The 144179-nt window shown below is 31.4% G+C and overlaps 11 protein-coding genes and 1 non-coding gene across 34 annotated transcripts in view; 6 read left to right on the forward strand and 6 right to left on the reverse strand.

Annotated features, from left to right (window-relative positions):
• Nucleotides 1-5275: 5275 nt before the first annotated feature.
• On the forward strand, nt 5276-8861 carry LOC109787800 (uncharacterized). Its single transcript, XM_020346368.3, has 5 exons — nt 5276-5396; nt 5832-6650; nt 6747-6969; nt 7301-7383; nt 8099-8861. Exons 2-5 carry the CDS (start codon nt 5850-5852, stop codon nt 8177-8179), a joined length of 1188 nt encoding a protein of 395 aa, XP_020201957.2. The 5' UTR covers nt 5276-5396; nt 5832-5849; the 3' UTR covers nt 8180-8861.
• Nucleotides 8862-8890: 29 nt separating this feature from the next.
• On the reverse strand, nt 8891-8962 carry TRNAH-GUG (transfer RNA histidin (anticodon GUG)). Its single transcript has one exon. It is a non-coding gene; the product is annotated as a tRNA-His (tRNA).
• A 1070-nt stretch (nt 8963-10032) lies between these two features.
• On the reverse strand, nt 10033-15679 carry LOC109787801 (putative magnesium transporter NIPA7). Its single transcript, XM_020346369.3, has 9 exons — nt 15347-15679; nt 15219-15275; nt 14755-14845; nt 14491-14651; nt 14221-14348; nt 13974-14111; nt 13389-13481; nt 13165-13282; nt 10033-10630 (listed from the first exon to the last, which is right to left on the reverse strand). The coding sequence occupies exons 1-9, from the start codon at nt 15465-15467 to the stop codon at nt 10500-10502; spliced, it is 1038 nt and encodes a 345-aa protein (XP_020201958.1). The 5' UTR covers nt 15468-15679; the 3' UTR covers nt 10033-10499.
• Nucleotides 15680-24711: 9032 nt separating this feature from the next.
• LOC109787807 (D-lactate dehydrogenase (DUF668)) lies at nt 24712-33554 on the forward strand. Of its 4 annotated transcripts, XM_083076534.1 has the most exons (13): nt 24975-25115; nt 25227-25318; nt 26031-26347; nt 26482-26574; nt 26684-26774; nt 27427-27505; nt 28168-28265; nt 28506-28575; nt 28943-29046; nt 31693-31809; nt 32266-32342; nt 32482-32526; nt 32643-33554. In XM_083076534.1, the coding sequence occupies exons 2-13, from the start codon at nt 25316-25318 to the stop codon at nt 33133-33135; spliced, it is 1587 nt and encodes a 528-aa protein (XP_082932660.1). In that variant the 5' UTR covers nt 24975-25115; nt 25227-25315; the 3' UTR covers nt 33136-33554. The 4 variants fall into 4 exon arrangements, with proteins under 4 accessions (XP_020201965.1, XP_082932660.1, XP_020201967.1 ...); XM_020346376.3 differs by lacking the exon at nt 25227-25318 and having other exon boundaries at nt 24712-25115; XM_020346378.3 differs by lacking the exon at nt 25227-25318 and having other exon boundaries at nt 24979-25115; nt 26038-26347.
• A 2474-nt stretch (nt 33555-36028) lies between these two features.
• Nucleotides 36029-49165, forward strand: LOC109787796 (protein PSK SIMULATOR 1). 4 transcript variants are annotated; one of them, XR_002238636.3, is made up of 13 exons: nt 36030-36442; nt 36646-36825; nt 37368-37693; nt 37828-37920; nt 38004-38094; nt 38983-39058; nt 39414-39511; nt 45751-45820; nt 46148-46251; nt 47764-47874; nt 48299-48385; nt 48521-48565; nt 48680-48776. XR_002238636.3 is itself a non-coding variant. In XM_020346363.3 (13 exons), exons 1-13 carry the CDS (start codon nt 36377-36379, stop codon nt 48825-48827), a joined length of 1485 nt encoding a protein of 494 aa, XP_020201952.1. In that variant the 5' UTR covers nt 36035-36376; the 3' UTR covers nt 48828-49165. The 4 variants fall into 4 exon arrangements, 2 of the variants coding, with proteins under 2 accessions (XP_020201952.1, XP_020201953.1); XM_020346363.3 differs by having other exon boundaries at nt 36035-36442; nt 48309-48385; nt 48680-49165; XM_020346364.3 differs by having other exon boundaries at nt 36036-36442; nt 36640-36825; nt 48309-48385; nt 48680-49165.
• Nucleotides 39526-41994, forward strand: LOC109787793 (uncharacterized). 2 transcript variants are annotated; one of them, XM_020346359.3, is made up of 2 exons: nt 39526-41365; nt 41695-41994. In XM_020346359.3, exons 1-2 carry the CDS (start codon nt 40720-40722, stop codon nt 41727-41729), a joined length of 681 nt encoding a protein of 226 aa, XP_020201948.1. In that variant the 5' UTR covers nt 39526-40719; the 3' UTR covers nt 41730-41994. The 2 variants fall into 2 exon arrangements, with proteins under 2 accessions (XP_020201948.1, XP_082932662.1); XM_083076536.1 differs by having other exon boundaries at nt 39526-41304.
• Nucleotides 49166-57785: 8620 nt separating the features above from the next.
• Nucleotides 57786-69319, reverse strand: LOC109787803 (Small GTP-binding protein). Of its 6 annotated transcripts, none has more exons than XM_083076537.1 (22): nt 69014-69318; nt 68759-68935; nt 68565-68651; nt 68173-68229; nt 67985-68050; nt 67601-67663; nt 66930-66974; nt 66747-66847; nt 66203-66299; nt 65914-65985; nt 65438-65592; nt 65270-65327; nt 64006-64086; nt 63774-63860; nt 63560-63631; nt 63292-63426; nt 63111-63184; nt 61729-61816; nt 59800-59877; nt 59537-59612; nt 59160-59200; nt 57786-58034 (listed from the first exon to the last, which is right to left on the reverse strand). In XM_083076537.1, exons 1-22 carry the CDS (start codon nt 69275-69277, stop codon nt 57939-57941), a joined length of 2070 nt encoding a protein of 689 aa, XP_082932663.1. In that variant the 5' UTR covers nt 69278-69318; the 3' UTR covers nt 57786-57938. The 6 variants fall into 6 exon arrangements, 4 of the variants coding, with proteins under 4 accessions (XP_082932663.1, XP_082932664.1, XP_082932665.1 ...); XR_014434468.1 differs by having other exon boundaries at nt 57851-58034; nt 59439-59612; XM_083076538.1 differs by lacking the exon at nt 66930-66974.
• Nucleotides 69320-73692: 4373 nt separating this feature from the next.
• Nucleotides 73693-78988, reverse strand: LOC109787804 (phosphatidylinositol 4-phosphate 5-kinase 2). 3 transcript variants are annotated; one of them, XM_020346373.3, is made up of 8 exons: nt 77829-78981; nt 77526-77690; nt 77067-77232; nt 76794-76904; nt 76496-76689; nt 76270-76400; nt 76102-76162; nt 73693-75037 (listed from the first exon to the last, which is right to left on the reverse strand). In XM_020346373.3, the coding sequence occupies exons 1-8, from the start codon at nt 78749-78751 to the stop codon at nt 74728-74730; spliced, it is 2061 nt and encodes a 686-aa protein (XP_020201962.1). In that variant the 5' UTR covers nt 78752-78981; the 3' UTR covers nt 73693-74727. The 3 variants fall into 3 exon arrangements, with proteins under 3 accessions (XP_020201962.1, XP_020201963.1, XP_082932667.1); XM_020346374.3 differs by having other exon boundaries at nt 74894-75037; nt 76106-76162; nt 77829-78987; XM_083076541.1 differs by lacking the exon at nt 76102-76162 and having other exon boundaries at nt 74894-75037; nt 77829-78988.
• A 5810-nt stretch (nt 78989-84798) lies between these two features.
• LOC109787805 (oxysterol-binding protein-related protein 1B) lies at nt 84799-94611 on the reverse strand. Its single transcript, XM_020346375.3, has 10 exons — nt 93933-94611; nt 91739-92098; nt 91551-91653; nt 90884-91296; nt 90625-90780; nt 88028-88195; nt 87804-87944; nt 86444-86674; nt 85582-85695; nt 84799-85386 (listed from the first exon to the last, which is right to left on the reverse strand). The coding sequence occupies exons 1-10, from the start codon at nt 94404-94406 to the stop codon at nt 85210-85212; spliced, it is 2337 nt and encodes a 778-aa protein (XP_020201964.1). The 5' UTR covers nt 94407-94611; the 3' UTR covers nt 84799-85209.
• Nucleotides 94612-114506: 19895 nt separating this feature from the next.
• Nucleotides 114507-120713, forward strand: LOC109787808 (uncharacterized). 4 transcript variants are annotated; one of them, XM_020346379.3, is made up of 11 exons: nt 114508-114640; nt 114757-114824; nt 115528-115660; nt 115844-116016; nt 117462-117880; nt 118031-118372; nt 118506-118948; nt 119058-119214; nt 119294-119455; nt 119534-119622; nt 120008-120713. In XM_020346379.3, the coding sequence occupies exons 3-11, from the start codon at nt 115548-115550 to the stop codon at nt 120183-120185; spliced, it is 2076 nt and encodes a 691-aa protein (XP_020201968.1). In that variant the 5' UTR covers nt 114508-114640; nt 114757-114824; nt 115528-115547; the 3' UTR covers nt 120186-120713. The 4 variants fall into 4 exon arrangements, with proteins under 4 accessions (XP_082932669.1, XP_020201968.1, XP_020201969.1 ...); XM_020346380.3 differs by lacking the exon at nt 114757-114824 and having other exon boundaries at nt 114531-114640; XM_083076542.1 differs by lacking the exons at nt 114508-114640; nt 114757-114824 and adding an exon at nt 114858-115430.
• A 12625-nt stretch (nt 120714-133338) lies between these two features.
• Nucleotides 133339-139649, forward strand: LOC109787795 (TOM1-like protein 5). Of its 6 annotated transcripts, none has more exons than XM_029269112.2 (11): nt 133339-133457; nt 134322-134388; nt 135075-135189; nt 135665-135743; nt 135973-136071; nt 136159-136272; nt 137193-137353; nt 137571-137646; nt 137725-137810; nt 138752-138913; nt 139015-139649. In XM_029269112.2, exons 3-11 carry the CDS (start codon nt 135089-135091, stop codon nt 139379-139381), a joined length of 1245 nt encoding a protein of 414 aa, XP_029124945.2. In that variant the 5' UTR covers nt 133339-133457; nt 134322-134388; nt 135075-135088; the 3' UTR covers nt 139382-139649. The 6 variants fall into 6 exon arrangements, with proteins under 6 accessions (XP_029124945.2, XP_029124943.2, XP_029124944.2 ...); XM_029269110.2 differs by having other exon boundaries at nt 133340-133457; nt 135071-135189; XM_029269111.2 differs by having other exon boundaries at nt 133375-133464; nt 135071-135189.
• Nucleotides 139650-140534: 885 nt separating this feature from the next.
• The window catches only part of LOC109787794 (ferrochelatase-2, chloroplastic), a 5988-nt gene continuing 2343 nt past the window's right edge, over nt 140535-144179 (reverse strand). The window contains exons 5-10 of the mRNA XM_020346360.3: nt 143349-143452; nt 143129-143255; nt 142281-142433; nt 141843-141943; nt 141536-141740; nt 140535-140992 (exon numbers count right to left, since the gene is read on the reverse strand). Coding sequence (XP_020201949.1) covers nt 140768-140992; nt 141536-141740; nt 141843-141943; nt 142281-142433; nt 143129-143255; nt 143349-143452 — 915 coding nt within the window. The 3' untranslated portion in view covers nt 140535-140767. The remainder of the gene's footprint in view (nt 140993-141535; nt 141741-141842; nt 141944-142280; nt 142434-143128; nt 143256-143348; nt 143453-144179) is intronic.

The raw sequence follows: 144179 nt of genomic DNA on the forward strand, positions 1-144179 counted from the left end.
ATAGACATAGACAAAATTATTTTCTGTCCAACCACTTCCATTTCTTGAGTATGCACTTCGAATAGCCTCATGACGATCAGAAATTAGGCACAACCCGTCTTGCAGTGTTACATACCGCCTTAAGTTCTTAAAAAAAAAAACCATGCATGGCTAGTTTCACCTTCAGCAACAACAAATGCAATAGGATTTATGTTGTTGCGACTATCTTGCGCAACTGCGACCAATAACGTACCTTTGTATTTGCCGTATAAAAAGGTTCCATCAACTTTAACAATTGATTTGCAGAAGGAAAAACCATCAATGCATGATTTAAAGGTCCAAAATAACCTTTTAAATATAACATTTCCCTCTTCCAATAAGCCATCTTGGTAAGCCGGTTGCGTATTAAATTTCCAAATAAAGCCTGGAACATACATTTGCATTGCTTGTAACATACCTGGTAACTTGTTGTACAACTCCTCCCAGTTTCCAAAGATGTTTTCAATGGCATGTTGCTTGGCCAGCCATCGCTTTTTGTAACTAATTGTATAACTCATGGTCAACTTGATGTGGGCTATGATGGTTGAAATGGGTGTAGATGGATTAGCCTCAATAATTTCATGAATGGTTTGAGAAATCATTTGTGATCCCAATTTATTATGATCTTGGGAGATGAGTGAAGAAACACATGTGTGAGGGCCTTTAAGGATCATGATTTCCCAATGTTGTTCTCTAGTGCGCAATATAGCACGACATCTCCATGCACAATCGTGGTGAACGCATTCCACGAGAAGCCTAGTAGTGTTTGAGTGCTTAACCTTGTAAGTACAATGGTTGACAATGTGAAATTTGTTAATGGCATCTTGCACTTGTTCTTTTGTTTGGAAGCGTTGGCCAACAAAGAGTGTTCCAGGTGGATACACAACCATTTCACGTTCCAACAGATGGCTATACTCAGTGTCTTGTTGTTGAATTTCATTGGGAAAGTCTAAAAAGTGTGGAGGTAGGTTGTATATGGCTACTAGTTCTAGTGGTGGATTATTTGGAACTGGAAGGATTTCTTCTTCATCATCATCTTGATGTTCAAAAAGGATTTCGTCTTCATCCTCGCTAAAAGGATCAAAGACATTTTCTGTTGGGAGACCAACAAGAAGATGATCTTCAATGTTGGTTTGAATATTGGGTTGAGAGGCAAAAGTTGTAGCTTGGTCAAATGGCTGAGAAGGTATTTGATCAAGGTCCATGACTGGACCAGTTAGAAGCTGTGTGTATGACTCAACGTCGTGGTTGGAGGGATTATATAAGAAGGGTGGGTTAGTGTTTTGATAACTTTGATAAATTTGGTATGGTGAAAGTGAAGGTGAAATTTGTGGTGAAAGTGAAGGTATTTATAATGGAAGGTTCTGACACCTAGAATGGGTCGTTCCAAAACCAGAACGGCTCGTTCCAAACTTCTAAAAAAGCCTAAAACCCTAGTTTAGAATGCCCCGTTCTGGGTGTCAGAACGACCCGTTCTGAATTTAGAACGGATCATTTCAGATGCAAAATTAACGCATGTTCAAGCAGAATGGGTCGTTCCAAGACGCAAAAAAAATATAAAAAAAATAAGTGAATAGTAAATGGTGCTAGTTAGGGAAATAAATTTGCAAAGTTTCTATTTGGGTAAAAAAATTTTAAAAATGTATTATTTGAGTAAAAAATTCTATAACATGCATATATAATTGTAAAGCAATTATATAAATATATATGATATAGATTGAGTAATCCAGAAAAGTAAATTATACAATCTAAGTTGTTGGTCAAATAACTCCTATAGAATAACTATCAAAAGTGACATCAAAAAGAGATATCAACTCCATGATCCGCCAAATGGCCTCCTCTGTCCATCACCTTAAACCTATCACTACTATACTTTTATACCACATATAATTATTACAGTCCAACCACATAGAAACATGCAAGGATAAACTAGAGTTTAAAAAAATCAACATATACAATAATAGAATTATGAGCAATAAAGTACATCATCACATCTCATAATTAACAACATCAACACCACAACTCATTTAACACTAATATCATAAACAACTCAATCCATAACAACAAAAATGTCAACATGAGCATCACTACATTAACAACTCATATTTTCAACACAACAACACACGGTGATCTTTTTGGGCTTGTTAGATTAACAATAAATTTTGATATCAATCCATAACATAGCTTGGTTTCTCGGAAGTCATTACTTAAATTAAAAAGTTTAGTATTACTACTAGGGTATAACAACTTGGATATGAACCTATCAGAACATTAACTAGTTTAACTAAACCTCCTATGGGATTAGCCTACCGGCTAACCTCCAAATACTATGCCCCTCTATTTGTCAATTAAGGACTAAGTCCTCGACTTTGTACTGTATTCAAGTTGATTAGATAATCAATATAGCTCAACTTTGTTCCTATACTATGGTTGCTTTACACATGTATGTCTTGACCTTGTCCACACATGGTAGCAATTGAGGTTCTAGAGGAGTCTCAACTATTTTCTTCAAGGCTCAACTTTTCAAGAAGGATTTCCCAACAAATTGGACTCTTGAAACATCACAACACAATATCCTCGTAGTGGGATATGCAACTTTTAAAACAACTTTTTTTTTAGTCTTAAGTTGATCAATACAACTTTCAACACCATGCCTTAAGCATTATCAACTTCACCATCTCAAAAACATACAACATAATGCAAGCATATTCGACATAAATACTCAACTAAACAACATACAACTCAACTCAACTTTCAACTAGTCATCATCTATAAACATCATCCTAGATCAATATATATAACATGAACAACATTTATCAACTTACAACATTCAATAGATTCATCTATTATACTCATGTTCACCATTTGTGAAGTTAAATAATAAGTTTTTTTTATCAAACAACCAATGCCCAATGCCACTCACCTAGCGTCTAGTGCCATTGAGACTAGGAACTCTTTGCCTTACCAATGTCCAACATTACACAACTCACACCCGACGTGGATGAGGTAGAGACCTTGCACTTGGCTTGACAAAGTCCTACATTTGACCTTATTTCATAGAGTCTCTATCTAACTCACACTCGACATCACCATATTGGTGCCCAATGTTGTTTAAGCATAGAGTTCTAGCTTGGCAACACAAGGCACCACTCCACCAGGGGTCCAACATTACCAAGTCGAAGACTTTCTAGTGCTTTTATGTCTAACATCATTCAAACCATGGTCGATGTCATTTAAACTTGAGACAAGCCTTTTCTTCTCATGTCCAATGTCATTAATCTTGCATTTAGTGTGAATCAAGACATAGGCCTTTGATTGGAACTACACTCGACACCATGAAGGCGCGTCCGGCACAACGTGAGTTCTACATTTATGCAAATCACAATTTTAGCTCAATCCTCATTAAACTCAACCAAAACCAAACATGCAACAAAAGATATTGTTCTTACTTATCACAAGCATTTCATTTTCAACAAGAAATTCAAGATGTAACCATAAAATCATCACAACTCATCAAATTCACCTTCATAAACCCAAAACCCTAAGGAGTGTTTGGATGAGGAATATTAGAAATTCAAGGAATTTGAAATTTTTGACATTTAAATTACTTTGATTTTAATTTTCATCATTTTTGAAATATTTTGTTTCAATAAGTTAATTTAAATTTCTTAAATTTTAAATTCTTAGTTTGGATATGATAATTTGATTTCATCATAGTAAAATTAATTTTAAAAATATATTCATATGTTGAGATTTTTAAATTAAATTTTATAAAAATAAGTATTATCCATATTTAAATATTTAATAATTTTAAAAATTAATATTAGATAATATTTAATAATTTAAAAATACTTTTGAATATTCAATAATTAAAGTACAAAGAGATAAGATAAAATATATAAGTGGAATAACAAAAAAAAATGAGGAATTTCAAATTTTTACTTTTTTTTAAGAATTTGAAATTCTACTATTTTAAGAAATTTCACAAATGCTTAGATTTTAAATTATTTATAAATTATTCATCAAAATAAAATATTTTACTTCAAAGAATTTGAAATTCTTCAAACAAATGAATTACTCCATTTAAATTCTCCATCCAAACAAACTCTAAGTTTAACTACTCCCATCAAAACGACGCAGCTTCATGTGAGTGCAACTATTTAACATCTCAAACATAAAAATCAATCCACTAACAACCTAATAATTTAACAAATTCGAGAATCTAGTTTTCCTTACCTCGAAATTGAAGCAATTCAGGGGAGGAAAAGAAGAAAACTTCGAACAATTCAACACACAACTCCGAATGGATCAACAACTTGATTCAAAGTTCCTATTGACTTGAATTATAAATAAATAAAAACTTAGGTAAAATTTTGAGAAGAAATTCACCTCACTAGGGAAGGTTTAGAGAAGAAAGAGACTCACGAATTAGAACACTTCTTTCTAGAATTCTGAAGAACAAAACTTATGAAACTTAATTATAAACAAAAATCTCATATACCTTTTTCTCCAAGGTCAAATTAGACCTTTACCAAAGAAACTCCCAAAACTGCCTAAACTCATAAGAAATCATTGGATCCTAAAGTCCTTCAACACAAAACAACATTCTACACAACATAAAATTAATTAAAATTAACTACAACTTTTCAAAACTCATAGTGTTACATTCATTAACAGTTAAATTTTAAAGTTGTTGTGTCACCTGTCACAACTTAGGTGATGTAACATTTAGTGACATAATATTTAAAAATGAAAAAAATACAAAGTATTTTCATTTATAATTATTTTAATGACTGATTAGTATTTATTTTATTATTATTAAACCTTATTTATATTTATATTTTTCATTTTTAAATATTATATCACCACATGTTATGACACTTAAGTAGTAACAACTCATGAGTTAACACTAAAATTTAAGGATTAACATGTTAAAATCAATTTTTTTATTGTTAAATTTAAGGCAATAAATAACTCTAATTTAAAATAATGAGATTGCAATTGCAAATAAATAAAAATAGCGGAGAAAAGTACAATTTAAATTAGTTTTTTTTTTTTGATTGCTCATCAGACTCATATTTATGCAATTTTTATCTCTTTTTATTTTAATTTCAAACATCAAATTGGTTCAATTATTTTATGTAGATGAATATAATGAAATGAATTTCATGTCTTAAATGCCTTAAAAAGATATTTAAATTTCATCAAAAAAAAAAAAAATAGTTAGCCTACATGCGTACATTGCCGGTTGTCGGGTTCTGTGACTCTAATCCTGTAGAGCGTAGAGTGTCGATTAAGGCAGAAAACTTGCGTCATTTTCTCATTTGTCATTCTCCATCGACAGACAACAGGAGCTGAGGTCTGCGTCTCTCCCACAGGTTAGCCTCACATGCATGCTTCCTCTTCAACACTTCTTTTTATGTGTCATGTTGAAATGAAAACCATTTTCTTCCCCATTCATCTTCTCTTTTCTTTTACATGCATCAAATCAAACACAAACACACCCTTCTCAAATGTTTACAATCCACCACCAAAAAATATTTTCTTTTGCACAAGATACTTGCTGCTAATAACTCTTCCATCATTATCATTCTGCTTCTCTTTCAAAAGGAATAAATAAAAATTTATCATCATAAATTAACCCCAAATAAATAAATAAAAAATGAACTTTTTGTTTTTGGTAATAAGAAGAAATATAGTATAATTCTGAACATAAGTTAAACTAAACATGCAAACCAAAATCTGGTAGATAATGATATTAAGAGAGATTGAGTTATCGCCATTAATTGAGGCAACGTTGTTCTTCACTTCAGAACCAACTGTGCCACGGAATGGTACCCACTCCATCGAAGCACAAGGCATTGGCATTGAAGAAGCTATCAAGAAGCAGAACATGGGACTGTGAATCTGAAATATACAGTCACTTGCAAAAGAAGAAAAGGGTCCTCAAAAGTGGAACTGAAAAGTTCAACTACTTCAATACCCTATTGCAGGACTTCGTTGTAAATGATCCAAAAGGTGACCCCGAATTGGTGCAATTCATGGATGGTTTATATAACATTGTTCACTCTGAGACGCTTCATCTTCAGGACCCTAGCATAGACAACAATGCTGAAGAAAACACAGATGGTGATGATGATGAAGTTGTGATGATTGATCCAGATTGTAAGTATTTCTGGGATCATTTTAGTCCTCATGGAAACTCTTACGTACTTGATATTCCTGAGGATGGTGTCTTTGTAAAGTATGAGCCTGAATTATCAACTCCTAAGAGTACTACTGCTATATGCACAATGGATAATACAAATCATGTTTCAAATGAAGACGTCAATGTGTGCTTAGACACAGAATTGCATGTGAATCCTGGTGCAAACTATAAGAGGCATAATGTTCTTAGCAGTGGTGTGAAGCGTAGGGGTAGGAAGCCAAAAGGTGCAAAACTCTCTGCTGCTATGAATGTTAATGTTAAGAGTAGTGATGTGACTTCAAAGGTAGAGAAACATGCATGTAACTTGAAGGGTAGGCGCAGGAATCTGAGACTGAAAATGCGTTCTATGAAAACTGATGCCCCATCTAGCTTGCCTAAAGATAGTGATGATGAAACACAAGATATAATCGTGCAAAGCCAGATCGTATGTTTCTAAAATTAAAAGTTCTTTTTGCTTATATTCAATACTGTTCATTTAGTTTTTGTTAGCTATATATTATGTGTTGCTTCCCTGTTGAAGGTGGAACATTTTTGGCATGAACACAATGAGGACATTGCAAGGACACTTTTTAAAGAAAAACTCATGGAAGAACTTAAGGTGCCTTACTGTGAGGAAGAGCACCAGAGGCTTTTAAATGAAATTACTGTTCGAAAGCGAGTCCAACACCATAGAGACCTGCGTGGGCGAATCAAAATCTATGAGAAAGATCATCTTGGAATGTCTTTTCTTGATTATAGTCCTGGTGAGTAAGATGTGGCCTTCTCTTTCATTTTGCACTTGCTGTGTTTGCATGTTGGAGTTCATGTGCTTGTCTGTGCTTACCCAGTTGGGATAGAAAGTTGCTTTTGTATAGACTATTAAATGTTACGGGTTTAACTTTTATACACTGACAATCAATTAGGAATCATCTTAAATATGACATTTAATGTAATTATTACAAAAGTCAGCAATCTTAGTATCTTACCATACATTACACTGTTAGTGCATTCTAATTTATTCTAAATGCTATTTTTGAAGAATACTAGTAACTACTATGAGAAGTATAAGATTTTATACATGTGCTTGTTTTGCAGATCTTGCAGAGAAGATAGAAAAGGCTAATGGTGATCATCCCAGAGTTCTGAATCTCCTGCGTGGATTCTTCTATTGGTTGAAAGTAAGTATCTTATGATATTTCAGCATCTCAATACATGTTATTTTATACAGCCTTTCATGCACTGCTCAATATGTTATCCTGAAAATATTTAACCTTAAAGACATTTCCAGATGTTTGTGTTGAGAAATATGGCAAGAGCTATAAAGAATTGAGTAAAAGTAGATAGGGTAACTAATCCCTCGTGTATCTAACTAATCTCCAACTAACCACACGTGTTAATAGTTGGGTATGTGATTTGAAGGATTTTGATTTTCTTCTGGTTGCTAGGCCTCAGTTGCCTCATTTTGTAGTTCTCAATTAATTTTCTAGATAAGTCAGCATATAATGGGATAGTCAAATAACTCGAACAGTTACCTCATTGTGTAGTTAGTTCTCTTTGTGACTATATGCATCCTTTTACTATGTAAAATAGTCATCATATTGAGAATATATGCTTTTATATCTTGGTCCACATTAGCCCCATTTTGCAACGCTACGAGGGAAGGTCCGTATCCTTCTGTGTTACAACTCACCTAGATCTTGATTTTCATTTATCTTTTATTAGTCCATAAAACTGGCACCGCTATCTAAAACTATCAATTTTGTGTGTGTGAATTGTATCATAGAATCGAAGTAAGCTTTACAATATTTACATTGCGGTATTACTTTGAATGAAGACTTGAGATATTAGAGGCTTGTAGTGTCTCTTTCTGATTTATACGTTGTGTGCTGGCAGAATTTATCACATGAAGGGGCATTCATGCCGTGGAAAGATGAATCTTGTTTGGATATGCTGCCACTACAATTGGAAGGATAGTTATTGACAAGTTTGGCACAGAAAAATGAATCATTCCATTGATGATAGAGTATGTTACATAACAATAGTAGGTACTATATCCTAACACCCCTCAAGCTGGAGTGTGTGGAAAGCACTCCCAGCTTGGCCATGAAAGTGGGGAAATGATAAAGGATCCAAAGGTTTAGTGAAAAAATCTGCAAACTTAATGGAAGATGAGAGTGCTAGTAGTAATAGGTGAAATAGCTGAGCTTGTAGTTTCTCTACCTAGCAATGTGGCAATATCAATAATATGTACATGCTTCGTTATTTTGTGGAAAGCTTGGGTTTCATGCAATGTCTGGCTTGGTTTGGTTTGGTATTAGGAACATGGAGACCATGCACAAATGTGTCAATTACAAATATGTCAATTCACAAGTGGTTGATAATACTGCAAAGTATTATACCTCTAAGGAGGATCAAGAGACAACTATTTGTTTCTTAAAAACGTCATGAAATTAGTGATGAAACCAAGAAAGATACATCGCGATTTAATTTTTGAAAATTATTTAAAATGTTAAACATTCAGAATTTCTGATTTTAATATTTTGTATCCAAATACAATAAAAGTAATAAAAACATATGAAAAAATAAAGATAAAAATCTTTATAATAGGCAAATATTGAAAAAGCAATTTCAGTGGATTTTGACAGATATTTATGGTCGGTCTAGAGCCAAAAAATTAAAACACCATGTGGCTGCTGGGATTCGAGCCCAGGTCTCCACGGCCACAACGTGGAATTCTTACCACTAAACTACAGCCACTAGGATGGCACCTGACATTAAAGTTTACTATTTATACTATATTTCGAACTAAACTCTTCAATTTGTCAGACATTTAAGTTAATAAAACCACATCAAGACATGCGAGTTGAACGCTGAACCCCTTATATATTTTAACTATATATATATATATACTATGTTTAAATATATAAATTATATATAAAATTTGTGTAATAGATATTTTTAAATATGTAAATTATATTTTAGATTTATAATAAAGATATTGTAATACAAAATTATTTTTATTAATAATTTATTTTAAAATGATAATATTTAGTTTATAAATAATTATAATAAATAAAAGTTGAAATAGATAAACAAAAATTAAAAGAATTCTTACAAATCGTTTGATCGAAAAATTTTTTAAAAAACATTTTAGTATAAGATAACAATTGATGTTTAATATATAGAGTTGATATAAGAAATTATTCTAGAAAGTGTTTTTTTTAGTAATAAAAACTGTTTTTACTTTGCATAATTTTGTTTGTTAAATTTAGGTATATCTTTTGACAAGAGATTGTAACAAATATATAAATACTTAAATCTTTTTATTAATGAAAATATTAAAAAAAAATTCACTTAGAAAAACAATTTCATTTAATATTTTTTTATCCTCCTTAATCTAAGCACTATATTTTTTTTAATGTATAAAAATTTAGAATAGATCAAAGTACGATTCTTAAAATTAGAGTCAATCATCAACCTTATTAAATTTTTTTTAATGAAATTACAAATTACATATTTCATCCCGTTCAAATTCGCATAAAAGAATATATATATATAAAGTCGAATTCAATATCGCGTCATTCTTGCAGGCAACCTATGCACCATATACCATTCGGATAGAAAAATCATTTAATGAATAAAATAAAACCATTTTTCTGCAATACACCTCAAATAGACAGTCGTAAAATTGCAGTCAGAATATCCAACTAAACTTTTGTCATGAATCACGTCAAACAATTTAAGTCCGAGTAGCTTTGTTTAGGTTCAGAACCTTAATGGTGTCCGAGCAAAGATGACACCAATAGTAGAATATTATAGATATCATATCCATATCCAATCAGTAAGTTCCTTTAATGAAATAATTAAAATTACATTGATCAATATACATAGATTTTTCATTGTTCAGGTGAATCAAAAGGGGGAAGGGGGGATGGAACCCAAAAAATAAATTGGGGACAGGAATACAAGGGGACTCAAAGATACAACAACCCCGGCATTTTACACGATAGCAGTCAATCTTTAATTTCATATGATACCCATGAACAAAACCCCAGAGAAAAGAAAGCGCTGTCTCGTCTCTGCCTGCACAATGCGATGATTTTCTTTTGAATTTGCTGAATCAAATAGATGGGGTCAGAGCCAAACCCTATACACTGCTACATTTCTGTTGCTTAATGTAAATAAGCCTGCTAAATTTCCATTTCTTAGAGTAAATCTGAAGAGATCTGACAATGAGAAAAATATAGCAATTGACAGATCTAACTTCTTGTTCCAACTGTCCAAGATTTATGTATCACTTGAAATGGTCTTGCCGGATAACTGTAATTAAATTGAAGGGTGGACCATCTTCCTCCTTCTGTTTCCAAGGTTCGCCATTGCCTTGAAAATACCAGGATACTTTTGGAGACAAGGGACTATATAAATCTGCACGTGTAGAATAATTAGGCACTATCCCCTAGTTTGTTCAGAAGGGAGGGGAAAAAATATATGCATTTATGAAAAGAGCATTAGTCTCTCATCTTAAACACAACCAGAATATAGCAAACAAATTCCAATCTCAGCCAAAACATATCAAAGTTACGTTAACAAATCTTAGTCTGTCAATGTTATCTATGTGCCCTCAACCCAAACATTTTCGGGTTTAACTTTCCTCTTTGAATGTGCCCTTATTTTCTAACAGAACTTGTTTTGCCATTGCATGGGTATATATCATTTATGCAAACTACAATTTTAATCTCCAGGTTCTTTATACAGGGATAAAAAAAACTATCTGTATCTAAGTTAAGAAAGTGCATTATAGGATGAAAAGAAGTCTTCAATTGGAAAATAATGGATTTAGGTGTATATAAAAGAATTAACTCTAATAAACATCAGAACCACAGTATACTTCTATCCCAGAAACTGTAAGGCTTTTAGCTCATTTTATGAACTCATCATTAATCTGACAGTGCCTATATTATAATAGTAATTTCCATCAAAGAATAAAACACCAGAGATCCATCAAGTAAATTCAAACTCAAGTGTTTAGCTTTGAGCAGGATGCGTGAATTATTGTAAACCTTCTTAGTTTTTAGTACCATATTCTATTTTCATGAATAAAAAAAGAAAACTAAATCATGTTAAGCAGGAAAAAGCAAATATTGCTACTATTATTAGGACTTGACTTAAAATACACTTATCAGACAAAATTCACGATGTTCAATTTTTGAAAATTAAATACCATATTAAGAACAATCCATATAAAAGTATTCAACAAAGAAATATCCATTAGGCAGTACTATTTTTAATATGATCTCAAAGCCTATTTAGTCTTGACATTGGACCACCTGGCACCTGCAAATATCCAGTCTTGGGCACAAGGTAATGTGTGTTCCACATCATCCTGAGTTGCACTTGAGTTAGACTCGGTTCATTTCTAATATTTCCTTTTTCTTGCTTTATTATTAGATTGTCTTTTTGGCCTCTCTTTGGTGCTCCCCTCAAGGTAGTTTCTTTCAAGGGAATTTTCCATAACATGCAAAATTTTCTATTGTCAAATATGTCAGGCCTTTACCACAATTTTTCATCAATTACCAGCATCTAGGTAAATAAATGACTATCTAGAAATCTGTCTACATTTATATAATTCCTTCCCCATTAAATTCAAACCCTGTTACCATTGTTGTACATGGGACCAGAGCAAAATCACCAAGATGACTTGTTCAATTGTATGATTGGTCGGCTTCTTTGTGTTTTAGACCCACCAACTCAAAAGTCAGACTGTGCAACTCGGATAGGGGGAAAAATTATGGGTTTTTTTCAACTAATCTCTCTTCTCTCTCATCTGTACTCACCTGACATTCTTCGACATCCTTTATTCAAACTCATCTGAACACTAGCAGCTTGTTTTTTGAGTTCTTTGTTCTTTTACATTAACTCATTGACTCCCATAGGAGCATTCTTTGTTTAGACATTAGTGCGCCTGATTGGAGGGACTGCTTAAACTGATGTAAGCCTAAGTCATTCCTAAACCATATAATAATTTTGTAATATATAATTTTATCCCAAATGCAATCATTGTACTGAAAATTCCTATCATATTAACCATATCATATCTACATTTCAAATTAATTCAAAACTATGTGATACCTCATTGGTATGCATCAAATTTAATGCGAGACATACTTTTAAAAGAACCATTTTGATTATTTTATTGTTATTGTTCAATTTTTAATTTTTTATACGATTTGACACACATAATTAAGGTAATATTTAGTTACAATTTACCATTAGACCGATAAAAATCACATTTATTATAAAATTATTTATGATATGTGAACGCATTATAATTATGACAGTATAAATCAATCCCTTCTCCCCCACACTCTTTCTGTCTCTACACACAAGGAGTAACTAAGGCAAAAACACTTATTGTGAGAAATAAGAATAATATATATTGACCATTAGATCTTATTAGAATGGTTAAGATTAAAAGATAAATGCACACCATGACATTTTTAAGTGGTCATGTAACTATTAATTAACTTTTAATCTTAATTATCCATGTTCTCAAATGAGAACTGTTTTTGTTACACACAATTTTGTATGTTAGGTAAGATCCCTGCTATGGTCCCATAATTTACGTGTTCCCCTCCCTTCCCAATTCTAAATAAGACCTCGTTTGCGACAACCTTGCTTGTTAGTCTTAAAAATTATATGAAAAAGCAATATCGCTTATTCCATGGTTATGGCTACTCGTATAATTTAGAATTGAGCAAGTTAACAAGAAAATATGAGCAATTTTCTCGCATTATCTAAAATGCAAAAGGTATAGTCTTTGGTGTAAACTGTAAACAGGCTATATTACAGGTCAAGCTATCCAATACTGATAAAGTTTTTTATTGCAGCTCAACAAAGGCACATATAATGAGGACCTTATATCAACAGAGGGCTCCTCAACAAAGAGGCTGATTCATTACCTGTATTGACTGGAGGATCTGGCTCTCTTGTACTATGTAATACAGTTGTTCCAGATAAAACAGTAATGAAACCACATAGCTCAGATGCAATACTGCTTACACTTTGACCAGAATAGTCCTAAACAATAAAAGCAGAAGAGCCAGGATTACAACAGAGTTGACCACTTAATCATAAAGATGTCTTTTCGGATGCATTTTTTAATTTGTTTCAGTAAAATACCAACCTTAAACATGATTGCACTAGCTAATATTGTAAAAGATGTGAACAAGGCATAGTAGATCGGAGAAACAACTGCTGTGTTAAAAGTATCTAATGCCTGCAGTCATGCCATGAGTTGGTCAGAACAGAAGCCTAGTTTGAAGACCAACTAGCAAGAAAATGATGAAACTAAAAGGAATGGAAAGAACAATCTTGTAAATAGGAATCGGACTTTAAGATTATTAGTTCTGGTGGCTCAGGTCAAGCATTACATGGATGTTATTTGGACTAGATGCTAGCATCTTTTGAACTTCTAGATCAGCTCAAGGCCTACAAATCATTTCTTTAATTGATATGATGATACGCAATTACTTTAGATGAAAACTTCAAAACAGACATGTTGATAATAGGCAGCAATGAAAGAAGAAAAAAAGTTGCCACAAAATCTACAAAATGCTCCCTCGTATGAAATACAAACAGAATGACATCAGAATAGCCAACACAGAATACCTATATCATTTCCTCAAAGGAGAATATAAACTCAGGCTCCAACTTTTTACCAAATACCAAACATTATTAAGTTCAGATAAAAGTTAACAGTGATACAGACCATATTAAGATAATTTAACTGAGTCACGATGCATGAAATAGCGACCATTGTAAAAATCCATGTCTGAAACTGAACAAACTGGTCTGCACCCTCAAGTGTAAGTCTTATAGCAATGCCAATCGCCTTTATGCTCATGACCTGAGAAACAGGATATTCTATCAGAAGCACAAAACCAAAGGCGACCTTGGGTATTGAGTTGTCAACTATAAGTACTTCAAAGATGAACTAGGTAGGAAGAGTCGCTTACAGTCAAGGATCCAATTATGGAGCATATTCCAATATAAACTAAAATATTAGTCTGGCCATAGCGAGGAGCACAATACACAATCAAAAAGACCGCTACAGCGATAGCTGAGGCCGTGTACAACAGGAATGCTGGATGCCAGAACACAAAGCAATAACATCATGCATATATAAAAAAAAAATCCAGCAAATATGTATAAAACACACAATCCGCATTTTCAGCCACATTTCATGTACAAACAATAAAACCTCAGCAAGCAACACAATAGCATACCCGGTTGAACAGCCATCTGCCATATTTCCTGTACAGAACTAAGACTCTTTTCTTGAGGTGCATGGAGCACAATCACAGTGGATCCCACAATGCACAAAAGACACCCGAGCATGCCCATTTTCTGCAGCTTCTCGTTCAACATGAAATGCGCCAAGACAGCACTAGCCATTCCCAGAGTCACAAAACAGCAAAATTAATCAAAATATTAAAATAATATAAAAAATTGAAGAAAAAAAAATCCGCAAGCGTTTAATTTTATTTTACCTAACAATAATACTCAAAGCACCAAGCGGCGTGACAAGCACCGCGGGGGCGTAAACGTACGCCACAAAATTCGCTATCTCTCCAACAATCACTGTAATTAAAAAAAAAAAAAACGAGGCCCAATATCAAAAGATAAAAGAAAGTGAAATAAATAAAAAAGGTTAGTTATATTTTTAGTCACGATTTTGGTTCTATAGTATATTATAATTGGTCCTCATGTTTTCTCTCATTTACGATCCAAGTCTTTTCATCCCTATTCCACCCAATATTAAGCACTATTGTGTGATGTCATGTGATGACCATGCATATTAGTTAATTATGCTAGATATTGGAAGAAAGGATGGTAAAAAATTGGAGAGAGTAAATCGGTACAATTGAAACGTGAAAGAGCAAACTTGCACAATTATGATAATTGAGTAACTAAAAATGCAATTAAAGGTGAATAGAAAAAGTTAGGTACTGACTGGTAACCATTCCGAGCCACCAGAGAGGTTGTAGCAGGTAACCGTAGCCTCCACCACCTGCGACGAGGAATTAGGCATAGCAATGGGAATAAGGAGTGAGGGAGAAGAGAGAGAGAGAGAGAGGTAACTGGCAGAAGAGCCGTTGAGAGTGGCGCGTTGGAGGCCTTTCTTCTTGATGATGAAGCTGGAGCCGATGAAGGCGCTGGAGGTGAGGGCCAAGATGAAGCCGATCAAATTGCTTGAGTACATGGTTAATGGTTTTTCAACGCAGATAGTGAAGTGGTTTTGGAACCCTAGGGGACATGAATGAATGAACAAGAACGAAGGAGGCTGAAGCTGAAAGTGATTCTATTCTGCGTTTTGGCGGGGCTCCCTCTGTTATTGTACTGTCTGCTTTAGTCAATGAGGTGGAATTGACGGGTGGTTTTAGTTTTGGTCGCATTTGGAGGGAGACCCAGAGAGAGAGAGAGGTGGAGAAAAAGTGTGAATATGAAATCATAATATTATATGAATTAATCATGGATATAACGTTATTACAAAGTTTTTTACACTAACAATTAATTATTTTTTAAAATTATTTATTTTATTAAATAAGCAACTGATATGGTATTATTAAAAAATATGATTGATTGTCAGTGTAAAGTTTTTTAAATTGACAATTAATTATATTTTTTAATTGTGTCATGTCACTGTTAAAAGTAAGGGGGGTGTATTGGATTAGGATTTTAAAGAACTTTTTTAGTTAAAAAAAATCCTGCGGATTTTAAAAGACTTTGCAGGATTTTCATGACTTTTAAGATTTTGCAAGATTCTACAAGACTTAAAATCAGGATTTTAATTGATTCTGCAATACTTTTAAATTAGGATTTTAATGGATTCTGTGGGATTTTGTGGAGTTTTGACATTTGATAAGATTTAAAAAAAATTATACATTCAAATTTAAAAAGAGTCAAAGATAAAAATAATAAATAAAAAAAATAATGTCTAGATAAATAATAATAATAATTCTCTATAATATTCTATCCTCTTTTTATAACATCCACTATCAATTGTAACAATTCATCGGAATCATCCTTAATCCAAGCTTCATAGTTTTCTTTCTCTTTTCATTTTTCTTTATTATTTCCTTGTGAATCTCCCATTTGAATTACTAAAACAATATATGTTAAAAAATAGTTATATAAATAATTACGGATAATAGACAAAATCAATAAAATTATAGTATTATTTTTAGAAGCACACCAACATACAAGATCGAATATATTTTTGCTATCCAAATGGATCAAATACCTCAGTTATTATAAAAAAAATGTAAAAACGAAAATATAGAAACATAAGATAATTTTTTATATAAAAAAATTAGTATATTCGATACTGAAAAAATATTTAGATATATAATTTTTTTTATATAAACAGAAGTATTTAGATATAGAGAATATATATATATATGATAATTTTTAACGATATTTATAAATATAAATTATTCTAACAAATATTTTAACAATATTTTCTTTTTTAAAAAATAAGTTAATGAAGGCATAAATCCTAAACCCTAAAAAATTAGATATTGCAATGTCTTATGTTAATTTTCTTTTTTTAAAATATAAAAAATCTTAATTTCATAATATAAAAATAAAAAAGAAAAATTCATAGTAAAAAAAATAAAATAATTGTTAAGTCATAAAAGGAGGAAGGATAAGAGTAACAAATTCAAGGGAAAGAGAGAATTCGCAATTTTTATGCTAAGAGGGTTCTTCCCCCTACTAAGATCCATTTTTATCTCATTCTACTCACAAAAACCCTAACAAATTCATCTTTTGTATATATATATATATATATATATATATATATATTGTTGAGATTATGATATCAATTTCATCTTTCACCTTTTTCTTTTCTTAACGTGTGTCATAAAAAAAATTACCACTTAAAAGTTAAAATTTCAAGTATTTTTTTGTGTTATATAAAGGAACAAATTCAACTACATAGAATAAAATAAAGTAAGTCAATTAAAGAGAACGAACAGAAAAATAAAACAAGTCAATGACACTATCATTTACATATTAGAGTTTCACAAAATAGGAGAATGGTATGAGAATAGTATTATATATGAGCAATGAACAATAGTGTAGTATTATTAGTAGAGAAAAAATGGAGAAGACAGGAGCATAGAAAAAAAAAGATGAAAAACTCACTTGAAAATTCTTAAAACACTTGAAAAATCATTTCAAACAATCCTTCAAAATCCGATGGGTTTGGATGGGATTGTTTTATGAATCTGGTATTTATAGATAACACTAGAAAGTCTTTCAAAATCCCTCTCACACAACAATCCTTTAAAATCCTTAAATTTTTGAATACCAATGGATTGTTTTTAAGTTGTAAAAAATCTCAAATGAATACCAATGGATTTTAATGGACTCTTTAAAAAATCCTAAAAATCCAGATTGAATACCACTGTATTGTTTTTAAGTGACATAAAATCCTGATTGAATACCAATGGACTTTTTTACTCAAAAAAAGTCTTTTAAAATCCTACGAAATCCTAAACCAATACACCCCCCTAAATGTATTTATAGTGACATAGCACAATTAAAAGATATAATTAATTGTCTGTGTAAAAAAAACTTTACATTAACAGTGTATAGGTGATTAACTCATTATAATTTTTTATCTATAGCAAGAGTTAATCATCTATACACTATTGATATAAAGTTTTTTTACACTAACAACCAATCATATTTTTTAATAGTGTCATGTCAATTACTTATTTAATGAATAAAAATAAAATAAAATAATTTAAAAGATATAATTAATTGTCAATGTAAAAACTTTACCGGCAGTGTATAAATAATTAACTTCTATAACAATACACTTTGTATTCTAATTTTTTTCACCATGTATATTTAAAGATAAAAATAAAATGTATAACTGTTCACTATTTTGTATTCTAATTTTTTTTATCAATACATTAGCGCCGATATATTAAGTAGGATAGAATGAGTTTGTTTAAACTTCTTTTTTTTAAAGCTTTTTTTGTAAATAAAAAAATATTTTTATTTTTTATATCTTTGTCTAATTTTTCTACTTTCTTTCATAAATAACTCTTATCTTCCTTAATTAAAGGTACTTGTTTTGATTTTTTTAAAAAAATTAATAAACAAACCCAAAATCTCACGACGATTAAGAAAAAGGTAATAGAATAATTGTTTAGCAATGAGTTTTACAAAACAAATGGAATATGTGTACTTAAGTAATTGCTTGTAACAAATTTTGACAGCAAATCTAAGGCAAACAATTTAATTAACACAAATAACAATACATCAATGCAAATAATATATATATATATATATATATATATATATATATATATATATATATATATATATATATATATATATGTGTGTGTGGAAAAAGAAACATCGGGTGTCTTTTAGTATTTATTTATATAAAGGACTAAATTATACTTTTGATATTTTATTTTATTTTTATTTATTTTGATTTTTTATCTTTTAAAAATGTTTGTTTCATCATTTATCTTTTAAATTTGGTGTTAATTTAGTCTTTTTGATTTTTTTTAGAGTATTTAAGATTTGAAACTTATTTCATAAGATTCATTTATATAAAAAAAAAATTAATGCAATTGAAGTTTAAATCAAATGTATTATAAACATCGTGAATATCAAATTTAAAAATATATATACATATATAATCTCATTATTTTCTAATTGTTCATAAGATATATTTTCACTTTGAGTATAACCTTTTTTTATTCAAACATCAACTACATTTCATAATTTTTATATAGATAAATCTAATGTTACAAGTTTCATATTTTGAATTTAAAAATTGATCTAAAATCATTTCACAAAATTCAAAATAATCATTATTTTAAAAACACCAAATTGATTCAAATATAAAAGATAAAGAACCAAAATATATATTTTAATAGATAAAAAATCAAGATGAATATAAAAAATAAGATAAAAGACCAACAATCTAAGTTAGCTTAAATAGATTAAACAAAAAATAGTGGAGTGAATGGTTAACTATTCATGAAAATAATGGTAGTTACTAAAAAAATTATTGATATTTTATTTTTCCTAATAATTGAAGGATATAAAGGTTTAATAAATGTGAAGTTAAAAAATGATTATTAATGGGAATATCCCTTTATATATTAGTATTTTTTTAATAAACACAAGGTATAATGATTCAGCAAATGTGGAAAGTAACATCCTTTTATACATTAGTATTTATAGAAATATAGATAAAGACAAATTCAAAATATTCACCCTAAACATATACAAGTGAATTGTAAAATTGAAATAAAACAAAATTAACATCAATAAAATGGGACGAAATATTTACTTGTATGTTAAGAGCAATGAAACAACAAATAGAGAAAATAAAGTAAGAATGCAAAAATAAAAAGAAAAATATAGAGATGATAGGTTGAAACAAGTTAAAAAGATTAATATAGGAGACATAAAGTGAGTGAATCATAAGGTATGTCAATGAATCATAAAAGGTCCATAAGAGAGTAACTAACAAATCTCACATGCATCAAATTATGGGATGCATTATGTTCAGAACGTGGAGGAAAAGAAAACATTGTGCATATAAAGAGAAAGAAAGAAGAAAAATAAAAGTCATGCAAAATATGGTAAATAAAATGTAGTATTAATTACCTCAGACGTAGAATTATGCTTGTCATGAAACATCACCATATACTAAATGTGATTTTTGATATAAATGGGATGTTGCAAATTTAAGTGACACAATTTTAAGTTTCACATAGAATGTGTCTTGCCATGATGGTTGCTCTACTAACACAATCAATTAATCAATATAAGAGAGTGAATCACAAGGCATGTCACAGGTCATACAAAGTCCCTAAGTGAGTGATCATAAACAAATTGTGCATGCAGCGGAATATGGGATACATCATGCCACAAACGTGGGAAAGGAAAATGATGTGCATGCATAAAAAAGAGATAGAAAACAAGTCAACTCAAATATGCTACAGAAAATGTAACATCTACCTTAGACAAGTATAACTATGCTTGTCACGAAACACCATCGTATACTAAATGTGATATTTTATTTTATATTAATTGGATGCTGCAAATTTAAGTGTCACATAGAGATAGAGTTGTGTGAACCTCGTGTAGTTCAGCGGTAGGAGTTGATCCATGTTTAAGTAAGGTCAGGAGTTTGAATCCTGTCTTGTGTATATAGCCGCGTTAACTCTTGGAGTCAGCTATCCCACCCTTTGAAGTGTCTTCAACGTATGAGGAAATTAGTCACTACTATCAGCGATGGATACTCTAAGGACGAACCAAAAAAAAAAATAGAGATGTGTCTTGGACAGCTAGTTGCTCTACCAACACAAAGAATTATTCAAAATAACCGAAATCACAAAAATTTTTTTATTTGGATCAATTCTATTTTGGTTATGGTGTGTAAAACTGAACTAAACTAAATTAAATATTTCTCTTATTTATCAAATTCAATGTTGTCTTTGCGCTCCTCTCCACCCTTATATTTGGAGATTTTACATTTTCAAATATTATTGTATATATTATTAAGAATATACTTTATAACACTTTTTTTAACTTTTTTATTAGTTAAATTTTGTTAAAAATTATATAATTGAAAATAAAAAAGTGTCACATTTTTTACCTAATAATGAGTTTTAATAATGATTTTATAGTTTCTAGCTAATTAATTTCAACTGATTATAAAAAGTGTGGTTAAGATAAATACGTTAAATAATGTGTTGTGAGCACTCATCTTTAAAAAGTGTCCTGTTACTTATTTGTTTTTTAACGTAAAGAAATTGGTTCTTTTAATTCTCTTAATAATGTCTGTAAGAAGAAGAAAAAAATGGTTTTGTATTTCTCTTTCTTTGCAGATGATGTGTTTATCTATTACAAAGTAAAAAATTTCACACGCAACTTATCTCTTCGACATTAAAAGAACTTTGCCTCAGATTGATTACTTTTTTTTAGTCAAATTATGGGACAAGTATATTTTTGTTTCAACCTTGATAGTTTGTTGATAGAATTTATTTTAATTTGAACGAGACCTAATTAAGAATCAATAACATGTTAATAAGACTGTTTCAACCGATAATGAATTAGGGTGAGTTGGGGTTGGATTTATTTTTGTCAAAGAAAATTTGATATTTTGACTAGATTATTTTTTAAATTTTAAATTTGATTAGATTATTATCCAAAAATATATGAAATAAGATCGAGTCAATCAAACTTTACATTAAGTTAATTTTAACATTATATTTGGTTAAGTTATAAATTAAAAGAAATGTATAATTTAAATTAGAGTATATTTTATAATATATATTAAATAAATAATTTTATTATAAATAAAATATTATTTTATAAAAAATATTGATGATTAAATAATTTTTATTTTTAATACATAATAATTCAATAAAATCAATAATTTTTAAGATAATATTATATATTAAATAGGGTTTGACGATCCGAAATATGATCTGAATTTGTCCTAAAAATATGATAAGTTCAATTTCAAAGCTCAAACATGTCCAAATCAACACTAGGGACTAGTAAACTTGATTAGGTCATACTCACTCCTATGATATATAAATTTTAATATTATATACATAATCGGTAATCATAATAATAAAAAGAGTAAATTATTTACTCTCTCCTGAAAGATAAGAGTATTATAATGTTATCTCCTCTTGTGTTAAAATTAAAAGTGTTCATGGTACAATTTAATTTGATTTTGACCTTAAAAATTATCTAAATCAAACAATAAAATTAAATGTAATTTGATTTGATTTAAATTTAATGAATTATGAAATGCAAACTAAATCAAACTAATTTCTTATGGTTTTGTTTAGTTTAGATTTTTGCGGTTTTTTAAATTTTGTATTTAAAATTCAACTAAAAATGTATAATACTATATTATTTATTTAAGATCACACATCAAAATTAAACTAAAAGTATACTAAAATATTTTGACCACTTAATATATATTTAACAACAATACTTAATTTAGTTAAAACATTTCTTTAATATAATTTTAATTATCATATTAAATATTTTTTCTCATACATACACATATATATATATATATAGATACTTTTGAGTAACTTACAAACTTATAAAATATATATTACGTGTCAATTTTGTACACCTAATAATATAGTCCTGTATCCAAATCTTGTTGCTATCATCATAATTCTAATGGATAAAAAAAATAACTTGTAGCTTTTTATTTATAAACTATATTTTTAGTCACAAATTTGTCAAACCTCATATATATATATATATATATTAATACAAAATTCACTTTAAGTCTCTTAACTATTATTTCTCAATATGTTAGTTATTGAATTTAGTCTCTTAACAATTACAATAATTTTATTTTCAACAACAAGTATAATTGTTAAATGATGTGATAATCACAGAGTTTACAATGTAATAGAGTTGTTGAAGTGAGACAACTTGATTAATCATATGTTCGCAAAAAATTGAGATATTAATCAAATCTAACTTGATTTTTAATGAGTCAAAAAATAGCCAATTTGACTCAACTCATCACAAATTATTAGGTTAAACAAGTTAATTTATTTAAAATAAAATATAAAAAATAGAATCAAACATTAATTTTATTTTTTTTTGCGATACAATATTATAATAGTTAAACAATTGAATGTGCTTGTTTAATTTGTGTACTTGGCATTAATTTGTGTACTTGGTTTGAAGGCCACAAGAAATATTGTTGTGGCATCACTTTCTTGCCATTATAGCTATATCTTGGAAAAAAGTAAGGAGAATAGTGTTTATTCCAAAAAAAATATTGTAATAAAGAAAAATTATTTTTTTATTGAAAATAAATATAAAAAGACTTTTTTTCTACACAAAGACGTGTATTCTTTATGCATAGTATTTTTTATAGAGCAAAATAATTTGTAGGAGGAAGACTAAGATGGAACAGTTTAACGTTTCTTTAATAATTGAAATTATGAATTAAGGTAAACATAATTCAAAGATCGTGATTTTGGTACTTGAATTTTGATTCATAGGTTCGATGGTTTATGTTTTTGTTTATCCTGGCTGGTTTTGTTTACCGTGAGATATTGGTTTTATGTTAAGACCATGTTTTAGTAAATTATTGATTTTGTGTTTTAGATTATAATTTAACATGTTGCTGATTTTGTTTTATTATAATTTAGTGAGTTATTGATTTGTTCAATAATTAATAGACTAAAATTATCAAAAAACTATTGAATAACAAAAAAACTTTTTTATGAAAAGATGAAGAACTAAAACCAATAAATAAATTTGGAAGAAGTAAAAATGAATTTCGTAGAAAAAAGATTAAAATTGTAATTTTAAAAAAAGTTGCACATAAATGCATGTTATTGATCGAAGACTTGACAGCTTACATAACTACAATGTTAGTAGTGCAAAATGCGAGATAAACAAATGTAAAAAAAAAAAATTAAACGACAAAAACTGGTTAAACTTTTATTTAGAGACTAGAAATAAAATTCAAAAAAGTTTTTAAACTGAAAACATATTTAATATAAAAAATTATAAAAATATTAAATTTTGATTTTTAAATTTTATTGAAATTAATTGATGATTAAGTCTTAATATTTATTGACATTTAAGTGATAAAATATGATATTTAAAGTTGATAAAATTAAAAAAATAATTATTTAAATAAATTTTATTAATAAAATAAATATCAATTACTCCTAAAAGATTTTTTTATATATTATTTTTAAAATTTTATTTTTACATGCTACATCATTAAATATCAACATTTTTTAAGTGGTGACAATTAAATAAATAATATTAATTAATGATTAATGAATATAAAATTAGATAATAAAATTAGAATTTCATATTTTTAACAGTAGAAAATTAAATATTTTTATTTTAAAATAAAAAAATCATAATTATATGTAGAGAAAAATAAATAAAGAAAATAAAAGTGAGATTTATCCTTAAAATATTTACATAATATTGTTTTATTTTTGTATTTTATTTTACCGTGAGAAGCAAACTAGAGCAAAACTGATTGGTTGACCAAACTGAATGAAACTTCAATTTTCTAACACAAAACACCGACCTATGAACCGAAAATAGGGATTTATGCCCACAGAATGGTATTAAATTGCAAGTTAAGGCCTAGCCTGTAGGCTACGCATGGTTGGACCGAACCCATAATAGTCAACCCATTATCCCTTGCTACAAGTAACCTATTAAAGAATTAAACAACTAGTAAGAATTTTTTTAACATATTAAAATATTAGAATTACTTACATATATGATTTTTTCTTTATCATTCGGATTCGAATTTAGCAAGAAAAAACCCTTAAAAATAAAAAGAAAATGTGTTTTAAAAAATAACATTACCGTTTATGTTTTTTTCTTACACAGTTGACACGTGACAAGTCTCTTGTGTCTTCTTCTAATTTTCTTTCCTTACTAGTAATCTTCCCTATACTTCTTGGCTCACTTACTGCCACCAACTAATTCCAATGACCAAAACCCTCGTCGCGATCTCACTACGAACTCCTATTGCCACTACTGCAACCACCACATGGCGGGGCCTTCCGATTCAAAGGTTGAATTCCTGGCGTGGCTCTCTCAAGTGATGAGAGGTCTCTGCTCGCGTTCCGACGAGGATGACCGAGTCTTCGTCAACGCCGACGCCGCTCATACCAAGCCTACCACCAACCACTCTGCCGTCGCGCCGCAGAGAATGGAGAGGAACGTTCCGGACCCTTCTAGGACCTACGGCGGACCTTCTGCCGCGGTGGAGGAACACTTTTACGATGGAATCCCGTTCTACGTCGAGGACTCTTCGTCTAACAAGTCTAGGTCAAAGGTCAAACCGTTTCTCTATTGTGGATATACTTAACTGCGAGATGATTTGTCTATCGGTTTTGTGTCAACGTCGCAGTATCGGAGACTGAACCGTTGTTGATGATTTTGATAGGCGAGGCGAGAAATTCATGGATCGCGACGTGTTTGAACTAGTGAAGATGCGATTTGAGTAGATAGTATTTGTAACTCTGGTGATAACTTATGGTGTGTGTATAGTTGGAAATGAGGTTTTGTAATTAGGATTTAGGGTTAGTTTGTTTGCAATTTTAGGATTTTGTTGTTTATCTTGTTTATGTACTTGAGGCTTTAAGATTAGGTTGTTTGTGCTAGTGAGGATAATTGTCCAAGGTGTTTGGATGCCAACAGGATTTATTTTGGATATAAATCAAGCCATAGGATTCTCGCTAAATAGTTTAAGCTTTTAGGAGAATTGGAGCCTGTTTAGATTAACTTCTTCAGAAACACTTCTAAGAGAGAAAAATAGAAAGGAAAAATGAAATAAGTTTCTCCCAAGTTAAAATTAGCTTAAGCATAAGCTAGTTTATTAAAGCTTTCTCATATTGGCTTCTCTAAAATCTTATTTTTAACTTATGCATGAGTTAGTTATAGTTTATAGAGAGTCTTTTCTTCTTCTTAATTTTGTATTATAAAAATACTTATGGAGAAACTTATCCAAATGGATCTTGGTCCCTGATTTGGTGTCAAAGCTTCAAATGATTAATTGGTTAGGTGCCATTCTACATTACAGTGATGAATTGTTGCACCACAAGATAAAATGGGCTTGTGCATTGTCTATGCATCTAATCTGAGGGTTTTTTTAGGCGAGGGGGCATGTATTAAACCATTCATTTGCTTCTGTGTAGATAGAATAATGTTGGGGAAAAATGAAAATGTATTCTGAGCTCTTCCATTTCAGGTCTCAGAGGTGAGTTTACGCTTGGGCAGAGCTGGATTTGGGAAGGCAGTAGAGGTTTTGGACACCCTTGGGAGCAGCATGACAAATTTAAATGCTAGCAGTGGGTTTGTTTCTGGAGCTGCGATAAAGGGGAATGAAATTTCTATCTTAGCATTTGAGGTTGCTAACACAATTGTCAAAGGTTTTAATCTTCTGCAATCTCTTTCCCCAAAAAGTATTAGGCATTTAAAAGAAGAGGTACTTCTTTCTCCTGCTGTGCAAGATTTAGTATCAAAGGACATGGATGAACTTCTGAGGATTGTGGCAGCAGACAAGAGGTAAATATTGGATTAAATCAAATTACTAATCATGACTTTTGTACCATGAATAAACTAACTATTTTATTGTTTTGCATTACCATGACTCTTAAATTAAAATGTTAACTGTATATAATTTTGGATTATGTTGTCAGGCAGGAATTGAAAGTTTTTTCTGATGAGGTGATTCGTTTTGGAAATCGTTCAAAGAATCCTCAATGGCACAACTTAGACCGTTACTTTGAGAAGTAATATAAATTGTACTCACTCAATTCATCTAACCTTTCATTCATCTCCAAAAAAATATTTAGCCTTTCTTATATTTATTCTGAACTGTATTTTCACTGTAAATTTTAGGGTTAGCAGAGAATTAAATGCTCAAAGACTGTCAAGAGATGAGGCAGAATCAATAATGCAACAATTGATGACTTTGGTTCAGTTTACAGCTGTGAGTGTATTCCTTGTGTTACTAAAGAAAATGCTTAGTGTTGCTCAAGGACTGATAGTAACTTTTGAAGCTGAAAATATAAGAAATTAAAAAAAAGAATTCTTTATGAAAGTATCTGCAATTTTAGAATAATTAAGTTTATAAATGATTGCTCATTAATCCACTCTTTTAATATTGTTAAAAATGTTGAGTTTCTGAGAAAGTGAAAGAATCTTGTAACTGAACAACTTAATTTCATTATTAATCAATCGTTATTCATTACAATGAGATGAGTTATCTATTTATAAATGATATGACAGCGCTAACCAGGGATTAGCAGACTTTACAGTGAACTAACGAATGGCCAACTACCCATAGCAGAATGGAACTAATACAAAACTGAAATACTATATTTCCATCATATCTGACACTAATAAACCAGTTGAGTGAGTGATTGCCCCTAAATAGATATGATGGAATTTTTCAGTTATGATGGAAATATAATATATCGCACCTTTTGTTGCATCCACTCATTTGCTGCTATTTTGCAGTTACTTAAGATTCTCTATTATCTTTCCTTTGCTGCAACCAAGTGCTCCATGCATTTTCTTTTTATTCAATGTAGTAATTTTTTATGTCGAAAGAAATTGAAAATCAATTTCTGTGGCTACAGGAATTGTACCATGAATTACATGCTTTGGATAGATTTGAACAAGATATTCAGCAGAAATGTGAGGAGGATGATCAAAGAGGTATTCATGGAATATTTTTACCCATGAGCTGTGGCATAATATGCATCTTTTGTTTGTAACCAGCAATTTTTAACCCTAAATCTGAAGCTCTTAAAGGAGTTATAATTTAAAGTGAAGATTAATTTTGGTATTTAGATGGTGATAAATGTTTGGAACGTTTGGACAGAGTTTGCGTTAATCATGTAATTGGTTGAGATGTTTAAAAAGATATATGCTAGCATCAACAACTCTTTCATCAATGACTCTGAAATGAGTACATGATCTAGAATAACTAGCTATCTATATTTGCTTTTGTTGAATCCTTTTCCCCCTCCTTTTTGCTATTCTGTTCTGAATGCCTTCTGCATCTGCCATTGGGTCTCATTGAAAATCATCCCTGTTAAATTGTAACACTTTACAGTCAGATGACATCATGACAGTTGCCAAAACACCTACTTTTGTTTTTGCTAACATTTGTTTTAATATTTTTTGGAGCCAGAACTACATACTATTGTTGACAATGCATTCTAAATGCCTAAATGGTTGTTTACTGTATTACACATTTTTGAAGAAAAAGTCACTTTGGTTCAATAGTTTGACCTTGCAATATATTGAGCAATATTTGTTTATGTAGTCTCTTATAGATATGCTTTTGACCTTCAGTATCTCTCTTCATCATGTAGGTGATAGCCTTGCATTCTTGAAGGCAGAAATTAAAAGTCAAAAGAAGCAAATTAGACATCTAAAGAAAAAATCACTCTGGTCTAGAAGTTTAGAGGAGGTAACTTCAGGCTGCTTCTCTGCACAATGTGTTTATCTTGTCTGTCAGTACCCTCCTCCTTGTTTGTTGTATCCTCTTTTAGACTGTCATTGTATATTTGTATCCAATCAATGTATAATGCTAAAGTAGTGTAGAGAAATAATTTTTATAAATAGATGATATATCTGATTTCATGTTGTGCATATCATAAATGGAGAACTGAGTAAAGTTTAATATAATTCATAATCTAATGGGTTACAGGTTATGGAGGAACTTGTAGACATTGTCCATTTTTTGCATTTGGAGATTAGCAATGCCTTTGGCAATGCAGGTTTGTTCCCACTAAAGGCCATTAGATTATGGTTGCTTCACTTGATTTGTTTTGCTGTCCTACTGCCACTTAATGTATTAAGTATTAATTATCAGTTCTTATCAATGTGATGATTTAGTTAACCCAAGTGTTAGCCTCTGCAAATATCCGCTATGTTAGCCTTATTTTGTGGTAATTCTTATTTTAAATTAGAAACGGAGAAAAAGGTGGATGTGTTTCTTTTCTTTTGGAGGGGGGAGGGGGAGGGGGAGGGGTGCGCCACTGTATTTATGTTCTCAATTTATTATCAAATTGCTGTTAAAACCAGTTTGAAATGAAATCTATATTCTACATATCTGTAATGTTGTTTATCCATGGGCACCTGCAGATGGCCACAAACCATTAATTGGACACATGAGCAATCGACAAAGATTGGGCCATGCAGGCCTCGCTTTGCATTATGCAAATATAGTGCTTCAAATTGATACTCTTGTGAGTTAATCTTTATTGTATTTACTTCATTCCATCTCTGTTCAATTTTTGTGCCTTACCATGAACCTGGTGAAAGTTAATAGAGTTTCTAGAGTTGCTTCTCTTCTTGCCTTTAAGTATTGAATTTCTTCTGTTACTTCTCTGTGACTTCCCTTCTATTACTTTCAGATTTGATGTAATTAGATGTTTGGATTACTCTGTATCTTTTTATCATTAATTAATATTAAGAGGGAAACTCAACTATGAATCAATTGTAAAGTAAACTAAGCATTTAACTTTTATAAATTTTGCTCCCATTGACATCAAATGGCGCAATTTTGGTAGAAAATTCCATGTACTTTCTAGTTTCTATTTTCTAATACCAATTGTGATAAGAACCTTGGGAGTACCCCACAACAAAAGCTAGTTGTTGTAGATGGATAGTCCAATGTGGCAGACCTACATTATAATGAGGGTGGACATATGCACCCCCTCATTTTAATTATATTATTACTGTATGTTTAAAAATATTGTATTTTGCAGTCTCTAGTTTTATATATTGAACTTACTGATTATTGTTTTTGACATTTATATTTTGTTCTTTGTATATGTGATGATGATTATTAATTTTTATTTTTTAAAAAAAATTGCCCCCACTAACCTAGGGTCTTGGATCCGCCAGGCCTTATAAACCTCACACTAGTAGAATCCCATACTTCCAATATGGGACTCAACTCCCAAACCTTACATTTGGATTCTAACAAATTGCCTTTCAGGTTGTTACACCATCTGTGACCTAGATTTAAAAGTTGATGAGTATACTTGTTTAAAGTGAAAATAGGAAGATATTCAACATTTAAAGATTTATAACATTTTCTAATAAAATAATATTCTCTACTCTGTGGGTTGTGACACAGTGACAGTGAATTTAATACCAAGGTGCCTATGTATTTGGTGATCATGTTTGTGATCTAAATAGACTAGGGGGTGAATTATTGGTGTTTTTTTTATTTTTTTATTTTTGAAGTTCTGAACCTGCTATGTAGCTGTTTTAGACTTTTGTGAAGGTTCTTATACCAAGTGCTTATCAGTTATCAATTGATTTCATGTGTTGAGTCGACCTAAACAACCCCAACAACCAGCTTTGATACCAATTGATAAGCACCTAAGCAGGGAACCCTCTCTTGAAAGCCGCTGTTAAGAACTTAAGATGAGAGAACCAAAAACTTAAATACTCCACTGAACATCCCATACTACTCAATGTGGGACTTGCACCCCATAATACCTTTTCCTATCAGATCCTATATATTAATTTGTTGACAATGCTCAACCTGGGTGCATGAATTGGGCATGTCATCAACAAATTGAAATGCACATGTTAGGTCTGCACTTATTTGTTCATGAATTTGTTTGGTACAGACAGTTTGCTCACAACTAACCAGGGGTGACAAATGAATAGAATGAATAATTTTTTAGATGGATCATAATGGATCAGATATACATAATTCATTAATCCATTTAGGTCCATTAAAAATTCACATAAAAATCCAATCCATTTAAAACAAAAAAATCCATCCATTAACAATTTTTTCATGGATGGATATCCAATTCAACCATAAAAGTAATGTTTTAAAAATTCAATATTTTTTATTTTTGAAATATTTTATTTCTCTCTTTTTTCTTTTTAAGTCATAACATTCTTATATAATTTCTAAAATTCACAAGATTTTTTTTTTATGTCAAAAAAATCTTTTAAAATCTTAATCCAATAAATATCTCATATTGTAATCGAATAGATTTTGAAAAAGTAGTAATTGAGTTATTAACCATCCATAAAATTAAATGAGTGGATTGGATTCTATCCATTATTTATATTTCTTGTAATGGATGGATTGGATGAATTTACTTGGGGATAGATCGGATGGATGATGCATAAATGGATTCACTTGTTACTCCTACAACTAACATATTAGGAGGTTGGGCATCTTTATATTTATTTCATTAGCATTATTCTTTGATCTGGTTGTACATTTAACATTTATGTTTGACTATATGATAATTGGTATATGATTTCATGGGTTGGGTAGTCCTGACCAACCTGAGCTAAAATTGCTGGATTGGGTTTGGTTGATTAGTTGGATCAATTTGAAAATTGATGCATTTGAAGTAATAATTGGGTCAAGTATCATGTTTGGAAAATTCTCACCCAACCTGACCATATTCAAATATAAAATACTTAAAATGTAATTACGCTCAATCTTCAATTTCATTTATTTAATCTTTTTTTCATCTAACTTTTGAGACTAGATCTCTATTTTCCTTCATTTTTTATTTTACTTTTTTAGTTTCATTTCCCTATTTTGTGTATTTCTTTCCATTCTTTAAAAAGTATTTAACCTGATGACCCAAATCTGGACCAACCCAATCATGATCAGGTTTGGGTTGAGCCACACACATTTAACAAACTTGACCTGGCCATTATCATTCAGTTTGGATTCAAGATTTCCCCCAAAACCTGACCCATGTTTACTCTTAACGTTGGTCCCCTTTGTACTTTTTCCTTGATTTAATAAGGTGTAGTTATATACACTTATTCATAGTTCAAATTGTCTTGCTAAGTTAGTGCATTGAATAACTTTGTACTGAGACTGATGTTGGCACTTTCAGGTAGCTAGATCCTCTATGCCTCCTGCAAATACTAAGGATGCATTATATCAAAGCTTGCCTCCTAATATAAAATTAGCTTTGCGCTCCAAATTGCCATCCCTTCGTGTTGTCGAAGAGGTATGATTACCTGCTGATACTTTTTCTATTATTACCACTTTGTTAAAAAACCACAGAAAAAAATAAGTAAAAAGTTTAGTATAGAGATAGAGAAGCTTTAGATTGAAACACACTTCCTCTAGTCCACAACAGACAAGGGAAGAATATACTAACTATATAGTTGTTAATCAGCAACTCCTTAACCAACCTCCTCAATCAGTCAATCCTCATTTAATGACATTAATTTTGTTAAGCTATGCTTTTTTCACCCATATGACATGCCTTCATCCTCTCCTAGATGGTTAACTCACTGCATAACATCTTAATTATTTAGCATGCTGAGGGAAATGGTCAATACCCTTTTCACCCTTTTAAGAATAAGTTTTCTTCTACTTAAAGCTTTCCACTTTCAATCAAGATGAAAATCTCCTTAGTTTTTTTTGCTCTTTCCTCATGGTTGCTGTCTGAATCTTGCAGCTAACTATAGCAGATATCACAGATGAGATGGAGAAAACATTACATTGGTTGGCCCCCATGGCCACTAACACATCCAAGTAAGATATGTGGCTTTTTGTCATCTAGTTCCTATTACCCATGTGAAAAGCTTTCTTTTATAATCAGTATATTTACTTTATATAAGCTAACTCTAGTCCTTATTGGCCTTTTCTTTTGTTTGTTTCAAAATTGGTTCAGAGCTCATCATGGCTTTGGTTGGGTAGGGGAGTGGGCAAACACAGGGTAAGTAGCAAGCCTCTGCTGCTCTATTTTGAAATCGAAATTTGTATGTTTTTCCTTTCTGTATTTTCCTTGTTTTTAATCCATTCCCATTTTAAATACTTGCTTGGTTTTTGAAGGTCTGAGGTAAACAGGAAGAGTGGTGTAATGCAGATTGAGACATTCCACCATGCAGACAAAGACAAAGTGGAATATTATATTCTTGAACTTCTCTTGTGGCTTCATCGCATGGTGATCAGAAGTAAGGCTGTTAGTGATGCTAGCAAAGTAAGGTCTGCCATCAAGTCCCCTGTTGGCGCTGCCTTGCAAAAGACAAATAAGCAGTCTATAAATGCAGCAACATTATCATTATTAACAATCGACGAGCAAAACATGCTGCAGGATGTAAAAAACAAAATATCAGCTAGACGGATAAGTAAAAGCTTGGACTTTGACAGTGCGAATATTAGATTCAGGGAGAACTGTAGATTGACCAAGAGTAGAAGTCATTCATCAAGTAAAAGCAAGGAAATGTCTTTTAATAGGATTTTGTCTAAGCTTCCAGTGATTGATTTTGATATTGACAAAGAAAGAGCATTGAACGTGATCGACAGACTGGATGGGGTGAGATAATTTGCAAGGTTGCATTGCATGTTTGCCTTTGAAATGAATGGAAAAGAGCAATAATACAGATGGACATAGGAGTGGGTTTTCTTTCTATGCATATATATGCCACATTCTTGTTGCAAGCGTTGAATGGCGTATTTTTGCGGCACCTTTGGTACTTTGGACATTGAAGCTCCATGTGATGTAGATATCATCTTTATATGACAGGCACCAAGGTAAGTGCTGTTGGGACGATAGGCCTTCATGCTTGTTTCAATGTGACTGCAAAGCCCACTTAATATGGGAGCGGACTGGTTCATTGTCGAGTGTATATATTGTGAGGTAATGAGGATATAGCGCCCATCATTTTGCACAGCTTTTCCTTTTGTGGGTTTGGCTACCCATGCTCACTACTGAATCTAGATTTTGTCGTTATGATTTTTCCACATCTTTTTTACATCAACTTTACTCTTTTTTATCTCTTACATCGCGCTATATGTTACATCTCAATTATAGCATTATAGCAGTAATAATAGTTATAATAATAATATAAGTTAGTAGGATAATTATGCATCTTATAGGATAATGGCTACATTCTACTTCCTTTTATATCTGTAATTTTGAATTATTGAATTGATAGGATAATATAAAGGACAAAATTTAGATGCGGTTTTTATTGATATTTTTGGTATTATTATTATTTAATTAGAATTGTTGTTTCACCTTGGAGCATTTACAATGGTAGCTTACAAAATAACTCTCTTAGGGAAGTAATGTTTCTTTTTAGTCTGAGGCCGTTAGAAGCAATTGAATTGGAGTGTTTTTGGGCAAAGGTTGTTTTAGCTAGCAACGTGCAAGTCAACCAACAAATATTAAAAAATATATTTTTTATTTTATCGTTGTAAATGTAATGGTTACTTTTTTTGTTTTGTTTTTTCATTTGTATATAAATAAATATTTTTCTAAAGAAAAATTGTACAACTAAACATCTTAAATTTTTCTCACTCTAAAATTTATTTTCAACTTCTTTTCATTATATAATTCAAACCAAAATCCATGGTTTAACAAAAGTAGTTATTAATAATTTTATTATTTTTTTATTGTACCAACAAATTATTTAAATAATGATAAAATAAAAAATTTGTTATTTTTTTTTAAAATAATTAATTTATAAATAAACAAATTATTATAAATTAATAAATATGTTTATAATAAAATATAATGATGTAAGCTTTTTGGTGGAATCTATTGGAAGTATCCAAAGAGAGTTGTTTCATTGTAAAGATGAAGTGCTTGAAGGTATTTGTATGGAAAAGAATAAAAATGAGTGATGTATATAAGGAAGTTTCATTGGAAGCACCCAAATAAAGTTGTTCTATTGTGGATGTTCTTAAAAATCTATACAAACATTTAATGTAACTATTATTAGGATGATTTTCAATTCTAATTAATAAAAAATATCAAAATTATATATGAAATCATATCTAAGTTTTGTAATAATACCAAATCTTTGAAACTGTATCCAAGTTTTGTAATATTTTTTTAGGGTAAATAGTATCAATGTACGGAACTATATATAAGTTTCATAATAATATGAACTAATATGATAATATATTGTCTTGTTAAATAATATTAAAATAAGACAATTGTTTGTAGTAAGAACTTGAGTGGAATGATACATAAATGATGTGAGACCTACGATTCACAAAAGTGAGGGGGTTTGTGCGAAAATGAGATTAGCATTCGCGTGGGGTATGATTGGTTTAACTTTTAATGTCTTGGATCAATTTCATTAAGTTCAAGATGATAAGAATTACATTTACTTCTTGCATGGCTAATGATAGAATTGGTTTTGAGATGTTTAAAATCACATTTACTTGAAATTATTGGTGATTTCTCTATTAAACAAAATTAGTTGGGGTTTAATATGTTCACGTTTTAAAAAAATTATTCACTTAAAATCAATTTGAATAATAAGTTTTTAAACATCATTTAATATAAAAATTAAGTTTATATTCTTTATCATTCAAATGAAAATGACATTATTTTTGTCTCAAAATTAACAATATAAATTTAAATTGATTCCAAATCAGTGATATTAACGCATATTCGAATACACATCGATTATTATTTTACTTACATTTATTTAAAACCAGTTATATAAATTTACTAGTGAATTATATCAACACATATTTAAAATCCATGATCAATTAAGTTGTACCCCTCTCCCTGTTAACTGTCTTAGCTCCTTCTCCTTGTGAGTGAAATAGCAAAGAGACAAACAAGAAAGAATGAAATAAGAATGATAGACATCATGAATAGAGAAAATATATTAAAAAAGTTATATCGCTTGGTAAATAAAAATGAGGGAACTTTTCTCCACTTGTTTAGATGAATGCAAAAGGAAAATAAATACAGGAATTATTTAAAAATACAATTATAATATTTTTTTATGCCAAAATTATAATAGTTAAAAAGAAAAACATTTTTAACATAATATTTTAATTAACACTAGTTTGAAAAAAATACTTTGTCTCCACTTAAATACCGTAGTCTTTAATGAGACAATATGCAGTTATGTATACTAAAAGATTTATGTAACTAACCTTTGTTTTTTAACAGTTTTTTATTTTTATTTAAAAGGTGAAATTGTCAAAAATAATGTGATGTTTGGAAATAGGAAATCACTTTATACAAGTATATGTAATATTATTTATTTTCATTTTTATAATTTTATAGTATAGTAATATATATATATATATATATATATATATATAATAAAATTAAAAAGAGAAAAGAGAGATAATTTCCCTTTCCTTCTAATTTCAGAAAAGACATACTTTGTCATGAGTTCTGCAGACAATAAAATAACTTGTTTCTTCTCTATTTTTGCCACAGTGCAGCCTAGCATAAATGGCTTTCTGTAACAATATTTGATAATAGGAAATTACAGTACGACCTTATAGTTGATAATGGGAAATTAGTCCACTGAGCTCTAGCCATTCCCTAACAATTAACATAGTGAAACGTTAGTTTCTAATGACTTTTGCTTCTCCAAGTAACAGACAAGCTTCAATTCCATACTGTTCCATTCCATCCTACCGGTCGAATACACATTAAGAATTCTGCTTCCAATTCCATATTTGATGGGATAAATAAACACATTGACCAGTAATTATTAGGTCCACGCTCCACTGTAGACTTCTGTTTTGATGCTCAAAATTATGTTTTGAAGCCTTTGTTTTGTCCCGATCACACCCCAATTATTATGTTCTTTCTTCCCTGGATTGTGTTACAACACTTTCCAACACTTCTCTTGCCACCAACTCACTCGGTACGTATCGAGATTCAATTCTAATTTTGGTCTCTGCGTTCAACTTGTTTTTCTGTTTAATCCCTGTAGAAAAAATCTTAGAAGACTATGATTAGAATAAAGAAACATGCCATAATTGTAGGGAAGAATTTTATAACTAAACCTGTTATCGGCCAATTCACCACAATGAATAAGGTGTTGAGCTGCAACTCTCTTAGGTGTAGGAGATGGCAGGGGGTTCAAATTCAAAGAAGCCTATCAATAGAGGCACCGATTCCACAAACACACAGGAAAGGAATAAACAGACGCAAGTGCAAGAACATGCTACACTCCAGGACGGACATTTCCACGATGTAATCCCATACTTTGTCGATGATTGCTCTCTGCCCAAGTCTAGGTCAAAGGTTGGTTTGTTTTCAATTTTGATCTCAAATCATTTCACTAACCCAATATCTAATCTGTAATATAACTCTAACTAGCCTGTTATTATGATTGGGTTTAAGATTTATTTATTAAATTATCAGTAAGTAGTATTTTTAGAATTGTGTCATTTATCTTATATGTATTTTTATTTGTTATCCATGTTTACGTATGAGAAAAATGAGAATGCCATAATGGGTTGATGCAAGTAGTTTTGGATTTACAATTAACTCTTGTCCTCTCCATGGATGTGGGATTGATTCCTCTAAAGCTACTAAAATCCTGCTTGGTGGGCAACCTTATTAAGGAAAATCCCCTAACACCTAGGGGCTAATTAAGTATATGCAACCGGTAAAACTGTTTACAATTTAGGCCTGCACAGTAATCTTCTTGGTAGGTCTTTGTTGGCATCCCTAAAATGTCAATGGCACCCTACCCTGATAGCATTGGAGTACTTTCCTATTCTACAACTTTTACAGCAAAAAGACAACAAAAATATCTACTAAGCTCTTCTGTTTCATTTCAGGTCTCAGAGGTGAGTTTATGCTTCGGTAGAGCTGGTACTAATCGATTTGAGAAGAAAGTATATATTTTGGAAACTCTTGGGAGTAGCATGACAAATTTAAATACTAGTGGTGGATTTGTTTCTGGAGCTGCGATAAAGGGGAATCAAATTTCTATCTTAGCATTTGAGGTTGCGAACACAATTGTCAAAGGTTTTAATCTACAGCAATCTCTTTCCTCAGAAAGTATTAGGCATTTAAAAGAAGAGGTGCTTCTTTCAGAGGCTGTACAAGAGTTAGTATCAGAGGATATGGATGAACTTCTTAGGATTGTTGCAGCAGACAAGAGGTAAATATTGGATTAAATCAAATTACTAAGCATGACTTTTGTACCCTGAATAAGCTAACTATTTTATTTTTTTGCATTACCATGACTCTGAAATTAAAATGTTAACTGTATTTGATTTTGGATTATGTTGTCAGGCAGGAATTGAAAGTTTTTTCTGATGAGGTGGTTCGGTTTGGAAATCGTTCAAAGAATCCTCAATGGCACAACTTAGACCGTTATTTTGAGAAGTAATATAAATTGTACTCTTTCAGAAATATATTTAGCCTTTCTTAAATTTATTCTGAGCTGTATTTTTCATTGTAAATTTTAGGATTAGCAGAGAATTAAATGCTCCAAGACTGTCAAGAGATGAGGCAGAATCAATCATGCAACAATTGATGACTTTGGTTCAGTTTTCAGTTGTGAGTGTATTCCCTGTGTCACTAAAGAAAATGCTGAGTGTTGCTCAGAGGACTGATAATAACTTTGAAAGCTGAAAATATAAGGAAATTATAAAAAAAGAAAGAATTATTGGTAAAAGTATTTGCAATAATTAACTCAAATGGTTAATTAAGTTTATAAATGATTACTAATTAACCAGTCTTTCAATATTGTTAACCACTTGAGTGAATGATTGTCCCCAAATAGGAAATACTTCATGCAATAATTACATTATTGTATTACATTTAATTGCATAGATTTTTCTTTCTTTCCACTACTTTCTCTCTGTCCTACTTAATACCTTATATATGTATCATAATTCGTACTCAAAGATAAATGGGGAGTTTCTGAATTCATCTACTTTAGCTCCATCATAACCTGTTTGATACATACATTTAACTATTTATTCTGGTTCTGATTTCCGTTATCACCCTAGAATAAAACTTCCAATCATATAAATTTGGCATTGATTATGTGCAAAATTTCATGATGAAATCTTTTTTGAAATGGAGCCAATATGATGGTTTGATATACCTTCTTGGTTAGATTTAATCTTTATTGATTTGCAAGTACGATGGCTTGTTATTGAAGGAATAACCTATTTTAAGTAATTATGGAAATTTTGTATACTTGATTACAAATTGGTAGTTTTATTAAATTACCTAATGTATAGAGTGTCTCATTGCACCTTTTGTTGCACCTGCTCATTTTCTCCCATTTTGCAGTTACTTTATCTTCAAGGTTTTCTATTATCTGCCTTTGGCTGCAACCAAGTGCTCCATTATTTTATTTTTATTCAACTTAGTAATTTTTTAATGTGGGATTTATTCTGAAAGAAATTGGGAAATATATTTTTTTTGTGGGTGCAGGAAATGTACCATGAATTGAATGCTTTGGATACATTTGAACAAGATTTTCAGCGCAAGTCTGAGGAGGATCAAAGAGGTAATTGTGGAATATTACCCATGGACCATGTCATAATATGCATCTTTTGTTTGTAACTAGCAATTTTGAACCTTAAATCCGAAGCTTTAAAGAGTTATAGTTTAAAGTGAAGATATATTTGGTATTATTATTATTAGTATTATTATTTTCAAATAGAACACACATTTGATGATAAATGTGTTAAACCTTAGGACAAGATTTAAGGTCTATATGATTGTTTTCTATATTAACACTTCAGAAGAAAAAGTCACTCTAACTCAGAAGTTTGATCTTGCAGTATAATGAACAATATTTGTTTTTGTAGTCTTTGATAGATATATACTTGTGACCTTCAGTATCTCTCTTCATCATACAGGTGATAACCTTGCGTTGTTAAGGGTGGAAATTAAAAGTCAAAGGAAGTACATTAGACATTTAAAGAAAAAATCACTCTGGTATAGAAGTTTAGATGAGGTAACTTCAGATTGCTCCTCTGCACGATGTGTTTATCTTTACCCTCACACAGTCTCCCCCTGTTTATTTAATCCTCATTTAGACTATCATTGTATCTGACCCATGTATAATGCCATTTGTTGAAAATCAGAATACTATTTTGATTTATTGTAATATAGCGGTTTATATGCATGTAATATCTGATTTAGGAGAAACAAAATATCCTCTAATTATATGTATTTATTGTAATAAGCCTATATAAACAAGTATCTAAGGTGTATTCAAACTCTATGGTTTCAGCCTATCATGCCTATTTTATCTCTGTTAACATGGTATTAAGAGTTTGATAGATTAAGAGAAAAAGAGTTTTGTCAAAATATATTTTAGGAAGTTTTAGATATTATTCCTACTATATTTTAATTCTGTACATTTGTTGTATCTTGCTATTATTACTACAATAACAATCCCACAATTAGAGGGATTTGTTCCCTAGAATAGGCTGTCCTTATTTCCTAAAATAGGCAACAGACTCATGTGTATATATATCTTTGTATCTCATGATTAAAATAATAAGATATTGTTTTCTAAATTTAAGATGGTTTCAGAGCTCCTTATCCTTGGGAGCCTCTGACTGTGATTTGATTGCAGCCTTCATTGTTGCACAACCCTAGAATTCCATCGCATCCGTCATTGCTACGCAACCCTAGAATTCCATCGCAGCCTTCATTGCTGCACAACCCTATAATTCCATTGCAGCCTTCATTACTGTGTGATCCCAAACACTCATCACAGCTTCTATTGCTGTGTGCTTCCCTACTGCTCCTGAATCGATCTGCTTTTCTGTGCCTTAATTGCACATATTTGTAATGGCTGAAATGGAAAATGGGGACAAGTTCCAGAATACGGTTGAGCTGCAAAATGTCCATTGAGCCTATCGATTGAATGAAAAAAATTCTCTCAAATGGTCTCAACTCATTAAGACCATCTTGAAAGGGATAGGAAAGGTCAGCCATCTAACTGATGATGCCCCTGCTGAAGAAGATGCCAAATTCAAGTCATGGGATGAAGAAGACTCCATGATTATGGCATGGCTATGGAACTCAATGGTTCCAGAAATTAGCGATACCTGCATGTTCCTTAATTCTGCGAAGGCAATATGGATTGCAGTAGAGCAAACCTACTCTAAGGCAAAGGATGCTGCCTAGATTTATGAGGTGAAGGTAAAAACTATGGTAGCCAAACAGGGCACTAAAACTATCACTGAATATGCTAATCAACTCAAATCATTATGGATGGAATTGGATCATTACAGGGTTATAAAGGCCAAGTGTTCTGAGGATTCAGCAATTCTAAGGGATTACATTGAACAAGACCGGGTGTATGACTTCTTGGTAGGCCTAAACCAAGAATATCATCAAGTCAGGATCCAAATATTGGGAAAGGAGAAGGTTCCTGGACTCAATGAAGTAGTAGCAATTGTTCGGAGTGAAGAGAGTAGAAGAAGCCTAATGCTAGAGACCCCAATTGTGGATAGTTCAGCTATGATTGTTGAAGGAGCAACAACCATGGTTGTGGAACAAAAGAAAGTAGGCCTTCTTCCAAATCTAGAGAAGAAAAATGAAGGAGTATGGTGCACCTATTGCAACAAGTCACGCCACACAAGGGACAAATGTTGGAGGTTGCATGGAAAACCTCAAAGCAAAGATTGGGGACACAAAGGAGGCCCTCCAAGGAGAGGGGGGCAAGCTCATGTTGCTGCTGGTCCTGAAAGTCAAGGAGGATCCGTCCAACTCAACCATGAGGAGTTAGAGAGAGTAAGATCCTTTCTTAGTAAATTGAAGAAACCCATAGGTACATGTTCGTTGACATACTCTGGTAAGTTCCCATTTTCTTGTGGATTTAATGTCTTAAATACACCCTTTACCCATTATTGGATTCTAGACTCTGGAGCCACAGACCATATGACACCACTCCCTAAACACTTTTCCACATATTCTCCATGTCCCAGTAACAAGAAAATTTTCACAGCTGATGGAACCCTTATAATTGTAGCTGGACAAGGAGATGTCCAAATAACCCCAACCATAATACTAAAAAATGTTCTTCATGTCCCTAAATTGTCCACAAATCTGATATCTATCCAAAAACTTACAGAGGACCTCTTATGTAATGTGATATTTTATAGCAACTCTTGTATATTGCAGGACAAGAAATCAGGGAGGACGATTGGACATGCTAGAGAATGGAATGGCCTTTACTACATGGAAGATCTGAATCTGCCCATTGAGAGTCTCTCTCTGATATCTGAGTCTGTCATAACCAACAAAGAAAAAGATTAGTTGATTCATTTTCGTTTGGGACATCCTTCATTTTGGGTCATAAAGTTACTGTTCCCTTCCTAGTTTAAAAATTTAAATCTGGAGAGTCTTCATTGTGAGGTGTGTGAGCATGCCAAACACAAGTGTGTACCTTTTCCTATTAGCAATAAAATAAGCACTTCTTCATTTTATCTTGTTCATACGGATGTGTTGGGGCCCCTCTAATGTCCCTAATATCTCAGGGGCTAAATGGTTTATAACCTTTATAGATGATTGTACAAGGGTAACGTGGCTTTTCCTTCTTAAACACAAATATGAGGTTAGCTCTGTTTTCCTACAATATGTTTCAGTGATTAAAAATCAATTTGGGATTAATATCAAGAAACTTAGGTCTAATAATGCCAAAGATTACTTCAATCATACCCTAAATTCTTTATGCCAAAAGGAAGGGATAACTCATGAATTCTCATGTGTACACACACCCCAACAAAATGGGATTGCAGAAAGGAAAAATGGGCACTTACTAGACCAAACTAGAGCACTCATGTTTCAAAATAATGTTCCAAAATTTTTTTGGGGGGAAGCCATACTCACTGCCACTTAATTAATTAATAGACTACCCTCTACAGTTTTATCCTCAAAAGCCCCATGGAAGTCCTAAACTCATTCTACCCACATATAGCCCATACAAATAACCTTCAACCTAGAATATTTGGGTGTGTCTCCTTTGTGCATGTTCACAGTAATGGAAGGGGAAACTTGACCCAAGAGGAATAAAATGTGTTTTCTTGGGGTACTTAGCCACAGAAAAAGGATATAAGTGTTTTCATCCTCCATCCCAAAAATTCTGTGTCAAGGGATGTTACTTTCAATGAGCGAATAAGCTACTTTAGCCAGCCTCATCTTCAGGGGGAGAATTTAAGAGAGGAAGATGAGCCTTTCATACTACCAAATCTGTCCTTTGGACCAGAAATTGGAAAAAATACTGTTGGACCAGAAATTCAAAAGAATACTACCATTATATGTGAAGCTGAAGCTGAAGAGGAACAAGTAAAGGTGAATCAAATTCCTACACCTGCAGGACCAACAACTGATGCAGGAACAACAATTAGACCACATGATGATACAAAATTTGGGAAAAATATAGTGTAAACACGAAGAGGAAAGGCCATTCCAAGATTTTCTCATGTCCAAGAATCCAACCCTATATCATTACATGAGGTAAATCCTTTTGATCCTATAAATTCTAATTCTACTAATTGTGATGGATTTCCTTCTAAAAAACCAGCTGCACATGTGGACCATAACTTGGACCTCCCAATTGCCCTTAGAAAAGGAACCAGAACCTGCACCAAACAACAACCTTACCCCTTGACAAATTATCTATCATTTGAAAAATTCTCACCTACCCATAAAACCTTTCTCACAAGCCTAAACACCACAACTACTCCTTCTTCTGTATCTGAGGCATTAATCGACAAAAAATGGAAACAAGCCATGGAATTGGAGATGGAAGCATTGGAGAAAAACAATACTTGGAAGCTAGTCACCCTACCACCTGGAAAAAAACCGGTTGGGTGCAAGTGGGTTTATACAGTGAAATACCGGGCTGATGGGACGATTGAGAGGTATAAGGTGAGGTTGGTGGCCAAAGGGTTCACTCAAACATATGGAGTGGATTACTTGGAGACTTTTGCACCAGTTGCCAAAATGAACACGGGCAGAGTAATTTTGTCATTGGCAGCAAACCACGATTGAGACTTGCAACAATTTGATGTAAAAAATGCATTCCTACATGGGGATCTTGAAGAAGAAATATACATGGAGGTACCACCCGGGTATACAAGGCAGATTGAGGCCAACACAGTTTGCAAGCTAAAAAAGACATTATACAGGTTGAAACAATCACCTAGAGCATGGTTTGGGAGATTCAACAAAGTCATGAAAAGCCTTAAATACAAACAGAGCCAAGGGGACCACACTTTATTTATCAAGCATTCTGATTTAGGGGGACTAACAGTACTATTGGTCTATGTGGATGATATCATTGTCACTGAGAATGATAAAAAGGAACAACAAAGGTTGAGTCAATGCCTTGCCAAGGAATTCGAAATCAAGACCTTAGGAAAGCTAAAATATTTTTTGGGGATTGAAGTAGCCCATTCCAAGAAAGGGATCTTCATATCTCAACAAAAATATATTACTGACTTGCTAAAGGAAACAGGTAAGACAGCTTGTAAACCAACAAGTACACCAGTTGACCCAAATATAAAGTTGGGAAGTGCGGAGGAGGATGTTGCTGTGGATAAAGAAATGTACCAAAGACTTGTGGGAAGACTCATTTACCTATCTCACACTAGGCCAGAGATTGCCTTTGTTGTGAGCCTAGTCGGCCAATTTATGCACCAACCAAAGGAAGCACATTTATAAGCTGCCCTTAGAATTGTCCAGTATTTAAAAGGGACTCCAGGAAGAGGAATTTTGTTCAAAAGAAACAAGAATGTTAGTCTTGAGGCATATATGGATGCTAATTATGTAAGTTCAGTTGTGGATAGGAGGTCAATTACTGGATATTGCACCTTCCTTGGTGGAAACCTAGTAACTTGGAAGAGCAAAAAACAAAGTGTGGTAGCTAGATCTAGTGCTGCAGCAGAATTTCGAGCAATGGCCCAAGGAATATGCGAACTTTTATGGCTGAAGATTATATTGGAAGAGTTAAGGATAAAGTGGGATGAGCCTATGAGGTTATATTGTGACAATAAATCTGCAATTAGTATAGCCCACAATCCGATATAGCATGATAGAACTAAACATATTGAGGTGGACAGACATTTTATTCAAGAAAAGCTTGATAGTGGCTTGATTTGCACCCCATATGTGTCCACTCAAGGTCAACTTGTAGACATACTCACCAAGGGGCTGAACAACAGTAACTTTGAAAGAATTATATCCAAGCTGGGAATGGAGAACACTTATTCACTAGCTTGAGGGGGAGTGTCAAAATATATTTTAGGAAGTTTTAGATATTATTCCTACTGTATTTTAATTCTGTATATTTGTTGTATCTTGCTATTATTACTACAATAACAATCCCACAATTAGAGGGATTTGTTCCCTAGAATAGGCTGTCCTTATTTCCTAAAATAGGCAACAGACTCATATGTATATATATTTGATGTATCTCATGATTAAAATAATAAGATATTATTTCTTCTAAATTTAAGAAGTTTAATAGAGGCAACCCTAGAATTGTGCTTACTTGGTGGACCCATTATCCCTGGTTACAAATTTTTTTGGCGAACCGAACCCCATTTTCTGCCACTCTTTACTGCTTTTGTCACCCGTTTTCTGGCGAACCCTCTAGTCTTCACCACCCCCACTGCTTCTTCGATGACATTTTTGGTTGGAGGCACCACCATCAAGTGTGCCATGCACCAATTTACCGAGGTTGGAGAAATCACCTTGATTAATTGCTCAAGGGGAGTTGTCTACCATGATGTTTAGACCTGAAGATGTGTCTTCTTGGGCAATTTGAAGTACTATGTACTGGAGATGTTGATCTACTCAAGCATTCATTACAAGGAGAAGGACAGGATCTATTAAGTTATGGCCGGAATAAACAATGATCATATTATAAATCAAGTACTTGGGAAGGACCTATCCTTGCTTAATGAGACAATGGTTGTATTTCAGGCAGAAGCAACTCATACAGGAGTAATGCTACAATTTCACCCAACTGAAAGTTCTATCTTGGTTGGCTGTTGCATATACCAAGGTGAAGGAGGTTCGACAAGGGAAATTCACTTAACCTTGGAATAGAGTAGGAGGGATGGATATGCCTAAGTCATAAATACTAGGATATATCCCTAATTACCATAATTTCATAAAGATGACCATAATTATCTTCTTTACATTAACAATTCATAATCTACTGGTTTACAGGTTGTGGAGAAGCTTGTAGACTTTGTCCATTTTTTGCATTTGGAGATAAACAATGCCTTTGGTAGAGCAGGTTTGTACCCACTAAAGGCCACTAGATCTTACTTGCTTCACTTGTTTTGTAATGCTGTTTTAGTGTCACTTAATGTAATAAGTAATAACTATTGGTTCTTATCAATGTGATGACTTGGTTAACACAGGTGATAGCCACTGCTAATCTTGGCTATGTTAGCCTTATTTTTTAGTAATTATTATTTTAAATTAGAGATTGGGGGGGGGGGGGGGGGGAAGGGGTGATGTGGAGTGGAGTGGAGTCACTATGTGTTTATATTCTCACCAAATTACTGTTGAAATCAGTTTGAAATGATTTTGTATAATGTTTATCCATGGGCACCTGCAGACTGCCACAAACCATTAGCTGGAAACTTGAGCAATTGCCAGAGATTGGGCCCTGCAGGCCTTGCTTTGCATTATGCAAATATAGTGCTTCAAATTGATACTCTTGTGAGTTAATCTTCTTTGTATTTATTTCATTCCTCTCTGCTCTGTTGTTGTGCCTTACTTTCAACCAGGTGAAAATTGAGTTTCTAGAGTTGCTTCTCTTCTTGTGTTGAAGTATTGAATTTCTTTTGTGCTACTTCTCTGTAACTTCCTTTCTATTATTTTCAGATTCGATGTAATTAGGTATTTAGATTAGACTGTAAATTTATTTAATTTTATCATTAATATTAGGAGGGAAACTCAATCATGAATCAACTGTAAAGCCAAAGCCAATCATTCAACTTCCATAAATTTGGCTACCATTGACATCAGATAGTGCAATTTCTGTAGAAAACTCAATGTGCTTTCAAGTTTCTAACACTAATTTGCCTATCAGGTTACTACACCATCTGTGACCTGGACTTGAAAGTGGATGATCCTTCTTTTTTAAAGTGAAAATTGGATGATCCTCAAAATTTATAGATATATCATTTTCCAAGGGAATAATATTCCTCTAATCTGGGTGTGACAGTGCACTCAATGTCATGGTGTCAGTGTCTTGGTTAATCATGTTTGTAATGTAAATTGTTGGTGTTACCTACTAGATAATTCTTCTAGTCCTTTGTTATGACTTGTGATTTAGAAAGACATGTTCTCTAGAACTGTTACTGTAATCTGGAATATTTAGCATGATGTCAGTCAAATAGGGTTTAAGGATTAGGTTTCAGGGTTTAGAAAAACCTGCCGTTTTCTAGGTTACTATGTTATCAATTTGCATCGCTGCCTTCTACAAGTACTTAATGAATGGAAAAGTAATTTATTTTGCCTTCTTTTTTCCATGCTTCTACAGACCCAAATACGTAAATCATAATGTAGCATGCCTGAAAAAATATCGAAGTTTTATTCAATTTTTTGATTTCAAGTCAACCATTTCCTGGTTTTAGTTGAAACTTCCAATTTATCAAAACATCAAACAACCTTTAATTTTCTTTTGATGGATTGAGTTGTTCCGCATCAAGTTCTCATTTCACATTCTAGTCACTGCGTAACATAACCTGATCTAAATTGTAACCAACATTAGTCTTATAAAATAATTTAGGTGATACAAATATATATGCATCAGAAAAATAACTAACTGTTTGATGCATTCATGATCTCTCATTCATCAAGTGTTATCCTATATATTAATCTCTTGATAATGATCAAAATGGGTTCATGAACTGGAATGCCATTAACAAGTTAAAATACACTTGCTAGGTTCACACCTAGTGCCATCAAGTGTCTGGTGCAGACAGTATGCTCACAAGTCACAACTAAATATTAGGGAGTTGGGCATCTTTATATTTAGTTTATGACTTTTATGCTTTGATCAAGGTGTGCATTTATGCTTGATTATATGATAATTGGGATATGATTTATTCACTGCTAATTCCCTTTGTAGTGTAGTTATATATACTAATTCATAGTTCAAATTTATGTCTTACTAAGCTAATGCATCAAATAACATTGAACTGAGCACCGTGTTTACACTTTCAGGTAGCCGGGACTACAATTGCAAATACAAAGGATGCATTATATCAAAGTTTGCCTCCTAAGATAAAATTAGCTCTGCGTTCCAAATTACCATCCCTCCGTGTTGTAGAAGAGGTATACCTGCTGATACTTTCCATTTTTACCAATTTGTTAAAAAATCACAGAAGAATAACTGGAAAGTTTAGAAAAGCCCACAACAGACGAGGGAAAAATATTCCAACTATATAGCTGCAAATCAGTAACTCCTCGATCATTCTCCTCGTTGACATCATGTAGTCACCGTCGTACTCAATCCTCATTTTATGCCCTTAATTTTATTGACCAATGCTTCCTTCACTCATAGTACTTGCCTAGATTGTTTACTTACTGCATAACATTATAAATATTTAGAATGCTGAGGAAAATGCTTGACAACTTTTGAAGAATAAATTTTCTCTACTTTCTGCTTTCCACTTTCAATCAAAGATGAAAATCTCCTTATATTATTTCCTTGTTTTTTTTGGTTTTTTTTTTTCTCGTTTCTCATGGTTTCTGTCAGAATCTTGCAGTTAACTGTACCAGTTATCAAATATTGGATGGAGAAATTATTACATATTTTGGTTCCCATGGCCACTAATACATCCAAGTAAAATATCTGGCCATTGTCAACTAGCTCCTTACTACCTATGTGAAAAGCTTTCTTCAACCATCAGTATATTTACCTTCTATATAACTAACTCTATTCGTTGTTGGCTTTTCTTTTGGTGGTTTTACAATTCAGAGCACATCATAGATTTGGTTGGGTAGGGGAGTGGGCAAACACAGGGTAAGTAGCAACCCTCTAGTGCTCTATTTTGAATTAGAAGTTTGTACCTTTTTCCTTTTTGTATTCTGTGCTTTTAATCATTTTTTATTTTAAATACTTGCTTGGTTCTTGAAGCTATGAGGTAAACAGAAAGAGTGATATAATGCGGATTGAGACATTCCAGCATGCAGACAAAGAAAAAGTGGAATATTATATTCTTGAACTTCTCCTATGGCTTCATCGCTTGGCCATCAGAAGTAAGGCTGACAGTGATGCTGGCTAAGTAAGGTGTGCCATCAGGTCCCCTTTTTGAGCTACTTTTTGTAGAAGACAATGAAGCACTCTACAAATGCAGTATTACCATTTGAGATGATAGAATTGAATTTGTTCTCCTTATTCAAGTGGCTAGTACATCTAAAATTTCTAATTTTATACAGGGAGATTAAAAAGGAAAAAGAATCAATCCTAATAAAGGAAATGATTGCTTAATTAGTTCCCTAACTAAATCTTTTGATTTCAGGGATCAGGGGTTGTCGGTAAATTTTCCTAATAATTGTATTTGTAGCAAATATTCTTCTAATAATTATATTTGCAAAATATATTTACATATTTATAGTATAACACTCCCCCTAACTAAAGAATAAATGTTGGATAAATAATTCTTAGCCATGATATTTAAATGTAATTTCCCCCCTAAATGTTGGATATGAGGGATTGACCAAATAATAAATTTAATTTAGCCAACAGAATCTATATAGGACTATGAATTTTGTCAATCTTTTTTATACTTTCAATATGTTTTTCGGTTCCTGCAAATATTGTTCTCTTTTGTTTTAGTTCTTGTAAATTATTTTTATCATTTTAAAATTTTAAACATTTTCTTAATTAACGTTCTTTTTTAATCCTTATCATTAATTATAGTTAGTTTAATGTTAAAATAATTAAAAGTATAAAATATTGATAAAGATAATTAAGATAATAAATAATATTTTAAATTAAATTAATTGAATCATGTTTACGTGTAATTAAGTAATGTATTTATGGTTTTATGTGTGTTAGACTTCACATAGGCCTTACCTTTGGTCCAACAACACTCGAAGTTGTGTCCAAGAGTGATAATTAACTAAATCAATTCAAAAATAATTTAAAATTTGATTTGACAGTTAATTTGTTAAATTTTCATGAATTAAATGATTTGAATTTGAGCTAAAAATTGAATTTAATAATAAATAAATCAAATTTAAATTACGTATAAATATATAATTTATATAATTATTATTTTATTTAATTTTTGCTTATTAAAATTTGTAAAAAAATTTAAAACTTAATTATAAGTTAATAATAATGAAAGAATTGAATACTTTAGAATTATATATATTTTTAAATTATATCTTATAATCTTACAAAATTAATAAGATATGTTATGTTTTATTTTTTAAAAAATTAAATAATTATTTTACCTAAAACTTATTATTAAATTAAATTTTGAAATGTACAAAAATAAAAAAATTTGACTATTAGTTCAAGTAATTTATACTAATGAACTATAAAATTGAACCGGACTATTAATAAATTTGAAATCAAATTCAAACAGAAAAATAAAATTCATCTCAAATTTGAATTAAATTATAAATTAAACTAAATATTATCCAATTCAACTAAATAATTCCTCGATCCGATTTATTTTCACTCCTTTTTGCATGATAAATTTGTAACTATTATTTATAGCATTAACATCTAGGAATTTTTTTTTTAAGATAAGGAAACATTATAAAAATGGTCGCAATGAAGATTAAACCTAGGTCCTCATATTTTTAACTATCCCACCTCAACCACTAAGCTAACCCTAGTGGTTCATCAACGTCTAGGAGCTTGCATGTATATTTGTCTATTTTTTATGTCTATATTTTTCAGTACAATTCATAATCACATTCACTGGTCATTTATTAGGCCTACATATAATTTCGATGCTCAAAATTTCAATTTCGGAGCATTTCTTTTGTCTCAATCAATTCCACACGTAATTCTTATTTTTCGCAACGCGAATTATCTTAACACCACTCACTCCCTAGTTTTCATTAATACTATTACACTTGCTCTGTTTATAATGATAGTAAGTTTAACATTTGAAAAGTGTTTTTTTTTTAAATGAATAAGCTTCTCACTTTTTAATTTAATTTTAATTGTTTTTTATAAATTATTTAATTATCACAATTAAAAATAGTGTATTGATTGAGAAGTTTTAATTTGTGTGTAAAATTTTTAAATGATAGTCATTGTGAAACAAAAAAGGTAAACATTAACGATAAAAAGACACTCAAACTTGTGGAAATTAAAAATGCTCATAGAGTATACCAAAGTTTTATGTTAGAACTTTGTCATCATTGTAATTTATGAATAAAAAGAACATATTGGATAAATAGTAATTTTGTTTAAATTAATTAAATAAAATTATCCTACACTAAAAGAAAAAATGTATAGTTATCACGATAAATGAACAGTAAAATTGTCTTAAAATAATCTTTCAAGTTTATATATTCTTATTGATAATTTTACTCTCAACAATTGCTTTTTTTTTTAGTACAAGAACTAAAATAATCTTTCAAGTTTCCACTAATAAGGAAGTTATATATATATTTTTAGATAAAATGTCATACATAAAAATCAAAATGTGTTTTTATTTTTATTTTTTATGCAAGATAAAAGTGAAGTATAACTTTTATTCAATAAACGACAAGAACTGAATGCGAAATGATTGTCCATTCATGCACCAAAATCAAACACGTTATTGACCATGGCAATCAATATAAGGTGTTTAGCTCCATCACTCTTATGCGAGGAAGATGATGGAAGGGAGTACAAATTCAAAGGAACCTATCGATAAGGGCACAGTGTAATAGTATGAGTTTTTAGTAATAATTGTTGTTTTATTTAATTGAAGTATGTATTGTAGTGATTTGTTGTTTATTTGTTAAGAAACTCTTTAGAAAATTTTAATGAGTTTTAGTCATTTAAAAGTTTCTTTGAATAGATGTCAAGTTGGATTGGTAAGGAAATGTATATAAGATTTTTTTTAAGATTGAATTTCATAAGTTCATTTCTTAAAGAAACTTAGAAAGATAATCTAGATAGAGGAGCTTTAGAACCATAAGTGATCCTATTTCCTTCTGATTCCACGACCGATCTTTGATCCCTTTCCCAAAACTGTTGAAGTTGTAATGTTGAGATTCTAGCTTAGAGGTCTTAATTAGGAGTTTCAAAGTGTCATACAGAGCTTCCTAGAGGAGCTCATTTTCTTCTCCCTTCTTCTATGATTCTTGTGGATTTAGAGGTAAAGGGAGTTATAATTTGGTTCCTTGTTGATTGATGAAGTTAAGTGTTATTGGATTTCATTAAATTCATAACTGTATAATTGAATACTGAGGTGGAATCAGGGACAGATTCATTCACACAATTATGGGGGCAGTGGCCCCCACTAAAATTTTACAGTTTTTATTTATATATATATATATATACTTTTTATAATATATATATATATATATATATATTATATTTTAATTTATTATAAAAAAAATTGTTAAGTAATGACATACATCTTATAAAGATATGATACATATTATTAAAAACTATTTTTGCATATACTATAAATATAATATATATGTTGATATATTATTAAAAAAAATATAAATATAGACTATGGTGACACTTTTATATGTGATTATAAGTAACATTTTTTTGCAATGATTGTTTTTATATCTAATATATTAAAATATTAATATTTCATTTATATTTTATTCTATCCTGTAATTTTTTTCACTGACTGAAAAATTTATTACTTCTTTATTTATTAAAGATGTCATAATTTAGTTTACAAATATAGGTTATTTTTTAATTTTTATTTTAGTTTTAGTTTTTGACCCTTTTAATCTTGTATATGTATATTATGTGTTAGTGGGAGAGGATCCAAATTAAGAGGAATGAGAGTAATTGTAACACAAAGTTTTTATTTATTTATTTTTACTTAAACATATTTAATAAAAAATAAATTTACTCTTATAAAAAAAAAAATAGGTGTTGTTCTCATAAAATATTTTTGTTTTAAATGAATGTAGAAATTTAGAAGAGATACAAAAGAAAATAAATAGTAATTATATTATCTTTATCTCAATAATTTATATCATTTTATTCCTCTAAAATTAAATAAGTCATTAAAAATTACAACATCACACTTAAATATAATATCTGACAGAAAAAAGAAGAAAAATTGTCACTCTATTTATGAGAAAATTTTAATTTATAAAAAATAAGTATATTAAATTTTTTATCACAAAAATATACTTTTAAAAAAATTATTATATTTTTAATAAAAATATTATAAAATATTTTATTACCCCCACTTAACAATTTTTCTAGATCCGTCATTGGGTGAAATTGCTGTACGGTGAGTTTTGGTGTTTTGAAGCATGTTGAGGTGAATTTGGTAATTAATGTCAATTTTTTGTTGCATGTTGTTATTTTGGTGAGAATTTAGTTGTTTATGATACTTATGAATGTTTTAGTACATTACATGCATAGATTCTTCTGAGTTTTAGGTGGTTTGGGTCTATTTCATGATTTTGTCAAGTGTTTCACCATCATGCCAAGCGTAACTTCAATGCACCAGACATGACATAGGCTAGGGGCTCTTCGTCTCACTAATGTTAGACACATGATTGGTAGTATCGAGCATGAGTAAGAGGAGAACTCTCTAACTTAGTCACATCGAACGTGGGTTAAATGGCACCAAACATGAATACCTTTGGAGCTCTCTAATTTGGTGACATCAAGCTCTAGTTTAGTGGCATCAAGCGTGATCAAGCAGAACTCTTTGCCTAGACGATGTCGAGTAGGGATGGCAACGGGGCGGGGCGGTACGGGTTTCATGATACTCGTCCCCGTCCCCGCAAGTTAAACTCATCCCCATCCCCGTCCCCATACCCGTCGGGTATAGATTTTCATCCACATCCCCGTCCCTGTCGGGTATCGGGTATACCCGTACCCGTACCCGTCAATTTTTTTATTTTTTATTTTTTGTAAAAAAAATGATATTTTTAAATTATTTTTTATTATATTATAATTATAATTAGGTTATTTCTTTATCTCATATTATAATAAATAATTACACATAAAAAAATATTAAATTTTTTTAATATAATTAAATTGAAAGTAAATATTAAATTAAAAATGAGAACGGGGACAGGTACGGGTACGGGTACGGGGCGGGTAAGTACATACTTGTACCTGTACCCGATTTAATATATCGGGTTTTACCCGTACTCGTACCCGGTCAAACCGGGTATTCCCCGTCAAAGTCGGGATGAGTTCGGGTATTACCCGCGGGTACGGGTATATTTGCCATCCCTAATGTCGAGCATTAGATTAGTGACGTTGGACGTGAGTTAGACAAAGACTTTCTACCTAAAATGAAGGTGTGGGTTTTAGCCACGCTAGGCATGATTGTCATAAAGGCTCTTTGCCTCATCCACACTAGGCACAAGTAGATTGGCGTTAGGCATGGGCGAGTTAGAGACTCTCTACCTCAATGATGTCGAACGCACGAAGAATGATGTCGGACTTGGGTTGCCTAATGGAAATATGTTGTTTATCTGACTAAGTGTTGAATATGGCATGTGTAATTTGAGTTAATTACATATTGTATGTTGATATATGTTGCTAGTTCTTTATACGTTGATATGAGATAATGTACATTGATGATTAAATTATTAAAATGTTGATTCATATGAGGGACAAGTCGAGCCATATGTCTACAAAGTGACCAAATTGAGTAAGGTATGAGGTTGGGGACTAAAATCCCTAAGTAGTAGAAGGAGTGTAGTATTTGGAGGGTAGTTAACGGGCTAATCTCATAAAAAACTTACTTATGCATGCTAATGTCATGGTATACTCACACTCAAGTTATCATACTCTTACAAGAATAATAAACTATCTTTATTTAAGTGGGGAAATCCAAGAAATCATGTGTGAATTTTTATCCAAATTGACTATTGATCTAGTAGGTATAAAAAGATCATTGTTGTTTTGTTTGGTAAGGTCAAACCACTTAGACACTTCACCTTGTTGTAAGAGATCTCTTATTGTGTTGTGTTGTTCATATGCTTTGTTGAATGATTGATGAGTTGCTTTATTGTTGAATGATAAGTTGAGGTGTTGTTGTTGTGTTGTTATAGTTAAAAACCATGAGGAGTTTTGTTGTGCGGTTGATGTGTTTATGTTGGTAGTATAGTCGCATTTTACTTATATACTTGATATGTGATTTCTTTTGAATGCTAGCTTACTCTTACATGTTTCCTTGTGATTAGATTGTAATGATCATATTTATGAGAGTAGAGTAATGATAGCCTGAATGTGGATTTGTTTTTAGGTCATGCTATATGATGCTGGTGTGACCTTTTGGGCTACTATGATGTAATTAGTTTAGTTGTATTGTTTGACTAACACCTTGGAGTTATTATTTTAGTACTATATTATTGTACATATTTATATACTTGTGCAATTATTATATTGCTTTAGTCGTAAAAACTTTAACACATGTATATTATTGTGCATGTATCCAGATATTATTTACATATTAATCCTATGTGATTAGATATTTATTTCCACTAAGTTGTAAAGTGTGGCAATCTAGCAGGTTATTACATTGATTACACAAACACACATAAAATAATGGAAGAAAATCTACCATTGTAAGTGCAAGAACTTGCTACATGCAAGCTCGGCCAGTGAAATCACAAGTGTAGGTATTGACCATGGTTCCTAAGTTGGAATCTCATGTTTTGGTCCTCTAAACTTTTCCCCAGATGCTTATAAGAAAACAAAATAAGAAGATAAAATGAATTGATTTTTTTCTCATAAATTGAAATTAACTCATACATTTTAGCTTTTTAAAAAGATAAATGTGAAGATTTTTATAGAAATTAATTATATAAGTTAGTTTTAAGTTCTAATATGGTGGAGAAATTTAATTTATCTTATCTTCTTATTTTCTTTATTTATAAGTGTTTGTGGGCAAATTTCTCCACAAGTCTAAGTAATGATAGGCGACTATTATCCCAAAGTTTAGTTGGTTTTTAATTTTGATCTCAAATCATTTCACTATCCTAATCTCTAATCTATAAGATAACTCTAACTAGCATGCTAAATATAATTGATTTAGGGTTTATTTATTTGAAATTAATAGATTTAGAATTTTCATTATCTTATCCATATATTCGTATTTATTATCGTAGATTATGTATGTATGATGAGTTTTAAGATAATAGTCTTGCTTTCAAAGGTTGTGCGAGATTTACTAGTTAGATGGATGAACTTCTTTGAATTGTTACTACAGAAAAGAGGTAAGTATTGAACTAAAGTAATGTTTGGGTAAGCTTCTCTATAAACACTTTTAAGAGGAAAAAATATGAAGGAAAAATGAAATAAACATTTTAATAAACTAAAACTAACAGCTTATGCAATTATTCATAATCTAATTTATAGAGATTTTCTTTTAATAACTTCTTTAAAAATTAATTTTTAACTCATTCATAAATTAGTTTTAACTTATAAAAAAAACTTATTTTAATTTTTCTTCTTATCTATTTTCCTTGAAGTACTTATAAGAGAAGCTTGATTAAACATATCCTAATTTGAATTACTTAAAGAGTGACTTCTACCTCATGAATAAGTAAACACTCTTTTGATTTGCACTGACTATAAAATTAAAATGTAACATTATATGATTTTGGATTATGTCCTGAAGAAGGAATTGAAAGTTTTTTATGATGAGGTGATTCAATTCAAAAATAGTTTAAAGGATCATTGCTAGCATAACTTAGATTGTATTTGTATATTCGTTTGCGTGCATTCCAAAGCATCAAAATGGAAAGGAAAAAAGAAACACGCGTCTTGATGGATTAAAATCAACCTACGTTTGTCTACTGTAAACGAAAAACAAACACACTTACACCGCTACAAGCCATTGTACAAGTGTAAATAAGAGTGCTAGGTATGATATACATAAATATGATTTTTTTTTTCAAAAAATAATTAAAATATTGTTAGTCCTTAATCTCTTATATAGCTATTGAAAAAACGCATTGGTAACTATAAATTAAATAAAAATACTAGCTATTTCTTCATTATCTAATGGCAAAAGTTCATAAACAATTTAAAGATAAGACAACTAAATTCAATCTCAATATGCTCAAGACTTTATTGATATTATAAAAGTGTAAGTAGATCAAGACCAACTATAAAATTGTCCTAACCTAATTACATTTCAAAAAATTGAGTTGTTGGATTAAACATATTTTAGTTAATTCAATTAAGATTAGATTAAGTAACAAATTAATGACTTTCAAATCGATTAACCTAATCCAACCAACCTATAATTAATAATAATAATAATAATAATAATAATAATAAATACTAATTATATATTTGATTGAGATATGTATTAATCATATAATTTATATTAATATTGATCATATAATTTATATTTTATTTTTTTCAAAATTTTAAAATATATAAACATTTTAATAGACTTATTAAAAAAAAAACACTCAAACATGACTCGGTCTAACTCAATTATATTGGATTATATCTTGGAATAGACCAAATTTAACTCGACTAAATCCAATTTAAACTATGTGCATCCGATATCCGGTATAGGTATGGCGAAATATGTTTGTCCTTTATCGTTTAGAGGTTGGTAAACTCCTACATTACAGAGAGTAACACTATCAAAGATATGTTTGAATAAGTTTTTTTAAAAACATTTTCAGAAGAAAAAAAAAGAAAAAAATTACAATAAAATTTTCTATAAACTAAAACCTATTCATAAATTAAAATTAATATTTTAGAGAAGTTAAAAAGAATTTTTTATACATTAATTTATGTATAAATTAATTTTGACTTATAAAAAAATTATTTCAATTTTTTTTTCCCATTTTTTTTTTTCCATTTTGACGTGAAAAAGTTTCCAAGCTGTTTCCAAAGCGTTCAAAACACGCAAAGTAACCCAAAGAAAAAAATGCATCTCGAGAATTTCAATGTCTCCAAAAATGGTTTTATAGCAAACTAACATATTTGCTATAAAGATATTTTGGGGAGCATTAGAAAACCGGATCCTCTGATAGGTCCCAATAATTTGTGAATATATTTGCAATTTAGAACTAGCAGAGTCAATAGTGCAACTCGTAAGTGATCTTATCAATGATCCAAAATCTTGTATGCAACTAAGAATCATAGATAACAACATTTGAACAATTATATCAAACAAAAAAATATTAGGTCCAATATTTTCTTAATATATTTACAATTTCAGATCATGTTGCAACTTACACGAAAGCAAAAATCATATTACCTCCTTTTCAAGTTTCAAAACTGCCATGAAAGCTTCTTGGGGCACATCAACTTTACCAATAGACTTCATCCTTTTCTTTCCTTCAGCCTGGATGGAGATAGACGATAATACTATTATTTAAAAGCTAAGGTAGAAACCGGAATTAAAACATCAATTGCATATAATTTCAAGTTTCCACTATGCAAATAATGAAATAATAACCATTTCCCTAACGCAAAATTATATTGAAGCTGAAGTGAGAGCACACATCTACTGATATATTCATTTCACGATACTCTATGGCATGGTTATAAATAGCAGTCGTAGTTGAAGTTTCATTGTGATCCTTAAACATTGCGGAGAATGCGACTGATGCAACCTCAATTGTGGTTGCAGGGATTGGAAAACCTTTACATAGCCGCCCAATTATAGTTGTAGACCGCAATTTAAAATCAATCTCTATGGATATACATAACCTGACAACAATTTTGATAACCTTGTAATAATAATAATTAGAGTTAATCATCCATACACTGTCAGTGTAAAATTTTTTACACTGACAACCAATCATATCTTTTAAATTATTTTATTTTACTTTTATTTAATTAAATGAGCAAATGACATGACACTATTAAGAGATATGATTGGTTGCTAGTGTAAAAAAATTTTACACTGACAGTATATAGGTGATTATCTCTAATAATTATTATATAGAGTGGGAATCAAGTTACTCTAAAAGTAACTTTATCAAGAAATATTTCACTTAATTACTCACAATATATTAAATCTTAATGATCGAACCGTTAAATTAAAAATTGTTATTGAAAAGATAGTCTACATAAATTCAAATTAACACATTCATAAATACATATTATATGTTATTTTGAAATTGTGTAACAAAATATTAAATAATTTTTAAACTATATAAAAATTTGTAAAATTAATTTGTTATTTTGTAAACTTTTAGTTTAACAATTAAATTATTGAAATTTAATATATAACGTGAGTTATTAAATGGACGACGTGCATGTTTGATTCAGCATATATGATCCACATTTAAACAAAAATCACATAAAAAATTGATTCAAAAGCAACTAATTGTCACTTCCATGTTCAACCAAAATTGACATAAATCCAAACATGCATTATCTCTATCAAGAATTATTCCTAGAGTAATTTAATCTCCACCTTTATATATATATATATATATATTGAATTTATATTGGATCATACCTGTTTCTTAAGCAATTTCTTTTTTCTTGAAATGTCCCCACCTAGAAGATCAAAGAGAAAAATTGCAAAGAAGCAATCCGAGCAATCAGACAAGAGAAAGGAAAAATAAAGTTTAAAGGTGGAGGTTATATAAAATAAAATATCGTTCTTAGTTTCTATTTTACAAATATCTACATAAGAAGGAAATTAAATTTTTTATATGGAGAGCCACACGGACAGGAAATCCTAAAATATGGGGGCAAAACCGAAGACGTTAAAGATTTAAGACAGAATACCAACCAGAAAACTATTGAAGCATTCTGATGAAAATAATGGTTTAAATATTTTTAAGCAAGTTTATGCAAGCCCCTCCCTCAAAGGTTTCCCATTTGTCTCACCGTAGCATTTGGCTAGTACGTCCTTCCTTATTGCAGATATCGCTTCACTAGCAATCACTTTTGATGCTATGCACGCCTAGAATAGAGACCATGCATATGATATCGTGGTTAGTTTAATGACTTTTAACAAAATTAAATTAATTCTACGTAATTGTGTCAGAGGAGGAGAAAGAGAAAACCATCAAATCATCTAAAGCAGATAAACTACGGAGAAAAAGACTATATATTTACATACTAGCATTAAAAGAGTACACGATCCTTACTTGAATTGGTACTTTAAACATTTGTCGCGGTATGAGCTCCTTCAACTTTAGAGTCAAAGCCCTTCCCACAGAATATGCCTGAAAATAAAGCCTCTGTTGACTTTCTGATAATTTATTAACATCAAAATTAAAGAGTATAATCACTAGTCTATACGAAGCATATCTTATGCAGACAAGAGTTTCTGTGAAACATAGTTTCCTTAGAAATAGAAGCTAAGTGCTGATAACCCTGCTCGAGTCTTCAAAAAACTGAGGAATATTGAACCAAATGAGCAGAAGAGACAATTTTTTAAATATTGAGAATATTATCTTGTAATATACTAATATTTCTTTACTTCGAGTTCTACAATAAGTGGCAAAAAACATTTGATGCCAGTGCAAGGGAGTAAAAACAGTAGGATGGTAGTGTTAGTAAAATAGGAGTTAGCAGTGACATGGGGGAGATTAAGTGGACAGCAAGGATTGTAGTTTTTCTTTTTTATATATACATATATTTTAGTTTAAATAGTTAAATAAACCATTTTGTTTTGAATCAAAGCTTTAGTTTTTTTTATCTTTTGTCTAGGACCACTGAATTGAAGGGAGGATACAATAAAAAAGTATGAGAATAATGTTAAGATGAATGGAGATATTAGTATTGAGAAAATAACACCTATTGACGAGAAGATGACCAAAAAAATCAGTAAATGTGGTTTGGATATGTGCAAAGAAAGCCACTGGACGCACCGATCAAGAAAAAAAATCAGTTTTTAGCCTATGAAGAGGGATAAAGGGAGAATAAGAAGGACATTGGAACTTAGAAGAAATTATTAAAGAGATCTCATGGTAAGTAATATTTTGATAATTTTGATTTTAACCGAGCCAATGATATTATATGATCCATATAAACAATCTCACATTGTGGGATAATGCTATAGTTGTTATTGTCAAGGACCACCAGTATCCAAATACCACATAGGGCATCCCAACCAATATGGTCGATTGGGTAAGGTCACTATAGACAACAAAACTCTTTCTATGTTATATGATTTTGACTGCTATGCGCATTTACTTTTTTTTATTACTGCAATCCAATGAAAAGAGGGAAAAATTGCAAAACAATCTCCCAAAAAAAATGTTGCATATACAGAAAATTGGAGGGAGGGTGTCCCTTGTACCCAGTAGTAGCCAAGATAACTGAGTTGTTGCAATTCCTGGTGCAAAAGCAGGCACAACATCCATGAAGCCAAATGTTTCACAAGATTTCTATAGCAGCCCGTGATAGTTTGTGCAATTAATAATTGTGATATTTAACGACAATAGTAAAAGCTTAAGTACACAAAATAATACTGGGTGAGTTCTTGAGATTACTTAAAATAAATCTCTTTCTTGTGTTAGAGGATATCATGTTCAACTTTTGATGGAAAGGGTTCAACTAAAAATGGGGATTTTCAAGCAAATGGCAATGTCAGGTCATAGTCCAAAAATGTGGTTTTTAATTAGGTACATTAAAATGTTTCTATAACTAAAAACAATCTTTTTTTTGTCTTTTTCTATAGCAACTCTCTTTTATTATTTTCATTGAATAAAATAAGAATTGCAGGTCTGACCTACTATTCAGACTACTGACTGTTAAAATTTATCGCCCATTCCTCTTCTGTTCAAAAGCCTGCAAAAGTATAATTTGGTAGACTTGGATAGTACTACAGAATTGTATTCTATTTCAATGCCTGAGCAGTTGCATATAAACAATTGCGATCAGTTAAAGAATGCTTTACCAGACCTTTTCTTTCAGAAAAAAGAAAGCAGATAAAATAAATACATTCAATTATGGTTTCCCCAAACCAGTATGATTCCTTTAACATATGACACAAAATTTACCCATGGGTAAATATGTATTTATTTCCAACCATGTATAGACCAAAATAAAGGATAAAATTAATAACATACCTTATCATTGTGCACAATTGTAGCCAATGGCTCCACACAATCACCATTTATACGTATATCAAGTTTAATTAAATTGCTTTCTACGTACCTGAAAATTAATTAACAGAAAGCATTAGAACATTTGGAGAATCCTTGAAAAGATAACCTTCTCAGTCCATACTTAATAATATGATTTTATTTATTAAAAGGTAAGGATAACTTTAAAATTATAGATACAAGTATTACGTGCTTCAATTACTTTTTTTAAAAAAGGCCATCCTCTTCTGGCGCAGAGATCAAGGTATATGAAATAATATACTGTACGATTATGAGACATGCTATGACTGTGCATGATTTACAGGATGATAAACCGCCAATTTGGGTGAACTTCTCAGAAGAAAATAAAAAAAATGAATTAATGAGCTAAAATGAATTAAGTACGTGTTTGTTTTCACGTTTTAAACGTGAAAAATCACGTTTAACGTAGAAGCTACAACGTGTAGCTTCACGTTAAACGTGATTTTTCACGTTTAAAACATGAAAGCAAACACGCTGTAAACTTCTCATATAAATGTGTTGATTGGATTATTTTGGAGATTATAATTTGTTTCCATAATAATTAAGGAAAAAAACTGTTAATAATCTTGTTCTGTCTTATCTGATAACATTAGTGAAAAACATAATCTTAGGTTATTTCTATTACATAGGGAAAAAAAAAACTCAAATAAGCAAGATTTTAGAGATTATGATAAAAAGCTAATAGATTATTTTTCTATTTAACTTTTGTTTTCTCATTTTATCCCTAACAGTTAATTAATTTAAATACAAAAGAAAACAAGTATAAATAATTTCATATCGCTTTTGTAATTTTACTAAAAAAATTACTACTTTAGACAATCCAAACAAAATAGATCATCTAAAAATCACTTTGCACCTAATAACATATCCAAACATGACATTTATTTGACGTAATTGACTGTAATAATAATGAAGTATATATATCTATAATTAATTATTGAAATAATCTCTACAAAAATCTAATTCACACAAATATTAAGTTAAAATTAACTTATGCAACTCAACTTTTTCATAAACTCTCTCATCTAACTTATCCACAGGAAGCTATTAACTTGAGCGAGCCCAGAATTCTTGCCTTAAAAAAGTCCTAATGGTACGTTTATACAACTGTAAAGCTCCCATGAGCTAGAAGCTAATCCAAAATGGGGCAATGTATGCATTAATTTACAATCCCTAAACAATAAATAGGTTGTCTTATTTATTTATTAAAACAACCCTGATTATACTACATAATTAGGGATATTTACAATAATCAACAGTACCTTGTAAGCCAACAGAATCCCGGGTGAATATTATCAATAAACTAAGCTCTAAGAGACATTTACCCGACAAAGGTATACTCCATACTAGCATAACCCTTACTTCTTGACTTTAACTGATCAAAGAAATCGCCAACCATCTACAAAATTGACATTCAAAATGATTCAAATACTTGAAAATCAAACCTAGACAAACAGAAGCACGAGATTTTAGGGTCATTTGGCAAGAACTAATGAAAGAGATTACCTCTGCTAGTGGTAATTCATAGGTGATTGATGCCCTATTTTCAGCGATAAATTTCATTTCTTTGAATTGCCCTCTTCTTTCTTGTGCTAGTTCCATAAGCGGACCAATGTAGTCCTTTGGTGTAAGCATCTCAATCTGTACACAACTATACATTAATTCCAAATAAAAGACAATAAAAAGACACAGAACTTCTGAATTAAAATGTTTAGACCTAACTGCTTCAACTCTTGGACAAGGTGAATTAACAGCAAAAAGTGCAAGAAGTAACCTTGACAAATGGCTCCTCAATTGATTTCCTTTTTCCAGGCTCCGGAAGTAAAGATGGATTCGAGCATTCGACCTTCAAGGATTTTGTGATTCAGACAAAATGATGGCGTTAATATTACATTTGTTTAAAAAATAGAGGAAATTCAATTTTAATGAATAGTTCACCAAAATATAGTATTACATAGAAAGGGAGCTTAGGAATCAGAAGAAATTACAGTATCACCATTTACACAGTTTACTCTGTACACAACACTTGGAGCAGTTGTTATCAAGCTCAAATTGTATTCTCTCTCAAGTCTCTCCTGTAATGTAAAGAACTTGTGAGATAAGATCAGGTTTCCAAAGTTGATCAGAATGTCAAATCATATTTCTGGGAATTATACCATATAAGAATATTATAGCATTTCCTATGAAAGTGAAAGAATAGATGCTTCAACAAATTCAAACCTGAACAATTTCCATATGAAGAAGACCCAGAAATCCACACCTAAAGCCAAATCCCATAGCACTTGAGGTCTCAGGTTCAAACTGTAAACAGAAAAGAAAAATCAAATCTTTTAATAATTAATCACTAACCCTACCATTGTCAGCTTGACTGTAAGAAAATTGGATATTTAAGAGAATAAAAATTGTTTGGTGTCAAAAGAAATTATGTATGCAAATTTCACAAGGCAACATGGCATAGTTTAAATAAACTTTATGACTAGCAGATTCACGAATGCTTCACTCATGAAAAAAAAACTAATTCGAAAGTGCAATTGAATCAACTCCTATATATTAAATGCAAATATCTATCTTGTATGAGAATGTCTTTAAAGACTATTCTTAGACAGGAGCATTTTTAGAGATTTTTATAATTTCTTATGTAATTCAAATTTTCATTTATCATATTTATTTATGAATTAAATTTTAATATCTTTAAATAAATGATCAATAATTAAAAATAATCTTTTGCTATGATATAAAATTTATTTTAAATCTAAAATATAATTTATATGTTTAAAAATATTTATTTATACAAATTTTAAATGTAATTTATATATTCAAATATAATTTTTTTTTGTATATAATTTATTATAAACTTTAGTTATATAAAATAAACATTTAGCTTGTGAAATGCATAGACTAAAATACTAGTAATTCAATAAACATCAAACAGTTTAAAGAGAAATTGAATTGATTAAGGGCTATTATAACTAAAACAAGAAAAACTAATTGAATAGCAAATTAAAACAACGGATGATAGCATATATAGAGAAAAGCAAATAATGTTCCTTTGTTGAAAGACTAGAAACAAAAAGTGTTGAGATATGACTAATATTTTGTCTTAGGATGTGAATTTTGACTTAACTTAATTCTACAAAAACGACTAATAAAGTGAGAGTTACACCAACTTATATACTTATATACTTTATTTTGTCCTCATCTCTAGTCAATATAGGATTTTTGGATTTTTCCAAATTAGGAAAATAATTTGTATTACAGCCTATTTTTTAGGATATGTGCTGTATAGGATAATAACTTAATCTTTTCCTTATCTTATTTTAGATTTAGCTTATATTTTCCTTATCTTTAGCATTCTTTGTATAATTATATCTACATACCCCTTTTCCGGTAATTAATAAAGCAGGAAACAGTTTTTCATATCGTTTTCACTGTTCTCAAGTTATCTCAGGTAAATATGCATTATTTTTCAGCATATCAGTATAACCTTCAGTGCAGCATCATTGAGTTGTAGCTTCTCAAGTGCATCACGCAGATCAGGAAATCTGACAACGGAATGATAATAAGGAAATGATTAATTCAAGATGCACTCAAGAGTAACAATATAATTCTTTTGCTCAAGAAAGAAAGAAGAGAGTAAACAAGATATTAATACTGGTCAGCATCAACAGGAAACAGGCCACAAAACACCATAGGAGTGGCTTCCTCGTATCCAGAGAGTGAATTATCAGCCTTTCTTCCATAGTGAGTAATAGTGTCACCCACTCTAGCATCAGCTACTGTTCTTATTGATGCAGATAGATAACCCACCTATTAAAGCACCGCACAAGATATCAATGTTCAGATTGAATAAAAAATGTTTATTTATCTTACCTTAGAGAATAAAGATGTAAAGAATATAACAATGAACGGAGTTGTAATGCCAGCAAAAATATGCACCGACACAGACTCAGGAGAAACAATACACCGTACACTAGTGCCATGCATTATGTCTTGTCATATTTATTATGTCACATTTTTTTAAGTCCTTTATCTTGTATTTGTTTATATGCTTCATAATCTGTGTACATAGGATAAGCAATATGAAATAAATCAATCAGGTAATTAAATCATTCAGGAGTATTACTTTACCTCACCAGCATACAATTCTTCAACTTGTAGTTGATTGGGAGACAAAACTCCAATTTCATCAGCAAAATAGTCCTGTAATTTTATAATCAGGCAGAGAATATTAGTAGTCACCATAATAACCGAGGACTTTCCAATGGTAGCTAGACCTTGTTTGAATTTATTTGTATGCATATGAAGATTTAATGAATGCTGAATGGAATTATGAATAGGCAACTATACTGACAGTTCGTCACCACCAAATTAAATCTTGGCAAAAATAAGGGATCAAAAAATATGAAAGGTACTGTACCTTCCCACTTGCCATAAAATAAACTCTGTCACCTTTCTTTATAGTCCCATCTACAACTCGAAAGTACACAATAACACCTCTATATGGATCATAGTAGCTGCATTTAAAGAAATAATAAATATGAGTGCCTGAAGGATAAATACCACTTGTAAAAGAATATTAACTGACACAAAATTGTAAGAGGGTGCCATACATACTACAGGAATTGTATAGCATCTAGATGCGTAAAGTAAAGGTCTCTGACCCTAAACCCTAAACCCTAAACCCCACTAAGCTAAGTATACAACAACATGTGGCAAAAGAATTACCTAAAGTATAGAGAATCCTAGGACATGGAAATTAGATCCTTGAACTTTACAATAAGTCTACCAACTATCAAGTCTCAGTTGAAGTGTCCATGTTATCATTTTTAGGTTGTAGGGACCTTTTTCATGGTATCAATGTCATCTAAATCTTAAATGATAATCCATGTGAATCCAAAGCATATTGCCAACATATATCATCAAATGGATTAATCAGACAACAGTTGGAAAAAAAAAAATACCTATCAAATATTAAAGCCCTCAGTGGTCTTTTAGATGTATCTTCAGGTGGAGGAATTCTTGAAACGATTGCATTGAGGATATCAATTATACCTATTCCTTCCTACAGACGAAAGTAACTATTGTTATATAATGTAAAATCATAAACCAGGCAAAAAACAGGAAACAAAAGAAAAAAAACAAACCTTTGCAGAGCAGAGAATCGCATTGCTACAATCTAGACCTACAATCTACACATGAAGTCAATTCAACTTAAAAATTTACTTATGAATATCATAATCATGATTCAAGAATTAATCAATAAATAAACCAGAAAAGCTCATCTAAGTTAACATGTTCACAAATTTTATATCCCCTGATGTGTAATCTATAACCAGTCCAGTTATTAGTGAGACTTTAGAATGTTAAGCCAATAAAAGAACAAATTAATTTTATGGTACCAAAAAGTTAGGCAGAGTTCTCAAGCTGCAGTTCTTTGGCGTGTTTGGTTGGAAAGAAATGCTAGAATTCTGAGGCTTCAACTGAGTTCAAATGGGATTGAGTAGTTTTATGGCTTCTTTGTGGTGTCTCCTCATGGGCATTTTAAGGAGGGCATAGATTGGTATACTGTGTTTCATGTTTGCCTTTTATTTTCCCTTGTCTTTTGTTTGTATCGTCTTTAGTCCTTGAGGATTTCTTATCTTGTTTTGGTATCTTCCTTTTCTATCTTATTAAATTCCTTTCTTATAAAAAAGGAATAAATTATAGTGTCATAGGAGAACTGAGAAGGATCCTAGACTATCTCCCAGTCAAGCTGAAAAATTAAGAATAAGAGAATGATGACATTGAGGGTCTAAGTTGAAGTTGACAAACAAACCTCTTCAATCTCCTTGATAACACGATCTGGTTCTGCACCTGGGAGATCTATTTTGTTCAAAACCTGTTTCAGAATATCTAGTGTTACTAAACATGCACACATGCAACACATTTGGACATATTACCTCATAACTTTATAAGTGATGAAAAAACAGACAGAAAGCAAACTATTCACAATTTGAAAAGGGCGAGTCCCATGCCACAACTTTGTGCCCAAAAAATAACACAACTGCTTAGGGAGTATGAATATGTGGCAGTAGTGAAGCCTTTTTCCCAAAAAAATATATTCGAGTTTATTAATTGAAAAATAGCACCAATAAAGAATAATGAGTATCAGTAAACTAAAATATTAATTAAAAGTAGAATACTATAATGGAATACTTACAGGTATAATTTCTAGGTTGTTCTCCAAAGCCAAATACACATTAGCTAGTGTTTGTGCTTCAACCCCCTGTGATTTAAAAACAATATTTTGTGAAAGCAGAAACCAGAATTGCTAAAGAAGATCACCCTCACATGATAAAGGCCACAAAATCAGAAAGGAAAGAGAAACATAAAAGCATAGAGATTCACCTGAGAAGCATCTACTACAAGAAGAGCACCCTCACATGCAGCAAGTGACCGAGAAACCTGACCACAGATGAATAATCACAATCATATTATTAAGAGTATGTTTGGATAAATTTCTCCATAGGTATTTTTAAAAGAAAAATGAAATATTTTTCTCTATAAGCTAAAATTAGCTTATCCACAAGTTTTTGTATAAATCCTCTCATATTAACTTCTCCAAAAACTTATTTTAAACTTGTGCATAAGCTAGATTAACTTATGAAGAAACTAATTTTTTTTTTCTTTCTATTTTCTTCTGCTAAAAGTGTTTACATAGAAGTTTATCAAAACATACTTGTTAAAAGAAAGGTAAAGTGCACAACTACATAAATCTACATTACATTACATACACATACCTCGTAGGAGAAGTCGACATGCCCCGGAGTATCTATTAGATTCAAGCAATAAGGTTTGTTTTCAAACACATAACGCATTCGAGCTGCCTGCCATGATCAAAATTAGCTAAATGCTTTCTCAAATATTTAAAATTCGAAAAATAAATCAGTTAAAAATAAGATTAAGATAATAAGGAATAAAAAAAAGGTGGAACCTGAAGCTTAATAGTGATTCCTCTTTCCCTCTCCAAATCCATGTTATCGAGAAACTGATCCTTCATCTCTCGCTGCTGCACCGTGCCAGTAACCTGAAGCAACTTATCCGCCAACGTGGATTTTCCGTGGTCGATATGCGCAATGATGCTGAAGTTTCTTATATTACGCACCGGCACCTGAAACCAAAACCGAACCGATTCAAACCGAATTAGCGTGTATTGTAGCTTCGAACGAGGGCAATTTAGTGAATATACCTTAGAGAGACGATCCTCGCCGGCTCTGGCGGCGGATTCGAGGTCGGCGCTCGCGACCTGACACGCGACGCCGCGGCGAAACGTGGAGGCATTTGGAAAGACGGAACAGAAGCAGCGTTTGGATGAGTAGAATCTGGTGGTGCTTCTTCTCGTTCTGCTTCGTTGAGTGTGGAAGAACGCGCGTTGGTGTTGGTGTTGGTGTCGTTGTTGCAGTTGAGTTTTAACGGATAAGAATAGAGACGCGCCACAAATTTCTGCGGCCATTGAAATTGTGACTCTATTGCACCGTTGCCAAAATGAAACATGAGGCTTTCAACTTATTTTTGTGAATGTGCGCGCGATGGGACCCGCTTAATTCATATTGGGTTGGGCTGGGCTCGATCTGTTTTGAACAAAGCTGTTAATCTGGGCTCGGTCCAAAATGTATGGGCCAATACGACCCGATTTTGCCTGACCGAACCGGGATATTTCTTTGAGGACAGTTCTATTTGCACTTTTATCTTTTCCTTTTGGAACTCCTATCATATTTAATATATATTGGATAATATTATATATTATTCCCAGAAATTAATTTTCAACATGTATTATTGGATAAACTTTTTATTTTATTAGTTCCTGAAATATACTAAACTAAGCATTTTAACATGTGAAATGCATAGTATAAATGTTTATTTTAAATAACTAAAATTTATAATAAGTAAATACTTCTGAATGTATAAATTGTAGCATAATTAAAACTTGTAATAAATTACATATAATATTAAAATATAAAGTTAAATAAAAATATGAAAGGAAAAAAAAGTTTAAATAGAAATATTCTTTCTTCCCACCATTTTTTTACATGTCACGTGTGATTGTTTTGTTCGATTAGTCCTAACCCTAAGTTGGGGTCTTTAGTGCATGTTTAGAGAGAAAATTATTGTACCTTGATGAAGGACTCCACAAGGATACAAATGATTACACATGTGTGGTCTTTATTGTGTGTGGGACTCGAGCATCACTCTAAAGTGGAAATGAATTCCCTCCAAGAGCATGTCACATTCGTTTGCACCAACTTATTTTGTACCTTTTTTTTCATCTTATGTGATGTGATTAAGTGAAAGGCAGGTTAATAACTTGTGAGATATTAGCTTTTCTTTTATCTCACCTTTGTTCTCCAAAAACAGTTATAATCTCTTTTATGAAATACTAACTTAAACCACAGGAATTTAAATGCATTCAAAAAAAATTGAGGTTGAGAATTGAATTTTTTAGATGCATCCAAAAGTGTTAAAAATAAATTAGATTAAAAAATGCCACATTATAAGTACAGCACAGGCATAGATAGGGTAGAGAAGCAAATCGAGTATAAGGAGGTTATTGTTAAAGCTACTATTTTTTGTATCCACGTGATTGTTTTATTTGAAAACTTGATTACAGGAAATATCAAACTTTTATCTAAAATTTGTCATTTCCTAAAGACACGTGATAGCACTATGAAGACCGTCTTGATCTGGGCATCATCGTAATTCACGAGTTTTTTGGGAATAATTAATAACACGTCACATGAAATTAAACTAAATATTACAAAATCATCACATTTTTTGTTTAAATATTTCATAATCAAGTGAAGAAATTTTTTTATTTAGAGAATAAAAATAAAATGATTAAATAATTAGTATTTAATAAATTCATGATGTTTATCCCATGCTCAAGTTTAATGAAAACAAATAAAGTATTAAAATAAATTTCTTCAAATTTTATTATATCCAGTATATTGTAAATCATTCAAACATTTTTAACTGATGGTAATGGACATTGTAAAATGTAAATGATATTTTTATATTTGTATATATTTTTTCTTGATAGATATGAAAAAAAATATTTGGAATAATTTGAAGTTAGATTGTTATTAAAAGAAATCTGACTTTAATAAGTTAAAATAGGTTAACTTAATTTTCAATTTATTTCAATAAGATTCATAACTAAATTTATGACATGAATCTCATCTGCTAAATTTTATTTAATAAATACCTAAGACATTTATTCTTCTACACTTTAAATAGACAACTAGGTAATCATGAGACTTGATCACAACTTTGATACACTCAAATTTGATATAATTTGTATGAAATTTAAAATTTATTATAGATTTGAACCCTATAATTTATTATAGATAATTATTAGGGTCGACTTAGTAGTAGAAATTTAAATAAAATATATAATATCTTAAATGTAAATTTTAGTATTCTCATAATAATTTTAATGAAAAAAAATTATTATAGGTGGTAACAAAGTTAAGTCACCCTTACGCTCATAGTCAACTGCCAAAAAAGCAAAGGTTGTCTTTTTTGGGGTTTTCGAAAACGAGTTAGAACTTATAAATTTTGACCTACCTTATTTTACGGTGGGCAGAAATAATAAAAAATAAAAATAACTAAAAAAAATACATATCTTTATAACGTGAATAAAAATATAAATTAAAAAATAATAAATTTTAAAATTATCTAACAGTATAAAATAATAATGGACTTTACTTATAGCTAATTTTTTTAAGAGATCCGATTAATCATTTTTAATAAAATTTCCTTTTCTTAATCACATTTCATTCGTTTATAAGATTAGACTTGGAATCCAATTTTAATTGGAACAATCTTTGAAAACATATAATTAAATAACAAAAATTTAAAAACAATCGAACCGACATCAACCTACTTTCCCCTACCACAACTCACGAATTACATAGGACAGATAATATGGGTCGGAGGGTGTTAGCATGTGCAATCCTACTTGTATAAAACCACAACCTTGTCCCTCGAGTTAAATCTATTTTACGTACCATTCAATTTTATTTTTCCTCTCTTCTATTAAGGACAAGTTTGGTTTCAGGAAAAAATATGGGTTATTAATTTAGTTTGTTTTTAATATTTTAAAAAAAATAAAAAAATAAAAACAGTGAAATCTGAATGTCATGTTACGTTAGAAAGATAGTTCCATTATCTATCTCCATGTTACTGCGCCTTCACGCTTGTGTAGTGTCTAGGAGCATCCATGTCGGTGTGAGTAAATGTGCCTACCAAGTCCCAACTTATTCCTCTGTGTTGTCAATTGCATCCTGTGCCTTGTGCAGTTTCTGTTTTCACCATCACAAAGGAGGGAATTTAATTCGCTTCTTTGCCAATTCCATATTTCAATCATAGCAGATTTTATTTCATTTTTCTTATTCATTTCACGTGTTTCTAAATGAATCAGATCCACTGGTAGTGTTTCTATCTCTGTCACTACTCACACTAGTGGGTGTGCTCATCATTGTTCCACAATTTTTAAAAAAATTATAAAAATGGTTATGCTGAAAATTAGTTTGATAACTAGTGTGTTAAAACTTGTGCAATAAATTGATGATTTTAAAATGCTCGAAAGTCAATAATAATAATAATTATTATTATTTTGAGTTTGTAAAAACTTCACTTAGTTAATTCTTGTATAACTTTTAAAGTAATTATTATGAAATTAAATAAATTTATCATACATGACAATACATGATTGGATGATAATTTATTTAAAATGGAGAGTTTACTTTTAAAATGCTCTCCAGCCAACTAAAATCCAATCCAAAATCTCATAATGATTGTAAATTTTTCGTCAAGATGAGCTATTTGACAGAGTAAAAATGGGTAAATACCTTCTAAATTATTTTGATGCTCAAGTTAGTAGAGATTCTATAAGAGTAATGACATGTAATAAATGTTTAATTGTTACCGTGACAATAGCTGTATTTATAGGAGTACGAAATTGATCTGATTACTTAACACAAAGACTAAGATATCTCATGGACAATAATAATTCATCTTGTTGTAGCAACAAAGTAACTTTAATCTCGAACAAAGTATGATATATTGTTCACAAATGTATATTAAGATTCATGTCCTTGAGTATTTACTCTCCTCAACGCTTTCAACTTAATTGATCCGTTGTTTGGGCCAAAATGAACTTTTACATGAATTGATTGTGAAGTTAATTCGAATCGAATAACAATCTAAAAAACTTTCATACTATATTCTAATTAAATTATAATATAAAACATGAAACTAGTCTATATGAAATATTAAAAACAAAATCTTGGTAATGTCCTAATTTAGGAAGGACATTGAATACCATCTATATGACACTTGGATGGAAAAAGCAAGAAATGGAAAAAGTATACAGGAAAAAAGAAAAGACATTGATAAACTATTTGATATGAATATAATGGATTAGTTTATGGAGCAAATTTATGGGTCCCCTAGCCAAGGTAAAGTTTAGTTTGCAGAAGAAATAAAATTATTATATTCCATGCAGGAGACACCATCACTCCAATCTCCAACTACAAAACTAGCCCTGCCAGTGCCAGATTCAGGATCAAAGCTGCGCAGGATTGCCCAACAGTTCAATACTTAAATTAAATAGCCCACTTTTTTGTCCTTTTGTTTTTCATTTCTACCCAAGTCAAGGTGAAGAGGCTTCTCTTCTCGATTTCATTTTATTCTCTCGGGTCATAGAAATTATTTGAATATAATTTTAAGTAAAAATTCATATATTTAATTACATAATAAAGAGTTGATCAATATTGATTGAGTTTAAATAGATTTAATTAATTTTTATGTTGGATAAAAAAATTCATGCAAAAGCTTGCAACTAATTTTATTTTTAGAATAAAAACATTTAAACATAAATCACTTCACTTTAAAATTACTTTCAATAAAAAATTAATTTACAAAATCAACAGAATTCAGAAACAATCATGCAAAGGCGTAGCAACGTACAGGGTCAAGTTTCATTATTTTTCTCTTACTATTGAAATACCGGGGCACAACATGCATGGATAGCCATCACTCTCAAATACCAAACAGATTCACATTACGTGCCCAAACTTATTGCTTTGTCGAGTTGTTTGCTTCTTGGTATTGTTCAAAAGAAGCAAAAAGGACACACCCTTGTATTATTGTTATTCTGCTTTTTCAAACTTCGTTTATAGAGTGACAAAGAAAGAACATGAACCAAGGAAACACCCAACTCTTTCTTTCTTGTGCTTTTCTCTTCTTTTTATGCCTTATTCACTGCAAAAGTGAAAACACCCATTTGAATGGAGAGAGAGACTGAGACAGAGGGGTCCTCTGTGGAACTTTTCTTTCTTGCTCAACAGGCAAACCATCTCTTTTTGATCTCGCCAACCAAAAATGTATGTTCATTCAATTCAATTCCATTATCCATCTTTGACTGTCTCTGTACAGTTATTTCACCCCCCCACCCTGGTCAAATATGAATCCCTCCATATGCATACATACCCATTTTTCTATTCCCTATACCCTTCTCTCCAACACCACAACCACAACAAAAGTCATCAAAAAATAATATCTCATCACATGCCCTACGACGCATTAGATGTACAACTATTGTCACAATCTCTCTTCCCTCAATATAAAATAAAAAAGCATCCCCTGCCGTGTTTGTCCAGATCATCCACCAGTTTTCACCGTTCATTCCATTTGCAATGGCTATGAGAAAAATTTAGCCATCAACCAAAGCCTCCTTTCCGAGACTTGTATTTAATTTTAAAACCAACATCTTTGTTCAAACTTTATATCACCAACGTTTGCAGCAGCATTCACTGACATATCCTGATGTCAAGGTGTCACCAAGCCAAAGTTGGTCCCGTTTCAATTCCAATTGTCTCTCTCCAAGTATTATTATATCTATCATTTGTCCTCCACAAAGATTCTGTGTATGAAATCCCTAAACCTTTTGGAATATAGCTTGGGATCAACGGCTGAGATGGAGGAGGGATCCACTTGCAGTGACTTGTATGCATGCTCTAGCTTTTTACTAATATCGTAATCTTGGAGAATGTCAATTATACCAAAGTAGAGGATTACATCAGAGACCTCCCCACCACTCTCTGAAGGGGTAGAATTGCTACTTCCAGTACCAGTGTGCTGATCCAATCCAGCTTTACACATTCTCTCAGCTCTGCCAGGCATGTTTGCTCCCAGTCGAATTAGAGGTCCCCTGGAATATTTGTGGATAAATTAGAACTCAAATCAAATATTTACATGATTAGGAAATAAACCAACCATCAGGAAGATAGTCCAAAAATTAGTTTATAACTTTTACATTATTTTAGTTGATAAGGAAAATTGTAGTTATTAGTTTCCTCATCTGACTAGACTATCTTAAAAGGGGAAAGCCTGTAACTAAAGTTTAGAAACTAAAAAATGTGTAAATTATTAATTAATAAACGATGACAATAATTATAAGATGCTTCGAGTCCTAGCAACTACCACTGTATTATCAATATCGCAGTCAAGACTCAACTAAAAATTAGCTTTGGAAAGAAGGTTTTGCCCTTCTCAGAAAAATCAAATGACCCCACCAGTATTTGTTTTCAATAAAACTGCCTCCAATTTTGCCATGATAACTCAAGTCATTTGCGGTCCAACAGAATCGTATTCCAAAAAGGAGAAAACTAGCAAGTCACCCACTCCTAAATCTCAAACGGAGGGCTAGAGAATGACAAATATAATGCTCACTAATTTGCCATTGCTTTATTTCTACATGACTTGTGGCCATATGGCTGCTCTTAGCTATTTGCATGCGTATGGGCCATTGACAATTTAAGACAGGAGCATTTTGCTTCTGTTTGTTTTATAAATGGGTCCAGACAGACCAAGGCTCAAGAACATGGCACATGTATGCAAATAAATCATAGAAGTGAAAGTTATGGCTACCAATGGGTGCAAGTGTCAAGAGATCAATAATAAAAGGTATATCCCCACTAAACCACCTGATCATAAAATATAGCAACTTAGAATGGTCCATCATTACCCGAATCCAAATTCCCTCAATTGACTTGATTTCTTCAAGAATCGGAATTCACATAACAGCTCAAGCTGATAATAGAACTGCACAAAGATATCTAAAATCCCCAACATTGTCCTTTTTTGAAAATATAAATGAATATTTAAAGGGGGACAATCAATTTCTGTTCATTTCCATAACTTCATAGCAATTTATTCATCATGTTGAAACAACAAAAACGGTCAGATACTGTGGATAAAGAGTAAAGGGCATACCGACCAATGGGTGGTATCCACTTCATATCCTGTATGTCATCATTTTGCAAGTCTCTCTTGCCTGCCAAACCCAAAATCCCACAGGATTTTTTTTTATCTCTCTGGATCCAATCAATTAATTCAAATGAAAGGAAACACAGAACTAGGAGGAAGTAAGAAGACATATACCTGAACACAACTCGTTTGGTGAACTCTTTCCGTCATCAACTGAGCTATCATCACGAAAATGAAGGCCAATCAAAAAACTGTAATCCATTATTCCCTCTGCTTCCAGGAATTCACAGTCTCTATCAAGTTGCCTGAGCAGAAATCATTACAAAAGGCCAACTCTTAGAACATCACAGCAAAATGGTCAAAGTAAAAGCAATATGTAATTTAGCAGCACAAACTGTACCATTTAAGCTCCTGAAACCAAGACTGTTCCAGGCGGAAGACAAAACAAAGATCAAGGTCTTTAAGAGTGGTAGTCTCGTCAATCTGCTCCCGGGGTTTATCAGTTGTGCGACCATGAGAAGAACCTTTGAGGTCAAACCGCTTATGGATCCGATACTCCGAACAAAACACATTGCCCATCACAATAAATCGAGTCTGTTTTTTCATAGCATTATTTACGAGCAATTCATACACAGCATCACCAGTTGGCAGCAAAATTTAAATTTAGAAAGTTCATTCATATATACATAGAAACATACCTTCTGACCTCCAATAGGTTTGACACAATGAACTCCCAGAAATTTCGTCACCAGGGAATTCTTGTACTGACAAACATGTTGATAGTAACTTGGAAGCATCCTGATGAGCACCTGACATGGCCTCCAACTAATTATTGAACACCCTCAGAAAAAAAAAAAAAGAAGGACGGTGGCCAAGAAGTGAAAGTGAGACCTCACCTTACTAAATATAGGTCTACAGCTTTCTCATCAAAATTAATGCATCTTAAAGTCTAGTAGAGACTATCGACTAACCTTGACCTCAGACTTCTTCAAGGTCTTGATAATGAACCGGTCATCTTGAGTGAGGTAAAAGAAGCTTCCACTTTTACCCGGAGAAGACATCTCCCTCAGTGTGTCATCGCCGCAAATAGCAAGCATGTAATCCGCAGGATCTATCCCAAACAATTCCCTTAGATGTCTAAACAAACAAATACCCCTAGTTAGTATATAGTATACACAGTATACACAACCAATCAAAATAAGAAAGTATTGAATATTGAGGAACTGTATCTCCAGAAGCACTTCTATGTGAAAAAAAAAAAAAAAAACTGCCAAAAGCTTTTTCTTTATGTTAAAATTAATTTATGTATAAGCTAAAAAATAGATCAAAAAACTTCTACAAAATAACTAATACATAAACTAATTTTAGCTTATAGAAAAGTTTATTATATTTTTTCTCTTAAAAATGCTTCTCTCATTTCATATGGATACCTGAACACCATGGGACAGTAATCTTTCCACCTGAAGTCCACTGACTGATGTGGCGGTGTAAACTTAGAACCCTCCGGTGGGAATCTCGTCCAGAATTTCTCCTTGGGATCGAAATCCCCAGGCCTAAGCTCTGTCAAAACCGAAGCATGCTTCCCAACAGTGTACCTAAACAAATCAAAGTTAGCAATGCGATCACCAATAAACCTTAAATCAAAGATCTTAGTATTCGATTCCCACAAGTAAAAAAGAAAAACGTAGCAATGTAGATAACATAAGATATAACAATAACATGAAGATACACACCTAATACCCAGTTGAAGATTAAGCATCAAATCATAATTCTTATGCCCCTTGGAAACAGCATGACCAGGCTTCTTCTTAGCATCCCCATCAACAGAGCCACAAGGACTCTTGTTGAAGCGCACATCATCAGTCTCACTCTCACACCCTCCGCCACCGCAAAACACAGAAGCTTCAACAATGTCGCAAGTAATATCCCCAGCCTCACCATCAAGCTCCCAAATACAAATCCTGGGAAAACTCACAGTGACACTCTTGTTAGAAGCATCATCCACCGACACTCTTTTCTCGATGACAAACTCCTTCCCCCAATTCCCATTGGAAACGCTCCCATCGCGCCACGTGAACGTTCCCTTGCCCTTGGGAACCCCGTTCTCCCAAAACCCTTGGTAACGGTTCCCGTTCCTCCACACCAGCACGCCCTTACCAGATATACAACCATTCCTCCACTCACCAAAATACTCATTACCGTTCCTCCACGTGTACCTTCCTTCCCCCTCTTGCAAATTGCACTTCCACCAACCTTCGTAAACGTCGCCGTTCGCGTAGCGCTTCTGGCCGAAGCCCTCCTTCCGGTCGGAGAGCCAGGCGCCGTGGTAGGTGTCGCCGTTGGCGCCGACGAAGGTGCCGTGGCCGTGCATCTTGCCGGCGGCGAAGTCGCCCTCGTAGGTGGCGCCGGAGGGCCAGGAGAAGCGGCCCTTGCCGGAGGCCTTGCCGCGGCGCCACTCCCCCTCGTACATGCAGCCGTCGGACCAGAGGTACTTGCCGGCGCCGTGCGGGGCGTTGGCGCAGAGGGTGCCGCAGTAGAGGTCGCCGTTGGGGAGGGAGCGCTCCACCGCGCCCGGAGACACGCGGCGCGGGGGGCGGCGGCAGGGCGGCGGCGGAGCGTCCTTGTCGTCGGAGAGAGTGCGCAGCGTGTCTTGCATTCTTCGTGCGTTGGTTGGTTTACATGTTTCGAAAGCCGTTGGGATTGGGTAACGGTAATAAGGCTTTGTAAATTGTAATGGAAGAGAAGTAAGAGTGCTTTGGGAAAAGAGAATAAAAAACAGAGAGAGAGAGAGAGAGAGAAACTAGTTATGGTTATGATTATGGTTATGGTTATGGTTAGGGATCCAAATGTGAATGCATAATGAGATGTTAATCAATGGTATGTTCTTTATTTACCTACTATTGCTATGGTTTTATTTGCTTTTACGGTAAGACGCTGGCTTTTTTTTTTTTTTTTTTTTCTAGGTACAACAGACATTTTCTTCATTTCCATGAAGTCAAAACTCCAGAGCCCAAGAGGTCCAATTTAAGATGCATTGTCAAAGTCAAGGACGGAGCCAAGGGGGGACCTACGGGTGCCACGGTCCCCCAACAATTTTAATTTTTTTTTATATACATATATATTACTATATGGCACCCCCTATTTTTAATATAAACTCATATTTTTAATATAAACTCATATGTATATTACTATATGGCACCCCCTATATGGCACCCCCAGTATTGAAATCCTGGCTCCGTCCCTGGTCAAAGTCGTCTTTAATGTAATATTATTAGCAAAATTAAAAAAAATTGTTCAGCTTTAATATTAATTGTTGAATTAGAAATAGTTGGCGTCACGTTTAATCCCACCCACCCATACATTGTTTATGAAATATGGTGATCGCGTGATGGGATGGATGGTGCTCGGTTCAACTTTGATCTTTGCCTTAGTGAATGTGATCAACAAAAATCATTTCAGATATCAAATTTCAAGAAACAAAATCAACGTTGTGTATATTTAAATAATTTTTTTCAGAAGTATTTGCAATATTTAGATATAAATAAAGTGTTACGTTATTAGAAAGGAAGAAAAAAATATGAGCTTATAAATGGTATAAGATTTTTTCAAGTGAACCAAGAATGAAATACGAAACTACGTTTCGTGACTTTGCGTCACACTATGAACCCTATATGCAACATTTACTATGGGATGAACAAAAAGTGTGATTGTGCAGCAGTGTATCACACGAAAATGCATGCACGATTCGTAACTTTACGCGTTCAATGACTCCGAATTTAAGATCGACGTGTTCGTAAATGGTAAATCATAAATCATTTGATTTTTCATGCATGTTAGGAGCAATTTTTCTTTGCCATAAAATGTTGTGGTCAACAATTTGCGGGTGCAAAAATTGCTCCTAATTCAAGCTCAATGCAAGAGTTTGACCTCGAATTTTAAATGCGTTTTTAATACAACAAATCACAATTCAGTTGACCTTCTATTTCTGAACTTGCAATCTGCAAGAGCCAAATGACCTCTAATAGAAATATATTCAATAAAAATAGCTATATACTTGTTTCCAACAAATTTTTTAATTAATTATGTGTATGTTTAGATGCTCATTAGAAGAGTTTTAAAATACTTTTATTTTTAAAGTAATAATTTTTTGTTTCTTCATTTTGTACCTGCAATTTGGAAATGTGTATAGAGAAAAAGGAAAAGGTAGTGTGTTACATGACGTTGGTTTCATTTGAATGTGTGATCATTGTCGGCTGAAAAATTAAAATAAAACATGTCTCATGCTTCCATATTTTGTGGCAATGATTTCTGGGCCACAACACAAGGTGTCCTCAATTTCAAGAAACCAAATTATCAACCAAACAAGAAGGAATATACATTGTCATTTTACTTTGTAAACCCCAAAAAATTAAAATAATAGTATCAAATAAGCACTTTTTTACTTAATCAATCACTTGGATCGGAAGAGGGGACAGTTGACATAACTATTGATTAACATGTCTTCTTAAAAGTATTCAACAATTGTTTCACTTTTTATCCCGAAACTGATTATTCAATAATACTTTATGTTATATTTATAAACAAATACTTTTAATATTTAAATAATTAAAATGTATTTCGAATGGTACTTTTTACAGCACATTAAACTTATAACTATACTAAATCCCTTTCAAATAATCCAAATGCTGCCCTCCCATCATATTGTTCTATCGTCCACAAAATTTTAATTTGCACAAAAACACAAGAGAATAATTAATTCTTTGTAGATGTATGTAAAAGTAAATAAATTTGTGAGATTAAAACTAAAGTGGAAGCCAATAGGAATTTATGCACACCACCATTTTGTATGGTGAGTCATGTAAATTTTCATTATATTTTATATTAATCATCCGATATGGTTAGACTCTACAATAATCATCTTCTCAACTTAATTTGAAGCTTAGCATCAATAAATAAATAATAGTTCCAATTTTATTTGACAAGTTATATTATTCATATAACATTTATTTTTCTCAATCTCTCTCTTTCAAATTACATATCATATCTCATTTTTTTTCCTATCTCTCATGTTTGTAAAAAAAATATTGTATAATTTTGTTGTACAAATATGACTTCTCTTTTTTAAAGTTAATTTCTCTAAAGTAAAAATATTTTGTTTTAAGAGAAAAAGTGTAATAATAATTATTAATTAAAAAATAAATGATATATATTATAATTAATTTTAAATTTTATTATATATGTATTCAATTTTATAGTTGTAAGTACATTTTATTCTTTACTGTGCACTCTTTTCATTTTAGAGGATTTGAATCTCTTTTTTAATAATAGCACTTTTCTTTTATAGTTAGAGAAGAAGAAAATTACTTATTTATTTAAAGTCATAGTATATTTATATTATGGCATCTCTCTTATTTTTGTTATATATTTATAGGTTTTAATATTAATTTTTAAAAATATTTGAACATTCTTAACTTGATTCTTAATTATATTCAAAAACTTCATTCTAAAGTAATCTATATATAGTATATTAAATTCATCCGTGTGAATTCATGATTTATTTTTTCCTTTCATTTTTTTTTTGAGGAATTTTCCATCTTTTCATTTATTGTAATATTTGATTGTAATTATAATTATATTATTCATACAATAATTTTTAATAATATGTTTTTTAATTACATTAATCATATTATTACACGTATGTGTGCTCATGTGATGCTTATCCAAAAAAAAAATGTGTGCTCATAATCTCTCTAATAAAAATTAGTCACTACTTTTGATAATCAATATTTTGTGTTATTATCATAATTAAAAGAAAATCATATTATTACACTTTTTTTTTGCTTAATTGCGTTTTTTATCTCTCAAGTATTGTAATTGTGCAATTTTAATCCTCAAAGTTTTAATTGGGTAATTTTAGTCCCTAAAAGATTGTAATTGTGCGATTTTGGTCTTTCAATATTTAATTGAACAATTTTAATCCTTTAAATATCCTAATTATGCAATTTTAGTCTCTCTTATTAAAAATTTAATAATTTTAATATATATATATATATACAATATTTTAAAATTATACAATTATTTATCTATTAAAGTTAACGCATATTATAATTTTCTTCAATACATCAAATTATATATATTTCTTATTAATAAATAAATAAAATTTATATATTATTATTTTTATAATATTACTGATAAATTATTATCAATAATATTATTAGTATATTCATAGATAAACTAATAGTTTGATAAATATAATTTATTATATTAATATACTTTTACAAAAATATAAGTATATTAATTATAAATATACATATCTTTTGTTATATATTTATATTTTTGTAAAATTATATTAATATATACCAAGTCATATTTATCAAATTATTAGTTTATCTATAAATATACTAAAAATATTATTGATATTAATTTATCAATAATATTAAAATACTAATAATATATATTTTATTTATTTAGTAATAATAAATATATATCATTTGATATATTAACAAAAATTATAATATACATTAACTTGAATAGAAAATAATTGTATAATTTTAAAACATTGTATATATATATATTAAAATTATTAAACTTTTATTAATGGAGAGACTAAAATCACACAATTATGATATTTGAGGGATTAAAATTATTCAATTAAAAATTAAAGGACTATAATCACATAATTACAATTTTTTAGGGATTAAAATTACCCAATTAAAACTTTGGAAATCAAAATTACACAATTGCAATACTTGAGAGATTAAAAACGCAATTGAGCCTTTCTTTTTTCTTATTATCTCTCTCCTCTCTTTATTATACAAATTCTTAATATAGATTACGTACTAGGATTAATATAGTGATTGAAAAAAAAATTATATAAAAGTAAGATGATTTAAATTTGATCCTCGTTATATTATTATAATTTTTTATGAATAAAAAATTCAAATTATTGGATAAAGAAATTATATAAACACGATTTCTATTGTAGTTATCATTGTACGTTAAATGATGAGTTGTTGTAGAACATTAGTTACATATTATTGTCATCCATGTATGATTAATTAACTGTTATACAGATATTGAATATTTAAAAGTAAATTGAAAATTATAGCAAAACTGAAATTATGATTTTCTAGTTTTGTGTATAGCTCAATTGTTAGAAGTTACCCATAATTATTGTATGCTCATCAGAAAAGGGAAAAAACACGTTTTAAATAATAAACATACAGTTTGTAGAGTTTTGTGAGAATCTTTACGATATTTTTACCACCTAATTTTCCAGATCTGTCTATATCTTGCTGTGTATTTTTCTAATTTCTCCTGAAGGCCATGGGTCTATTTAGAGACATGGTTAAAATTTCGAGAAATTTTATAATACTCATTTTATTTGAGATGATACTGGTACAATTTTTTATATTTTATATTTTTAATAATTTATTTAAATAATATTTATGATATTTTATTCTTTTAATTTTTAAATTATTTACTCATTTTATTTTTATTTTATATATTCTAATTTATTTGTAATAATATTATTATATATTTAAATAATTTAATTTTAATAATTTTTTAAGTATATTTTTATCTTTTCAGTTAAATTTTTGAATTTTTATATTGTAATTTTAATAATTTTTTTATTTCTACTATTTATTAAATTTTTTTTATTTTTTTAATATTTTATAATATTATTGAAATCTTATAATTTTAATCTTTATAATTTTATCTTACTTTTTATTTTATAAGTATAATTTGAATTATTCATTTTATAATTAAATTAATTTTTTTAAATTTTTTATGAATTTACATAGAAAAATATATTGAAATCCTCGATCTTCGAGGGTAGTGTAGCAACTCCCTAAATAAACATGAACAACTGATGTGATGAAGATTCGAACCATAGTTTATCACTTTGTGCAAACTAATCTCCTCGTTAAACCTACCTTTCATTAATAATGTACAGAGTATTTTGTGAAAGATTAAAATATATATTTTCTGTTTTTTACTTTACAAGTGTTTACATTTCACGATCAAGAGAATGGACTAGACTAGAATAGATGATAGCACGTTACAAAACAAGAAATCAGGAAGATATAGTAGACTAGTTGTAGCTTTGTTGCCCCCACTGTTTTAACTTGTTATTTGTCCTCACACCACAATCATGTGAAAATTCCATTCTCTTTCTCCTTCATACGCTCTCATCTACAACAATCTCGAGAATCACGGGCATAGCCGCGTAATCTCTTGGCAGCTATCAAAATCGGATTTGATAACAAAATTTAAAACAACTCACGATTCACAACATGTTTAGAAACCATTTTGAATGACATGACGTGAAATTTTAGAAGTAACTATGTTTAGATTTGGCGTTAATTTTAGAAAATGACTTGAAAAATTAAAGAATGTACATCCAAAACGTATTTTAAAATACGCACTCAACCAACTGAATTAGATTTCTTAATTTTTTTCAGCTGCTACACAAAGACCACTCTTCTCTATTGTTTCTTAATATTTGTCAAGAAAAGCCCCACAACTAACACGTATCCACGGAATAAAAATTAAAATGGTAAATACAAACAAGATTCCAGTCAATCGAGTTTTCTCATGCGCATCATCTTCTTGTTTCTTGTGCTGGACTCATTTACTAAATCTAATTAGACATAAGCAAAACATTGGTAAACTTGTTGCACCAAATTGGAACAAACGTGCAAAAACAGTTAAATATGTTCAATGGATCATCAGAATAAACATAAAAAAAGGGTGCATGTTCATTTAATGAGTTATCCTCCTTTACCACATTGTAGAATGTATAACATTTAAATGATTAGTATACCAACTATGACTTTCATACAAAGCTCCACTCCATCCTAAACCCAACTTTGAAACGAGCATCTGACAGCTTGAAAAGTTGCTGTTGTTGCCAGTTGGATTGGGAAATGGTAAGAAGACTGTGTTCTGTACATACCTATACACAACAGGCATTTATCAAGCATATCTGTTGACTGCTGAAAAAAGTGAAGATCATAAATATGGTTATGAATACTATATATGTTATGATCAAGGGGATGTGGTGGTAGGGGGAGTAAGTAGGTAGGGATCTCAGGTAAAAGAGATGAGAATTTATGGAGTTGGGTTAAAATCAGTATCGGTTGAGAATTGACCAAAAATGTCAGGACAAGATTCCCAGTTCCCTTTTTCCCTGGTCTCCCAGTACCCGCCAGCATAACGGTAGGTATTGCTGCCTTTTTCCTTAGCAAACCAACTTGCTTTCCATCCCTTCTCTTGCATCTTCCGTGCCTACAATTATGGTCGGTTAATGAACAAAACCATTTTAACTATCATAAAGATTGTTTAGACATACGCTTAGAGGAGTTTTTGAGAATTTCAAAATTGAAAGTAAAGAGTTTTTTCGAATAAAAGAAATTTTAAAAACTCTCTTAAACTTGTATCCAAAGTTTGGGACCAATAAAATTTCAGATGCAACAATTGTACCTGGCGCTGTCTTTGTTCCAGCCGTAACTTCTCAGAGTTGGCCATTTCATGCTGTCCATTCTCCAAACACCTTTGATCAGGTCTTAACCTTGAATCTGTCGGTGGCAATTTCTCCTGTTTGTGAACACAAAATGTCAGTACTAAGTACTAACCAACCACATAGGATTTAGTACTTGTTTGAGTGAGCTTAGCAATATTAATTTTGAGCAAAACTAATTCTGCAAAATTGATTTTGAAGTGAAAATATCATTAGAAGCAAGTTAGCACTAAAATACATTATAAAATTTTTATTCAATGCAAAAGTTACTTAGTCCGTGTTTGGTATTCCATAATGATCCATGTTTCCTCAAATTTTCACGTTTAAAATACCAAATTGATGGAGTGTGTGTTTGGATTGGCGTTTTAATCTACGTTTCTAAATAAAATCACGTCAATTTATGGAGAAGAAAGTAATATCTACTTCTCATTTTCACGTTTTTTACGCGATTCAAATCCTCTGACGCGGAACCAAACACGCAGGGAGAAGCAAGTATTTGTTGCTTCCAATTGATCCACATCCAACTCAAACTGACACAGAACTAAACGTAGCCTTAAAGTTAATTCAATTCAAAATCAATTCTGCAATTCATAATGAATTCTTCAATATGAAACTAATAGCGTGTTAGATTTGGTGATAGAAAACTATGGTGGATATAGAATTACAGTGAGTTCACCACAAAAACAACTATTTGTTGCTTCCAAAAATCACGTTAACTGGTATTTCAAATGTGAGTATAGATGATTGAATGTAAAACCAAACACTCACTCTCAGGGTTATGTGAAAGGTGGGTTTAACAAAAATCCCATTTGAGTCAACACTCACCTTTAGTCCAGGTGTGAGTTCATTTAGTGTCATAGCAAATTGTGTGAGGTTATATCTTGTCTGGTGCTCCGGTGCAGGGTTCCGTTTCCACAGAAGATGTGGTTTTGAAGACGGATTGGATCCTTTTCCTTTCCCAGAATTCCCTCCAATTACGTAATGCAAACTCTCATCCCACTTCCCAAATAGAGTTGCCACTGTTTTACCTTTCTTATCTTCCACTACGCCGTTAACCTGCAGCGGAACTTAAATTACAGAGCAGAAGTTACATAATATGTGTATGGACTATACTCAACACAAAAAAAATATGTGACGCCTATTGTAATCTTATATATCGGCAGTCAATGAGAAAAGTAAAATTGGCATCCATTATCAAACTAAAACTGACATGAATTCATTTGATTCAACAACATAGAAGAAATGCTGAAGAAACTAACATAGGCTTCATGTGAAGACTGAAGTAATAAAAAACGAATAGTGGCATGGATAGAAGTTGAATGAAATTAAAATTACTTGCCAAGGTTAACTGTCTGATGCAATAATCATCGACAACAAACAGTGAATGGAGTGTATATACCAATTTCTCGCGTTATATTTCTATAAATAAACGGTTAAACTTAAATAAATACCCAAGATTGAAATAAAAAATCATGCACGTTTTTATCTTTTTTGTACTTTTAGGATTTGCCATCTCAATACATACTTTACTTTTCACTCATGTCCTTTTCTTCTCCACTACAATTGCTAAAGAAAATTTATTCCGGAGGAAGAGCTATTCAGTGTTATCAATTAAATGGTTCCTGTAAAATCCCCCAAATATTATATAGTCTCTTCCCCCAAATATTATATAGTCTCTTCGTCAAACTCTAGAGATTCCTCATCGTCAAGACAACTAAGGAAATCCTGGAACCGGAACGCAACAAGATGAAGAGGAGGAGAACAAGAAAGTATAGTTTGGCCATTACTGACTAGTAACTAGCTACAATAAATGAATCAATTGGTTTCATATGAAGCAAACACCATAATATAATTCTCAAATCTGAACCACTAGATCAACTTAGTGATTAGTTCAAAAAAAAAAAAGGTCAACCTAATGATGAAGGATATGAATATATAAATTACATGAGATCCTATTTTCTATCATCAATGTCACTATTGTACACAAAAAATAATATTATTCTCTAACATAGAATGCATTTTTTGAAGAAAAAAAAAAGTCACAAGTGGCACCCATCACGGTGCGAAAAAATGTAAACCATTTTGATGACCTATACATCACCTAATAAAGGAACCCAAAAAACTCCTAATAATAATAATAATAATAATAATAATAATAATAATAATAAGATATGAGAAAGGGCACCTGGTGAGGGTTTCTATCAATGATCGACTGCTCCTTGAATTTGATCTTACATAAATGCTCACGGTTACCGTCCACCCTCATTGTACCATAATGGTCACAGTAGAGTTTCCCTAAAATGAGGTTGTAAATGGAAGTGGTTACCTGATGATAAAATATGTATTAGCTAATTAGAGTGTATGTTGGAAGAGATTGACAAGTGCTACTAACGTAAAGCAAAACTATACCTTGCTCCAACGGAAGACTTCCCCGTCATCAAATTCTACAGTCAATATACCAATAGGATCAAGCTGGATTGAACGACCCCAAAATTTACTTTTTAAATTGCTGTCACCCCAAAATTTCCAGCCACTGCCCTCACAATGGCATGCAACAATCATGGGGTGATGACTGACCTATTTCAAGATGAATAGCGTAAGTATTTTTCTATCAAACCGCTAGCACTTTACGCAAGAAAAAATAATGTCAAATTGTTGACATGCATGTCGTCTATGGCTTACAGAGGATTCAAAATGAATGGGTTGGAATCATGTAAATGCAAACAGCAGCCCCAAATGTTATTGTTAGGAAGAAAAAAAAATGGCAAGTGGGAGAGTATAGTATAAAATGAGCCATTACTGTGACGGGGAGAAGTGGGATAGTGGGAGAAGTAGATGGTTGTAATTTGTAAACCGTGAGGGTGTAAGGAGAGTGAGATTTCATGACAACTTTGTTTATTGTTAGTAACATAAATTTGTAGAAAGGGACAAAAAGTAAAAAGAAGAATCGATTTGAAAAGTGCAAATTAAGGAATGGTAATAAGCACAGTAAGGATTAGCTAATTTGAAAACAAAATAATTATACCCATATTAAAAAGGATAAAAAAAATATATCTAAATTCATTTTTGTGTAAACTATAATTTTAATACTTACATTCTTGTACGATGTATACTTGTATAATTGACATGAATTGTATCCGACATAAATTGATAAAATTACCTATGTTTAATTTAAAAATAAAAGATGTTCTCTTTTTAATGTTTTCTTTTACGTACTAATAAAACAAGAATGCTATTTTAATAACAAAATTAACTATGAAAGTTTGACAAAGATTAACATAAATCAAAAGTACAACATTTAAAATCATCAATTTATAAATATTTAAAGATATTTTAAAATCTACAAAATGTGAGTGTGTGCATGTACATGCAAGTATGTAACATATGTCGAGTCTTATAAATTTAGGGGTGTTCAAATTGCTAAATTGAACTAAACTAGAAGAAAACTAAACTGAACTATAATAAATAATTTATCAAACTAAATTGAACTAAAATAAATATTGACTAAACTAAACTAAATTATTATCTAGTTTAGTGTATTATAGTTCTAGGAGTTTGAACTAAACTATAATATTAGCTAAATTAAACTATTATTAACTATAAACTAAATTGAACTACATTAAAAAAAAATTAAAATCAACATTTTTAAATTGAGCTACCAAATCAATGATATTAATTATGAATTAAATTTAAAATAGTTTGAAATGTAAAACAAGTATAACATTGATAAAAGTCCACATGATAGATCTTTCATTCATATTTTTTGAAAATCAATCAAATCTTATTAATTTTCAATCAATTTACTGATCTTATTATTAAATAAAAAGTTTAAAAATAATATCTAAATATTACATGTAACTATTTTTTTAAGTTAATATGTTCTTTACAAAATAATATGACTTTTAAAAAATATTATAAAAATGTATATCGTTACTTTTATAATATTGTAAACTCAATCGTTAAACTCAATTAATTAATATTATAATTTTTTTATTAAAATAATAATATTTTTTAGCATCAAAAATAAAATTATTTGGATAATAAAGAGATAAGTTTGTACATACTTATATATAATACATTTTTTTAAATTTTTTATAATAATTATATTAAAAATATTGAAAGAGTAATAATTATGAAAGGTATATAAATTTTTATTCAATTAATAAATGAAAATTAATTTTTTTTAATCCTGTAAATTAATAAATAAAAAATATGTAGTTGTGCACAATAACACTAAACCACTAGTATATTGACTCAAAAGTGGACAATAAGCAAAATTAAAAAATTACGAAAAAGACATTAATAATAAGATTTCAGTTTTACTAATAATTTGGTCTAACAAACTATTCTTTTAAAAAATAGTTTTAGATTTATAAACCTGAACATAAAATTCATTTCAGTTCAATTTTTATAAAAAATAATTCAATTTTTTTCTATTTTAATCCAATTTAGTTATTTATTAATTTAGTTCTAATTAATTATTTAAAACATTTTCTAATTATAACTTTTTTTTAATAATTAAAGTGCACTAAACTACTTTTTATAATAATTTAGTTTTTAAAAATAAACTTAAAATATAGTTTAATTTAGTTTTTATAAAAATTAGTTTAATTTTTTATAATCTAGTTTAGTTTAATTTTTACAATAATTTAATTTAATATAATTTTTTGAACACCTCTACTTATAATAGCTAGATCCATACTACTATGGAAAATCATTGTATATACTCTCCATTTTTAAGTTGTAAGACAGAAAGAAAAAAAAAAGTGATAAATAATATGGTACGAACTAGAAAAACATAGGTTACAAAATGCGGTGAAATTATGAATATCATTGTTATATATCTATACTTTATTTTAGTAAAAGAAATCAAAACCCAAATATATTTGGTGGATAAAAAAAGTATTCACTGCAGATAATATTAGAGTTCAAGTCTACTTTTCATCCTGAACAAATAATAATGCGACATTTTTCATGAACAGAATGATATTGGTATAGAATTGTACCTTCTCAGAGATAAAGCGAATTCCTTTGTCTGGATAATCTGCTTCATATGTCTCACCCAACAGTGGATTAAATGGTTTGCAACTTCTACCATTGGTGCTAGCATACCCAGAAACTGCAAATGCTGCCACATGTAGCATCCTCATTAGACTGTTACCCTGCACATAATAAGTAGCATGGAGGTGAGGCATCTCTTCCAAAAACTCCAATATACATACATAACAAGATTTAGCATATATGATTAATTAAAGTTAAACTAACCATTTTACCCCATTCATATGCTTGGTCTAGAAGATAAGAGTACTCTAGATCTTCAAAACATTTCTGCAACGAGGAGATAGGCTCGTTAAAGTAAACAGGGAGACAGACTTTCGTAAGATCCTTCCCGATGTTGTCTTTTATGATTGACCATAGGCTGACGCTACTCTCTTTCTCAACAGGGTCAGGCAACTTCTTTCGTCTCTTGACTTCAGGATAGTTAAATCCAACAGACCCAATCGCTGATTTTTCATGGCCTATCCCATTTGGATTAGTCTCCTCACATTCTGAATCATGGCAGGATCTGGGATGGTCAGAACTTGTTGAAAGAATGTCACATGTATCAAAGAATGCGTCCTCTTCATCGTCAGAGTTATCAAGCCTATCGGGCCCATCAGAAGAATCACCGTCACTTCCTGTCAGAGGTACACACAAAGTCGCAGGTCATCGCAAAAGGAAAAGAAGCGACCCTAAACGTAAATTTATAAACCACACATATGTTTTATTGGTACGTGGCTTTTTAAATAATGATCCATACAAAATGTGTAATTTCAAAATTAAGCAACAAAATTCACAAAAATGAAGAAAAAAAATACGTACTATAATTCATGGGCAAAAGAAATGTGAAAGGTGAGATGAAAAACTAAGCCTGATGAACTTGCACACGTACCACTGTACTTTTCTTGCGTTGATTGATAGGGATCTGCTTCATCACCATCCTTTGAATGCCTTTGGTCTTCAACGAGTGCATTCTCCAACTCAACCTTCTCTGCCTATACACAGCAGAAGGAAGCAAGTAATTAGTTATATAAAAATTAAGGAATGAAGTACGGAAGTGTAGTTAAGTAAAGTACCTACCTCTAGATGGCGCAATGTGTCCATGAGTAGCAACTGCTTCTGCTTGAGAGCGACAATGTGTTTGTGCAACTGGGAGAATTCGGTTTGCATGATTTCCTCACATTCCTTAATAGCAGCCTCGCTGACACCCTCGAGTAAGAGACGGTCTTTCAACCTCTCGGTGGAGATGATGACGGAGGCGACGGGTGACATGATCTCAGCGTTGGGCAAGCGAGGATACATGTCCTTCACCGCCATTATTGCCTCCACCCACGTCGCTCTATCTTCCCTGCTCTCCGCCCTCAAATGCAGCCTCTTCTTTGTTCCCGTACACACCGAGAACCTCCTCTCATCTGACTTGTTCTCCCGCACTGAACAAACCTACCAAAACACAATTCCCATGCAAATATATAAATTCATCAACTTCTATTAACAAAAAAAATAAACTAAGAAATAACAATATTATTTTCTTTTTCATTTAATTAAAATTATATTTTCACTATTTTTGTTTTGTTTATTCTTATATCAAGTTTTAAGGGAGAACGGTTTAGAAAATTAAATTATTTTTTAAATTGGATTAGTATGTAAAATTAAATAATATAAACAATTTTTTAAATTAGTTTCTTTGTTCTTTATACCGAGAACCCGAGGGAGTGAGCTAAAAGAAAAAGTAAATAAATAAAGATATTCAACAAAACATTAATTAGATTTATTTTTAGTCCTCACAATTTCATTTTATTTTCTGTTCAACCTTTGAATATAATTCAATTGATCTTTAAAATGTCTCTTTCAAATTAATTGACCTTTAATCAATTACCACAATAATTTTAATCAATTTAGTGATAATTATGAAAAATGCCTCATTGCATAAATATTCGCTACAACAACTATAATTAACATTGTTAGAGAAAAAAAATATAAAGACTAATTTATTATTTAATAAAAGCCCTATAAAAGATCAAAATAAAAATTTTAAAATTTTAAAAAAATAAAAAACAAAAAATATGAAGGATAAAAATTATTATTTTTTATATTATTTTCTGATTAATGAAAAAATAAATTATATATTAAAAAATAAAATAATTTTACACTGTTTTTTAATTACAAACTAATAAAATTACATAATAAGTCTGTCTATATTTATATAATAATTATTTTAAAAATTATATCAACTATAATTTTTAATTGATTATCTTATTTTAATTATGTATAATCATTAAACTCAATTAAGAATAAATTAACAAAAAATTGTATAAAAAGCAGCATATATATTAGGGGTGGGTAGACGGACCTGGGTCCGCGGACCGGTCCGTAAATCCACGGATTCCGCGGATAACGGTCCCGTTTTTTTCAAATCTGTATGACTATGTCTAATTTTTGAGCCCGACCCTGAAGTCCGCGGACTTAGCGGATTTAATCTGCGGGCTCGCGGGTTAGTCCGCGTACTTCACTAATTAATATTTTTAAATATTATAATTTTAATATTAAGTTGTGTATTTAATTTTTTAAATTATTATGACATTAAAATTATATTTAGTTGGTAGGTATTTGTTATTTGAATTACTTTTATGACATTTTGATACTTTTATTATTGAAAGTTTGGTACTATTATTTAAGTATTTGTAATTATTTTTATTTTAATATTTTAATATTTAGTATTTTAAACCATTTTAACTATTGATAAATTTTAGTATAATAAAATTTAGCTTATAAATAAAAAATATTTTTTCTTCTAATTTTATGTATTTTTATTTTTTTAAAAATTATTTTTTTGAACCATTATTTAGGCCCGCGGACCGTCCGTTATCCGCGAATTTTGGCGGGCTGGATACGGACTTAAAAAATAAGTCCATTTATTTTACGGACCGGACTTTTCCGGCCCGTATAAAACGCGGGTTTTACGGACCGGGCCTTAAACGGGCCAGACCGGTCTGTATACCCGCCCCTAATATATATATATATATAAATCCAACAAGAAGACACAGAAATTAGTACAGAAGTAGTTTAAGCAAAGATAAATTAGGTTTAATTAGTAATAGATCTTAAGAAAAGAAGAAGAATTGATGAATATGGTTGGCATTTGATTTGAATAAAAGAGTAACGTAACGTAACGTAACGTAACGTGAATTAACGTGTGTTGAGACATTTATGAATGGTGGTCAAAGTTTAGGATACGCAATTAAAGAGGGAGAGAGAGAGAGGAGGAGGAAATAACCATGAGGTGGATTTCGCTGACGGGCTTGCGGTTGCGGGAGGGGCTGTGGCGGTGGCTGTTGATGCGGCGGAGGGACTCCTCGCCGATGACCTTGGAGGCGGACTCCACGTCGCGGTTGAGGACGAGCTTGTCGGGGCCGTGGATCTTGAAGTAGGAGAGCACGCCGTCGTTCAGGACGAACCAGCGGGGGCGCCACCCGCGCCCGTAGTTCACCCACTTGTGGAGGATGCCGGAGATGCCGTTGCCCACGATGTCGTTCAGCATCACATCGCCGCCTGGGCGGGCGTAGCGCGCGGAGGCGGAGCGCTGGACGGCGCGGGCGGAGGAGCAGGGGCGGGCGTGGCCGCAGCTGGAGAGGGAGCGGAAGCGGAAGGCGGGGGGCGCGGCGGGGGGCGGCGTGGGGTGGGTGTCGGAGGAGGAGGAGCCCTGGCGGGGGATTCGGGCGTTGCCGGGTTTGGAGCGGAAGGAATTCATGGCATAGGAATAGGATTTGTGAGAATTGAGAATGAAAGTGATTCAACAATTTGGAATGAAGAGCGTGTGTGTGTGTGTCTTGTTACATTACAGGGGCACCGTTCTTAGCGGCCACACCATGCAAGGGTGGCTCGTAGTGAAAATCGCCAAATCCTTTTTTTCTTTTTCTTTTTTCTTACCCAAAACAATATTCATATATCTTTCATAACTCTTTTTAATTGCCTCATCACTTTCTTCTTTCTTTTCTCTCACTCTATTACCTTTCTACAATATTTCTTTATTTGTTAAAAAAACATCTTTTATGTTTTATATTCATGTATATTTGTTTGTAGATACTCGATATGGGCGATTATAGCCTAAGTTAATCAATTGACATGTGATGTTATAACTGTATCACTTTTTATTAATAAATATGTATTAATTTTAAATGATACTTCCTTTGAATATATATATATATATATATATATATATATATATATATATATAAATAAGTAAAAAAACCAATTTAACTTAAATTAAAAAATAGTTAAATATATTTAATTTTTATAATTTTATATAAATATATACTAAATTTATTAAAATATCCTTAATTACACTTACTCTAGATACTAATTTCATCTATTGCCTTAGGTGTATTTTTGGATTTACATATAAATAAATTTCAACCAAATCAACTATATTTAATGTTCTAAATCCAAAAATACCTTTAAGGAAATAAATGAAAGCATTATTTATCAATGTTTTTAAAATTTTGAAACGTGTAGACAATAGTTCAAGGTTTAATTATGTTTAAATTGCGATCAAACTAATATTAATAAAATAATAATTATTATAACTATTAATATCAAAATAATGTTAAATAAATATAATATCATAGTCTTATAATACTAAAAAAAAATAGAACAAAGCATTATTTATAAGTCCTTAACATTTAATGTATGTAAAATTTTAATTAAACTAAATATAATATAATATTTAAATTTAGATTTTAATAAAATATAATAATTTCCATTAATAATAACAAGTTTACATTTAAAATAAAAAATATATCAAATCAATATAAATTATAAAAATAAAGATATTAAAAATTACAAATTAACATAAATGATAAAATTATATGTATAAGACAAGTGTTGAAATCACGTTATTTTAAATTATAAATTTTTTATTAAATATTTTAAATTAAATTAAAAAAAAATAAATAGACTCATTTTGACCAATTATAGATCGATTTTAAATTTTATATATATATAACTTATAATTTTTTTAAAATTTTATTTTTAGTCTTCAAATATATTTTATAACATCGAAATTTTTGTTCATAAAGAAGAATATTTAAGATTAAATCCAAATAAAATATGTTTAAAGACAAAAAATAAAAATAAAAAATTATAAAATTAATATATATATATATATATTTTTTTTTCATGCTCAAGACTTGTCTAGTTATCCGGTCAACAAAACCATGATAGAGGGTGTGTCGTCCTCATGAAGTCCTACATGCACACAGATAAAAAAAAATACAAGGAGTGAGAAGAGTTTCTATTACATTTAAATTTTATCTAAAAATAAATATATTATCGATTATCTTGTCGACACATTTCTAAAAAGATGTTATATAACTAATATTATTGTAATTAATAATGTATGAAGAGTTTCTATGGTACAAGGCTCTCTAAATTTGATGCATGCTTTTGTGGCTACAAATGAGCAGTTAGGAAATAATGTTCTGTTATCAGTAGTTTTAATTAATCAACATGAGCATCCACTATTAATTAATATGATTTAATATTAATTAATATAAATAGGGCATGATTTCTGACGAAATTTCCGACGGAATAGTTCCGTCAGAAATTTTCGACAGAATATTTCCGTCGGAAATTTTCGACGGATCAAAATCCGCCGGAAATTTCCGTCAAAAAATTTTATTTTTCCGACGGATTCAAATTCGTCGGAAATTATCCGTCAGAAATTACTGTTTTTCTTGTAGTGCAAGAGGAACTAGATTTTGGTCTAGTTATAATTACTTGACACTTACACAATATGGATCCATACTTTCTCATTTCAAAAGTATTTGAGATCGAGTATATACATTTCGACCTATAAATGATATGATTTCATGCCTTAGATAAATCTCAATATATCAATGAGATATTTTTTTTTCCTATTTAAATTTGGGATGTGATTTTATACTAATTTTGAAATGTTGGAGTAGTTGTCAAGATTGTCAAGTTGGTTAAGTGGAGATTTCAATGTGCAAAGTGTTACCTCGATCCCTAGCTTTCTCAACCTTTCGACTCCTTACCTTTGAGGTATTCTCGCTAGTATATGACCTCTTGCATTTCATCTCTCAGCAGTGTAAGGTCATATCTCTAATATTATTGAAATATCTCATTATAGAATTTTATTGGTCTTAATCACCCTTAGCACCAATACATAATAACTTACAATTCTAAAGATGTCTTATATGGTACATTATTAAAGCAATAACTCATTAACGTATAATTGTAAAATAACTCATTAACATGTAATTGTAAAATAACTCATTATAGTAGAAATTAAGAGTATATATATCAATGAATATAATGAATTAACATAATAACAAAATACTTTACAAATAATTGAAATAACATTACTTAAAATTTATGTACTTAAGAATTTATTAGGAAATTAACCTTTTTGATTATCGTGAAGCAACCAGCTAGATTATAGTAAACTTTAAAATAGGAAATAATATTTTAAACACTTAATTATTTGTATTAGTAAAAAGGTACATGAAATTAGTTTATAGAATGGTAAGTTTTGTACTTAGCAAAAATCCATAAAAATTATGAAAATTCATACAAATCCATATGTTTCTAGAGAACTTTTGAGGGAGTTATTTTTATAAAACTAAAATTTTGAAGTCTATAACCTTATCAAAATAATTAAGTTTTTTTTATACTAATATTTAGCACATGTAATGAGGTTTCTAGAAAGGTAAAAATCACAACTTAAATCTTACTAGATAATTTACAGTAATTTTTTTAATATAATGTTCATACTTTTCCAGATATATCTAGAAACTCCAGGTTCATTTTCTAGGAATTTTTTTTTTAAATAATAAATCAAATTGAGAAATTACAATATTTATATATGGATGAAAAGCTTATCAAGTTTAGTCTTCAAGTATATAAAAATAGCTTTAAAAATCATTCAAAGTTGATACAATAAATTTATACAACACATTCAAAGTTGATACAATAAATTTATACAACTCATATAGTTCATCTTGGATCTTTAGAACTCTAACATAATATTATAGAGTCATTATATCTTCCTTGTTTTAAAACTTTTTTGAGTGATTTCAAATTATAAATTGAAACCTTTTGAGTTAGTTTATGATAAAAACTGGTTTAGGATTATTTGGATGAGTAAGCGAGAGTTATGATTTTTTTATTTTGTCCTGTTCAAAAGAGCCCTAGACTGACAAGTTTTTAGATAAAGTCTATTGGTTTTTGGAAATATATAAAACAACCTTTAAAAATTATAGAATTTTTTTTTACTAAATATCCCCTTAATTTAGAGAATTTCCCCCTAAGAATTTAACAAAATAACATCTAGGTTAATTCTCACAATTTTAATAATACAAAAAAGTATCATAACTCATAGTGGAATAATAATAATAATAATAATAAAATATACGAATATTAATAAATAAAAAAATGAGTATACAAGAGATGAATCCTAACTCTCCCCTAATCTTGGGTGAGTAGAAAAGAATAACAAAACAATGAAAAAACTTTTTGGTATCTTAAAATGAATCTATGAAGATAGAAGATATGATTAATGGTACGGTGAAATGATGTTGGAAGGTTATCATAGTGTTGTTTAGAAGTGTAAAAGAAATAGTTGGGTATTTATAGAGTTTTAATTAGGATAGGATAACCTTGTAGTGTCATTATTAATTAGTTTTTTTTTTTAAATTAATTGAACACGTGTTTAACATAAAGAAGAAGAAATTGGGATGCATGAAGGGGTAGGAAGGGTAGAAAAATCATTTCCCTCTTTTTTTTTTTTTCTTTTTTTTTTTTTATCTTTGTTCGAAGACTTTTTTTGTATTGATACTAATTAAAGATTGTTTCAGTACATAATTTTTTTTAATCGACTTCAATTTTTATTAAAATTTTGTGGGATAGTTATTTAAATATAAAAAATTAAGCTTTATAATTTAAAATTAATTTTGATAATATTTTTTGAATTTCTACTAATTATTTTAACATTTTAGAGTTAAAAAATTATATTTATTTCATTTTAAGTCAATACATACCCAATTTTTTTATAAAGCTATATTTTTATATATTTCATCTAAAAATAAATTGACGTTGCTATTTTTACAAGATTTGAAAGCAGAACTGATACGGATTAGCCTTAGCAAATAAATAGGGACATTTTGGTCATTTTGTAAAGAAGATTTTGAATATTCAAGATTTTTTTTAAAAAAAATATATTTTAATATATATGACATGATTGGAAGTTCATAAAATCATTTTATGAAAAAAAATTTCATGTTAACCCTTATAATATAGAGTAACAGGGACAAAAATCATTATTTTTATAATTTTTTGAGTTTCAAGTCAGAATAATTACTAAAAATTATAATTAAGTAGAACTAAATTTTTTTTATCGCAATGGTATATATCATAATTTTAAGATTTTTTTTTATAGAATTTTTAATATAAAATATGGAAATAAAAGATAAATAAACGTTCTAAAAATTGGAGCGTTACATTATTACTGTATTAATTTATTTTTTAAAATATTTTTAAATAATATAATTATTGACTTATTTAAGTTATATAAATTATGAATTTCATTAATGTATCCAACAACATATATTTACGATTGCTAAATAAAAAAAATATTAAAATGTATTATTAGTATTATTAATATTTTTTAAAAATTAATGTTAATAATATTATTGAATATTTATATTAAAAAATATTTAGTTTATTGGCTAACTTATACTATAAGCTTATAATATATTTTGATTTTAATGCAATTAGTATTTAGAATAATTTCATAAAATTCTTGAAATATTATTTATAAAATATATTTTACATTTAAAAATCAAATTATTCTTAATAACTTAAGAGTATTAACACTCAAAACTGGTCTATAACTCAAAGATTATGTTCCCAGTGAAACTTGACATGCTATATTTAGATCTTGTCCTCGAAGAGAGAATCAAGAGAAGGACATGATTGCATGGAATGACACGTGGGTGGGGTTTTCACTTTAAGAAGTGTTTATGAGGTTATCAGATCTAAGGAAAATGCAGTCTCAGAACCAGTCTTTAAAGACCTTTGGAGATGGAAAGGTCCCAAGAGAATCCATGTTTTTCTTTGGCCATAGTGGCTCATGAGAGCTTAACTACTAATGTTTGGAGAGCCAATAGAGGTTTGACTGAGGATGGTACGTGCCAAATACGTTTGAGCCATATGCATATATAGTATGCCACTCATGTTCTACAGACTACAGGACTGTTCTTTTGCAAAAGAAGTCTGGAGATTAATCATAGGGGTAATCATAGAAGCAACTTTTACTAAAATGGTCTCTCATGCACAATGACTTTGTAGTAATACTATTTCTTATTCATCTAATCATTGGCCCAATTGGAATCTCTGATTTCCTATTACTTTATTCATTATGGTATAGAAGGAATAAATTTATATTCCATCAAGCTGTCGATCTCCCGCCCCAAGTGGTTGCTAAGGTTAATGCAAGAGTTTGTACCATTCTAGAAGTTTTGTCACTCAATTATGGGTTCCAGATCATAAAACAAATATTTTAATATCCAGTGGATGGCTCCCCTCGCCAAGTTTTTAAAACTGAATTTGTGATGGGGTTGTCACAAAAAATAAACGAATATTCTATTATCTATAGGGCCAACTCCCAGTAGAAACAGACTCGGTTATTGTAGTTTCCATATTCAATAACAAATGCAATAGGTTCCAACCTAATTCTGGGTTGATCCAACAGATGAATTCATAGATGATTTTATTACGAATTGGTTCTTGCAAACACATTCAGAGAGGCTAAACAAGTGGCTGATAATTTTGCCAAGCATGTTCTCAACATGATGAATTCATAAATGATGTAGAAATATAGATATATGAAAGATAATTAATATTAAGAAGAATTTTTATTATTAAGAAAATAATAAAATTATGAAGAGAAATTTTTAACAAATTCTTTACCTCCGATAATGTTCTCTAAGTGTACTAGAAAGGTCCTGCCGACCATGTGGAGTGGCACGTGACTCCTTATCGGCCACTGCGACGGCAAAGACGAGACGACTTAGACAAGTTGCTCACGCACCCGCCTTGGCCATCTCGGTCATCGACATGATCGAAGCATAGCCTGTTAGTTCGATACAACTCTCGGCCATGGCAGTGGTCGTGATAACGAACCTACGAGACTATCAAAGGCTTGGTCAAGATAGCGCATCTTGCTGATTTCCCCTAACAATGCATCGGCTCGACAAGAGGCCGAGACCCAGAGGCAAACCCGGTCTTACAATGCCTCGGCTCAGCAAAAGGTCGAGACCTAGAGGCGAACCCGGTCTTACACCCCTTAGCTCGGCCAACGGCCGATAAGCCATAGTGGTTAAGACGATAATCATGACTAATGAGGACAAACACGTGATTAAGGCATAATTAGCCGATTAGCACCGTATTACCTAATTTGGTAAGCGTTAGAAGAGGCCCATTACGTTCAGGGCCCATCACAAGTAGTATAAATAGGTCACATAAAACGAGGTATGTCACTGTTCATTTATTACCCTCGAGAATCGTGTTTGTCCTGACTTGAGCGTCGGAGTGCCTTTTGCAGGTACCTCCCACCTCTGAAGCATCTGCCCGGAGCTCTCGTTCGGCCCTCTAGTTACCAGAAGATTACGAGTGTGCCCCTTAGACAAGTATATTTTGGCACCCACCGTGGGGACGAATCGAAAACTTTAAGAAGACAAACTGAGCACCATGACACAAAATATCTTTATCACTAGAAGAACCAGCTTCAACCAAGGCACAATCAGGACAATTTTCAGATTTTCCATTTAAAATAATAGAAAATAAATTCAACTCTGTAAGTCAAAATTTCATCTGTTGTTGCCAACATAACAAATTTTCACCAGTAAATTTTTCTAGCTTACTACTCAAAGAATTTAAAATATCTATTGCAGACATGTTGATATTGAACAAGAAAAGAAAATTTTTCTCTCTAAGATTGTTAGAAAAATAAATTTAATAGAGCACAATAAAAATAAATATTTAGATTTATCAATAAAATCAATATCAACAACACAATGAATATTATAAAGTTAAAACAGAGCAATCAGTAACAACTAATTAAACACAAAGAGCAAATTAGAATATTAAATAATGGGTTTAGAGTAGCTTGAGTTAAAGCACGCAGAGCGTTATCCTTAGAGAGAAAACGCCCCCACTGCACTGGTAATTTAGAGTCTTAAAGTGCGCTCCTCTCCCAAGATACGTCAACCTGTAAGACCGTTCGAGTGCAGCGAAAGATCCCCGAACCAAAGAACACCGCTCCAAAATTATAATTTTATAGTAGAAATAATATTGAGGGAGAGAAAATATGAACTTGCTGTGTGTTTTCTGATTTTTTCATACCATTTCTCAGGTATATAAATATATATATATATATATATATGAGAAATTCTATAGTACCCATCTTATTTGAGAGGGTACCGGTACAGTTTTTTATATTTTATATTTTTAATAATTTATTTAAATAATATTTATAATATTTTATTCTTTCAATTTTTAAATCATTTAGTTATTTTATTTTTATTTTATATATTTTAATTTATTTGTAATAATATTATTATACATTTAAATAGTTTAATTTTAATAATTTTAATAATTTTTTAATTATATTTTTATCTTTTCACTTAAAATTTTTGAATTTCTATATTTTAATTTTAATAATTTTTTAAGTATATTTTTTGTCTATTTGTCTTAAATTTTTGAATTTCTATATTATAATTTTAATAATTTTTTATTTTTACTATTTTTTATTTTTTAATGTTTTATAATATTATTGAAATCTTATAATTTTAATTTCTATAATTTTATCTTACTTTTTATTTTATAAGTATAATTTAAATTATTCATTTTATAATTAAATTAATTTTTTTAAAATCTTTTATGAGTTTATAAAAATGTATTGAAACCCCTCGATCTTTGAGGGTACCGAAGCAACTCCATGTATATATATATATAGGCACACTATGCACCTTTTTTCCCATCAACAGTACGTGCTACGACTTTTTGCAAAACTTTCAGAAAAACTGCATGTACGTATTGTGCACATGCTAATTAATTGGAAAAGAAACCGTGGGTCTTGGATAAGGGCACGTACAAGCCAAAACGGTTTTGGTTTTCGGAACGTTATAAAAAACAAAAGGATTAATCATATTAAATATTTAATTTAAATTTTAAATTATAAAATAATTTCTCAATAATCTCCCACTAATTTAAAATTTAAATATAGAAAAAAAGAATGATATATAAATATATATATATATATATATAAATATATATATATATATATATATATATATAAACTTAAACATTTTAATGGAGCATGATATATTATATTTTCAGTACAAGGAACCTTCCGGGTTTGAGCCTTATACCTAGTGCATATGAACTTCCATTTGAGAGAATATGGAGACATAATTGTCTTGAGCCATATCCCTTTGACCAAATTTTAGAACATAACACGTATAATAAAGGTGTTCATTTGAGTTCTAATCAGTGGAGCGCATTACGGTCTTGCGCATGTATCTTGTTTCGTGAGTGTCATTTAGAGATTGTCCATATCTCACAGTAGCGGCCCCACCACCACACTCACTAGGTGAACCCTTCCAAGGGTGGTCTGTGACACCCACCCCTACAACAATTGTCATTGGGTCCATTAAGAGGTATTTTTAATTTTAACACTAAATATAAATATTTGAATACCTCAACCTTATTACTGTCACAGTTTACTTTAGAGTACACCTCGCCATAGGAATGGAACATGCAATAATTTTGCAATTTATAATGGTGTACTTAGTAGGGGTGGGCAAATTAAACTGCACTAAACTGAATTGTTAAAGACTATATTAAACTGAAAAGTAGTTCAATTAAACTGAACTGAACTGAAAATTAGATTACACAAACTGAACTGAACTGTTTTTTATTCTATTAAATTGTACTGTACTGAACTATACTGAACTATACTGAACTATAATATAAATTAAACTGAACTGCTCTGCACCTTAATCTATTTTTGAACTGCACTATTTTCGAACTGAACTATTTATGAACTGCTTCTAAACTGTGCCGACCTGTTTATGAACTATATCAAAATCTGATTATTCAGCTGCCTTGTTGCCCTTGTACGTGTTTATCAATTGCGTTTGTACATCATGAGAAACTGGTAAATGTTCCTTATATTCCATAGTGAATTCGCCTTTGCCCTGCAGTTATTAAGGAACCACAGACCCAATGGCCCAACTCAATTTTTCCATATATTTTCTCCTAAACTGTAGCAAGCCATCGGCATGAATCATGAATGTCATTTTCTAAGGGCCAAGAGGTATGTGATATTTTCAACTAGCATTAGTCTTTAACGTAACTAAAAAACTCCAAGAGCTAGTTCACCAAATCAATCAAGGAAAACATATAACTCTGAGAAATCGAAGACTCTAGCTACATCTAGACTTTGATCGTATTTTATTGATCAAAGGTTTCTGCATAGTTTGCATAGACAGAACATTTTTATTCCTTTAACCGTGGTAATTTAAAAACTAAGGCCATCAATTTTCAACGTACGGTTTATATTTTTTATATATAAAAAGGAATAAAGTTGTGTATATTTAATTGAATCCGAAGACAGAGACCCGTGTGAGTTAGGGATTCCGGATTCGCGTACGAGAGCCAAGTGTCGTGCCCGAGCCTGCGTGCTTTTATTTTTTTAATTGTAGTTATTTATAGTTAACCAAACTGTAACTTAAATAAGTTCAGTTTTTTAAAACTGAATTAAAAAATAGTTTAATTCAGTTTTATTTTAAATAGTTTTAGTTTTTTAGTTTAAAATAATTCAGTTATTTAATAGTTTTAGTTAAGTTTAGTTAATTTTACCCAGCCCTAGTACTTAGTTAACAAACAATTTCGTTATTACCCATTGAACTCCATTTATGGGATCGCCATTTATGTGGAGATGGGTGTCCATTTTTGCAACTAGTTGATGGAGTTTAGTCCCATTCCCCTCGACGATTCAAGTACTTGTTGACGCGTCAACCTTTTTGTGAGTGGATCCGCAAGATTATTTTCAGACCTGATAAAATCAACAGAAATAACACCATGAGTTATCAAATTTCTAATAGATTTATATCTTATTCTCAAGTGCCTTCTTTTTTCATTAAAGTTTTTGCTAGTAACTTTAGCAATGACAACTTGACTATCACAATGCATTGAGATTGGAGGTATAGGCTTATTTAATAATGGCAAGTCATATAATAAATTTTTAAGAAATTCAGCCTCACTACTAGCAGTATCTAAGGCAATTATTTCAGCTTCCATAGTAGAACGAGAAATAATAGTTTGTTTTGCAGATTTCCAAGCTACTGCACCTCCAGCTAAAGTAAAGACATAACCACTAGTAGATTTAGTTCCATCAGAGTCAAAAATCCAATTTGCATCACAAAAACCTTCAATAACAGCAAGATAACATGCATAGTGAATGTCATAATTAACAGTTCCTTTGAGATATCTAAATAACCTTTCTAGAGCAAGCCAATGTGAATGATCAGAATTATGAGTATATCTTCCTAACCTACCAACAACATACGGTCTTGAGAAATTAGACAAATGCAACAAGGAACCAATAATTTGAGAATATTTAAGAGGAGAGACATTTTCACCAATATTTTTCTTCAATTTAATACTAGGATCAAATGGGGTAGAAACTGGTTTCACATTAAAATAATTAAACTTTTTTAATATTTTTTCAATATAATGTGATTGTGTCAAAACAATATCATTTTGATTCTTAATCAACTTAATACCTAAAATAACATCAACAAGACCAAGATCCTTCATTTCAAAATTATTAGACAAGAAAGACTTCACATCATTTATAACATGTAGATTACTACCAAAGATTAAAATATCATCCACATAGAGACATAAAATAACACATGAATTATCATCAAATTGTTTCACATAAACACATTTATCACTATTGTTAAACTGAAATCCATATTAAGAAACAACTTGATCAAATTTATCATGCCATTGTTTGGGAGCCTGTTTTAAACCATACAAGGATTTAACAAGCTTGCAAACTTTATTTTCCATTCCAGGTTCTATAAAACCTTCAGGTTGATTCATGTAAATTTCTTCTTCCAAATCACCATTTAAGAAGGCAGTTTTTACATCCATTTGATGAATTTCCAAATTAAAAACACATGCAAGTGCAATTAAAACTCTAATAGTAGTAACTTTAGAAATAGGAGAGTATGTATCAAAGAAATCTACACCTTCTACTTGTTTATAACCAATAACAACAAGTCTTGCCTTAAACTTATCTATGGAGCCATCTGTTTTTAATTTTTTCCGAAAAACCCATTTACAACCTATACTCTTGCAACCAGGAGGAAGGTCAGTCAAAAACCAAGTTTTATTGATTTTAAAAAAATCTATTTCATCATTAATAGTTTCTTTCCAAAAAGGTGCATCAACAGATCACATAGCTTCACTATAAGTTTTAGGATCATCTTCAAGTAAAAAAGAATAAAATTCAGGACCAAAATCTTTAGCTTTTTCTAATTTTTTTACTAATTATAGGTTCAAAATCCTTGTTAACAGTGCTACTAGAAGGTAAAACAGAGCTAGAAGTATCATAAATAGGTTTAGAAAATTTATTTTTCAAAGGAAAAATATTTTCAAAGAAAACAGCATCTCTAGATTCTATAATAATATTATTAGAAATTTCAGAAACTTCAGATTTAATAACTAAAAATCTATAAGTAGTACTATGTAAAGAATATCCTAGAAAAACACAATCAACCGTCTTAGGACCAATTTTTCTTTTCTTATTAATAGAAATATTCACCTTTGCAAGACACTCCCACACTTTGAGATATTTCAAATTTGGTTTTCTATTTTTCCAAAGTTCATAAGGGGTTTTATCATAATTTTTATAAGGAATTCTATTCAAAATGTGACATGCAGTAAACAAAGCTTCCCCCCACAAATTATCAGGCAAACCAGAACTTATAAGCATAGTGTTTATCATGTCTAATAAAGTACGATTTTTTCTTTCAACAATTCCATTAGATTGAGGAGCATAGCGAGGAGTGACTTCATGAATTATGCCATGTGTTTCAAAAAATTCACCCATTTCATTGGAAGAATATTCCTCTCCTCTATCAGAACAAAGAATTTTAATACTCATTTCTAATTGATTTTCAACTTCTGCTTTATAAACCTTGAATTTTTCAAATAACTCACTTTTATGAATAATCAAGTATACATAGCAATATTTAGAGAAGTCATCAATGAAGGTAATAAAGTATTTCTTTCCACCACAAGTAATAACACCATTACTATCACATATATCACTATGGATGAGTTCAAGCACACAAGTTTCCTTTTGGACAGAATTTTGAAAAGATTTTCTAGGTTGTTTGGCTTGAACGCAAACTTCACATTTTTGTTTCAGTTCATTAAAAGATTTAGGAATAAGATCAAGTGTCATCATTCTTTTAATAGAATTCAAGTTAACATGTCCAAGTCTACCATGCCAAGTGTCACAACATTCAACATTTGAAATAGAAGATGAAGAAATGCTAGAATTTTTATTAATAAAGGAAGACATGATACTAAGTTTAAATAAACCATCACAAATATATCCTTTCCCAACAAAAGAACCATGTCGAGAAATTACAACTTTATTGGATTCAAAAACAACTTTAAAACCTTGTTGAACTAACAAAGCAACACTAATCAAATTTTTTCTAATTTCAGAAACATGAAAAACTTCATCTAAAACAAGACAATTTCCAGAGGATAATTCTAATTCTACTCGGCCTAGACCAATGACGCGCGCTAGGCTCCCATTCCCTATGCTTACAGTACGTGTGCCACATTCCTGATATGAAAATAATTTTTTATCAGCACACACATGAACATTAGCTCCAGAGTCAATCCACCAATCATTTGAGTTATAAATAAAATTTAACTCTAGGCTAGTGACATGATACCTGTTAGATGGGGAATCCGAGCTAGCATTAGCGGTAATAACATTAGCTTGAGGCTGAGACAAAGATTTGGGATCAGATGTAATGTCTTTTGGTTGACGACGACGATGAAAACAATCTTTAGCAAAATGATTGTTTCTTCCACAAACAAAGCAAAAGGACTCATTTCCTTGAATTTTACTCTTTGGTTTGTAGTTGTTATTAAAAGCTTTGTTTTTATTTTTAGAGAAATGAGAGCTTTGACCAAATTTATTATTATTGGAAAAACTAGATTTTTTGAAATTTTTTTGTTTAGGCTTATTAGCGTTTTCCACTAAATGAGCCTTAGCCTGAAAAGGGATTTTATTAGAAACCTTTTGTGAAATACGATGTTTATCTTCAATTCGCAAGGTAACCAATAGATCAGATAAAGTGAAATGATCGGGTTTATGTTTAAGGCTTCTTGCAAATTCAGACCAAGAAGGAGGCAACTTAGAAATTAACAAACTAACAAGCATTATGTCAGGCAAAGTAATTTCTTTCATTTTCATATCATAAATAATATTTTCAAATTCATGAACTTGGTCAGAGAAAGGTTTTCCATCTTTCATTTGAAAATAAATCATTCTTTCACAAGAGTATTTTCTTAAACCCTTTTCAGCAGAACCATACTTTAGTTCATGAGCGTCCCATAACTCCAAAGCAGTTTTTGTATGACAAAATATTTTATAAATATTATCAGATAGAGCACTCAAAATACGACCATGACACAAAATATCTTTATCACTAGAAGAACCAGCTTCAACCAAGGCACAATCAGGACAATTTTCAGATTTTCCATTTAAAATAACAGAAAATAAATTCAACTCTGTAAGCCAAAATTTCATCTATTGTTGCCAACATAAAAAATTTTCACCAGTAAATTTTTCTGGCTTACTACTCAAAGAATTTAAAATATCCATTGCAGACATGTTGATATTGAACAAGAAAAGAAATCTTTTCTCTCTAAGATTGTTAGAAAAATAAATTTAATAGAGCACAATAAAAATAAATATTTAGATTTATCAATAAAACCAATATCAACAACACAAGAATATTATAAAATTAAAATAGAGCAATCAGTAACAACTAATTAAACACAAAGAGCAAATTAGAATATTAAATAATGAGTTTAGAGTAGCCTGAGTTGAAGCACGCAGAGCGCTATCCTTAGAGAGAAAACGCCCCCACTGCACTGGTAATTTAGAGTCTTAAAGTGTGCTCCTCTCCCAAGATACCTCAACCTGTTAGACCGTTCGAGTGCAGCAAAAGATCCCCGAACCAAAGAACACCGCTCCAAAATTATAATTTTGTAGTAGAAATAATATTGAAGGAGAGAAAATATGAACTTGCTGTGTGTTTTCTGATTTTTTCATACCATTTCTCACGTATATAAATATATATATATATATATATATATAGAGGCACACTATGCACCTTTTTTACCATCAACAGTACGTGCTACGACTTTTTGCAAAACTTTCGGAAAAACTACATGTACGTACTGTGCACATGCTAATTAATTGGAAAAGAAACTGTGGGTCTTGGATAAGGGCACGTATAAGCCAAAACGGTTTTGGTTTTCGGAACGTTATAAAAAACAAAAGGATTAATCATATTAAATATTTAATTTAAATTTTAAATTATAAAATAATTTCTCAACACCTCCCACCTCTGAAGCATCTGCCCAAAGCTCTCGTTCGGCCCTCTAGTTACCAGAAGATTACGAGTGTGCCCCTTAGACAAGTATATTTTGGCACCCACCGGGGGGCCGAATCGAAAACTTTAAGAAGACAAACTGAGCACTATGGCAAAGACAAGAAAGACAAACACTGAAGACCACCGATCCGAAGAGGAGCACCAATCTGAGGAAGACCATGTCGAAGTGGTCGATGAGGCGAACCTCTCGGAGATGGTGCGACAGTTAAAAGAGGAGATGGTAGCCATGAGGCAACAGAGAGAAAAAGATGCCCGGGAAATGGCCGCCTTGAAGGAAGAAAATGATGCCCTCAGGAATCAAGACCCCACATGGAAACCCTCCCAGCCGAACCGAACGCACACCTAGGGGTCATTCCACTCACTCAGACATCACACCTCCCTCCCTCATCCCTCCGTCGTTGTCCCGGGAAATCACACCTCCCTCCCTTGTCAGGCTTTCTTTTTCCAGCCTTGGGCCGAGAGGTGTGGGAGCCTTTTCCTTTACCCTTTCCGGCCGACCCGACATTCCCACCCTGGGGAGAAGGAACCTGGTTCTCACCGGGTTGGCCCTCCAACCACCACCTCGCCCGTCGCAGGATTAGCCACTCGGCTCTTGATCAGATTGCGAATATCAAGGTCGTCACTTCCGCAGCTGGTCATGATACCTGCAGACCATTAGTCAAAATCAATGATAACACAGTAATTTAAACAAGTGAGAAAATTACTACACTGATCAGGTCATCAGTTATGTCAGACAACTCGAATAGCCGAACCAAGGGTCGGCACGACATAGGCTGAGGTAGTTTCTCGAGAAAGTTGAGGTCAGCTCGCTTCTCTAGGGACATCTGGGACCTTGACACTACATCGTACTTTTGCGGTGCTCGAGTCCAATACAAGGGGAACAACGGTTTCCCCTCGGCATAAAAAAAGTACTTATTCCCCGTGCTCGGCCAAATCATCACCTTTATAAATCCTACTTTGAACTTCTTGTAGGAGGTGGTGTAAGGCTGCAATAAACAGTTGGCCCTCCAAAACAAAGAGAGCCACTTGGCCTTCTTCGTCGCCCGAGATGAGTAGTAGTAAAGAAAGAGAAGGGGCATCAGTCTAATGTCGAGGGCCAAACACAGCCGTCGGAGTCCTTGCATGGCCGGCCAACTGTTGGGATGAAGTAGGGTCGGCGCCACATTAATAAGTTGAAGGATACCCACAAAAAACTCGTCGAAAGGAAGAGTCACCTTCAAGTCTCGAAACAAGTAATCATATACGTAAAAGTATTGATATTTATAGTTTCCTTGACTCAGATAGACGAAGTCAGGATTCGGCCCCCCATCACTCTAGGAAGGCTGAAAGAAGATCGGGGAGGGCTTTTCTTCCTCTGGAAAAGTTAGGAACTTCTTGGTAGAGACGAACAACGCTAAACCCTAAACCCTAAACCCTAAAAAACCCACCACACGCTTATTTATAGTGTTTTCTAAGACGGAATCCCAAACGACGCATCCCTACGAACCGTTGGATCAACTTAATCCAACGGTCCACAAAAAGCAACCCTTTGCGTCTCTTCGTCATTAATGCCCAAAGGTTACAACTCCCAACAGTTATAACTCTTCATACTGACACCCAACCGCCACGAATTAAATGCCACGTCTACCCTTTACGTCACTTCGCTCCTCAAGGCTAGGGGGCTTGTGTATTAGAAGGATCTTACCGACCACGTGGAGCGGCACGTGACTCCCTATCGGCCACCGCGACGGCAAAGACGAGATGATTGAGACAAGTTGCTCATGCACCCTCCTCGGCCATCTCAGTCGCTGACATGACCGAATCATAGCCTGTTAGTTCGATACAGCTCTCGACCATGGCAGTGGTCGTGATAACGAACCTACGAGACCATTAAAGGTTTGGTCAAGATAGCACATCTTGCTGATTCCCCCTAACAATGCCTCGGCTCGGCAAGAGGCCGAGACCCAGAGGCAAACCCGGTCTTACAACGCCTCGGCTCAGCAAAAGGCCGAGACCTAGAGGCGAACCTGGTCTTATACCCCTCGACTCGGCCAACGGCCGATAAGCCAGAGTGGTTAAGATGATAATCATGACTAACGAGGACAAACACGTGATTAAGGCATAATCAGCCGATTAACACCGTATTACCTAATTTGGTAAGCGTCAGAAGAGGCCCACTACATTCAGGGCCCATCACAAGTAGTATAAATAGGTCACTAAAACGAGGTATGTCATTGTTCATTTATTACCATCGAGAATTGTGCACTTGAGCATCGGAGTGCCTTTTGCAAGTACCTCCCCCCTTTGAAGCATCCGCCTAGAGCTCTCGTTCGGTCCTCCAGTTGCCAGAAGATTACGAGTGTGCCCTTAAACATGTACACTAAGGATTAAATTTTATTGTTTTGACTATTCACTTAAATGAATTGTTACAATTTTATGCATTTATTTATATTAGAATATAAGTAATATAAGTCTTTTATCATGAATGAATAATATTATCTAAATCATTAATTTGATGAATGGTTGATAACTATTAACTATATATGGAATCATTTCAAGTCATACGTGATAAATCTCCATATTGACTTAAATTCCATATGTTATATAGCTTTTATCGTTCATATGTATTGTTCCATCTATTAGAAACACTTTTCAACACTACTCAGTTCTAATGTCAAGTGACATTTGTAACTATTGTTTGGACTCTACTAATAGAAGAGCTTTTGTCATCATGTCTACTAGATTATTAGAAGTAGCAATTTTCACTACCAATACATCACCTCGTGTTGTGACATTACAAATGAAATGCATCCTAACATCAATATGCTTTGTCCTCTTATAATACATTTAGTTCCTTGTTAAATGAATTATATTTTAATTACCACTAAACATCGTAACGTCTTTTTGACTTATGTCAAGATCACCAACAATACTTTTAAGCCATGAGGTTTCCTTCACCATTTTTGTAGCTTTCATATACTCTATTTGTGGTTGACAAGATAATAATAGATTGTAGATTCACATGTCAATAGGGATGACAAATATACCCGTACCCACGGGTAATACTCGAACTCGTCCCGATTTTGACGGAGAATACCCGGTTTGACTGGGTACGGGTAAAACCCGATACTCTAAATCGGGTACGGGTACGTGTATGTACTTACCCGCCCCGTACCCGTCCCCGTTTCCATTTTTAATTTAATATCCACTTTCAATTTAATTATATTAAATAATTTTAATATTTTTTTATGTGTAATTATTTATTATAATATGAGATAGAGAAATAACTTAATTATAATTATAATATAATAAAAAAATTTAAAATATCATATTTTTTTATAAAAAAAAAAAAAAAATTGACGGGTACGGTACGGGTACGAGTATACTCGATACCCGACGCGGACGAAGATGAGGATGAAAATTACATATCCGACGGGTACGGGTACGGGGACGGGGATGGGTTTAACTCGCGGGGACGGGGACGGGTATCATGAAACCCATACATGACCCGCCCCGTTGCCATCCATACATGCCAACTAATAGCAGTGCTACTAAGTGTGAAAATATAATCAGTTAAGGATCTCGTATGATCAATATCACCAACATAATCTGAACCACAAAATCCAATAACATGTTTATCATTTGTTCCTCTTCCAAACACTAAACCTACATCCATTGAACCCTTTAAGTATTTGAGAATCCACTTCACAGTTTGCCAATGAACCTTTCCTAGAATAGCCAATAACAACTAACACTCACTCACTTAATAAATAATTATAATAAATAAAAATTAAATTAGATAAAAAATTAAAATATTTTAAAATCCTCTCATGATAGAAAAGTTTTAAAAAATATTATTGCACAAGATAATATTCACATTTAATATATAAAAGTTAATTACAAATATAAAACAATCAAATAATACTAGAGATGTTCATCGATTCAGGTCAACCCACAAAACCTTATGATCCAAATCAATCCAATTAAAATTGTTTAGATGTTTTCCTTATTTGATTGGATCTAAACCAAACTAATTGAAATTTTTATTGATTGATTTAAAAATTAGATTCACACTTTTAATATCCAAACCAACTAGAATGAAATCAATTATTTATATATTATTATTTTTATTAGTTAATATAGTAAATATCGAGTGTCATTTTGAAATATTTCTTTATATTTCAATTTAAAATTCAAGGACTCACTAATAAACCTTTATAATTCAAAATTTTCAATACTTTTTAGTTAATTTTCTTTCTATGATTATAAATGAAATAATATGATTTAATTAATTATTTATATTATTTATTTTATGATTTATATTATTATTTAGTTAGCACGAGGGAATGACGCTCAAATATATAATTTACGGTCTTTTATGATAACATTATTTATATTTTAAACAAAAGTTTTGTTTATTTTTATTTTTAATAAAATTTATTGGATATCCAATGATTTAAACTAAACTCAACTCTTTAAATATTGGATTGATTTGAATTAAGCAATTTTCTTTTGAAATTTAAATAATAAAAGTTAATTGAAAATCGAGTTAACCCGTCTCAGTAACACTCACAAATAATACTCATTATTTATATTTTATTATGACACAAGCATACATGACCATTTATACTTTTTTAATATTTAATCATCTATCATATAGTGTGTGTTTCATAAAGAGAAAAGAAATAAGTTAAAAATAAAATAAATAAAAACAAAAGTGAGTAAAAATACATAAGAAATAAAATAAAAATTTGGTTGTTTGATTAAAGAGAAATAAGTAATATATATATATATATATTATTCCTCACATATTTTTCACTTATTTATCTTCAATCAAATAATAAATTTGTATTATATTTCTTATATATCTTTTAATTTTTTCCTTTTTTATTTCTTCTTAACCAAACAAGTGCATTTATTGCCCTCTTCACCCTATTTCTTGCCTTTTTTTCTATAATTAAACATCCTCACTTATTTTTATCTGTCCACCTTATTTCTAACCTATTTTTCCTTAACTAAAGAAGGGAATAAAGTGTAAAAAAAATAAAATAATAATTGTACTACTAATAAATGTTTGGGCGAGGGAGAGGCTATAAGAGACTTTCTCGTTCATAAGTGTTTTCTCGCTCCGAAACTCGGAATATTCGAAAACTGAAGACCCTTCTTCTTCATCTTCATTCTTCCTCTGCTCCCAACGTTCTCTGTAAGATCATCGCTTTCTCGCTCTCTTCCTAACTCCTTTCTCTTTCTCTCACTTCATATACTACTTCATCCTATTTTTCCTCAAACTCAACCTCTGTTACTATTTCCTTCTGCCAGGAATCGATGTTTTTTTGCCGTGTTCATTCATTCTCACCGTTTTTTTTTCCCACTCTTTTCCGTTAACGGTGATGCTACTTCTTCCTTTCCTCCATTGTTTGTTAGCTTTTTTTTTTTACTCGACCCTGTCGTAGCGACGTCGTTTGCGTGTTTCAATACCCCAAGTTCATTTGTTTGAAACCACGAGAAGGACACATTCTAGGGTTTCCATTTTTTCAGTCTTCGGGACCCTACAATGCTGGCCGTTTCGGTTTTCAATGTATCTGCATTTATTGAAATTAAATAAATAAATAAGATAGTTTGTAGACTGGGACTGTGTAACTGACTTTAATCGTTTTATTTTAGCCTAGTAAAAGTGGAAGGTTTTTGTATGATTTTTTCTCTCTTATGTAATAGCATAAATACTCTTGTGGGTTCCTTAATTTGGAAGATGACCTCTTATTTGGGAAGTTTGCGAAAGTAAGAAAATATCAAAAATAAGTCCTAAAAGTGCAAATTGACAATCCTTTTTAAGGGGCAAAATGATTTTGATTAGTTAAGTAATTTATTTGAATTTCTTAGAGACAGGGATGTGTGTGAAAATTCTCATCAGTATGAGCGATCAAAATGACTGTTCATTCTAAATAATGTGCAACCTTGGCCTCTAAGGTTTTTTATTAGTAGCTACCAGCTAGGTAGGTTCCAATAATGTTGCAAGTGGTTTTTGTTTTTCGTTTTATTGTAACTTGTATATAACTAAAAGAGTTATGTTGTGCTGAATTCTCAATGCAGGGGTTCTCTAATTGATACCAATGCCGCTTCTGAGGAGAAAGCCTTTTTCCGTAGCTGAGCCACCTGATGATTTGGAGCCACATGAGTCTGTTTATCAAATTCGATTTACAAAGGAAATATTTCGAGATTATAAGTATCTTTTTTTGTTCATCATTTTATTTTAACTTTTTAAATTTTACCTGCTTCTCTTTATTGCTTGGAATTAACCAAGAGCAGATAGTGATTTTGAGCTGAAATAGGTTGAATAGTATAATGTATTTCTGTACTTTTGCATTTTTGACCTCTTTAATGGCTGGTATTCCTTAACATGAGCTAGTGATTATTTGAACTGTTTGAATCAATACCGTAAGAGGGTTTGGATGTGCAAAGTAACTGGAAAAACATGCTTGACTTATGAAGAGGCTCTGGTGTCAGAGAAATGTGCTACTGAGAAAGTTCAACAGATTCCACAAGAATTAATGGCACCTGCTCTAAGGATTATTCAGTACAGTAAGTACTATATAATTTCAAGATGATGAAGTTTGTGTTGATAAATGAAGTATCTGGTTTTTGTTTTTCTTTATCTCTTATATATTATGATTATTCCCTTTTGTTCTGCAGGGATAATTTTAAATTTCTATTATTTTTGGCATTTGTTGAATTTAAAATTATATGGTTTCATAAAACTGTCTTTCAATTTGCTGACTTTATATGTATTAGTAATTGTTAAAAGCTTAATTTATAAAATTATAAACGTCTTTGTCAGAAAGTAAAATGTTTGTGTGCAGATGCAAATTTAATGGGATGTGCACGTCAAACCCAGCATTAGGGGTGGTGACTATAAGTTGGGATGTTTCTTAATTGGTCGAACATAATGCGAATCTTGCTATCCAGAATGATATTTCAAAGGAATGTTTCGTTTGTTGTCTGGGAGTGGTTTTTTAGTGTCTACCAAATGTTTTAAATTAAGTGTTCATTTTTCAACACAGGAAGTAGCCTATCAATTTGCAACTAAACAGTTCAATGCATGTATTACTTGATGCTGTTTATTCTATAACATATGATATCCTAAGCCTCATGGTGGCTTTCTCCTATGTTGGTTAGGTTGAAGAAGAGTTAGCTTTGGTTAACTAATTGGTATAATAGATTTCTCTTCTGCTAAAACAAGCAATGCAAAATATGGTTTTAGTTTGCTTGTATATATCCAGTAGGATCACCAACATTTTGTTTTGGTAGACTAAAGTTTAGGGGAGGAGAGCTTGCCTCATTTGATGGTCATGACATACCACAGGACTCAGAGAGTGCTTAAAATGGTAGCTAATAGTTATAGATGAGCTACTAATGAAGGGTTACCATACGTATATATATGTTTGCATCCTGACATCTGGTGACTTTGAGGCAATTAACAAACTTATGTTTTGATGAATTTTCCTCTTCAGATTGCTTAGATCGTGAACCATCAATTTGTGTGTCGTCCTTTTGGTCATACAGTGGTTTACACTTTACATCAAATGAGGGAGTTTGTAAAATTTATCTTATTTATTATTATGAATGATTATGAAATGTTTTTGTTTCCATTAGAGAAAGTTTTAGAATAATGTACTTTGTTCTTGATTATCTTCCTTGTATGATGTATTTGTTAATCCATTATATTCAATTAATAGTTCTGGCAGCATTTGCATAGTTTCACTTTAGCAGTTGACAAATGTCATAACTTTTCTGGAGTTAAACTTCCTAAATTAAGTGCTTGGTGAACTGTTAAAGAAAAGAACTTGAGAATGTTTGTGACAAATTTGAAACTTTAAAAGCCATGCTTGTTTAAGAATAGCTATGAAAATGTTTTTGGGACGTATATCAGTTGTTGGATTGTTCTGTTACCCTATTACCGATTTAAATGACTAAATGCTTGTACTATTTTTAATTATGCACTCCTAAGTGGTCTTTTGTTGCTGCAGGCATGCTCCCTTTGAAGGATCTGGCTGATTCTATTGCTGAAAAGTTGCAGGAGCAGTTGTTTGTGGGTGCTCAATTGTATGGAAAAAAGAATGACAACGTATGTCCATGCAAAATATTGAAAGTGATGCAGGAAGATGTTGAGAATGTCCACTATGTGGTAGATTGGCTTGATAAAAACAATAATATTATTGAAAGAGCAGAAGTCAGCTCTCGAGATTTGATACAAAAGAAGCCACCTTTTAGCAGAAATATTTTGAAGTCTTTTATTCGCGAATCTACCTATCGAAATGCTCCTTGGGTTTTATGTGATAAGCTGGCAAAGAAACATGGAATCTCAACTGACATTCCAGAGGAGTTAAGAGGAAAGGTTTTCTTCAATAATGAGCTTGTGGTCTGCACCAAAAAAAGAAAAGCTGAGGTAGGTAGAAACAGAAAGGTGGTAGCTACTTTTTGTCTTCTATAAAAACAAAGATAAAAGAAAGAAAGAATACAAGAACATTCATATCTTAATTTATAGATATATCCTTTTAATTGGTGTTATTTAAATTTATGATTTTTATTGTTTCAGAGCTATTATGTTCAGGAAGAGTCAATCAAATATCCAATTGATGATCTATTAGTGAGGCCTAGTCCAGATGATCCTGTTTTCAGTAGTCGTCCTTCTCCATCAAGAGACTTCAATGTTCCAACTTATTGTGTAGGGGATCTCTTAATGGTTTGGGACTTTTTTATGTCTTTTGGTAAATTGTTACGTTTGTGGCCATACACTCTAAAAGATTTTGAAAATGCAATCAGCCACAAGGATAGCAATGTAGTTCTCCTAGTGGAATCTCATGCAGTACTCTTTCGTGTTCTCATCAAAGGTGATGATGAATACTCTGCAGCTGTACAGGAAAAAGTACAGAAGAAGGTTAGAGTCCATTAATTATATTATTTTTGCTATTGTTGTAATGGATAAAGATAGTTGGTCTCAATTAAATCCTTTTTCTTGTAATCAATCATGTGTTGTCTTTTTTTGACTTATCATGCAATTTTATTTTCAGATTACAATGATTAATTGGAAAGACTACTTATGCGATTTTCTAGAAATGATCAATATTCCCAAGCTGCGGCAGTATGAAGCAACCATTAAACGAGGACATTATGGTTATGTTGATGTCAATGGTAAACTAGAAATCTTTCGTGAATTAGTCAATCGAGCCCTTGAAACTGCTATTGTAAGGGAAAAACTCGATGAGTTTATTGAACAAAGGCAGGTACTGGGGGCTAATAAAAGGGAAGAAGCAATTAAAGTTGCAGGGAAGAGAAGAAAAGAAATGGAGCGGTTGAAAGTTGATTCTCAAAGCAACTGCGGTGAGAATGGGCGTCATGTTGACCATGATGCAAGTGTGTCACCAAATAATAATCACAAAATACAGAATGGTGACATTGGAAATAATAGAAATGGAGAGATAAAATCATCTATGCAAAAAGATGCATTGGAAAGGTTGGATTTGGATGCTGTATCTGCATGCTTTTATATTTATCTATAAGTCGCATTTTTCACTTTTTGGGGGTTGTTGCATTTAAATTTTTTATTTTAAATATATTAACAGTGGGATCAAGAATTCCAACCTTGCTTCAAAAAGAACAGCTAAAATGTTTGATTCAGAGCTGAATGGATCCACAGAAATTGGAAAAATAACCAGAAAGGAATCAAAGAAACAACCAAAGGGTGATAAGGATCAATCAGACAAAAGTAAAGAACATAGGGTGCAAATTGCCTCCCTTATTCAACTGTTTTCTGTTACTTTTGTTGAAGTTCTTATTGTATTAAAGTTATTTATTTCAGAGAGAATATTTTGATCGGGAGATGGAGAAATGGTGTATTCGTGCAAGTCCCTTAGGCAAGGACAGACATTATAATAGGTATTGGTGGTTTCACCTTGATGGGAGGATATTTGTTGAAAGTCTTGACTCCAAGGAGTGGGGATACTACAGTAGCAAGGAAGAGGTACTCGTACCGTAGCATGCTATTTATGCATTTTCCACAATTATAATTTTCTAATTTTAAGTCGCCATGCTTGAATAGCTTGATGCATTGATGAGTTCACTAAATTGCAAAGGCGAGAGGGAAAGGGCATTGCAAAACCAACTGGAAAAATATTATAGTAGAATATGGTGAGTCAGATTTGCTTCCGTTGATATTCATAGAATACATATATGGCTTCTCCCCCTCCTTGATTTCATTTCAGACAATGCTTGAGATAATTTCTACTTTCTAGTATGACATTAATTTTAAATTAGGATATTTCTAGTAAGGTATTTTTAGTATTATTTAAAATAATTTTTTTAACAAATAATTTGCATTATGACATTAATTTCTATTTTCATTTTGGCCAACTTTTAAATTAGGTACGTGTATATTTTTAAAATTTTGAAGAAAAAAAATGACCATCGAAAGCTATGTTCACTTTTTAAATAATTGAGATTAAGATATTATTTTTTTATCAACATTTCCCTCTTGACTTGTGAGGTTCTTTCCTTTTTTGTTGTATGTTTATAGCTCAGGACTGCAGAAAAGTTCAAAAGTTTTGATGCATAGGATTACCTTAGATGACTCTGTGGCCCGAAGGTCTAGTCGTGTTCGGGCTCCACCTAGGGAACATCCTGCCAAAGCTTTCCTCAGATATGTCAATAAGTGGAAAGAAGGAGTAAGTGATTTAAGGTGGTCTGACTTTTAGTAAAATTCTTCAAACTGATGAAACTTGTAGGTTTTGAGGGACTTGGTTCTTTTTTATTCATTTTGTGGATGCATTGGGGGCAGGGGATGCGTTTAAGGGACTTGGAGAGAATAGAGATTGTTTTTCAATCCATTTTGGAAGACGGACAAGCATTTGCATATGCTTGCTTTTGAAATTTTATACACAACATTTTGTAGGTGAATTATAAGGTGAGGGACAAAAAGTCGCTCGCCCATGTAGTGTTGTTTTAACTGTTACATATATTATTAAAATAAATAGATGACTAAGATTGAATTATACTTCTGTATTTCATGACTGTCTATTTATTTTTAATAATATATTTAAATATTAACAGCTGAAGGGCTTTTTAAACCTTCACCTTATAATTCACCTACTGTATGATAGTAGAAACTAGTATTATATGTTGCTCGATCTAGTCATTTTTCATTCGTATGTTAAGTAGACGGGCAGGCTCATGCCATTTTGTGATTATTTGAATGAAGTTGATTGACTTTAGAATTGCTTGTATCTTGCCCACAAAAAGCTTAAATTGTGTTGAGTTTATAGAGTTTACTTAGATATAAATTTAGAATAATTTTTTTTAGAGTTTTTTTATCGAAAAAAAACCCTCTATTTTTATTAAAGAAACTCTAAACTTTCTAAATTTGTAATCAAATTTGCTCTGAGTCTACTTTTGCGCTGGCATTATCGTTGATATGATGGATGTGAACGCACAACCTTTTTTTAGAAAGTAATTCATGCTGTGACAGTAAAGAGATATGATTATTATGCCATTTTTTTTACACAACTACCTTTGAAAGTTGTACAACAATGGTTTTTGATTGGTTGTTGGGTGTAAAGTGTCAACTAATAAAAAATAAAAGATTTAGTCAAAACAAAAAATAAAAATAAAAAATTCAGTTTCCAAAAAAATATAATATAAATTAAGGACAAATTTGATTTGTAATTGAATGATACTGTAATTTTACATGACTCACACTATTTACTCTTCTTATTAGGCGTAATAAATATGACATTATTTATCAAAATAAAGAAGACACTATGTACATCAAACCGTAATGGATTCTTGACATTTGGGTTTGACGTAATGGATTCTTGACATTTGGGTTTGACTATTAGAATCTTGACATTTGGGTTTGACTGTTAGCGATAAAAATCGAGATCACGATTTAAGCAATGATATATACACTTTATATTATATTTAAGCAATGATATATACACCTTACATTCATAGTATGCGTATGTTGAAATATTAGGGTTGATTTAGCGGTGAGAGTTAAAATTGAATGTTCTTAATTTTGAGTTTGAATTTTATTATTATTATTATAATTTTTATGAATAAAAAAATAATACTTCTATTATACTTAGTTTTTTTTAAAATATTCTTAATATTTTTCTTTTAAATTATTGACTTTACGATCTTTTCTTTCCCTTATTTTCATCATTTATTTTCTTTAAGTATTCACTCCTTTCACCACTTTCTATTTTCATCCTCCTTCTCCTTTACTATTTCAAATAGTATATATTTTTTTTATATTTCAAATAGTATTTTTTGAAAATATATTAAAACACATATCTGACAAGTACTTTTTATAATTATAAAAATATTATTTTAAATTATTTTTAAATACTAAAATTAATGTTACAAAAATTATATGCAAGTGAAAGAGTGTGCTAGAATCTTAAATTTCTATATTTTTGAAGAAAATTTATAATTATAAAATTTTAGTTTGTTTTAAAATTCTAAAAAATGGGGGAAGGGAGTGCGTGTGAAAGGGGTAAGTACTTGAAAAACAAATTTGAATGTTAGAGACAAGGAGGCAAAATAAGATGTGTGTGAAAAAGGGTGAGTATTTGAAAGAAATAGTTGAGCGTTGGATGCAAGAGAGCAAAAAGGGGTGCATGTGAAGAAGTGGGGGTGAGTGGTTGGGAAAAAAAAAAACCTTGAAGACAAGGGGTTCATAAAATTGAGAATTTTGGTCTATGATAAATTTTTTCGTACTTGAAAATTATAAATTTTGAAAATCATATTTAGTTGATCATAAATATTTCTATTAATGTTTTTAAAGTGAATTATTATTATATTAAATAAGTAAATAAATGTAACATTATATTTTTATCGCATTAAAATTTATTTAATTAGAAGTTAGTTTCACACCTCCATATAAGAATAATTTTGTGAATAATATATAAAAAACCATTTTCAAGAAACAATAATTTTTAAGAATATTATTTTTTAAATAATAAATAAAAGAGAAAAAATTAACATTCTCAATATTAAATTTTCAAAAATATTTATTTATTTTTTACCAAACGTTCCACAAAAATATTTTGAAGAAAAAAATGTATATAATCGAGGTGTATGATTAATATAAAGATGTGTATATATAACGAGAGACATCAAATTATTCTCTCATCTTCGTTAGTGAGAGAAATTCACCCGTTATAATATTTCGCTATGGTATGGGGACGATTAGAGTCAAACGTGACAGTTGGATATATAATATAATAAATAAATGTAGTTAGTATCTTATCTTTGTTTGATATGGAACCTGCTTAACAGTTTGTTGGGTATATTATGATTATTTGCAAATTAATCTCCTCATAAAAGATACTAATCCAAAGAATAGAGTGATTGTCTAAAACTCTTGTGTGATATTGTGCCACGGGGCTTGGAGATTTCTGTTTCGAAAATTTTAATCCCAACAAAACCTAAAAACGAACTCTTCCAAATAATGTCTGTTGTGTCAAAACTGTGTAAGATATGTATCTATATTAGATATTACATGAATTAATATTTTTAATTGTAATTTTTTTATATAATTTTATACATTTTATATATTTATGTTAGTGCCAGTTAGAATATCACACCAATTATAGTTTTTATTATATTTATGATGACTATTGACTGACTAATGTTCATATCTATCACTGATGTAATCTAGTAATGTTTTTTAGACATTAAAAATTTACAAACATTCACGTAACACTTTTTATTTCTCTTATTCATGTTATTAATTATATTTATCATTTACGTTTTTATCCGTTCACACGTATCTGTGCTTCCTAGTGATTTGTCGTGAGTAAGACATGTTATAACGGAGAGTAGTTGAGTTCTTTACTCCGTTTCATGTTGCAATCTAAACATTCTTTTTTTTTTTTTTTTTTTTCATTCTTAGGAGGCATTTGAGTTTCTTTTATTGTCACTCACATGAGATATGTTTGCGGCAAAAATGTTGATTGGCAAATACTGTGTGTTAGCAATCATGAAAAGAATTTGTTATCTTGCTTCATTCATCCAGCACACCAGTTCTCAAGTATTAGTGTAATATATATACAATACATTGGGCAGTCACTAACCATGGTTAAAATTAACTGATTTAATCACAGACTAACTAATGAGAAAAATCTCATTATTCTTAATACCCCTCTTCAAGGTGGGTCGTGTATGTTGGAAAGACCCAACTTGGAGATAGCATGCTGAAAAGCCTTTGGATATAGGGACTTAGTGAATGCATCTGCTAGCTGATTTGCTGAAAGAACATGAATGAGGTGCAACAATCCTTCCTGAAGTTTGATTCGAATGATATGACAATCAACTTCAATATGTTTGGTCCTCTCATGAAAATTGGGATTTTTGGCAATTTGAATGGCAGATTGGCTGTCAGAAAATACAGAGAATGGAGTTGGAATTTGAACAAAGAGACAGTTAGACAAAAATTTCAACCATTGAAGTTCACATGTAAGAGTAGCCAATGCCCTATACTCAACTTCTGAAGATGATCTTGAAACAATTGATTGTTTCTTGGACTTCCATGACATTAGAGATTTGCCAAGGAAAACACAGTACCCTGTGACTGATTTGTGAGTAGTACCACAAGTAGCCCAACCTGAATCTGCAAAAGCCTGAATTTTGAGAGGATTGGCAGAGGGATAGAGCAGACCAAGGCCTCGTGCTCCCTTGAGGTATCTAACAATCCTCAAAGCGGCTTGCATATGTGGTTCTCTAGGCTAAGAGACAAATTGACTCAGTTGTTGGACTGAAAAACTAATATTTGGCCTTGTGTTGGTAAGGTAAAGCAGCCTACCAATTAATCTTCTGAAGCTGGTTGGATCAAGCAAAAGTGAACCTTCATCTACATGTAGTTTCATAGAAGGATCTGCAAGTGTAGGTGCAGATTTGGAGCCAAGTAATCCAGATTCATCAATAAGTTCCAAGCAATATTTTCTCTGGTTTAAAATAAGCCCATTCTTAGATCTAGTCACTTCAAGTCCTAAGAAGAATTTCAGAGGGCCAAGGTCTTTGATTTGGAATTTCTAATGGAGATGCTGCTTAACAGATTGAATTTCTAAAAAATTGTTGCCACTTAAGACAACGTCATCAACGTATACAAGCAAAATTGTGATTGAAGCACCCTGTTTCTTGATAAATAATGAATGATCAGCTGGGCTTTGTTCATACCCAAGATGAAGCAGCTCAGAAATTAATTTCTGATTCCAATTCCTACTGGCTTGTTTCAAGCCATACAACGATTTTTCCAATTTGCAAACGAGCTTTGAATTAGGTAGCTGTAGTCCTTGAGGGGGTCTCATATAAACCTCTTCTTCTAAATTTTCATGTAGAAAGGCATTGTCTACATCTAATTGATGAAGGAACCAATTATGAGTGGAAGCTAAAGCCAATAGAAACCTTACAGTTGTGAGTTTAGCAACTGGTGAAAAAGTCTCAAAATAGTCGATGCCTTCAGTTTGAGTGAAACCCTTGGCCACTAGTCGAGCTTTATATCTATTAACAGAGCCATCTGCCTTGTGTTTGACCCTATAAACCCATTTACAGCCAATTAACTTCTTGTCAGGAGGAAGTGAAACCAAAGACCAGGTCTTGTTTCTAGTCAAAGCATCAAGTTCAGTCATCATGGCTTGCTTCCAGCAGTCTTGGGAGATGGCTTCTTTGTAACTTGAGGGCTCAACATGTGCAGAGATAGAATGGCAAAAAGCAGTGTGGTTAGAAGATCATTTATTATATGACATGTATAAATGCAATGGATAAAGAGAAGTGGAATTAGAAATAGAATTGGAAGGAATAACATTGTAGCAGTGATATTGATCTAAGTAGCTAGGCCTAGACTTTTGTCTCATAGAAACTCTCTGTTACATAGGCAGGACGTGTATTTCTTCTGCTGGAGATTTTTCATTGGAAATGTTAGCATCAGTTGGTTCTAAAACATGAGTTGTATCAGCTTGAACATTCACAATGGGATTGTAAAGTTCATAGTGTGCAAAATCATTGATAGATTCAGTGAGCATGGCACTTGAACTAGGTGAAGAATTATGAAAAACAGGATATGGAAATACTGATTCATGAAAAACAACATTCCTAGAAATAAAAAAAGATCTAGAATGTAAGTTGTAGAGAATATAACCTTTAGTACCAGATTTGCAACCAAGAAATATGCATTTAGAAGCTCGGGGAACCAACTTCATTCGACCAGCAGTGAGGGTTGATGCATAAGCAAGGAAACCAAAGACCTTTAAGTCATGTAAATCTGGTTTGTGATTGTGAACCATTTCAAAGGCAAACTTTTGTTTGAGATACTTAGTGGGAAGTCTATTTACAATATGAACTGCATGTTTTATAGCATAAGACCAAAAAATTTTGGGAATTTGAGATTGGAAAAGTAATGTCCTACAAACATTCATCAAGTGTTGATGTTTCCTCTCAACAATCCCATTTTGTTGAGGGGTTTCAACACAGATGGTCTCATGAAGGATTCCTTTGGAGTTGTAAAATTCAACAAGAATGAATTCCTTACCGTTATCAGATTTTAAATGTTTAAGCTTGCAATTATGTTGATTTTCAATAAGAATGAAAAGGTTTTGTAATAGAGTTTTGACTTCCTGTTTTGTTTTAAGTAAATGTATCCAAGTGAAACGACTAAAATTAAAAATATTTGTAACCTTCAATGGATGAAATAGCAAGAGGTCCCCAAATGTCCACATGAATGAGTTCAAAAAAGAATTGTGATCTGCTAGTGCTATCAGGAAATGGTAACCTTTTTTGTTTAGCAAAAGAGCATACATCACATATTTGTACTAAAGGAAATTTTATTTCAGTATATTGGGAAGACAAAATTTGAAGTACTTTATTAGAGGGATGGCCTAATTTGGCATGCCATACAGATTTAGAATCAGAAAAACTAGTAGTAAGAGAAGATGCTAAAACATTGGTACAATTATTTGTTTCAACAGAAGAAATAGAGGAATTATTATGTTGTAAGAGTTGAAACAAGCCAGATTGTTCCTTAGCTGCTCCAATCTTCTTGAAGGTATGTTTCTGCACAATTGCACAATTACATTCATAAAAAATGACAATGCAATTAAGAGTAGTTATACGTTTGGGGATGGAAATTAGGTGAATAGAGAAATCAGGAACATATAATGTGTTATAAAGAGTAAGGTTTCCAAGTTGAATAGTGCCAGAATAATGAGCAAGAACAGATTGGTTATTAGGTAATCTAATTGAAATAGGTTTTATAGGATTCAAGAAAGTAAAATGTGATTTAGAATGACAAATATGTTCAGTGGCACCACTATCAAGAATCTAGGAGGATTGATATAGGTTGATACCTGGGGTGGTCAGAGAACATATGTGAGCACTATTAATAGAAGTGGAGGAATCCTGGTCCTGGGACTGTTGAAGCAATGCCAATAATGCTTGATATTGATCTTTGGAAAAACTAAAATTATTTTGAGGCTTGATATCATCTTGAGCAGAAGTGTTAGAAGTAGTAGGAGAAATAGTGTCTACCACATTCACAGAAGGCTTGGAAGTGGTGGATGTGTTCTTGCCATCAGTTCTATATCCAGGTGGAAAGCCATAGATTTGGAAGCACGTGTCTAAGGTGTGGTTGGTCTTTTTGCATTTGGTGCAAAATCTGGTGAATCTAGCAGTACTGTTGCCTTTGCCGGAACGACCACCGCCACGATTATTAGAAAATACACCTCGACTGGAAGAATTGTTGCGAGTAGAATTATCATTAAACGCAGCAAGATTTGAAGATTCTTGGGGAACTTGAGGAAGTTGACCTCCAAATTTACGTTCTTGTTGAAGAACCAAAGGAAAAGTGCGAGTGAGGCCAGGCATGGGTTCCATAAGCATTACCTAAGAACGAACTTGAGAAAATTCATCATTAAGGCCTCGTAGGAATTTGATCACACAATCATCATCACGTTCTTTTTGAATCTTTGAAAGAATGCCACAAGAACATGCAATAGAACAAGAACAAGCCAAAATCGTGCGATACATGAATAGTTCCTTCCAAAGTATGCGCAATCGAGTGTAGTATTGTGAAACGGTGAGATCACCTTATCTACAATTCTGCAATTCTTCTTGCAGATCAGCAATACGAAATTTATCGCCATGGGAAAAACGATCACAAAGATTGCGTCAGATTTCTGAAGCAGAATCAATCCACATAACGGATTGACGAATAGAAGGAGTCATTGAACGTGCAAGCCATGACATCACCATCTTGTTGCAGCGACGCCATGCTTTAAGAAGAGGATCGGAGGAAGCTGGACATGGAAGAGTTCCAAGGACGAACTGATCCTTGTTTTTGGTTTCAAGAGCCACTAGCATGTCATGCTTCCATTGTTGAAAGTTGTTATCGGAAAGTAAAGGTGTGACAAGAACTAAAGCAGGATTTTCTCCTGGATGAAGAAAAAGAGGGTTTGCCAGATTGACAAGATGATCGGAAGTAGCGGTTTTAGCGGAATCCGCCATGGTTGATCAAAGAAAAATCTCAATAAAGCAAAGAGCAATGCGGAAGCAGAGGATCGTCACAGTGATGATACCATGTTAGCAAGTGTAATTATTGAGAGAGTCGTGAAAAGAAATTTTTATCTTGTTTCATTCATCCAACGCACACCAGTTCTCAAGTATTAGTGCAATATATATACAATACATTGGGCAGTCACTAACCATGATTAAAGTTAACTGATTTAATAACAGACTAACTAATGAGAAAAATCTCATTATTCCTAATACTGTGTGGATCTACTCCCGAGTAACAGTACACTCATTTGTAACATTACTGTCTAACAAAACATTCGAAATGGAACCATGGGTCTAGCACATGCACAGGCAACCTCAAGTGAAGTGAAGACAACGACATTATCTCACCTGCATTCTGCAAGCTCTTTTCAAGAGACTTTTTTTGGGGATGCTAAAATATTCTCTTTTCTTTAAGGTTATCAAAAACGAGGATGCTACAATATTCTTAAGCAAAGTATTAATTGCACTATTTTTTTTTCCATCTTTAATTAGCGGAGAATTTTTATGCTCTATAGCTGTAATCACTTGTAGGATTTTAAACGAAATACAATTGGAGACTGTACAAGACTTGAGTCGCACATCGGAAGTTAAAGATTCTAGTATGGATTTTATAAGACCTTAAGCTGCCGTTACAATAGCTAGCTTTTGGTTATCAAGACACAAGTAGGTTCATTGTATTTCAAAGAAAAAAAAAGTCTGTTGCTGACAATGGCCACAAAGCTTTTTATGACGGCATCACACAATTCATTTGTTTTATCATGTGTGATATGATACTACTTCTAATGCACCTATGTTAGGTAGATGCGGTGGAAGAAATTGAATGTTTTTGATCCAGGACTTTTTAACACAAAACCAAACACACATTTATAGGGAGTAAGCTGCATGGGCGTAGAATATAGCCACAAAAGAGTATTTATAGGAATATAGATATACTTTATTTCATTCTTGACTGGACCTACAATTCTTCCATATTTGAGATCATGGAATGCTTTGGAAATCTAATAAAAGGCACGACTAAGATTGAATACACCTTGTTTTCTGTCGATTCAATTACAATTGGAAGATTTTCTCTAGCACTTCCACCATATCAGCAATCCATTTACTATTGGAAGATCCTGTTCCACTGTGCCTTATTTATGCCAGTAACTTACAAGTTACATCTGCTAAAAGTAACGGTGTAAAAGATCTTCATTTTCAATAATGTGAAGAGAACTCTTTATGTTCTTGTTTTAATTTATATATATATATATATATATATATATATATATATATATATATAAGAGAAATTATCTATTTATTTTAAGAGTAAGTCTACATTAAATTTTACCAGTTGAATTTAAAATTTTTAATACATAGATCAAATTTGCAATTTTTTTAAAAATTTGAAGACCATTTAATACTTCAATGCGAGTTATTTTTTAATTTGCATGATAAAGTATAATTTACTCAATATTATTGAAATTAAAATTTTGAAATATATACAATGTTACAAAGAGGAGAATAAATGAATTATTTTATGTTAAAGGGACAATTGACATACACTAACGCATAAGTCGTAAGCTTATAAATCTATAATAAAAAAAGATAATTATATAAAAGAATATTTTAAATATTTCTTATATCAAATTTGATTTATTCTAAATAATTGACTCATAAAATAATAAACTAAAATAGTTATGATAATAATTTATAAATTAAAAAGATACTCATTGTACATGAGGTGATCTCATAAATACTTGGTGTTTCATTTGGGATAACTTTTGTCTGACTTTCTTGGGCGAGATCCTTATCTCTGCTATGTTTGGTGATATATCTCTGTCGATGGGTGAGGTACCTATAAAAGAGACTCTGATACTTAAGTTAGTATCTGATGACGAAGATGTCCCTTATTTATAATGCACATACCATTTTAGATATGAGGTCATCTTATCTGTAGGTGTTACGATCTTCGTGGTATAGACATCGTAACCGTACCTTATATTCGTTGACTAGGTTTTTAGGTGACATGGCTTTACTTGACTGATGTGGTGTATCGGTGTTGCCACCATGTCATCCAACTCATAGTGTCAATGTCTTCTATTCTTGACCGAGCTCATTAACTTGATCGGGTTGGTACACTAGGTATATATATAATGTCACAAAAAATGAATATATGAAATTATTTTATATTAAATAGACAATTTATGTTTATTGACAATAAACATGATGAAAGAGATAATTTTAATCAAATTATATATATATATATATTGATTTTTTCTTATATTATATAAATAAATAAATAAATTGATTTAATAGATTTTTTTATAAATCTAAATTCAACCTTTTCAAATAAATATATTTTTTAAAAAAATTAAATTTTACATTTTTATTAAATAGTTGATATCAGAATCACCTCATAAATTCTTGCTCAAGTTCTCACCTATTTCGCCTATTTAAAATGTTGACATATATGGATAGATTAACTTTAATTTTTGGTACATATAAATTAGAGATATTTTGGGTTATTCTAGATAACCAGTTACCGAACAAGTTGAAAGGATGCTTGGGTTTAAAGGCGTTGCTAACGTGGTGGTGCGTTAGCGGATATAGAATAAGAAAACTTTTTTATTCTATTAATAAAAGAGAACTATTTTTTTTTTTATTTTGTTGGGATTGATCATGCAATTAAGTGACACCTGGACCAACAAGGACCAGAATCTTGGTCCAGCCAAGCCAACCATAATCATGTCTTCTGTCTTTTGCCCCCAATCACCAACCCTCCACCCTTTCCTATTTTGTTAATCAATTATACAGATAACAGATATAATAAATAATTCATAAAAATTAATCATTTATTTTTTAAAAATAAATTTAAGATAAATAAATATTATAGCAACTAGTAAGAAAAAAAATGTGTCTTTGTGGGAATGTAAGTTTTTTTTTTTTGTTTTTTAAGTTAAATAATAGTTACTCTTTTATAATTATCAACTAATGAGGTTTATAATAGGCTTAAATATGTTTTTAGTCCCTCAAATTTAAGATAAATTTGTTTTTGGTCCCTCAAATTTAAAACTGTTGTTTTTAGTCTCTGTAATTTTTAAAAATCTTATTTTAGTCTCTTTTGTCATCAATAACATATTTAAAAATGGCTAATTAAGACAGTTATGCAATATCAACCGAATTTAATGTGATATTTTCACTAATAGCAACACTAATAGGTAAATTTTATGCAATAATGTTTGATAAATTTCTTAACAAAATTTGAATATAAAGACTAAAATAAGATTTTTTTGAAATTACAAGAACTAAAATTAACAATTTTAAATTTGAGGGACCAAAAACGTATTTACCCTAAATTTGAGGGACTAAAAATATATTTAAGTCTTTATAATATTTATGCACTTTACTCAATCAACTAAGTTAGATCTCTTAATAATACAAATTATTAGTTTACCTTATTTTTTTAATAAAATTTGACTTAACATATAATTTTTTCTTTTATATTTTTGTGAATTTCACACATGTGAACACAAGACACACAATAAAGTATTTTAAACACTTAATTGTGCATCTATATGAATTTTTTTTTTTTCAATTCTAAGATAATAAAAACAGTCTCATATTTATTAGTTTTAAATATAAGTAAATTTCATTCTATTTATTATTTAATGTTATAATCTCCAAAATATTTTTTCATTTAATTGAAATTGTATTTTTATATTTCTCTTTTATTTTTTATATTAAGTTTTAAAAAATGATAGTTTAAGAAAATAAATTATTATTTTTAGATGAAATTGATAAAATTAAATTATATAAATAATTTTTCTTAATTAGTGTAAATTAGTGTTTTTTTTTCTTATATTTGTAACTGGAAATAATGTTTTGTAAAAGAAAATATATATCGATGGCTTTGTAAAAGAATATTTTGATTTATGGATAAATAAAAAAATCAGTGTTACGATCAGAAGAATATGAATACTTTTCTGATTAGGATTTTTTTTATAAAATTTTCTGATTAGGTGTGAAATTTGTACTGCGTAACTATAATAAAATAATGAAAATTATTTTAATTATACATATACAAAACCTTACCACTCAATGGCTTTAACTCATGTAATTGCCAAATGCTTTTAACACATTCATTTCAAATGTAATATTTTATTTTGAAATTTCTCGTTTCCTTTTTTATTTCAATTAAATACCAAAAACTATGATAATGAAAAAAAATATTCTTAAAATATATTTATCTATGATACTAACATATATACTTTTATAATACTATCAAACATAAATTATTTAGAATTTAAATTTTGATCTTATAAAATATAAACATTTTGATCCATGATTGTAAGACTTGTCTTATAATGTGAGGATTAATTTAATACTTTTATGTTTGATTTTTGTTTATATTAAAATATATTTAACTAACAAGAATTACATTTTTTTAGATGTAAATTAATTTTTATTGTGAATTTTAAAATATTAGATAAATCATATTTATGAAGAAAAAAAATTGATTTTTTTAATCCATAAAACAACAATTAATCGATTACATAAAAAGTATCATACTTTAATGGCATACTTTCCCTCTATTCTAGTTGCTTAACGAGAAAAACAATTAAACACTTTCAATAAATATGCTCTTATTGGAGATTAACATTTCATCTCTCAAATATTAAGTTTAATTTATTAAATCATAAAAAAAAAATCGATAAAGAGAGAAAAGAAAAATGATAGCAAGAAAATGTAAATCATGTTCCAGTTTGTAAAAGGGTGATGTTATATCATCTTATAAATTTACAAATACATCATTCATGTGAATTTAGACTCCCTTAAATATATTTTTGTATGTGGAAAACAAATGTAATTAAGTGAAAGTCTTTGTTAAAAATAATCAACTAAATTTTTTTAATAAAAATCAATTATCAACAAAATAATAAATATTTTTTTAATCTATAAAAATTATAATAACATTGACATAATTAGAATTTAGAATCTTACACGTATTATTCTAACTCCACAAAATTTATAACATGGTAAACCCAAATATAATTATAAGGATGATGTTATATTCTAATAATTTTCTTAATATTTTTAAATAATAAATAAGCATATTTAATGTTGTCAAAACTTAAAACATTTAATACTTTACCTATTTAATAAATAATAAAAAATCGTAATATTTTCAATTTTATTTTTTCTATTTAATGTGGTAGAGACATAAACATTTGGTTCTGATGGTATCTGGAACAATGTTGTCTTTTTGTTTTTTTGTTTTCCTAAAATAAGATGACACGTGTGAATTGAAGAAGAAAGAAGCATGAAGAAAAAGGAAGAGCATATGTTGAGGATAGCAAATGCAGACATTCATTGGGAAAAGAAGCTTTTGCTTTTGGACAGACAGACAGCCCTCATGGCGGTGCCGTCTCTTCAAAGAAGTAAACCGTAACAGCCAACCTTAGATTCTTTTTCAATTCCTATAATTTTTTTTATATTATTTTTCTTTATTTAATTTTTCCCATAATAATAATAATAATAATAATAATAAGAAGGTAGTAACAACTATGCACTGTACGCAAAACCCCTTCTTATATACATTTACCTTTTTCTCTGCAACTCAGCAATTTGTCCACAACCTTAAAATACTTAGTCCCCACTTGCGAATTTCACAATCATCATATTCCGAAAAAGGTTAAAGTTAAGAAAAAGAGAAAAAGCAAGAGAATTGGCACTTGATCTTCGCTGAAATGAAATGCTGAAGCTCTTTAGGGCCTATCAGTTTTTCTTTGCCTTCTTTCTCGTCATCTCTATCTTTGTATCCGTCTTCAGAGGTGGTAACTCTCGCACCCCATAAGATCGAACTCGCCAAAGTTTTCATTTTTCAAAGGTTTTTTACTCTTCTTCAATTCTAATTATGCCTTTTGGAGTTGTGGGTTTTGTTGGTGGGTCTTAATTCAGATCTGAGAGCAATTGCAATTGTGATTTAGTTAGATGTTGAAGCAGTTCGTGTTTTTTCAGCTTAATTATGATACCCATTATGTTTATCCTTGCTTATGATGAGAGAAAGTAGGGAGCATTGTGTAGTTATTTTGACTTCAAGGTTCACTGTCTCATGCCAGCATGTTCTGTTTTTTCCCCCTTCTGGGGTACAATTTCCCCCCCTTAGGTTAATTAGTACTCATTTAGCTTCTGATCATACAGATTGTGATTTTGGCTTATTTTGCTTCAATTCAATTTCTTTGTAATGACATTGAAATTGAGTCTTGTATTCTGAATTTTTGGCTTTGATTTCTCTGTTGCAGGGTAGTTCATATCATACTGTGACATGATGACATTTTTCATTTTGGACTGAGGTCAATTTACTGGAAGGTGATTTGATATTCTTACAAATTATGAGTGTCGTGATAACAGATTTTTGTATATTGTTTTTCAATCACCATCCATTTTACTGCAGATATTATATATGGGTTAACAGTCTGATGTGATATGATATGAAACCCCAATTTTTGCTTTACACTTGTTTAAAGACTAGTTGTTAACTAAAACTATGTGTGATACTGGTTTCTCAAAAATCTAAAGAGATACTCTACATTCTATAATGCTGTTCATACAATGACAACAACAACCAAGTTTTTCCCCACTGGATGAAGTCGGCTACATGGATCAAATAATGCTATAATGTTCTATTGTAAATTATATCTGCAGACAAATCATTGTCCTCCAAATTCTTCTTAATGGTTTCAACTATAGTTTTCTTGGTCTCCCCTCATGCTTCATAAAGGGAAAAAGTTGGTTGTCAATTGGATCTTCAATTGTTATTATTTATTATGTATTATTATCCTTTTTTTTGTCCTTATATTCGTAATTGTATGTCCCGAATCATTATTTTACCATATCCTTTTGTCGGAAAACCCACCAAAAGGCTTTGTTTGTTTCTCTCTATCAAAAGCTGGAAAACCGCTGAATTTAATTTAGTTGATATTAATTCTGTTGTCTGTTTGCTTCTGCTTCCGAAATATCTTTAACGTTTTATATGCTATTTAATTTTTAGATAGTTATCTCAAAAAAGATGGCAGCTGAGCTAGTCAATGTTGCGACAAGCGAGAAACTAGCTGAAACTGATTGGACAAAAAATATTGAAATCTGTGAGTTAGTTGCTCACGATAAAAGGTACCACAAAGCTTTCGTCTCCTTATTTGGTGTTGTTTCTTTCTTATTGAACAATGTCCTTATGCTTTGGGAAATGAATAGTTGATGCCAATAGTATGATTGTACTGCATGAAACTAAACTCATTTGATTTAGTTCATACATAACATTTTTATGTTTCAGATTTTGGCCATGGAACTTTGTAAATGTGCATTTCTTTTTATTTCCTTACTTTGGAATTGAACCCAGGATCTTTACCATTGACACTTGATTTATGCCAAGAAGATAATTGTGCTTATTATTGGAAGATAATCCTTATGAATGATCATTTTTCTTTGGTCTTGCAATTCAAATTATGTTCTTCACAGTTCTTGTTTGCCACTATCCCTGGCTTGGCTTTCTTCACTTGATTATATGAACATAGATGAATGTGTCAGATTGTCAGGATAATCCAGACAGTGTTGCTGTTTTTAACTATCATATCTTTTGAATATGCAGGCAAGCTAGAGATGCTGTTAAAGCTATAAAAAAGAAACTAGGAAGCAAACACCCCAATACTCAACTTTATGCTGTCATGGTGAGTATAATGATTTTATTATGAATTTAGTTTTTCATAATTTTTCATGTGAATTTCTGAAAGTTTTACCAATTCTGAAGAACTTATATAAAGACAGTTTGAAACCACAGTTTTCACTGTATCTGATACAGAGAAGCTTGATTATTTGACTTTCTTGTAATATTTACATTTCTTGCTTTCCTGATCTGTAGTGTTCTACTAAGTCATCTTTGATCTATTGTTTTTCTAGTTGCTGGAAATGTTGATGAACAATATTGGAGAGCATATTCATGAGCAAGTGATTGATACTGGAATTATTCCTATTCTAGTAAAAATTGTGAAGAAAAAGGTGAGTTTTCTCCACAAAGACTTTTCTTATTTAGCATTGTTAGTTTCTTAACTCACTTTTTTATTCTCTCTTGTTCTTTGGTTGCAGTCTGATTTGCCTGTGAGGGAGCGGATATTTCTCCTACTAGATGCCACACAAACATCCCTTGGTGGTGCATCTGGAAAGTTTCCACAGTATTATAATGCATATTATGATTTGGTGGTAGGTACAAATTTGTGACAAATCCCCTGGGACATTCTTATGGTTTGATCTGAGTTCATTTGATTACTAATAGGCTAGCAGTCATTTTTCAATAAGCAGAAATTGAAATTTAAAATTGGATTGCTTACTGGAAGGAGTATTTTTATGTTCATATTTGAACTGCATATATGGTGCTAAGTGCTTAGGGTAATTAATGACGGTCAAGTTATATGGTAGCTTCTAATATAGGTTTAGAGTGAATTTGTGAGGGTTAAAAGAAAAAGGAACTCTGTGCAACAGTGATATGCCCAAAGGGTCACAAGAGTACATGTTGGGCTTGTGGGTCGGGTTCAACCCAATGGGCCATGCCCAATGGCTTAAGTAGGGAAGGGCCTGCATCTGATGCAGGGTTACTTTTCCTGTTAGAGGGATGGAATGGTATGCCTAAAGGGTTGTGAGGGTGCATGTTAAGTCTATGAATCAAGTTCAACCCTGTGGTTCATGCCCATCCCCATAGCTTAAATAAGGAAGGTTCACATCTAATACAAACTGTTATATGTCAAGAGTTGTGCCTCAACTAACAATTTGGCATGGTGGTAAGCACTCTCGGTCATATCATTTGGTATCCAAGCAAAATCTAATTTGAATTCTAGGTTCAACATGTTTCCAATTATCTCAAAGCTAGAGGGTGAACTTTGATCAAGCTTAAAGTCAAGAGTTGCTAATAAAATTCTCTTTATTCGTCACCTAAATTATAGAAATCTATTATTTTCCTAGTCCCTTTGTGCATAATAATAATACAAGTGGTTGTTACGAAAAGAAAAAGGAAGGAAAAATAGTTGTTGGGGAATATATTTGTTTTTCCAATATTAGTCATTATATGCCCTCTGAATGCCACTAGTAAAGCTTAAGTCATGACATTGGATTTGTACATTTTACAGAGTGCTGGAGTGCAGTTTCCTCAAAGCGATCAGGTGGTCCAATCAAATCATCCTAGTTCACAACCTAGTAGGACTAGTAATGTACCAAACAGGGAGCAGGCCGCACCTAGACATGAAGTGGTCGCTCAGCAAGCAGACTCCCAGACTGTCCCTGAATCTAGGTGACTATTTGCTTTTAAGTTTTAGTGTACTCGTGATTGACAGGATCTTTAGAAATTCTTTTCTGGATAACACTATTCAAAATCATTTATCATGGTAAGATGATAGTTTCAAAATCTATTTTTGGGGTGACTTTTTTTCTTAATCTTTTTTTTTTTGATAAAGTCATTCTGAAAATATTTGTTCAAATCTTCATTTTCATCTACTTATATTTTGCAGCATTATTCAAAAGGCTAGCAATGCATTAGAAGTACTAAAAGAGGTCCTTGATGCTGTTGATGCTCAAAATCCTCAGGTGACTACTGCGAGTCTGTTGTAGAATCTGTAAATAATTACATTCTAACTTTTGCTTTATAAATGTTTTCTTTTCTAGGGAGCAAGGGATGAATTCACCCTTGATCTTGTAGAACAATGTTCCTTTCAAAAGCAAAGGGTTATGCATCTTGTTATGGCTTCTAGGTAAGGCTACTTCAAATTTCTCTTTACTTAAATTTTTCTGTACAATTTCCTTCTTTATCCTTTGTGGACCTGAGATGGTTCAGAGGATGGATGTAAATGCCTTTGCTTCTAGTCTGTTGGTAGCTCTAAGAATTTTCCTTTGATACTCGTCTTATGCAAATTAGCAAGCCCCCAAAACAAAACTATGTTGGATTATTTAATAATATATACAGTAGAGTTTTGGTGTTAATCTGTTAGACACGCAATATGATACACATTCAAGGAGGCCAAGGCCGGAAAAATGGATACAGCAGCTGATAGTTAGATAGAATCTAATTAACTTAAATCCAATTCTGATACAATTAGATAGGGTCTGTTCAGATTTGCTTCTGTTATTTAGTCTCACTCATTCCTTTATTCAGTTTTTTTTTTTTTTTTTTTAGATTGGATTTATTTCTGTTAAGATTTAGTTTCCTTGTTTGGTGTTTGCCTCTTCCATAAAAGAGGGTGAATTCAAGTATTGGATAACAAGAACTATTTGAGTATTTGAAACTTGAGATTCACTGGTCTCTTAAAGCACCAGCAGCGTGGTATGATCCTTGTAGCTTCTACCATGATCCCAAGAAAAGCATAAATTTTGGTTGTGTTGCTTTTTGTTTTCTAAGATGAATTGAAAGCTATGGGAAAACCACAAAGATTCACTCATGATAAGAACATTTCAAGTATTTTGAACAAACAAGTTAACAAAGGGTTATTCAGAAATCAGTAGTTGAACACATTCAACAAGTTGAGTAATTAATTATTCCTAATCTGGATTTACTTTCAGAATGAAATCTTCTCTTGTAATTTTCCCTAATATTAATGTATTTGCAGTTTTGCACATGTACAACATGACAATGCATCTATTTATTATTATATGGTTAATTTTTTCCTTAAACTGGTTTTGCATTGGTCTTTTGCAGAGATGAAAGGATAGTTTCTCGAGCAATTGAATTGAATGAGCAACTTCAGAAAGTTCTTGCAAGACATGATGACCTTCTTGCTGGCAGAGCTACAACAACTGCCCCTCGATTTGATCACGAAGAAGCTGAGGAGGAAGAGGAGCCTGAACAGTTAGTTCGAAGGTGACTCGCCTGTTCTTGTAATTCAATTTATTTCCTTTCTTGTAATGAAGGATAACTGAATTTTCAATAATATTTCATCTTTCTATGACTAATGCCTGCAGATTGCGCAAGGGAAAGGCCTGTGCAAGGCCTGAAGATGAGGAGACTGAAACCACCGACATTCATCGCATGGGTTTGCTTGGAGAGAGGCTCAATCGTCCACTGATACGACCGCTCTCGTTAGAGCCGCCATCTCGAGAAGCCGATACTCGATCTCCACCTGTTGTGGTGCCACCGCCACGACCGAAGCAGAATGGGGAGGTTCCTCATGTAGCAATTCCACCACCACCTGCAAAGCACATGGAGAGGGAGAGGTTTTTTCAGGAAAACAAGGATGGTTCTAATTTGTCCGGCCACATGAGAGGCCTATCCTTGCATAGTCGTAATGGCAGCAGCTCTCACAGTGGAAGCTTTGATTTTAGTGACTGATCTCTTGTCAAACAGAACAGGACCTATTTTAGCTTTTCTTTTTCATTTTTGTCTAAATTTGGAGTTGGTATTATTCAAGTTGTGAGGGGGTGGTGATTTATCATTTAGTCTTGATGAGTATGGAGATGGGAGCAAAAAAAGGAAACCACATCTGCTTAAGTTTATAAATTACTTGTAATTATATTCTGTGAGATCATATGCCATGGCCTGAGGCTTGTAAGTTTCAGGTGCGAGTTTTATAACTGATAATGTTTTTTTCTTCCCCTAATTTCTAGAACCTACATATTTTCTTTGTACTCTAACCATTTTAAAACTTTAAAACACAACTTTTACTTGTTTGTGCGAGTCTCTGTTTTTTTAATAAATCATGCCACTTTCAGTTTCACAACGAAATCGAAATAGGTGTATGTAAATCATCACATTTGAATCAATAGTAGTCCAGTAGAAACCGTAACTCTTTCCTTATAAAAAATATAGAGCTTTCTGAAAATTGTAATTAAGTTATCAATTTATCATTGCAGTTTGCGAGGCACAAGCCTAGAGTTGACTCAAATAAGGCCATATCCGTTTTTCCAAAAAGGTTTTTGTTGACGAAATTACAAAATTTGCAGCAAAAAACTGTCGAATAAAAGTATGTTGCCTGACATATCTGAATAAGTACTTTTGTGGTTGCCGATTGGCATTCCTAGGACGGGCACACACAAATTGAACAAGAATTTTTGCATCTTTTATGAAATTCCTCTTTTTTACTGAAAATTATTGGCGTGAGAAATTTTATAGCTTAACCTTAAAATGGTCTGATTTGGTAAAAGAGAATTATACTTCCTATAATTAAAAAAGAAAAAAGAAAGAAAAAAAACTTTATAGTTTTTGACCAACACTATAATAAAATTGCCAGCATCTCCTTATGTTCATACTCCACATAGAACTTGCTATTGTCTTAAGTGCTCTTCAGCTACAACAGCCTAGTAGCTTTCCAACTCACGCAAACCAATCAACGAAGCTTTCAAGTTTAAATGTATACAAAAACATTCTGTGTTGTTTACATGTTCTCTCCATTTTCCATCCACAAATACTGTGCTTAAGCTGCATTTCACAACTCCTGATTGCATGCCTTGGATTTGAGCAGCATATGATGCTAACATTATGCATATACAAGAAAAACTAAATGGATTTTATATTTATACACTATCAAGTCTTTTACACTGATCTAGTCATGCATTAATACATTGTAAAATCAGCATGACTATGGTAATAAAACTACTTGAAAACTTTATGCGTTAAGAACATGATTTGATTGTAGTATAAAAAGGCCATATACTGACAAATGGTCAAAACTGAACTCAACTAAAATCCTGTTATAGAGGGCATATGGTGATGATTCATTCACATTAGTGATGGCCATATTCCCAACTGGTGCAGAAGACCCTTATCTGCAGTGACTTCATAAAACAAAAGAAGAAGCACAGCCAGCATAGCTACTCTTCCATTCCATGTTTCAGCACTTTTTGTCCAACCCCATTCCCACACTATAACTGGTGGTGGCAACTCCCTGCGTTGTGAATCATATGCTGCCAATAACTCTTCTACACTGCCAAGCGGAACCAGAGACTGCCAAAAAGCCCAAACTTTCAATTAGATTACAGAGTAGATCATCAACGAATCTGTATAAAGGTTGTTAGAGATTTCACATCCACTAGTGATAAGGTCAAAGTAATATATATATATAAGTGGATGAAAATCCTAACCCATATTCTACCTGAAGTGACTGAAAAGTAAATGTCTGTTTCAATCACAATCCAAAAGAATACTGAATGAAATATTTAAACCTAGAATATAATAGTAATAAATAAAAATGATAACAAGTGTCTTATCTTATTCGGCTAGATCGGTTACATACATCATAGAACACCATTTGGTTCAGTTAAAAACCAAATACGCGGGAATCAGGATATTATTCACCATGAGAACCTTTTTAATAATATCCTCCAGTGTTCTTTTTAATCTTCCTTTACCTATTTTTACTGAACTAAAAGCTACGTGACCTACTCTCCTCACTGGTGCCTCCAGTAGCATTTACCCCTTTTCAAAAACCATGCCCATTTCCATCTAGAATATGAAAATATAAATTTATATAGGAATTAAAAAAAGTACCTGTCGAGCTTCAAGGTTTGATGAAGCTGCCATGGCACCAACATACGGGAGACTCTCAATAACAGCATCTGCCAAATCAGAAATGAAGGTAGGTTCGCATCCTAGAGCAGGAACACGGCCCCACTTTTCTATACCAGATTCTAGAGCCAATTCTTTGTATTCAACATCAATTTCTTCTAGAGTTTCAATATGCTCACTGACAAAACTGTGAATTAAGTACAAGTTAACAATGTGCACATGGAGAGAGATCAAGAAAGGAGGTGGAGATGATAGAAACAGATTGAGTAAGTAAAACTAGTACATTTACCTGATTGGAACAGCCAACAGACTTTTCACTCCCTTTTTTCCAAGTTCAACTATGGTCTCATCTGTATAGGGTCTTAACCATTCCACCGGTCCAACTCTACTCTGTAACATGAATTATAGTCAACTGTTAGAAATTCAGAAAAAGAAATGTCTAAAAGCAGTGTCCAGTTTTGGGGTACCAAGAGATGGTAGGTTTGAAGACAGATTAACTAATTGTGAAAATTTCCTCCCAAAGAGCTTTCTTTATGTTGGTGAACTTCATGAACTATATAGAATATTATTGCCTAGTGGATCACTAAATTGAGAGAATTTCAAATATGATATCATTGAGGAGTTTATACTAGCATTTTAATACAATATATATATATATATATATATAAGAGTTCTTAAAATCAGAACTCATTGAGAATCAATTACTGAAAAGACAAAAAGTAGTTACCTGATAAGCAAGGGTGTAGCTATTATTTATCTTTCTTGTCTCAAGTTCTTCCATGATCAAATCCACACATTCCTCCATCTCAGCCTTGTATGGATCACCAGCCTCTTCCACATAAGCAAGAGGCACCCCATGTGCACTAAAGAATATCATGACCTGCAAACAAAGAAACAAGTATCTCTTCTATTGGACTCAAGAAATAAACACACTGGTTTCTGAATAAAGGACAAAACATTGATGTAGTACCTTATGTGCTTTTAGTGTTTTTTTTTTTATTTATCAAAATTGAAAATTTACCTCAATAATCTATGCTGATTTTCATTGCGAATTTTTATTTGCAAATTACTAAGGTAAAACTCTAATTTTGATTAGGAGAACACTAAAAGTATATAATGAACTGTGTCTAAGTTGACCCTGAATAAAATATAGAAATAATCTGGTTTTTAGGGTAGATTTGAGTACAGCATTAATAAACGTATGGCCATAGGGTTTCCCCTTAACAAAGAGTTTCCTTCAAAACACCAGAAATAACAATGTGACACCTTAATTGTCTTTAACAAGTCTGTAACATAACTTATCTATCACTGTAACTGACACATCATAACTTATAACTCCTAATCCGAAATTAAAATAAAAATGCCTAATAACTTCCTAATACAGAACCATAACAGCTTAAATCAGATTTTGCCCTATCAAACTCCATTTCAGGAAATATACTTCTCAGCAGTGCGGCAGTGCTAAACAAAGATAAAAAGCAATAACTAGAATTCTTGACAGAGCAATTTCAATAAAAAAATATAGTACAATGACACTTCATAATCTCCCAAATAGCTTAAAGTTTAATGATGTACCTCCTCAGGACAGTCAAAACTCTTCAGCTCTTTTTCAATTAAATTTGCCATGGCCTTTATGTATCCTTCACGTTGATACCATGAAGGTATTACCGTATGTTGCATGTTGACTAAATACTCATCCTCACTGAAGAACCAATAGCAATTTACAATATAACAGTGTTAGACAGTTTATATTTTTTAAGTATAATAAATGAGATAATATTTTTATAATAATCACCGGAATATACTCTCCAGTAGACGTAGGCTAGAGCCACTGGTTGATATTGAAAATTGTGGATAAAGAGGAAGAACAACAAGCTTTGTAATTCCATCCCTTTTAATCTACACATTGTATTGTAAGGATGAATTAATTATAATTAGGTTTGCAATAAATCACAAAAAGATAAATGATAAATACAGTTGTAAAAGTTAAACTTTCGACCTCTGAATTATAGTATTCGTGAATTTTTTTTCTCATGATAATACAATTTCTTTCCTCGAGATTTTTTCAGAATATTACTGACATGTTTTGTTTTCATACATGCATTACTGCTTTAAACCAAATAGACAAATAGTAGTTCCTTTCTCTTATGACTTTGATATATTATATCATTAAGGTGTGAATCAATTCAAAGGAAGAAGATTCAAAAGTATAACCTGTTAATTGTTATATTGCATAACTTTGAATTTATAACACAGCAATCTTCAACAGTCGCAACAAGTACAAATTTTATACCTTTAGAATGACAATAATTTCAAAGGACCAGAGTTCAATATTTTTCCAATAAGCGCGTAAATGTGTGCTCTCACTAGGTAGAGTACAGTATAAACTATAAGGAGACTACAAAATATTTCAAGCTATGTACTGACAATCTTAAAATAAGTTTAGAACTTAGATATAAGTGTTATTGGCCAAGAAATATTTTCGCACGGATAGATGGCAGTGGCTACATGCAAACTGCCCAATAATGCATATCAAAGACAATGTAACAAAGATAAAAAGCAATATAACTGCCAAGTACATATTTTGAAATTTTGCAAGCTTTTAGAATGTGAAGTTTGAAAGTAC

The sequence above is a fragment of the Cajanus cajan genome, chromosome 6 (assembly GCF_000230855.2).
Source record: "Cajanus cajan strain Asha chromosome 6, NIPB_CcT2T_4, whole genome shotgun sequence".
NCBI classification, from domain to species: Eukaryota; Viridiplantae; Streptophyta; class Magnoliopsida; order Fabales; family Fabaceae; genus Cajanus; species Cajanus cajan.

What these genes read in the sequence shown, in the direction of transcription:
- LOC109787793 (XM_083076536.1), top strand. Translation starts at nt 40,720, where the DNA reads ATGGTAGCCAAACAGGGCACTAAAACTATCACTGAATATGCTAATCAA. An exon ending in ACCATGAGGAGTTAGAGAGA is followed by an intron (nt 41,305 to 41,694) that starts GTAAGATCCTTT and finishes TGTATATTGCAG; the next exon opens with GACAAGAAATCAGGGAGGAC.
- LOC109787796 (XM_020346363.3), top strand. Translation starts at nt 36,377, where the DNA reads ATGTTCTTTCTTCCCTGGATTGTGTTACAACACTTTCCAACACTTCTC. An exon ending in GTCTGAGGAGGATCAAAGAG is followed by an intron (nt 39,059 to 39,413) that starts GTAATTGTGGAA and finishes TTCATCATACAG; the next exon opens with GTGATAACCTTGCGTTGTTA. An exon ending in CCCTCCGTGTTGTAGAAGAG is followed by an intron (nt 47,875 to 48,308) that starts GTATACCTGCTG and finishes AGAATCTTGCAG; the next exon opens with TTAACTGTACCAGTTATCAA.
- LOC109787800 (XM_020346368.3), top strand. Translation starts at nt 5,850, where the DNA reads ATGGTACCCACTCCATCGAAGCACAAGGCATTGGCATTGAAGAAGCTA. An exon ending in TTTTCTTGATTATAGTCCTG is followed by an intron (nt 6,970 to 7,300) that starts GTGAGTAAGATG and finishes CTTGTTTTGCAG; the next exon opens with ATCTTGCAGAGAAGATAGAA. An exon ending in GATTCTTCTATTGGTTGAAA is followed by an intron (nt 7,384 to 8,098) that starts GTAAGTATCTTA and finishes GTGTGCTGGCAG; the next exon opens with AATTTATCACATGAAGGGGC.
- LOC109787805 (XM_020346375.3), bottom strand. Translation starts at nt 94,406, where the DNA reads ATGAATTCCTTCCGCTCCAAACCCGGCAACGCCCGAATCCCCCGCCAG. An exon ending in TTCGCTTTATCTCTGAGAAG is followed by an intron (nt 88,196 to 90,624) that starts GTACAATTCTAT and finishes ATCTTGAAATAG; the next exon opens with GTCAGTCATCACCCCATGAT. An exon ending in TGGAACAAAGACAGCGCCAG is followed by an intron (nt 85,387 to 85,581) that starts GTACAATTGTTG and finishes CCATAATTGTAG; the next exon opens with GCACGGAAGATGCAAGAGAA.
- LOC109787808 (XM_020346379.3), top strand. Translation starts at nt 115,548, where the DNA reads ATGCCGCTTCTGAGGAGAAAGCCTTTTTCCGTAGCTGAGCCACCTGAT. An exon ending in GAAATATTTCGAGATTATAA is followed by an intron (nt 115,661 to 115,843) that starts GTATCTTTTTTT and finishes AACATGAGCTAG; the next exon opens with TGATTATTTGAACTGTTTGA. An exon ending in TCTAAGGATTATTCAGTACA is followed by an intron (nt 116,017 to 117,461) that starts GTAAGTACTATA and finishes TTGTTGCTGCAG; the next exon opens with GCATGCTCCCTTTGAAGGAT.
- LOC109787803 (XM_083076537.1), bottom strand. Translation starts at nt 69,277, where the DNA reads ATGGCCGCAGAAATTTGTGGCGCGTCTCTATTCTTATCCGTTAAAACT. An exon ending in TTATCAAGGAGATTGAAGAG is followed by an intron (nt 66,975 to 67,600) that starts GTTTGTTTGTCA and finishes CTTCATGTGTAG; the next exon opens with ATTGTAGGTCTAGATTGTAG. An exon ending in CGTACTAGCCAAATGCTACG is followed by an intron (nt 59,201 to 59,536) that starts GTGAGACAAATG and finishes TTGATCTTCTAG; the next exon opens with GTGGGGACATTTCAAGAAAA.
- LOC109787795 (XM_029269112.2), top strand. Translation starts at nt 135,089, where the DNA reads ATGGCAGCTGAGCTAGTCAATGTTGCGACAAGCGAGAAACTAGCTGAA. An exon ending in TTGATGCTCAAAATCCTCAG is followed by an intron (nt 137,647 to 137,724) that starts GTGACTACTGCG and finishes TTTCTTTTCTAG; the next exon opens with GGAGCAAGGGATGAATTCAC. An exon ending in CCTGAACAGTTAGTTCGAAG is followed by an intron (nt 138,914 to 139,014) that starts GTGACTCGCCTG and finishes TAATGCCTGCAG; the next exon opens with ATTGCGCAAGGGAAAGGCCT.
- LOC109787807 (XM_020346376.3), top strand. Translation starts at nt 24,828, where the DNA reads ATGGCGGGGCCTTCCGATTCAAAGGTTGAATTCCTGGCGTGGCTCTCT. An exon ending in ATGGCCACTAACACATCCAA is followed by an intron (nt 32,343 to 32,481) that starts GTAAGATATGTG and finishes AAATTGGTTCAG; the next exon opens with AGCTCATCATGGCTTTGGTT. An exon ending in GGGGAGTGGGCAAACACAGG is followed by an intron (nt 32,527 to 32,642) that starts GTAAGTAGCAAG and finishes TGGTTTTTGAAG; the next exon opens with GTCTGAGGTAAACAGGAAGA.
- LOC109787801 (XM_020346369.3), bottom strand. Translation starts at nt 15,467, where the DNA reads ATGTACTCAAGCAATTTGATCGGCTTCATCTTGGCCCTCACCTCCAGC. An exon ending in GCTTTGAGTATTATTGTTAG is followed by an intron (nt 14,652 to 14,754) that starts GTAAAATAAAAT and finishes GGGAATGGCTAG; the next exon opens with TGCTGTCTTGGCGCATTTCA. An exon ending in AGTTAAATTATCTTAATATG is followed by an intron (nt 13,482 to 13,973) that starts GTCTGTATCACT and finishes GCATGACTGCAG; the next exon opens with GCATTAGATACTTTTAACAC.
- LOC109787804 (XM_020346373.3), bottom strand. Translation starts at nt 78,751, where the DNA reads ATGCAAGACACGCTGCGCACTCTCTCCGACGACAAGGACGCTCCGCCG. An exon ending in AATCTTCAACTGGGTATTAG is followed by an intron (nt 77,691 to 77,828) that starts GTGTGTATCTTC and finishes TGATTTGTTTAG; the next exon opens with GTACACTGTTGGGAAGCATG. An exon ending in ACCAAACGAGTTGTGTTCAG is followed by an intron (nt 76,163 to 76,269) that starts GTATATGTCTTC and finishes TGGGTTTGGCAG; the next exon opens with GCAAGAGAGACTTGCAAAAT.